At 42.7% G+C, this 144179-nt stretch overlaps 4 protein-coding genes and 1 long non-coding RNA gene across 8 annotated transcripts; 3 read left to right on the top strand and 2 right to left on the bottom strand.

The window, feature by feature from the left end:
- The first annotated feature begins 46647 nt into the window (after positions 1–46647).
- Positions 46648–53283, top strand: LOC106568664 (polycomb complex protein BMI-1-B). 2 transcript variants are annotated; one of them, XM_014139175.3, is made up of 10 exons: positions 46648–46982; positions 50502–50634; positions 50771–50867; positions 51069–51124; positions 51219–51269; positions 51398–51506; positions 51620–51662; positions 51796–51894; positions 52148–52228; positions 52567–53283. In XM_014139175.3, the coding sequence occupies exons 2-10, from the start codon at positions 50523–50525 to the stop codon at positions 52885–52887; spliced, it is 969 nt and encodes a 322-aa protein (XP_013994650.1). In that variant the 5' UTR covers positions 46648–46982; positions 50502–50522; the 3' UTR covers positions 52888–53283. The 2 variants fall into 2 exon arrangements, with proteins under 2 accessions (XP_013994650.1, XP_045549766.1); XM_045693810.1 differs by lacking the exons at positions 46648–46982; positions 50771–50867.
- A 26779-nt stretch (positions 53284–80062) lies between these two features.
- dnjc1 (DnaJ homolog subfamily C member 1) lies at positions 80063–87729 on the top strand. Its single transcript, NM_001139820.1, is given in 12 exon segments — positions 80063–80344; positions 81140–81241; positions 82051–82097; positions 82381–82546; positions 83036–83133; positions 83411–83504; positions 83704–83803; positions 84110–84282; positions 84655–84774; positions 84962–85010; positions 86447–86943; positions 87231–87729. Coding segments are annotated over 12 exon segments (1671 nt in total). The 5' UTR covers positions 80063–80188; the 3' UTR covers positions 87300–87729.
- A 276-nt stretch (positions 87730–88005) lies between these two features.
- Positions 88006–102202, top strand: nebl (nebulette). The gene is made up of 7 exons (XM_014139174.3): positions 88006–88252; positions 88380–88474; positions 89052–89136; positions 95440–95547; positions 99267–99441; positions 99888–99982; positions 100451–102202. Exons 1-7 carry the CDS (start codon positions 88184–88186, stop codon positions 100625–100627), a joined length of 804 nt encoding a protein of 267 aa, XP_013994649.1. The 5' UTR covers positions 88006–88183; the 3' UTR covers positions 100628–102202.
- Positions 102131–104964, bottom strand: LOC123726645 (uncharacterized). 2 transcript variants are annotated; one of them, XR_006758712.2, is made up of 2 exons: positions 104364–104964; positions 102131–104073 (listed from the first exon to the last, which is right to left on the bottom strand). It is a non-coding gene; the product is annotated as an uncharacterized LOC123726645 (long non-coding RNA). The 2 variants fall into 2 exon arrangements; XR_006758711.2 differs by having other exon boundaries at positions 102131–104002.
- A 2781-nt stretch (positions 104965–107745) lies between these two features.
- On the bottom strand, positions 107746–143293 carry LOC106568662 (chromodomain Y-like protein). 2 transcript variants are annotated; one of them, XM_014139172.3, is made up of 7 exons: positions 142975–143293; positions 129889–130696; positions 119032–119297; positions 118516–118688; positions 116235–116445; positions 115783–115926; positions 107746–111608 (listed from the first exon to the last, which is right to left on the bottom strand). In XM_014139172.3, exons 1-7 carry the CDS (start codon positions 142996–142998, stop codon positions 111594–111596), a joined length of 1641 nt encoding a protein of 546 aa, XP_013994647.1. In that variant the 5' UTR covers positions 142999–143293; the 3' UTR covers positions 107746–111593. The 2 variants fall into 2 exon arrangements, with proteins under 2 accessions (XP_013994647.1, XP_013994646.1); XM_014139171.3 differs by having other exon boundaries at positions 107746–113564; positions 142975–143292.
- Positions 143294–144179: the final 886 nt, after the last annotated feature.

Raw genomic sequence — 144179 nt, 5'->3', positions numbered from 1 at the left:
TCTGACACCAGAGGGCGGCAGAGACCGCCCTAGAGACTTTTATTGGACTCAGGTGTGTCTTATTTCATGATTGTGTCCCTGTTAAAAGAGGTGTGTTTTCTGTGGTTCTTTGCAGAAGTTTGATTTGTTTACCGTGTGTGGTCGTTTCCTGAGTGAGTTTGAGACGTAGTGTTGTTTTTCTACTGTGATCCTGTGGCTACTTTTTCTCAGTAAAGTATTTCATGTTTATCCTTAACCACTGATTCCTCCTCTGGTCTCTTCTCTGCACCTGGGTCCAACCTCACCACGTCACAGTTGGTGTTTTCCTTTATTTTGGCAGACACCTGTACAGTATTTCCCCGTTAAGCATGTAGTACATTTCATGCCCAAATCATCTCAAAATTATTTAAAACCAATTCATGGAGTAACACAATCCAGATTTGAACATGACATTTAATAGATTAATGAAAATTACATTATCCGGTCATGGTGGAATAAAAAAATGTCCACTACCATCACCAACCAAAACAACAGGCAGTATCCAAACCCACTTACATGGACATCCAAAAGTCTGTCTATAATTAGGCTGTTCATGACTTCCAATCCGCAACCTCCCTATAAAACTACTGTTGACTAACTCCATTCTGTACAAATTTGCGCAACCGCGGCATTCAAACGAGGCTGCAAGGAAAACTAATGGGACCGTAGTGACTGTGTTGGCATCAAAATCTGGGGTGTGAACTACGTTTCTATTCAAGCGTTGATTGACATGGTAATGGCCCGATAGTATCGGAAAAAAACGGGCCTCTCTGACGCTGTACGTTAAATAATGACGTGTCATGACGTAACGTAAAGCACTTATAATTCAACTCATTCTGTCGTACAGCCTTTCTCCACCAGGTGTAGCGCTTCTCTCAGATTAAAAACAAGAAGGGGACAGTGACCGGGTAAGGGAGGATGGGATGCCTAGTCAATTGTACAACTGAATGCGTTCATTTTTCCCGTCATCTCTGCAAGCCATCATGACTCTCAAAAGCCAGGACAGCCACTGTTTACTTCTGAATATAACTTTAGCGCCACCCTAAATATCCGATTCAAATTCAACACAAACCTTCAAATAGGTATGTAATGACACATTATATAAATCCTTTATAGTGTTTTATTTACATTTTAGCGGTGATAAGTTGGACAGATCAAGTGAAAAAAGCAGTTTCCCCACACGGCTTATCCCCCTTTCCCTATCACACAGTAGGTTACACTTTAAAAAGACCCAACGGAGCTCATTGCCTTCCTCAATCATGCAGAGATGGGCAGTATGAAGGTCTCGTCATTGATTTTGCTGGAAAGGGGAGAAATTGTGCTTTACAATGGTATTCATATTACAGTTGACCTGGAAGTATTACTTTTTGGGGTGCTGAAAGAAGGTAAATTGTATGTTACAGCGCGATGTACAAAAGTGCGTTGGCAAACTATAATTGCAGAGGTATGGTCACTATTTCATGCTTTAATTGCTCATCTACGTTGCTAATACTTTTTTTGAGATGCATGCATGCGCAAGTTAGTCAGTGTGCACAGATTCCTTAAGGGGCATGTTTTAATAGCGTGCCAAGTATGGTTTTTAAAACTTGCAAAATTCAGCATGGCAGAAGAAGAAAAACATTGATATACAGTCAGGTCCAAAATGATTGGAACCCTTGATAAAGATGAGCAAAAAAATACAGTAAAAAAGTATTAATAAAAATACTGAGCTATATTGTATGCTAAACATTTTTTATATATTATTTTATACTAATACAACGGCTCAGAGAAAGAGCTTTGTTAAACAAGTAATCTCAAAAAGATAGGTATTGGCACCCCTATTTTCAACACCACCCTCCCCTTGCGAGAATAATGTCACTGAGCCTTTTTCTAAAATGTTTTATGAGAATGGAGGGGAATTGAAGAGGGTTTTAGACCATTCCTCCAAACATAATCTTTCCAGATCTTTTATATCCTTCATCGGTGCTTATTGGACTGCCCTCTTCAATTCAAATCACAGGTTTTCAATGATGTCCAAAACCGGAGACTGAGATGGCCATTGCAAAATCTTGATATTTTTTTACACCAAACCCACCACTGTGGTGCGTGGCCAAAAAGCTCTATTTTCATGTCATCTGACCAAAGCACCGGTTCCAATCCAAGTGTCAATGGTGTTTACATTTGTTGGTTGCTCTCAATAAAAGTTTTTTTTTCTGGCAACCCTTCCAAAGAGCCTATTGACATGGCGGTAGTGTCTAATTGTAGATTAGAAGATCAAATTTTGTAGACCTTACTGTGAAATGCTTGCTTACAATTCCCTTAACCAACAATGCAGTTTTAAGATAATAGAGTTAAGAAAATATTGACTAAATAAACTAAAGGGGAAAAAAATACAAAATTTGTAAAGTGACTATGCATAGATAATAAACAGCAGGTAGAAGCAGTGTAAAAACAAAGGGGGGTGTCAATGGGAATAGTCCGTCTGGCCATTTGATTAATTGTTTAGAGGTGTTATGGCTTGGGGGTAGAAGCTGTTAAGGAGCCTTTTGGACCTAGCTCCGGTACCGCTTGTTAGCAGAGAGAACAGTCTATGACTTGGGTGACTGCAGTCTTTGACAATTTTTTGGGCCTTCCTTTGACACTGCCTAGTATCTAGGTTCTGGATGCGTCTTTCTTTTCCCCAGCGCAGTTAGGCCAAAACCACGCCCCGTTATTCAGAGGGGCGTTCTACTATGCTCCCATTGGCTAGCTAGCGTCTCACTCACAGGCGATCAGAGACAGTGACCTTCCAAGATAAGGATGGAAAGTGTAATTTAACAATTAGCTGCCTACCGTAATGCAGGCCTATTATTATGATGTTTGGTAACATCTGCTCATGAGTTTCAATGAGTTGTAAAAATGTCTCAGAGAACTCTGCTGAATTCCCAAAATTGAAGGTCAGCTAAGTTAACCTAGGCTAATTAACGTTACTAGCTCGATATTTGAAGTTGTTATATTATCATTAGTAGTCTATTAGGTAAAAGCATATGCTTATTATTCATCATTTCTCAAATATTTATTAGCTAATCATTCAGTCGAATATGCTATGCTACAGCCATTGAATCTGTCTTTGAGCGTTGAGGGACCTTAAAGGCTAGCTCGGTCCATGCAATTGTTATTATATGTTTCAATCTTGAAATACAAGGGCAAATGTTATTAACTTCACTAGGGTAGGGGGCAGCATTCGGAATTTTGGATGAAAAGCGTGCCCTAATTAAACTGCCTGCTACTAATGTATGTGAGTATAACAGAACTGATATGGCAGGCAAAAACCTGAGGGAAATCCATCCAGGATGTACTATTATTTTGAAAGGCTGTTTTTCCATTGAAAGCCTATCCACCATACAAAGACTTAGGACCCAGTTCACGATCTCTATGGCTTTTTCTACATGTGGCTAGTCTTTAGGCATTGTTTCAGGCTTTTACTGTGAAAAATGAGGGAGATACAGCACTTTCAATGAGTGGACAGTGGAAATTTCCAGACATGAGTCCAGCGTGTGATCGGGAGCGCGCCTTTCTTGTTTCTCCTTTTCTATTGACGAAGCTTTTGTCCGGTTGAAATATTATTGATTATTTATGACAAAAACAACCTGAGGATTGATTTTTAAACATCGTTTGACATGTTTCTACGAACTTTTATTGTACTTTTTGACTTTTCGTCTGGATGTTGAGAGCGCGCTTTGTGCCTTTGGATTACTGAACTAAACGCACCAACAGGTTTTTGGACATAAAGAGGGACATTATCAAACAAAACAAACATTTATTGTGTAACATGCAGTCCTGGGAGTCCCACTAGATGAAGATCATCAAAGGTAAGTGATTAATTTAATCGCTATTTCTGACTTTTGTGAGTCCTCTCCTTGGCTGGAAAATGTCTTTATGGTGTTTGGTGGCTAGGCGCTGTCCTAACATAATCGCATGGTGTGCTTTCGCCGTAAAGTCTTTTTGAAATCTAACACAGCGGCTGGATTATGCATATGTAGAAGCACGGTGGCTAAGAAAACTCCCTAGAAAGGCAGGAATCTAGGAAGAAACCTAGAGAGGAACCAGGCTCTGAGGGGTGGCCAGTCCTCTTCTGGCTGTGCCGGGTGGAGATTATAATAGTACATGGCCATTTAAGGCAAAATTCTTCTTGAAGATGTTCAAACGTTCATAGATGACCAGCAGGGTCAAATAATAATCATAGTGGTTGTAGAGGGTGCAACAGGTCAGTACCTCAGGAGTAAATGTTAGTTGGCTTTTCATAGCCAAGCATTCATAGGTTGAGACAACAGGTGAGAGTGAGACGAAAACAGCAGATCCGGGACAAGGTAGCACGTCTGGTGAACAGGTCAGGGTTCCCTAGCCGCAGGCAGAACAGTTGAAACTGGAGCAGCAGCATGACGAGGTGGACTGGGGACAGCCAGGAGTCTTCAGGTCAGGATCAGGTCCTCCGGGAGAGGAGAGAGGGAATTAGAGGGAGCATACTTAAATTCACAAAGGACACCAGATAAGATAGGAGAATTACACCAGATATAATAGACTGGCCCTAGCCCCCCAGCACATACACTATTGCAGCATAGATACTGGAGACTGAGACAGGGGTGGGTTGGGGGACACTGTGGCCCCGTCCGACGATACCCCCGGACGGGGCCAACCAGGCAGGATATAACCCCACCCACTTTGCCAATGCACACCCCCCCACACCACTAGAGGGATATCAACAGACCACCACCTTACTACCCTGAGACAAGGTTGAGTATAGCCCACGTAGATCTCTTCCACTGCATGAGCCTGAGGGGGCATAAAACTGGACAGGAAGATCACGTCTGACTCAAACCACTCAAGTTATGCACCCCTCCTAGGGCCGGTATGGAAGAGCACTAGTAAGCCAGTGACTCAGCCCCTGTAATAGGGTCAGAGGCAGAGAATCCCAGTGGAGAGAGGGGAGCCGGCCAGGCAGAGACAGCAAGGGCATTTCGTCGCTCCAGTGCCTTGCCCTTCACCTTCGCACCCCTAGGCCAATATATAGTGAAAACAATGGACAAACCATCCACAGAGATGAACAGATATCTTTCCGACAGATAAGATCTAAACCAGGTAATAACTTGTCCGTGTAGACCAATTAGAGTTTCTAATCTCTCCAAAAGAATGCCATGATCGATGGTGTCAAAAGCAACACTAAGGTCTAGGAGCACGAGGACAGATGCAGAGCCTTGGTCTGACGCCATTAAAATGTAATTACCTCGTTCACGAGTGCAGTCTCAGATTTAAAAACTTGAGTGTCTCCATTTATCCTAGGTCCTGGCAGTTCTGAGTAGACCCAGGACAACTGAGCTTTGGAGAAATACGCAGATTCAAAGTGGAGTCTGTAATTTGCTTTCTAATGATCATGATCTTTTCATTGAAGAAGTTCATGAATTTATCACTGCTGTAATGAAGGCTATCCTCTCTTGTTGAATACTTGTTAGTTAGATTTGCGACAGTATCAAAAATACATTTTGGATTGTTCTTATTCTCCTCAATTAGGTTGGAAAAATAGGGTGATCGAACAGCAGTGAGGGCTCTTCGATATCGCACGGTACTGTCTTTCCAAACTAGTCGGAAGACTTTCAGTTTGGTGGAGCGCCATTTCTGTTCCAGTTTTCTGGAAGCTTGCTTGGGTATTTTCTGTATACAAGGGAGCAAATTTCTTGTGACAAATCTTCTTTGTTTTTAGTGGTACGACTGCATCTAGGGTATTACGCAAGGTTAAATTAAGATCCTCAGTTAGGTGTACTCTGACATCTATGGGTAGGTGGAGGGAGTCTGGAAGGGCATCTAGGAATATTTGGGTTGTTCGAGAATTTATAGCACGGTTTTTGATGATCGTTGTTTGGGGTCTGAGCAGATTATTTGTTGTGTTTGCAAACGTAATAAAACGGTGGTCCGATAGTCCAGGATTATGAGGAAAAATATTTAGAGCTACAATATTTATTCCACGGGACAAAACTAGATCCAGGGTATGACTGTGGCAATGAGTAGGTCCGGAGACATGTTGGACAAAACCCACTGAGTCGATGATGGCTCCGAAAGCCTTTTGGAGTGGGTCTGTGAATATTAGTCACCAAATATTTGAATATCATCTGCCATGACTACAAGGTCCGATAGGAATTCAGGGAACTCGGTGAGGAATGCTGTTTATGGCCCAGGAGGCCTGGAAAAAGTAGCTATAAAAAGTGATTGAGTAGGCTGCATAGATTTCATGACTAGAAGCTCAAAAGACGAAAACGCAGTCTTTTTTTTGTGTAAATTGAAATTTGCTGTCATAAATGTTAGCAACACCTGACTTTGCGGGATGCGCAGAGGATATGGTCACTAGTGTAACTAGGAGAGGCCTCATTTAACACAATACATTCATCAGGCTTGAGCCATGTTTCAGTCAAGCCAATCACATCAAGATTATGATCAGTGATTAGTTAATTGACTATAACTGCCTTGGAAGTGAGGATCTAATATTAAGTAGCCCTATTTTGAGATGTGTGGTATCACAATCACTTTCAATAATGACAGGAATGGAGGAGGTCTTTATTCCAGTGAGAGGCGAACACCGTTTTGCTAAGGTGAACACCACCATGTTTAGTTTTGCCCAACCTAGGTCGAGGCACAGACACGGTCTCAATGGGGATAGCTGGGCTGACTACACTGACTGTACTAGTGGCAGACTCCACTAAGCTGGCAGGCTGGCTAACAGCCTGCTGCCTGGCCTACACCCTATCTCATTGTGGAGCTAGAAGAGTTAGAGCCCTGTCTATGTTCATGGATAAGATGAGAGCACCCCTCCAGCTAGGATGGAGTCCGTCACTCCTCAGCAGGCCAGATTTGGTCCTGTTTGTGGGTGAGTCCCAGAAAGAGGGCAAATTATCAACAAATTATATATTTTGGGAGGGGTGGAAAACAGTTTTCAACCAGTGATTGAGTTATGAGAGTCTAGCTGGGAGGGGGCCTGGGACAATTACACGATGCCGACACATCTTTCTAGCTGATTTACACGCTGAAGCTATGTTGCGCTTGGTGGCCTCTGACTGTTTCATCATAACATCGTTGGTGCTGTCATGACGTTGGCCTGTTGGTAAGGTTTATGACCCCCCCATAAATACCTTTCTCCCTTTCCTCTCTTGACTCTACTGAAGGACTCTTGAAAAGCCTTTGTTAAACATAGAGTCGGGGAACATCAAAAGGTGGGGGGAAAGGAACCATATTTCGGTAATCCAACCAGTTATGCATTGGTACTTAATGAATATGATGTCAGTTCGGTTGTCATCTGAGACATTTTTATTAATGATAGGATGACACAAACTGTATCCTGGAAAGTCTACACATTATAGTTATCAGATTCACATGGAATTGTTTTGCAATTTAAATGTTTAAATATGAAACTATTTGTGAAAAGATTAAATGGAATTTTAGCTCACTCAGTGGCCCGCCCATGTGAAGAGACATTGGTTATAAACTATGAAACACGCCCTTCTCTTCCCTCCTATATATAGCGCTTTACGAAAAATATAACTTTGTTCCGAGTACGTGAGGCCTGCAGCCTCACGTTAAAAGGACTCAGATAATAAGCTGTTCCGGGTACAGTAGGGCGACGGTCCAATGTCAGAAGGATTCAGATAATAAGCTGTTCTGAGTATGCGAGGCCTGCAGCCTCACATTAAAAGGACTCCGATAATAAACTGTTCCGGGTACAGTAGGGCGACGGTCCGATGTCAGAAGGATTCAGATAATAAGCTGTTCCGAGGACGTCGGTCCCACGTGAAAAGGACTAACATGTCAACTACAGAACTAAGTCAACCTCAGCTTGAGCTTTGGTTGCGAATGGTATGAACTTTGAACTCTTATTCACTACAGAAGTGATACCTCCTAGCCGTTGAGTTAGCAGCGGCCGCTGTAAACGTGGGCTAGGAAAGGATGGACGACGGATCTAGTCTGACACACAACGACGATACTACAACGTATCCATTTTACCACCAGAGACATTCTTCCGAGGACAGGAAGATCTCTGTTGGGCAACACGGCCAGCATCTATGACCAACCTACCGAAGCGCAGCTCAGAGTAAATATTTATTGCATTTTCCTTTTCCAAATGGGCGGTAATTTAGAATGCATAAGATACTGTATTTACGATAGCATAGTTTCTCCCTTTGTTCCTCAGTATTCCCGCTCTTTCAGTCAAACCAACCCCCTTTCCTTTGTGTAACCAGCCGTCATGTCGGCTCCGTCCACCAGGGACGTTTTCTGTATGACATAATTTGCATTCTGTGTATAATTTTGTGTGATTTTGTGTGATTATTTAGTAAATAAATAATTAAACCAAAGTTTGTATTGCTGATTCAACTTGTTAGCCAGGGTTCATGAAGATAACCAAGAATGTACAACTTTCAGATGATACTGAAATAAGGTGATGGTTAATATTGACTGCTATTGATGTAAAATATTACTAGGTCTTTAAGAGTTTATTCAGAAGATAACAGCTCTATAAACACTCTTTCGTGGTGCCCCGACTTTCTAGTTAATTACATTTACATGATTAGCTTAATCAGGTAATATTAATTACAGAGAAAGGATTTTAAGAATAGCATGTCATATCACTTAATCAGGCATAGCCAAAGACACTACTGTCACGTCCTGACCATAGAGAGCTCTTATTTGCTATGGTAGAGTAGGTCAGGGTGTGACTGGGGGGGTTTATCTAGTTTGTTTAGTTCTATGTTGTTTGGTTCTAGTTTCTGTTTTTTCATGTTGTTTTTTTTGGATGATCCCCAATTAGAGGCAGCTGGTCATCGTTGTCTAATTGGGGATCATATTTAAGTAGTTGTTTTTCCCACCTGTGTTTGTAGGAGATTCTTTTTGAGTTAGTGCATGTTGCACCTCTGTCATCACAGTTTGTGTTTTGTTTATGGTTTATTGTTTTGTCTTGCAAAGTTTCACATTCAAATAAAAGATGTGGAACGATACTCACGCTGCGCCTTGGTCAGTTCCTACACACAAGCGTGACAGAATCTCCCACCACCAAAGGACCAAGCAGAGTGGACATGGGAGGACATCTTGGACGGGAAAAGGATCCTGGATGTTTTGTTTATAGTTTATTGTTTTTGTCTTGCAAAGTTTCACATTCAAATAAAAGATGTGGAATGATACTCACGCTTCGCCTTGGTCCGTTCTTACACACAAGCGTGACAACGACAATGCCGACGTTGATAACAATATCACTATACCCTCTACACTCGCCAATTTTAGCCTTAGCCAGCACCATCTTCAGATTAGCCTTTACGTCGGCATCGGGTAAACGACTGGCGGGTAAACAGGTCAACATTCATAAGGCCGCAGGGCCAGACGGATTACCAGGACGTGTTCTGCAAGCATTCGCTAACCAACTGGCAAGTGTCTTCATTGACATTTTCAACCTCTCCCTTTCCGAGTCTGTAATACCAACATGTTTTAAGCAGACTACCATAGTTCCTGTGCTCAAGAACACGACTACCGCCCCGTAGCACTCCCATCTGTAGCCATGAAGTGCTTTGAAAGGCTGGTCTTGGCTCACATCAACACCATCATCCCAGAAACCCTAGACCCACTCCAATTTGCATACTCACCAACAGATCCACAGATGATGCAATGTCCATTGCACTCCACACTGCCCTTTCTCACCTGGACAAAAGGAACACCTATGTGAGAATGCTATTCATTGACTACAGCTCAGCGTTCAACACCATAGTGCCCTCAAAGCTCATCAATATGCTAAGGACCCTGGGACTAAACACCTCCCTCTGCAACCTTACAGTGAAACATGACAACATGATAAGATCACAAGAGACTCACCCCTAAATATTTATTTGCATTTTCTTCCACATGCAAGCCTGAACCGGATCAATCGTTATTCGGCCAAAGTTGTGTACTTTTTACAAAATTGAAAGAAAAGTGTAGATAAATGTGTTCTCCTATGAGAGTTGTGTAAGTTTCTCTGATTGGAGATCTGTACCCTATGAATCTCTGTTAAGGCTGTTGATTTTAGTTAGGCAGATCCCACTAGTGTCTGAGAGGTTCTCCTGTTGCCATTCACTGATGCACAGGACTGTTTAAAGCTGAAGAGGGCAACTATATAACGGTGGGTTCAGAATGTATGTGTGTATATATATATATGCATGTGTAACTGTGTCTGTGAGTGAGAAAGAAAGCAAGATCGTAGGATTAATTGGTAAGATTTTAACTCACAGGGGAAGACTCAATAGCACAAGGGGAGAAAGAAGAACACAACCATTATTATCCATACGTGGTCATACTGTCATACTAATTTAATAAAACACCTGGAAATAAACTTGAGTTAAAAAGTGATTATTCCCAATTCTGTGAGATTCTGCTGTGTTGTATATGACTCCTGTGGGAAATGATTGTGTTCGCCAATGACCACACACATCCCAAACACTAAATTGTCACACCCTGTCTTGTGATTGTCTCCAACCTGCGTTTTCTGTTTGTCTGTTGCCAGTTTGTCTTGTCCTGTCAAATCCTACCAGTGTGTTCTTTGTGCTCTAGTTTTTGCTTTTTCTAGTCTTCCAAGTTCTGACCTTTCTGCCTGTCCTGACCCTGATCCTGCCTGCCTGCCTGACTCTGATTTGGATTACGACTCTTTGCCTGCCTTGACCTACCGATTGCCTGCCCCTTGTACTGTAATAATCTCTGAGACTCGTACTATCCGCCTCTTGTGTCTGCATCTGGGTCTTAGCCTGAGCCGTGATAACTTTTTTTTTTATGAGGGTGTAGGAGGACAGGACAATGGAAACAAGGTTTATCAAGTATTGGCTGTTATTGGGACAGGTCTCTCACAGGTATAAAATAACCCTCCAGTTCCTGGGTTGGTGTGCTTTCTTTGTTTTAACGGTGTCCCATTACACCGTTAAAAACAACTTAATTTACATGAGGCTCTCACACTTTCCAAGGTACATTTTTGAGTTAACATTTATTCTACACCACTAATAACATAACATTGATAAAGTAAGATCCCTTTACTAATAGAATAAATGTGCAGGGTAAAGTGTAAAGTAACCTTTAAAAGGTGCAATATGCAGAAATCGCTCTGCCATTTCCTGGTTGCAAAAATTCTATGTAAACATGGCAACATTTATATGGTGAACACGGTGATATCAATCAGTCATCAAAGTCTTGTGAGAATTTAAACAAAAATTAAGGTGACATCGCTTCACAGATCTGAAATGAATATTCATGAATTCATTTTATTCTTTTAGGCTACTTAATGTCAGCACTTGATTGCATTTTCATGGAAATGATGACATACACTGTGAGATGTCAAATGTCTTAAAAGCTATGCTTATATGCATGCCATCAGAGTGGAACAATGTTTTTTCCAAAGTTTTATGTCATGAGTGCACTCCCATTTCAAAAGGGGATGTGGTAACCACACTAGAACAACTACTTACCAAAGCCATAGCTTATGGGGAAACTCTCAAAAATCTTTATTTGCCTTCCCATACAAGAACCAGCAAAGGATGTGGACGTTTAGTGGCATTAGTAATTTATACTTTTTTCATAGTTCGCATTGCTTCAAGAGTCTTGGGGAAATACTACACTGACAGTGGGTTATTGTGAGAGTGTTTAACTAACATCAACGATGGGGGAGGGAAATAAACTGGAGGCTGAGCCAAACAAAGCCACAGTTGCCCAAAATGGGTTTTACACAGCTCGTTGTATATCTTCCTGTGAATTTTATGCTCTAAAATTGACATCCTGTTATGTGGGCCCTAAAATGCCATTTGCCACACCAACTGAACCATTCCACTTATTCATAAGGCTGCACAGAGATATACTAGGGAATGAAATTACAGGTAGTTATATTCTGTGTGCATATATGGCCAATGTGCAATGGTTGTTTGTGTCTAAGTGTTAGAGTATACACGTTGGCTGAGTTCGTTGGGGGTAATGGATTCAGTACAGAAAATCCTGTATTATACTAAACCAAATATAAGGCTCGGTTCGTGACAACTGCTATATTATGAGCTTTGCTGTTGTCTTGAGCTGGAGCTTTCAGATCTCATCCCACCGAAGGGCAAAGCAAGGACCAAACTTGAAGCAAAAACAATACTAAACCCTCCAACTCTCATGACATGTAGTAATGGTAACATCATTCTAAATACATAAGCAGTAACTACATGTTTTTGTATTTGTCTCTTTTTGTTTCTGTTTCGTAGCCCCAGAGATGGTAAGACATATAAATTGCATGCATTCTGCCTCAACCGGGACCCAGTATTCACATCTGACTTTTTCCACATTTTGTTGTGTTACAGCCGGAATTTAAAACTGATTACATTTAGTTATTTCTTTCACTGGCTTACACACAATACCCCATAATATCAAAGTGGAATTATGTTTTAGACATTTTTACAAATTCATACTTTTTGTAACAAGGCACTAAAGTAATACTGCAAAAAAATTGGCTAAGCAATTCACTTTTTGTCCTGAATACAGTGTTATGTTTGGGACAAATCCAATACAACACATTACTGAGTACCACTCTCCCTATTTTCAAGCATAGTGGTGCCTGCATCATCTTATAACACAACAATGTGAAATAAGTCAAGGGGTATGAATAGTTTGAGGGCACTGTAGATCATTGGAAGAATCACACAGGTGAAATGGTATTTAGAAACATTTAAACTTCTTATTATTAGATGTATGTCCTTGAACCGATTATTTCAAGAAGTTAAGAATAATTCAGTTGCTACTGGCAGCCTGCAGATCCCAGGTTGGCCTTCAACTTGAGATACTCAATTAGAGGGGACAACACTGCAACATCCCTTCTTGGAGTAGCTAAAACTGAGCATTAGATGTTTCCAAAAACTTCCCCATGAAGCAAGATGGCTACACGCTAAAATGACACTTTGTGATTTTCAAATTCGCCACCGAGACTTCACATAGGAAATAATGGGGTGACTTCATTGATGGCTTCGTACATATTCTTTTTACAGTCTTATGTAGTGCCGTGAATTTGATCAGTTATGGTGATATTGCCTCTGATCTTTGCCGTAATTCCTATGCAGGATGCAGTTGTGGGTACAATGCGGACATGTATCCCCACTTATATCGAATTAACACAGGTAGCAACTCAATGCTAGAATAAACACTGAAATACCACCTGCCATATATGTCAATAAGTTTATTTTTGCAGGCACATACAACTCCCAGGACAGAAGGTTCCTCCAAAGGCAAAACCCTAGTTTAGCACTGCCCTCTTGTGTATTTTTCTGGAGCTGCATATGAGCTTCTACTTATGCAAAAAATAACCCAAATCATATGGAAGTGGTTAGTGGTATGGTAAGAGACCACAGGCGGCCGGTGGCACTTTAATTGGGGAGGATGGGCTCATAGTACTGGCGGGAATGGAATAAATGGAATGTTATTGAACACATGGCAACAAATAAATATGTCTGAACTCAGAATCAAATAGACTTCGCAAAAATAACGTAGTTACTGTCGTAGAACGTTTATTGTGATTGCCGATTTTCTGCAAGTCCCATCAGGTAGCCTGGTTTCAGATGTGTCCATGTAAACAGGATTATTAAGGAAATTGTTCTTGCAACGCATGTAAACATTTTAAACAAACTATTATATTAATCTGATTCGTAACCATGCTCAGTATGAATGGTAGTAGGCTATAGACTTATGGGAATGGCTGCTCTACAGAAACTACCTAGAAAAGTGTTTTAATGTACAATCAGGGCTCTCCCGACGATTTCCTGACAAGGTGTTGCTGATGAATTCCTAAGCAGGAAGTTGGAGTAGTGTGCATTTTTGAAAAACCGGTAACTGCCATTTCCTGAAATCTAGAGTCTTAAATTATATCAAACAATATAGCCAACACAGTAGTCTAGTGTTTAATCCTGAATGAAATTGAGGTGGTCTCAATGAAGCCTTCACATTATTATAGGGGTTATGATTATTCCATTAGGTGTCTATGTGGATAGTCTAGTGATAATATAAACTGTCTTCTAAGTCATTTTGTTTGGAGACACAAATCAGATTAATTAAATGAATGGATGCAATGTAGTTGTCTAGCCTATGGTATTTGGAATAGGAAACTGAATATATATGTGCATAAATGTATTGTCAATCAGTGTTGCTTCCTAAGTGGACAGTTTGATTTCACAGAAGTGTGATTGACTTGGAGTTACATTGTGTTGTTTAAGTGTTCCCTTTATTTTTTTTGAGCAGTGTGTGTGTGTGTGTATGTAATATATATATGTATATGTATATACATATACATACATATATACTGCTCAAAAAAATAAAGGGAACACTTAAACAACACACATTGACACTTAAACAACACACATTGACAATAAATTTCACATGCTGTTGTGCAAATGGAATAGACGACAGGTGGAAATTATACGCAATTAGCAAGACACCCCCAATAAACGAGTGGTTCTGCAGGTGGGGACCACAGACCACTTCTCAGCTCCTATGCTTCCTGGCTGATGTTTTGGTCACTTTTGAATGCTGGCGGTGCTTTCACTCTAGTGGTAGCATGAGACGGAGTCTACAACCCACACAAGTGGCTCAGGTAGTGCAGCTCATCCAGGATGGCACATCAATGCGAGCTGTGGCAAGAAGGTTTGCTGTGTCTGTCAGCGTAGTGTCCAGAGCATGGAGGCGCTGCCAGGAGACAGGCCAGTACATCAGACGTGGAGGAGGCCGTAGGAGGGCAACAACCCAGCAGCAGGACCGCTACCTCCGCCTTTGTGCAAGGAGGAGCAGGAGAAGCACTGCCAGAGCCCTGCAAAATGACCTCCAGCAGGCCACAAATGTGCATGTGTCTGCTCAAACGGTCAGAAAGAGACTCCATGAGGGTGGTATGAGGGCCCGACCTCCACAGGTGGGGGTTGTGCTTACAGCCCAACACTGTGCAGGACATTTGGCATTTGCCAGAGAACACCAAGATTGGCAAATTCGCCACTGGCGCCCTGTGCTCTTCACAGATGAAAGCAGGTTCACACTGAGCACATGTGACAGACGTGACAGAGTCTGGAGACGCCGTGGAAAACGTTCTGCTGCCTGCAACATCCTCCAGCATGACCGGTTTGGCGGTGGGTCAGTCATGGTGTGGGGTGGCATTTCTTTGGGGGGCCGCACAGCCCTCCATGTGCTCGCTAGAGGTAGCCTGACTGCCATTAGGTACCGAGATGAGATCCTCAGACCCCTTGTGAGACCATATGCTGGTGCGGTTGGCCCTGGGTTCCTCCTAATGCAGGGGCGAAAATCTGATATCAACTTTGGAGGGGACAATTACATTACATTTTCTCAAGAGCAATTCCTGAGGGGGACACCAAAGGTAGTGCTGTAACACATAGCCTACATTGTAATATGGTAAATGTATATTGAGGAACCAAAGAAATAAGGTGTTTGCCGTACTCCTAACTACCGGTACCCAAAACTACACAACTAATCACAACAGCAATACCATTGCTTTTAACAAATCTTAGTTCAGTCACCAGTTTAAGTTGAGAGTGGGGGTATCCATGGCATTTTCCAATTATGTTCCTATTTTACAAGTCAAAAAAATTTAGAACCTTTCATAATGTTGCCAAACAAAGACTCAACAAACTTACCTGAGACTCCCTGTCTCTGCCAGTCTGTCCCTGCATATCTGTCCCCAACTCTGCTGTCTGTGTGCCATCTGTTGCCTGCTCTGCCTAATGACATCATTGTGAAACATTTCCATTAGAATTTCATTTCTTTCTTATGAACATTTTATCAACTAGTCTTTGAGATATTAGGCTACTAGGGTTCTTACTATGCGTTTTGGTGTATTGAAAAATACTCTGATGTCCGTCTTTTATTTTTCTGCCATTTTAATACCTGGCTGGCTACACACACAGTGTGTAGGTTATTTACAGTAGGAGATGGGCTTCTATCATCTTATCTTTTATCATTCTATTTGGGCTTCGATCTAAAAGGTAGCTAGCAAATGTGAAACGGATTAAAATGACAAGAGTTGACAGCTGTATGAGTTCACCATTTACACAACATATGCTGCAACCTTTTGTAATTTTAATAGTTTGTTTCATATTGGCTGGCTTCCAACAATAGCTGAATTTGCAAAGCTAGCGAGCACCAATTCCGTTTCAGTGGTGTTTGCTATAATCTTTGCTACCCGGGTTAAATAAAGGTGAAATAAAATAAATAAATAAAAGTTCCCTTGCGACAATTTAGCTTTTGCAACGAGACCATTAAATATATTTAAGACAATGGTAGAAGAGAGTGTAGTTCTGTTCAGTTTGGACTTCAGTTTATCGCTAACCTTATCACAGGGACTTTGAAGCACTAACTTACATCATCTGCATGCTGATCTTGGAATAAATTGACGATAGCAAAGATTCCATCTTTGACGAGGCCACATAAATGGAATAGGTACTAGCTAGCTTAATAGGTAATATTTGCGCGCTAGCTCTGCATATTCAGCTAGTGTGTGTGCGCGATTGACTGGATTAACCTCACGTCAGTTACGCTCAATGAGTGCCTTTCAGACAGTAGATACGACCCCGCTGTTACCTTGCCAACTAAGGAACTGGCAGTGGATCAAAACATTGTTAGGCAAAGGGTGGGGGGGTCGCAATCTTTTGAAACTTAAAAACGCGCTATTAAGTGTCTATAATCAGCACAATTGCTTTCATTGCGTATTATTAATATTATTTAAATTACATAGTTATGTTTCAGTGATATATTGGGGGGGGACAAATCATATTTTTCCAAGGATGGGGGGGTCGTGTCCCCCCCGGGATTTCCGCCCCTGTCCTAATGCAAGACAATGCTAGACCTCATGTGGCTGGAGTGTGTCAGCAGTTCCTGCAAGAGGAAGGCATTGATGCTATGGACTGGCCCGCCCATTCCCCAGACCTGAATCCAATTGAGCACATCTGGGACATCATGTCTCGCTCCATCCACCAACGCCACGTTGCACCACAGACTGTCCAGGAGTTGGCGGATGCTTTAGTCCAGGTCTGGGAGAAGATCCCTCAGGAGACCATCCGCCACCTCATCAGGAGCATGCCCAGGCGTTGTAGGGAGGTCATACAGGCACGTGGAGGCCACACACACTACTGAGCCTCATTTTGACTTGTTTTAAGGACATTACATCAAAGTTGGATCAGCCTGTAGTGTGGTTTTCCACTTTAATGTTGAGTGTGACTCCAAATCCAGACCTCCGTGGGTTGATAAATTGGATTTCCAATGATTATTTTTGCGTGATTTTGTTGTCAGCACATTCAACTATGTAAAGAAAAAAGTATTTAATAAGATTATTTCTTTCATTCAGATCTAGGATGTGTTGTTTAAGTGTTCCCTTTATTTTTTTGAGCAGTATATATACACAGACACAGTTGAAGTCGGAAGTTTACATACACCTTAGCTAAATACATTTAGACTACATTTTTCACAATTCCTGACATTTAATCCTAGTAAGAAATCTGTTTTAGGTCCATTAGGATTACCACTTTATTTTAAGAATGTGAAATGTCAGAATAATCGTTGAGAGAATTATTTATTTCCGCTTTTATTCCTTTCATCACTTTCTCAGTGGGTCAGAAGTTTACACACAGTGAGGGAAAAAAGTATTTGATCCCCTGCTGATTTTGTACGTTTGCCCACTGACAAAGAACCTTCAGCTCCCTCCACAGATTTTCTATGGGATTAAGGTCTGGAGACTGGCTAGGCCACTCCAGGACCTTAATGTGCTTCTTCTTGAGCCACTCCTTTGTTGCCTTGGCTGTGTGTTTTGCATCATTGTCATGCAGGAATACCCATCCACGACCCATTTTCAATGCCCTGGCTGAGGGAAGGAGGTTCTCACCCAAGATTCGACGGTACATGGCCCCGTCCATCGTCCCTTTGATGCGGTGAAGTTGTCCTGTCCCCTTAGCAGAAAAACACCCCCAAAGCATAATGTTTCCACTTCCATGTTTGACGGTGGGGATGGTGTTCTTGGGGTCATAGGCAGCATTCCTCCTCCAAACACGGCGAGTTGAGTTGATGCCAAAGAGCTCCATTTTGGTCTTATCTGACCACAACACTTTCACCCAGTTGTCCTCTGAATCATTCAGATGTTCATTGGCAAACTTCAGACTGGCATGTATATGTGCTTTCTTGAGCAGGGGGACCTTGCGGGCGCTGCAGGATTTCAGTCCTTCATGGCGTAGTGCATTACCAATTGTTTTCTTGGTGACTATGGTCCCAGCTGCCTTGAGGTCATTGACAAGATCCTCCCGTGTAGTTCTGTGCTGATTCCTCGCCATTCTCATGATCATTGCAACTCCACGTGGTGAGATCTTGCATGGATCCCCAGGCCGAGGGAGATTGACAATTCTTTTGTGTTTCTTCCATTGGCGAATAATCGCAGCAACTGTTGTCACCTTCTCACCAAGCTGCTTGGCGATGGTCTTGTAGCCCATTCCAGCCTTGTGTACGTCTACAATCTTGTCCCTGACATCCTTGGAGAGCTCTTTGGTCTTGGCCATGGTGGCGAGTTTGGAATCTGATTGATTGCTTCTGTGGATAGGTGTCTTTTATACAGGTAACAAACCTAGATTAGGAGCACTCCCTTTAAGAGTGTGCTCCTAATCTCAGCTCGTTACCTGTATAAAAGACACCTGGGAGCCAGAAATCTTTGAATGAGAGGGGGTCAAATACTTATTTCCCTCATTAAAATGCAAATCAATTTCTAACATTTTTGACATGCGTTTTTTCTGGATTTTTTTGTTATTCTGTCGCTCACTGTTCAAATAAACCTACCATTAAAATTATACACTGCTAATTTCTTTGTCAGTGGGCAAACGTACAAAATCAGCAGGGGATCAAATACTTTTTTCCCTCACTGTACACTCAATTAGTATTTGGTAGCATTGCCTTTAAATTGTTTACCTTGGGTCAAATGGTTCGGGTAGCCTTCCACAAGCTTCCCACAATAAATTGGGTGAATTTTGGCCCATTCCTCCTGACAGAGCTGGTGTAACTGAGTCAGGTTTGTAGGCCTCCTTTCTCGCACACGCTTTTTCAGTTCTGCCCACAAATTTTCTATAGGATTGAGGTCAGTGCTTTGTGATGGCCACTCCAATACCTTGACTTTGTTGTCATTAAGCCATTTTGCCACAACTTTGGAAGTATGCTTGGGGTCATTGTCCATTTGGAAGACCCAATTTGCGACCAAGCTTTAACTTCCTGACTGATGTCTTGATGTTGTTTCAATATATCCCGATAATTTTCCTGCCTCATGATGCCATCTATTTTGTGAAGTACACCAGTCCCTCCTGCAGCAAAGCATCCCCACAACATGATGCTGCCACCCCCGTGCTTCACGGTTGGGATGGTGTTCTTGGGCTTGCAAGCCTCCCCCTTTTTCCTCCAAACATAACGATGGTCTTTATGGCCGAACAGTTCTATTTTTTTTTTTTATGCCCATTTTGGAGCAGTGGCTTCTTCCTTGCTGAGCGGCCTTTCAGGTTATGTCGATATAGGACTTGTTTTACTGTGGATATAGATACTTTTGTACCTGTTTCCTCCAGCATCTTCACAAGGTCCTTTTGCTGTTGTTCTGGGATGGATTTGCCGTTTTCGCACCAAAGTGCGTTCATCTCTAGGAGACAGAACGCGTCTCCTTCCTGAGCGGTATGATGGCTGCGTGGTCCCATGGTGTTTATACTTGCATACTATTGTTTGTACAGATGAACGTGGTACCTTCAGGCATTTGGAAATTGCTCCCAAGGATGAACCAGACTTGTGGAGGTCTACAATTTTTTTTCTGAGGTCTAGGCTGATTTCTTTTGATTTTCCCATGATGTCAAGGCACTGAGTTTGAAGGTAGGCCTTGAAATACATCCACAGGTACACCTCCAATTGACTCAAATTATGTCAATTAGCATGTCAATTAGCCTATCAGAAGCTTCTAAAGCCATGACATCATTCTCTGGAATTTTCCAAGCTGTTTAAAGGCACAGTCAACTTAGTGTATGTAAACTTCTGACCCACTGGAATTGTGATACAGTGAAATAATTTTTGTGACTTGTGTCATGCACAAAGCACAAACCGACTTGCCAAAACTATAGTTTGTTGACAAGAAATTTGTGTATATATATGAACTTGTTTCAGATCTCCATCCCTGACCTAATCCATCAAGTTAGGTCTACCATTCATATTATCATTGGTGAACTGACTATAGGCTATTATCACATCATTAGCAGCCTACTGTTGACATAGGCTGATTCAAGAACTGACTAATGAACATAGATAGGCCTACCAATCTTTAACAGTCTAACATAACCTTCTGTTAAGGACAGTATTAGCGGAACGGCTCTCTGCCATGTCGGTTTCCATCCACGCAGCAATGCACACTGAACCATGGAGGGTGGATAAATTCTTCTTCGGTGAGGTTTAATGGCGTTTACCGCCCCCAACTGAAGTATAGTATAAATCCATTACACTTTGTGATACAAAATGTGGAAATGGGAAAAATTACCCTACCAACTAACCCTTCACTCATTAAAACCCATCACCTCATTCCACTACTTTAACTCTCTGACCCTACCCCAGGTCAACGACCTGAGAGGATGGGACACTACCACTCAACACTCCCTGTAACACTTCTGAAGTCAAATCTCGTACCCCCAAGTACTTCTCTGTAGCTTCCACCACGACATCTATTTTCTGACGTACGTTATATATCTGCTGTACAGCTAATAACCATTGCTATGAACACTGAGAATCAAATCAAATGTATTTATATAGCCCTTCTTACATCAGCTGATATATCAAAGTGCTGTACAGAAGAGAGAAGCCAACCTTATTGAAACATATTGGCATATCCCTCTGTTCTGACACAGATCTACTATTCACAGAGATCCTCTCAGAATCCCTCACCTCTACTTTCTGCACTACTTCAGCATACGGCATCGTCTGTACTACTCTGACCCTGGCCACCTCAACCTGCCTCTCTGACCCTGGCCACCTCAACCCGCCTCTCTCGCATCTCCTAAGCTTTCTTCACTGTTTCAGCATACGACATCTTCTGCACTACTCTGACCCTGGCCACCTCAACCTGCCTCTCTCGCACCCCTACAGTTAACACATATTTTTCCACCGAAACTACACATTCTTCTGTCCCACACTTCCCAAATCTTGGATTCCAAAAGAACAGACTGTGTCACCTCTGTTTCATCACTCTCCCCACCGGATTTGCATCGTACCAAACGGCGGGGGTCAGAAACACCAGGAATCTTCAACTTAAATTGCTCCACCTCCACACTTAACGCTACCCCAGAAATCACTCTTTTCAATGGTGCCTTGTACCTAAACGCAACTTCTCCCTCTGATCCTAAACGCGCCTTCTCCCTCTGATCCGAAGAAACACAAACATCACAAGTCCACTTCGGGTTACCTTCACCGACTCAATAGCATCCACCATATTTTCCACCCAACCTAAAACCGCCCAACCTAAAACCACCCAAGTATCAGCCAAAAGGCCTGGTTCCACCCTCTTCAAAATCTCCCTCCCACTGGACCAAATGTATTTTTATCATAACCATGTCCATTAATTCAAGGCTCAGGTGCCAAGCTTCTCACAACACATTTTACCCCTTCCATTTCACCTCCAGAACTCGAACTAGCGTCCGGCTCACTGTGTTCGAACTTGACACACCCTCTCCCTTGTTATTGCTAGCTTCAACAGATATAAACCCATCCTCTGCCTCCCTCAGTCTTTTCAAAATCCTCTCTCTTTCCCTTAAAACTCTTCCCTTAACGAATTACCCGACTCCTTCTGAAAATATTAAACTTACAAGTCTAAATCTCTTTTTAGCCTCCTCAAGGGACATGCTAAGCTCTGTCCTCCCGCCACTTTAAACTCGAGCCTCATGGTGGATAAATGACGATAGTTCACTCAGGCCGTTTACCATTGAAAAGTGTCTCCGGTCTACTTAACTGAGTGTGTCTCCCATAGACACCAATGCAATAGCAGCTCGGTCTGGTCTACTTTGTCTTAATTTATTGACTTTCATTGAACCCGAAAGAAACTGTGTGGTGTGTCTCGCTTCCTCTTCCATCTCTGACTGAACTACGGTTGTCACTAGTTACTACAGCCACAAAGTCAAAATTGGCAATATTGTTAAAATTCAGGGGAAAAAAGTGCTTTTTTGTCTTAATTTAAGTTTGGGTTAGGCATACGGTTAGCAGTGTGGTTAAGGTTAGGTTTAAATCAGATTTTTTTTAAAGAGAAATGGTAGAAATAGGTAGGGTTTAGCCATAATTATGACTGTGGCAACTAGTGACGACCCTGAGCTTCCGCAACACCGCACGTTTCCTTGATAATCAGTGTGCTCGAGCCTACTACCACTGTGGAGATCAAAGCATGTGCGGGCAAGTGTTATTGCTTAGTTGACATAACGCTGTAGCTAACTACCTTTGTTGTAATGAAGCCTTAGCTAGGGAGCTGTAACGCTAGGGCGTAGTGGGTGCAGAGTCAGGAGCAGGAGGCAGAGAATGCAGGGTACTGTTATTTATTTAACACACAACAGCAAAACACAAGCCGCCCCAACAGCGAACTAGAGCGCACACCAAAACCAACGTGCCCAAACACTTGGGACAAAAACAGGTCGGCGCAAAATACGCACTCGCACTTCAAAAATACAAATGAGCGTGCATACACAAGCAATACAGTACCAAACAATCCCGCACACAGAGCAGGTGGGCCTCCTGGCTAAAATAGCCCAGCTAATCAGCCCAAACCAAAAACAGGTGCACACAATCAACAAAAAGGGGGAAAAGGAAATCAGTGGCAGCTAGTAGGCCGGTGACGACGACCGCCGAGCGCCACCCGAACAGGAGGGGGAGCTACCTACGGTAGTAGTCGTGACAGTACCCCCCCGACGCACGTCTCCCGCAGCGCGCCAACACCGGCCTCGAGGTCGACCCGGAGGGCGAGGCGCAGGGCGATCAGGGTGGAGGCGATGGAAATCCCTCAACAGGGATGGGTCCAAGACGTCCCCCACCGGTACCCAGCACCTCTCCTCTGGGCCGTACCCCTCCCAGTCCACGAGGTACTGCAGGCCCCTCACCCGGCGTCTCGAGTCCAGAACGGCCCGTATGGTGTACGCCGGGGACCCCCCGATGTCCAGAGGGGGTGGAGGGACCTCCGGCACCTCACCTTCCTGCAGGGGACCAGCTACCACCGGCCTGAGGAGAGACACATGAAACGAGGGGTTAATACGGTAATAGGAAGGAAGTTGTAACCTATAACACACCTCGTTTATCCTCCTCAGGACTTTGAAGGGCCCTACACACTGCGGCCCCAGCTTCCGGCAGGGCAAGCGGAGGGGCAGGTTCCGGGTCGAGAGCCAGACCCTGTCCCCCGGTACGAACACGGGGGCCTCACTGCGGTGGCGGTCAGCGCTCCTCTTCTGCCGTCCACTGGCTTGTTTCAGGGATTCCTGGACGGCTCTCCAGGTCTCCTTGGAGCGCTGCACCCACTCCTCCACCACAGGAGCCTCGGTCTGACTCTGGTGCCAGGACCGGTTGGTAACCCAAAACACACTGGAAGGGTGATAGGTTAGTAGAGGAGTGGCGGAGTGAGCTCTGGGCCAACTCTGCCCATGGGATGTACCTAGCTCACTCCCCTGGCCGGTCCTGGCAATACGACCGCAGAAACCTGCCCACCTCCTGGTTCACCCTCTCCGCCTGCCCATTACTCTCAGGGTGATAACCGGAGGTCAAGCTGACCGAGACCCCCAGACGTTCCATAAATGCCTTCCATACCCTGGACGTGAACTGGGACCCTCGATCAGAGACAATGTCCTCCGGCACCCCGTAGTGCCGGAAGACATGGGTAAATAGGGCCTCCGCAGTCTGTAGGGCCGTAGGGAGACAGGGCAACGGGAGGAGACGGCAGGACTTTGAAAACCGATCCACAACAACCGTAGTGTTCCCCTGAGACGGGGGGAGATCGGTCAGGAAGTCCACTGACAGGTGCGACCATGGCCGTTGTGGAACGGGGAGGGGCTGTAACTTCCTTCTCGGAAGGTGCCTAGGAGCCCTACTCTGGGCGCATACCGAACAGGAAGAGACGTAGACCCTAACGTCCTTAGCCAAGGTGGGCCACCAGTACTTCCCCCTGAGACCCCGCACTGTCCTCGTCACACCTGGATGACCCGAAGAGGGTAGAGTGTGGGCCCACCGAATCAATTGATCCCGAACACCAAGCGGCACGTACAAGCGACCTGTGGGACACTGTGAAGGTGCAGGTTCCACCCTCAACGCCCGCTCGATGTCCGAGTCCACCTCCCATACCACCGGTGCCACCAGCCTAGACGCCGGAATGATGGGAGTTGGATCGATGGGCCGGTCCTCTGTCATAGAGACGGGACAGCGTGTCGGCCTTCGTGTTCAGGGAGCCCGGTCTGTAGGAAAAAGTAAACCTGAACCGGGTGAAGAACATGGCCCACCTTGCCTGACGCGGATTCAGTCTCCGGGCTGCCCGGATATACTCCAGGTTCCGATGGTCGGTCCAGATGAGAAAGGGGTGCTTAGCCCCCTCAAGCCAGTGTCTCCACACCCTCAGGGCTTTTACCACCGCTAACAACTCTCGGTCCCCCACATCATAGTTACACTCCGCCGGACCGAGCTTCTTCGAAAAGAAAGCGCAGGGGCGGAGTTTAGGTGGCGTACCCGAGCGCTCTGACAGCACGGCACCCACCCCAGCCTCGGATACGTCCACCTCCACTATGAAGGCTAGAGAGGGGTCCGGGTGCGCCAACACGGGTGCATCGGTGAACAGCGCCTTCAACCTCTTGAAGGTTCTGTCCACCTCAGTCGACCACCGCAAACGCACCGGCCCCCCCTTCAGCAGTGAGGTAATGGGAGCCGCTACCTGGCCAAAACCTCAGATAAACCTCCGGTAGTAATTGGCAAACCCTAAGAACCGCTGCACCTCCTTCACCGTGGTTGGAGTCGGCCAATTACGCACGGCATTAACGCGGTCACACTCCATCACCACCCCCGTGGTGGAAATGCGATAACCCAGAAAGGAGACGGCTCGTTTGGAGAACACACACTTCTCAGCCTTGACGTATAGGTCATGCTCCAGCAGTCTCCCAAGCACCTTGCGCACCAGAGACACATGCGTGGCGCGGGTGGCGGAATATACCAGAATATCATCAATATAGACAATCACGCCCTGCCCGTGCAGGTCCCTGAGAATCTCGTCTACAAAGGATTGAAAGACGGCTGGAGCATTCTTTAACCCATACGGCATGACGAGGTACTCATAATGGCCCGATGTGGTACTAAATGCGGTTTTCCACTTGTCTCCCTTCTTGATACGCACCAGGTTATACGCGCTCCTGAGGTCCAGTTTTGTGAAGAACCTTGCACCGTGAAATGATTCCACCGCCGTAGCGATCAGAGGTAGCGGGTAACTAAACCCCACCGTAATAGAATTTAGACCTCTGTAATCAATGCACGGACGCAGACCTCCCTCCTTTTTCTTCACAAAAAAGAAACTCGAGGAGGCGGGTGAAATGGAGGGCCGAATGTACCCCTGTCCCAGAGATTCCCTGACATATGTCTCCATAGCCAACGTCTCCTCCTGTGACAAAGGGTACACGTGACTCTTGGGAAGTACAGCGTTTACCTGGATCTATCGCACAATCCCCCTGTCGATGAGGTGGTAATTTGGTCGCCCTCTTCTTACAGAAAGCGATCGCCAAATCGACGTATTCAGGGGGGATGCGCACAGTGGAAACCTGGTCTGGACTCTCCACCGACGTGGCACCGATGGAAACTCCTAAACACCTTCCTGAACACTACTCTGACCACCCCTGGAGAACCCCCTGTCTCCAGGAAAACCGGGGATTGTGACTAGCCAGCCAGGGAACCCCCAGCACCACCGGAAACCCAGGTGAGTCGATAAGGAAGAGACTCATCCGTTCCTTATGATTCCCCTGCGTTACCATGTCCAGTGGAACCGTGGCCTCCCTGACCAACCCTGACCCTAATGGCCGGCTATCTAGGGAGTGCACGGGGAAGGGGGGGATCTATCGGCACTAGCGGAATATCCTGCTTAACCTCTATGGGCTAGGTGGGACGCTAGCGTCCCCCCCGTGGTGCACTCCATCAACAGCAGGTGCATTTCAAGAGCGGCAAATTTGAAACCAAATAAATGTCAAAATTCAAATTTTTCAAACATACAACTATTTTACACCCTTTGAAAGATAAACATCTCCTTAATCTAACCACATTTTACGATTTCAAAAAGGTTTTACGGCGAAAGCATAAATTTAGAGTATGTTAGGACAGTACATTTACAAGAGTTGTGTGTAATGTTTTGTCAATTCAAAGACAGGGTTACCAAAACCATAAAACCAGCTAAAATGATGCACTAACCTTTTACAATCTCCATCAGATGACACTCCTAGGACATTATGTTAGACAATGCATGCATTTTTAGTTCTATCAAGTTGATATTTATATCCAAAAACAGCGTTTTACTATGGCATTGATGTTGAGGAAATCGTTTCCCTCCAATAACCGGCAGTCAAGTCAGCATCACAAATTAAATAATTAAAATTAGAAAACATTGGTAAAATATTATATTGTCATTTAAAGAATTATAGATTTACATCTCTTGAACGCAATCAACTTGCCAGATTTAAAAATAACCTTACTGGGAAATCACACTTTGCAATAATCTGAGCACTGCGCCCAGAAAAATACGCGTTGCGATACAGACTAGTCGTCATGTTGGGGAGATCTAAAATCGAAAATACTATGTAAATAATCCATTACCTTTGATTCTCTTCATCAGATGTCACTTCCAGGTATCACAGGTCCATAACGAATGTAGTTTTGTTCAAAAAAGCTCATCATTTATGTCCAAAAATCTCCGTCTTGTTAGCACATGATCTAAGCCCGCCGGACTTCACTTCATGAACGAGGGGAAAAAATATATTTACGTTCGTTCAAACATGTCAAACGTTGTATAGCATAAATCATTAGCGCCTTTTTTAACCAGAACATGAATAATATTCAAGGTGGACGAATGCATACTCTTTTATAATGTATTGGAACGAGGGTACCCAACATGAACTCGCGCGCCAGGTGTCTAATGGGCCATCATCGTTCCATGGCTCTTGTTCGGTCAGATCTCCCTCCAGAAGACTCAAAACACTTTGTAAAGGCTGGTGACATCTAGTGGAAGCAATAGGAAGTGCCAAAATATTCCTCAGCCCCTGTGTTTTTCAATGGCATAGGTTTAAAGGTAATACAACACATCAGGTATCCACTTCCTGTCAGAAAATGTCTCAGGGTTTTGCCTGCCAAATGAGTTCTGTTATACTCACAGACACCATTCAAACAGTTTTAGAAACTTTAGAGTGTTTTCTATCCATATATAATAAGTATATGCATATTCTAGTTACTGGGTAGGATTAGTAACCAGATTAAATCGGGTACATTTTTTTTATCCAGCCGTGCAAATACTGCCCCCTAGCCCTAAGAGGTTAATGGCGAGTCCGCGATCCATAAAGTTCCCAGCTGTGCCTGAATCGACTAGCGCCCTATGCTGGGAAGAGGGAAAAAAATCAGAAAAAACTATTTCAATGAACATGTGACCGACAGGGGGTTCTGGGTGAGTTTGATGCTGACTCACCTGGGGTGACCGAGAAGTGTTCTGCCTGCCCTCTCGACTCCCAGACTGACTCCTCCAGCACCGGTCGGGCTGTGTGTCCTCTCCGACCACAGCTGGTGCAGGAGGAGCCACCGCCTCCGGTACCCCTCGGCACAGCCCCCCCCCCCCCCCCCAATTCCATAGGAATAGGGGCGGGAGTGCACGGAGGTGGAACAGACAGGACCCTTTCAGAACGCCCGCGGGCAGCCAGCAGATTGTCCTGTCGAATCGACATGCCGATGAGCTCGTCGAGAGAGAGAGTGTTGTCTCGACACGCTAGCTCCCTGCAGACGTCCTCCCGGAGACTACACCGGTAATGGTCCATCAGGGCCCTGTCGTTCCACCCTGCCCCAGCAGCCAAGGTCCGGAACTCCAGCGCGAAGTCCTGCGCACTCCTCGTCTCCTGCCTGAGGTGGAATAGCCGCTCACCCGCCGCTCTTCCCTCTGGAGGGTGATCGAATACAGCCCTAAAGCGGCGGGTGAACTCTGGGTAGTGATCCCTCGCCAAGTCCAGACTGTTCCAGACCGCGTTGGCCCACTCCAGAGCTCGGCCCTTCAGGCAGGAAACGAGGGCACTCACACTCTCCTCCCCCGAGGGAGTAGGTCTCACGGTGGCCAGGTACAGCTCGAGCTGGAGCAGAAATCCCTGGCACCCAGACGCCGCTCCATCATACTCCCTCGGGAGCGCAAGACGAAGCGCGCCGGAGCCGGATGAAGGGGGGGAAGGAGGCGGAATAGTCGGAGGAGCCGGAGGTGGGGAGAGGAGGCCACTCCTCTCCCAACGGTCCATCATCTCCATCATCTGATCCATCTCCGATCCAATGGAGAACTGATGTGTGATGGCGAACACGTTCCTCCATCGAGGGTAGGGGGTTGGCAGCTGCTCCTGCTGACTCCATTCAGGATAATGGTGCGGGATTCTGTAACGCTAGGGCGTAGTGGGTGCAGAGTCAGGAGCAGGTGGCAGAGAATGCAGGGTAGTGTTATTTATTTAACACACAACAGCAAAACACAAGCCGCCCCAACAGCGAACTAGAGCACACACCAAAACCAACGTGCCCAAACACATGGGACAAAAACAGGTCGGCGCAAAATACGCACTCGCACTTCAAAAATACAAATGAGCGTGCATACACAAGCAATACAGTACCAAACAATCCCGCACACAGAGCATGCGGGCCGCCTGGCTAAAATAGCCCAGCTAATCAGCCCAAACCAAAAACAGGTGCACACAATCAACAAAAAGGGGGAAAAGGAAATCAGTGGCAGCTAGTAGGCCGGCGACGACGACCGCCGAGCGCCACCCGAACAGGAGGGGGAGCTACCTATGGTAGTAGTCGTGACAGGAGCTAACTACAAATACTATTGGTTATACGCTTGACTAGCACATACAATTTTGGAAAAATGTATTTGGCAAACAGTTCATTATCCATTTTTCCAAATCTTTGGAAAATGGTGTCAACGGACGAAGTGGAGATCTGCCAACCAGCTCGAGGGAGGAAAATAGTACTATGACCAACTGGGGTCGGGCCGGAGCAGAGAGCGAGAAATTGGTGTCCAGAGATCTTTTCTCCTTAGCTGAGTCCTTTGATCATAGCCACGGGAAGTTGTTTTGAGTAGGTGGTGCTGACCCCAAAAAATAAATGGGGGGGACACCTTTTATAATAAAGTATTGCATGCATCTATGCAGAATAACAAAATACAATCCTAATTTCATGAGTAGCCCAAACATAGGATAAGATTTGGTAACAGTATCACTGCAGCCTAAATTAATTTAACTCATGGCTGTTTGCAGAAAATCCCGTTGTGAACAGCGGACACATTTCTTTGTACTGCAAAATTACAACGGGTGTGTGTGAGAGAGAAAACAAGAGGGGTATTGTAACTAAATTAGTAAACAATATTGTGCCTAATAAAACTGAGCACAAAAATAAATGGTTTCAGGATCATGAAAAGCTTATGCGAGCCAACACGACGAAAGCGCTCACCTCGATCCAGCACTGAAGCCAGCCCTGTGTTGCTTGCTAGTGGGCTAGTAAGTCTTTGTGTTTGAAATGGGCCAGAGCAGTCCTGCGAGCCAAGGGTGAGAGAATGCCATGTTCTTTATTTGATATTGTTCCCATTCCCTGTTCTCCAAGTTTATTGTAAACTAATAGAAAAATTGAAGTGGGAGACTATTGCGAGCACTGCTCCAGATGACTTGATATCCACCACAAGGGGGAGAGGGACCCACCTCAACTCAAACTAAACTGTCTGCATGACTCAGGCAAGAACAACTGCCCACACTCATTGTGGAAGTTCAAGGCCGACCTCGGTACTGCAGGCATTGTTACCAGAAAACAGGATCTCCCATTATAGTGAATGGAAAAATGGCAATCTTCCTGTAAACATATATTTTTAACAATCATGGTACCAATAATTGCTTCAAATACACCAGATGTATTAGTAATCCTTGAATCAAATGTAAAAAATATAAAAAATCGCACACAGAAGAAGTTATGAGGATAATTTAGTTGAAAATGGCAACCTGCAGTGCCCCGGTCTGCCTTTTTTTATTTGTTTTTGTTTTTATTTAACCTTTATTTAACTAGGCAAGTCAGTTATGAACAAATTCTTACTTACAATGACGGCCTACCAAAAGGCAAAAGGCCTCCTGTGGGGGCGGGGGCTGGGATTAAAAGAAAATGAAAATTAAAAAAATAGGACAGAACCCACATCACGACAAGAGAGACAACACAGCACTACATAAAGAGAGACCTAAGACAATAACATAGCATGGCAGCAACACATGACAACACACCATGGTAGCAACACAACATGACAACAACATGGTAGCAACACAACATTGAAACAGCACAAAACAAAGGGCAAAAAGGTAGAGACAACAATGCATCACGCAAAGCAGCCACAACTGTCAGTAAGAGTGTCCATGATTGAGTCTTTGAATGAAGAGATGGAGATGACACTGTCCAGTTTGAGTGTTTGTTGCAGCTTGTTCCAGTCGCTAGCTGCAGCGAGCTGAAAAGAGGCGACCCAGGGATGTGTGTGCTTTGGGGACCTTTAACAGAATGTGACTGGCAGAACGAGTGTTGTATGTGGAGGATGAGGGCTGCAGTAAATCTCTCAGATAGGGGGGAGTGAGGCCAAAGAGGGTTTTATAAATAAGCATCAACCAGTGGGTCTTGCGATGGGTATACAGAGATGACCAGTTTACAGAAGAGTATAGAGTGCAGTGATGTGTCCTATGAGGACCATTGGTGGCAAATCTGATGGCCGAATGGTAAAGAACATCTATCCGCTCGAGAGCACCCTTACCTGACGATCTATATATTACGTCTCCATAATCTAGCATGGGTAGGATGGTCATCTGAATCAAATCAAACTTTATTTGTCACATGTGCTGAATACAACAAGTGTAGACCTTACCATGAAATGCTTACTTACAAGCCCTTAACTAACAGTGAAGTTCAAGAAGAGTTTACCAAATAAACTAAAGTAATTTTATTTTTTTAAGTATCACAAAATAACAATAATGAGGCTATATACAGGGGGTACCGGTACCGAGTCAATGTGGCGGGGGTACAGGTTAGTCGGAATTTCTACATGTAGGTAGGGGTGAAGTGACTATTCACAGAATCAGGGTTAGTTTGGCAGCTGGCGTGAAAAAGGAGAGATTACGATAGAGGACACCAAGTCTAGATTTAACTTTAGCCTACAGCTTTGATATGTGCTGAGAGAAGGACAGTGTACCGTCTAGTCATACTCCCAAGTATTTGTATGAGGTGACTACCTCAAGCTCTAAACCCTCAGAGGTAGTAATCACACCTTCTTCTTACCAAACCACATGACCTTTGTTTTGGAAGTGTTCAGAACAAGGTTAAGGGCAGAGAAAGCTTGTTGGACAGTAAGAAAGCTTTGTTGTAGAGCATGTAACACAAAATCCATTTAACACAAAATATTATTTTTTTAGTTATTTTGTCCCCTGTCCAGACGCTGTTCCTGTCCTGTTTCATGTCCGTTGTCTATTAATGTTCTCCCTGTACATGCTTCCTGTCTCCAGCGTTGATCCTCACAGAATGCTGACACCAAAATTTGAAGCATCAGGGAGGCCTGTTTTTTTGTTGGTGACGTCGGGTCCGGGTGCCGTTGTCGATGGAACCGGGGGTGCCTCAGCTAGCTCGTCGGGTTTCCACACCCTAGCTTGTCCAGTGCCCATGCCTCGGCCAGCCCGTTAGGCTCACCCTGGTGGGATGCCCTGTACTGTCAAGCCTGATCCCGCCTATCATTACGCACACCTGTCCCCTTCATTACGCACACCCACGCCTCATTGGACCCACCTGAACTCCATCACATTGGTGATGATAGGGGCAGCAACCTTAAAGAAGAAAGGGTCTAAACCATCTGACCCAGATGTTTTTTGGGGGTCAAGTTTAAGGAGCTCCTTTAGCACTTCAGACTCAGTGACCGCCTGCAGGGATAAACTTTGTAGCGGGGCAGGGGAAAAAGAGGGAGGAGCATCAGGACTAGTCGCATTAGAAGGTGTGGGAGATGAGGAAATGTTGGACGGGCAAGGAGGCATGGCTGAGTCAAGTAGGAATCCTGACTTAATGAAGTGGTGATTAAAGAGCTCAGCCATGTGCTTCTTGTCAGTAACAACCACATCATCAACATTAAGTGGCATGGGCAGCTGTGAGGAGGAGGGTTTATTCTCTAGGTCTTTAACCGTTTTCCAGAGAGCTGCTCCTTAAAGTAACTAACTTTTGCCTTCCGGATAGCCTGAGTGCACTTTTTTCTCATTTGCCTGAACGAGAGCCAGTCAGCCTGAGTATGCGTGTGCCGAGCCTTTCGCCAAATGCAATTCTTGAGGTGGAGTAACTCTGCAAGATCACAGTCGAACCAGGGGCTGAACCTGTTTTTAATTCTTATTTTCTTTATGGAGGAGTGTTTGTTAACAATACCACTGAAAATATAAAAAAAGAAGGTCCAAGCGTCTTCAACAGAGGGGCTCAAGCTGATTCTATACCAATTTACAGAGGCCAGGTCATGAAGGAACGCTTGCTCATGTCACAGTTGTCTTCAAGAATGGACCAAGGCGCAGCGGGAATGTGGATACTCATATTTTAATTCAAGAGTAAGGCATCCACAGGAAAAAAACAATAAACAAGACAGCAACAGTTTTGCAGGCTATCAAACGCAGTGCAAAAGCAACTACCCACAATCCCAAAGAAAAACACACCCTTCTATATAGGACTCCCAATCAAAGGCAACTCAACACACCTGCCTTCAATTGGGAGTCCAATCCCCAACAATCCCCCCCAATCCCCTTAACATACAAAAAACCTGCCACATCCTGACCAAAACTGATACAATACCTCCCTCTGCTGGTCAGGACGTGACAGCTCATGAACGTTTTTTTAGCAAGCGTTTGTGACAAATCAGAACAGGTCGTTTCACTGAGCAGCCATTATGAACACAGGCTGTAAAACAGTGATCACTAAGGTCGTTACAGAAAACACCAGACTGATACCTATCAGGATTATTTGTGAGGATAACACGAGAGTAGCCTTTTCTGGGTGTTTGGAGTCATACCTTGTGGGATTGGTAATAATCTGAGAAAGATTTAGGGAGTCCCATTGCTTTAGGACTTGGTTAGGTGGTTTAAGCATGTCCCAGTTTAGGTCACCTAGCAGGACAAATTCAGACTTAGTGTAAGGGGCCAGGAGAGAGCTTAGGGCAGGTAGGGTACAGGCCGGTGCTGATGGAGGACGATAACACCCAGCAACAGTCAACAAAGAACTATTTGAAAGTTTAATGCTTAAAACCAGCAAATCAAATTGTTTGGGGACATACTTGGTGGAGACAACCGATCGCTGAAGGTGATCCTTTACCACAAGCCCGTTCTCCCCAATTAAGGTCCCACCAAACTCCTGTGATAGGAGCATTAACCGTGAGCGCGCCGCTTACAAAGAAGAGCAGAGACCTCTCCATGCAGAATCGGGCTTGTGCCACCCAACTAAATCCAGCAAAGTGGACTCTCTTATCACCAGAAACTCCCATCAAAGCACACAATCATTAGAAAAATTGCTCAACAAACCACAACACAACACTTTTGTGACATAGTACTTCTGTATATTTTTTGACAGTAGTTCTGAAAGTAGTGCTCACAAGCCATAATTGTTCCCTGAAAATTGTACACTATGTCACATATGTGCAGATATGTGTACCACGTCATTGCACTCTTTCTCTCTTGCTCTGCTTTGTGTGAATCTTGCTAGCTGTCACTCAAATGACCGAGGGGCTGAAGCTCATTGGCTGAAACTCGAATTGCTAGGGGGCTGGCCCATGTGGGGGAACATTTTGGGAAAATGGCACGGCACAGCTTCCAGAAAACAGTCGCTTTCAAACTAGGGTGCTCATTTCACTCTGGAGAACTTCGATAGTTATAACCAGTGGAAGGCAAGATTCTGAAAGGTGCTGTGCCGAGTGTGAATGTGAAGCCTGCAGCCTCTATTTCCTATTGACCTACCGGTACATCGTGAGTTTCAGCAGTGATGGAGATAAACCAGGTAAATTCAATGTGGATTTACCTCACTATATCGATATTGGATTCGCTGATATTGGATTAGCTGACTCTCCTTTGGCCGGTGAAACTGCCTCTCCCTCTGAAGGCCAATCCTTGGCTCTTCTTTAACTTTGGTAGCTAACTCAGCTGTCTATCGGTAAGTCTCTGCTCTACCTACTTTATATCTGCTGGCAGGGTTGCCATGTCGGCGGTTTTCCTGCCAAATTGGGCTACTTTGTCACCGGCGACATCATTTTCAATGTATTGGTCACTGGTAGCAGGTTTTGGGCTACTTCTAAGTTGTTCACTGTGACCTGCTGACTATCAGGTAGTGAGGCAGGCTGTGAGTGAGTGAGTGAGTGAGTGAGTGAGTGAGTGAGTGAGTGAGTGAGTGAGTGAGTCCGGAGGAGTGTTTGTTGAGAAAGCGCTGCATCAGGCAGTTGAGTCCACTATTGGTCATGTGAGTGAAAGGAGACAGAGGAGTCAGAGCAGCATGTTGTGAAAACTTGTACCAGTTGTAGATGGGCTATTTAGATTGTCCTTATGGAGACACCTTTTTTTCTTTCCAACCCTTTTTCCATGAAACATTAACAAGCCGGAACTGACGCGCATCAAAAAATACTGGTGAAAACGGAAACATGGCTTTGGGCGCACTAGAGCCCAAGGTGGTTTAAACTCCATTTTAATGTTGACTTTGCATTTTGGAAAACTGTATCAAGCTGAGTTTTTTTACGCATGCTCAGTTTTTGGGTATCGAAGGATGCGCGAGTGGACATTTTTAAATGGAAGTTATGGAACTCCCTCTAGTGCTTCTCTTATGGGGAAAAGTCCTCAATGAAACTGCCAGTAAATGTGGAGAATGATACATTTGCATCTGTTGGCCATCAAGTGGCCTATTCATTTATCTGCCACTGTAGCTTACCATATGATACAATAAATATGTTGAACTACTGTCACCAGTACTTGAAAACGTGAATCAAACAGTAAATACATTATGCTCCATACATACATACGGTGTGCTACAGTAGAACGACAACACGATATACAGAAACTATACTGCTCAAAAAAATAAAGGGAACACTTAAACAACACAATGTAACTCCAAGTCAATCACACTTCTGTGAAAACAAACTGTCCACTTAGGAAGCAACACTGATTGACAATACATTTCACATGCTGTTGTGCAAATGGAATAGACAACAGGTGGAAAATATAGGCAATTAGCAAGACACCCCCAATAAAGGAGTGGTTCTGCAGGTGGTAACCACAGACCACTTCTCAGTTCCTATGCTTCCTGGCTGATGTTTTGGTCACTTTGGAATGCTGGCGGTGCTTTCACTCTAGTGGTAGCATGAGACGGAGTCTACAACCCACACAAGTGGCTCAGGTAGTGCAGCTCATCCAGGATGGCACATCAATGTGAGCTGTGGCAAGAAGGTTTGCTGTGTCTATCAGTGTAGTGTCCAGAGCATGGAGGCGCTACCAGGAGACAGGCCAGTACATCAGGAGACATGGAGGAGGCCGTAGGAGGGCAACAACCCAGCAGCAGGACCGCTACCTCCGCCTTTGTGCAAGGAGGAGCAGGAGGAGCACTGCCAGAGCCCTGCAAAATGACCTCCAGCAGGCCACAAATGTGCATGTGTCTGCTCAAACGGTCAGAAACAGACTCCATGAGGGTGGTATGAGGGCCCGACGTCCACAGGTGGGGGTTGTGCTTACAGCCCAACACCGTGCAGGACGTTTGGCATTTGCCAGAGAACACCAAGATTGGCAAATTCGCCACTGGCGCCCTGTGCTCTTCACAGATGAAAGCAGGTTCACACTGAGCACATGTGACAGACGTGACAGTCTGGAGACGCCGTGGAGAACGTTCTGCTGCCTGCAACATCCTCCAGCATGGCCGGTTTGGCGGTGGGTCAGTCATGGTGTGGGGTGGCATTTCTTTGGGGGGCCGCACAGCCCTCCATGTGCTCGCCAGAGGTAGCCTGACTGCCATTAGGTACCGAGATGAGATCCTCAGACCCCTTGTGAGACCATATGCTGGTGCGGTTGGCCCTGGGTTCCTCCTAATGCAAGACAATGCTAGACCTCATGTGGCTGGAGTGTGTCAGCAGTTCCTGCAAGAGGAAGGCATTGATGCTATGGACTGGCCCGCCCGTTCCCCAGACCTGAATCCAATTGAGCACATCTGGGACATCATGTCTCGCTCCATCCACCAACGCCATGTTGCACCACAGACTGTCCAGGAGTTGGCGGATGCTTTAGTCCAGGTTTGGGAGGAGATCCCTCAGGAGCATGCCCAGGCGTTGTAGGGAGGTCATACAGGCACGTGGAGGCCACAGACACTACTGAGCCTCATTTTGACTTGTTTTAAGGACATTACATCAAAGTTGGATCAGCCTGTAGTGTGGTTTTCCACTTTAATTTTGAGTGTGACTCCAAATCCAGACCTCCATGGGTTGATAAATTGGATTTCCATTGATTATTTTTGTGTGATTTTGTTGTCAGCACATTCAACTATGTAAAGAAAAAAGTATTTAATAAGATTATTTCATTCATTCAGATCTAGGATGTGTTATTTTAGTGTTCCCTTTATTTTTTTGAGCAGTGTATAATGATAATGTAAAAAGGCACTTACTTTGATAGGAACGCACACATGTCCAAAGTTATTATTAGTAAGAAAAAAACAACAATGAAGGCAATGCAGGCACCAGCCGTAAAATGTTCCAGGAGGAAAACGTTAGTGCAGGTTCTGTTCTGACTAGAGATGTGCAAATGTCTGCGTACTTGATCTGGAGAAACACTGAGTAAGTGTTTGGGCTCTCATCTAAGAGAGAAGTTTGTCCAGCTCAGTAAAGCTTTAAACATAAATTGTCCACAACAGTGAAATGGGCTACTTATATGTGAATTAATGAAGAGGTGTCACACACCTCGATTCAAACTCTTATAGAAAATACAATTTGCTAGAAAATAATTTGAAATTGACAAGTTGAAACATAGCCTATAGATAATTAGCAGGCAGCATGCCTTGGTTTGAGGGTAGCGCCAATTAACTTTCCTGTTGCATAACAATCACATTTTGGAACAGTGAGTGCATTCTAACATCAGGTGCATAAAGAAAATCACACTGGGGCGACCGTTAGAGATATTTGGAACTCACTTGTGAAAAGGTTAAGCCAGAGATTCGTACGTTTGCCTTGATTCAGCAGTCTCGTCCAGATCATCATGGTATTTGTAGGTCTTTATGATAGCCACATCACCAGCTAATTATGTCATTTTGTTGGGGGTAAATAGAGTCGAATATATTGCTAAAAGTCACCTTGCCTGAGAGAGATTTACATGGTTATAAAAACGTCACGACAAGGTAAGCCTACACGAAATACAGCCCTTATTTTAATTGTTTCTAATATCCCCTATGAGAAAAATTTATAGTGGAAAAACGATTGGAACCATTTCCCTGTTTGACCGTTAGGTTTTGAGTTTTATGACTTATACTGTGGTACTCTATAGAAATGACAAGCCATTCTCGCAAATGTAGCACATAATAACAGCACAATAGCCTAACATTTGATTTTTGAAGTTCGTCCAAGTGTTTCTTGGGCAGAGATTTCGAGATCCTCTGTCCAACTTTCATCACTCAAACTCTCCTGTCGGATTTATCTATAGTTATGTACATGTGCAAAATTGATTTATTTACTATTATAAATTGTGTTCGAGCCCTGAATGCTGATAGGCTGAAAGCCGTGGTATATCAGACTGTATACCACGAGTATGACAAAAACGTTTTACTATTTTATTACGTTCGTACCCAGTTTTATAATAGCAATAAGGCACCTCGGGGGTTTGTGGTATATGGCCAATATACCCCAGCTAACGACTATATCCAGGCATTCTTGTGACATATTCAAATGTCTTTATAATTAATTATTATTTTGTTGAAAAACGAATTTACGTTACAAGGTACGTCGCTATTATTTCTTAATTGGCTCGATATAACGTTATGGAAAAAGTGTTTATTGGATAAATGTGGCAAATCTCTTGCTGCAAAAAATAAATGTCGTTTTCAGGTCTTTTGGATGGGTTTGAGTGGTCATTGGGAAATAATTTTTAGCTAGACCTGGCAGCCCTGTTTGCTGGCTTCTTTGTTGCTGTGTTCTGTAGGTTCCTGCCTGTGCTAGACTAGTTGTTCTCTGGCTTACTACATAGCTATGTCGACCGTTGTGGTTGGCTTGCTAGGCTAGTTAGCTGGCTAGGCTAGCTAGCAGGCTAAAATAGCTAACTTTAGCTGGTTGGCTTGCTTGCTGGCTAAGATAACTGCATATACCGGTAACATTATTTGATTACTGGTTAGAAGTCGTTATGTATTTCCAAAACTTTGGTTTACTTTAATGTAGCTGTAAGCTAGGTGTTGATATCAACTGGCTGGCCCACGCAGTGCTAAGGTAACATTAACAGGTTGGTAGGGCTAATGTTAGCAGGCTAGTAGGGCTAACATTAGCAGGCTAGTTAGCTCAGTAGCGGTGCATGGATAAAATCACTAGGGGAAGCCAAGCCTGGGGATAAAAAAACATATTACAACCTATGGGTTATGAGAATTGCGTGGTTTGCTCTATAACCTGTTCGTTTATATGCCTTGCCACAGTGATACATAGGCCTAAGGCCGAGACAGTAAGAAGACATAGTGGCAGAATAAATTCAACCCTTTGTTTCATCACAAAACCTGAGAGCAACTGTTGAAGTCCACAAAGCATATTGCATGTAACAAAAAGTTACATTGTAACGGTCGTCGTACGTAATGGACCAAGGCGCAGCGGGTTGAGTGCTCATCTTAACTTTATTAGAACACGTAACAAACAAAACAAGAAAACGATCGAACGCACAGTATTGCAGGCTACACACAGCTATGCAAAAACAACTTCCCACAAAGGGGCAGGTGAAACAGGGCTACCTAAGTATGACTCCCAATCAGCAACAACGATGTACAGCTGTTCCTGATTGAGAGCCATACCAGGCCAACACAAAGAAATACACAACATAGACAGATCATAGAAATACAAAACATAAAACATAACCAAAAACCCTGAAATACTCTAACCAAACACCCCTCTACATAAACACATATCCCAACAAACCCCGAAGCACATAAAACAAACACCCCCCTGCCACGTCCTGACCAAACAATAATAACAAATAACCCCTTTACTGGTCAGGACGTGACATACATGACCTACAGCATGGTCAAGCAAGTTAATGTTTCTGACATTTCTGGTCTACTAAACAACCATTGATTTAGAACCACGAGCGGAGAGTTAATGCAATTCAAAATTGAAACAGGAGCTGCCTCCAGTATTCCAGCACCATTTCAACTTCAACATTTCAATATCAAATCAAATCACCTATGCTTAGTCTATTCCAGTGACAACTAAAAGATACTAAAAACTATTTAGTCAAATCAACATAAGCTAAATATCACGTGGTTGTCCATTCTACTGATGTGTGTGCGTGCGTGTGTGTGTGTGCAGGTACAAAAAACATGGCATCCTCCTCTCTTTCATCTTGCCGAAACGGTCTATGACTCTGTCATAGATTATATGCTTTTAGTTTTTGTTGTCTTTGGCTTCCTAGCTAAAATGCTTGCTCACTAGCCTAACTTCCTTTCATGGAAAACTAGTTAACATTAGCCTTTCAGACCAGGAACACAATGTATGAATTTATGGTTGGATCAGAATCACCGTTATAATCATTTGCCAGTACAGAGAATTAAGTAAAACCACAAGTCCAAATCTCCATCCATGTCTAATTTAGGAAAGGGACGATTTTAGCTAGCTAGCCACCGGAGGAAAACGACACAACAAGATGCAACACATTTTTAGTAAATTATGTTTTGCTTTTGTTTGGATTGGCACCCCTTGACATGTTTTTTTGGTGTGCCAGGACCATTCACAGTTGAGCTCACTCCGTTTAGCTCAACGCTGATTGGCTATATATATTTTTATTTTTTCATCAAGGGAGCCCAAATGCTCGCTGGCTTCCATTGCAGTCAATGCTACTGGTGTCAACAATGTCATACTGTTTTTGACCAGACAAAATCTGACAGATGGGCTACACATACTGAGACAGAGGAGCACTGTTTCGCTCGCTCGGAATCTTTCTCCATTGAGATATATTCAGCTTCTTGCGAATTGCAGGAAAAATATGAAACACAGAGAGACGAAAGATAATAAAATATATTGTTTATTGGTCATGAATACACATCACTGAGTTAGCTAGTAACCTTGCAAGCTGATTTGTAACAATAAATTGTAAGTTGGCTGAAAATGTAATTGAAACCAGTAGACTATGGAATTCTGAATAATAGAAAAGTGAGGTGTAACTTTGCATTGGGACTTTTTGATGTGTATACTAATGCAAATCCATATGTTACATGTCGTTACGTTTTTGCTACCTACACTTTAATTTAGAGTTATCTATGCAACTTTAGTTTTGATAAACCTTAGGCAATATGTTTTGATTTCTAACACATTCTAAGGCTGCATGATGCGACTCCTAATGATGATTTGAAAAAAGTTACATGAAAGGCATGAACTCTGCTCTGCTTCTTGTGCAAACTGTACTCTTATTCCCAATTTGACAATCGCTTGATAATATTCTCACCTATCAGACTATTCGTAATTGAATCTGATCTTTATCTTATATACACTGAGTGTACAAAACATTAGGGGAGGAGACAGGTTAAAGAAGGATTCTTAAGCCGTCAGACAAGTGTGACATAGATTGTGTACAGTTGAAGTCGGAGGTTTACATACACTTAGGTTGGAGTCAATAAAACTCGTTTTTCAACCACTCCACACATTTCTTGTTAACAAACTATAGTTTTGGCAAGTCGGTTAGAACATCTACTTTCTGTATGACACAAGTAATTTTCCAACAATTGTTTACAGACAGATTATTTAACTTATAACTAACTCACTGTATCACAATTCCAGTGGGTCAGAAGTTTACATACACTAAGTTGACTGTGCCTTTAAACAGATTGAAAATACCCGAAAATGATGTCATGGCTTTAGAAGCTTCTGATAGGCTAATTGACATCATTTGAGTCAATTGAAGGTGTACCTGTGGATGTATTTCAAGGCCTACCTTCAAACTCAGTGCCTCTTTGCTTAAAATCATGGGAAAATCAAAAGAAATCAGCAAGACCTCAAAAAAAAATTGTAAACCTCCACAAGTCTGGTTCATCCTTGGGAGCAATTTCCAAACGCCTGAAGGTACCACGTTCATCTGTACAAACAATAGTACGCAAGTATAAACACCATGGGACCACGCAGCCGTCATACCGTTCAGGAAGGAGACGCGTTCTGTCTCCTAGAGATTAACGTACTTTGGTGCGAAAATTGCAAATCAATCCCAGAACAACAGCAAAGGACGTTGTGAAGATGCTGGAGGAAACGGGTACAAAAGTATCTATATCCACAGTAAAACAAGTCCTATATCAACATAACCTGAAAGGCCGCTCAGCAAGGAAGAAGCCACTGCTCCAAAACCGGCATAAAAAAAAAACAGACTACAGTTTGCAACTGCACATGGGGACAAAGATCGTACTTTTTGGAGAAATGTCCTCTGGTCTGATGAAACAAAAATAGAACTGTTTGGCCATAATGACCATCATTATGTTTGGAGGAAAAAGGGGGAGGCTTGCAAGCCCAAGAACACCATCCCAACCGTGAAGTACGGGGGTGGCAGCATCATGTTATGGGGGTGCTTTGCTGCAGGAGGGACTGGTGCACTTCACAAAATAGATGGCATCATGTGGGAGGAAAATTATGTGGATATATTGAAACATCTCAAGACATCAGTCAGGAAGTTAAAGCTTGGTCGCAAATGGGTCTCCCAAATGGACAATGACCCCAAGCATACTTCCATAGTTGTGTCATAATGGCTTAAGGACAACAAAGTCAAGGTATTGCAGTTGCCATCACAAAGCCCTGACCTCAATCCAATAGAAGATTTGTGGGCAGAACTGAAAAAGCGTGTGCGAGCAAGGAGGCCTACAAATCTGATTCAGTTACACTAGCTCTGTCAAGAGGAATGGGCCAAAATTCACCCAACTTATTGTGGGAAGGTTGTGGAAGGCTACCCGAAATGTTTGACCCAAGTTAAACAATTGAAAGGCAACGCTACCAAATAGTAATGGAGTGTATGTAAACTTCTTACCCACTGGGAATGTGATGAAAGAAATAAAAGCTGAAATAAATCATTATCTCAACTATTATTCTGACATTTCACATTCTTAAAATAACGTGGGGATCCTAACTGACCTAAGACAGGGAATTTTTACTAGGATTAAATGTCAGGAATTGTGAAAAAATGAGTTTAAATGTATTTGGCTAAGGTGTATGTAAACTTCCGACTTCAACTGTATGTGTGCCATTCAGAGGGTTAGACCAAAGATTGAAGTGCCTTTGAACAGGCCATATTATGGTAGTAGGTGCCAAGCACACCGGTTTGAGAGTGTGAACAGTTTCTCATGTGTATAAAGAATGGTCCACCACCCAAAGGACATCCAGCCAACTTAACATAACTGTGGGAAGCATTGGAGTCAACATGGGCCAGCAACCCTGTGGAACGCTGTCGACACATTGTATTCCCTGCCCAGACAAATTGAAGCTGTTCTGTGTGCAAAAGGGGGTGAAACTCAATATTAGGAATACGTTCCTAATGGTTGTACAGTCAGCGATATTACAGCATCTCTGCTGTAAAACAAAATTACAGTATTAAACTTTCAGGTTCTTCATAGAACCTCCTGTAAAGGCTTCTATCAAGAACCTCATTATCCTCTCAAGGTTCTTCCTTGAACCCTCTAGTTTTGCTTTAAAGCAGAGATTCTGTAATCTACCGAGGACCTTTTTATCTTTGAAGGGTTCTTCCTAGAACCCCCAAGTAACAGTTCTACCAAGAACCCTTTTTATCTTTGAAGGTGTTACGGATACAAGTATCCTGTGTGTTTTGTTTCTCTCTCCTTCTCCCCTCACAGGTGACAATCATCACTCCCCAATCAGTCACCAAACAGAAGACACCTGCTCCTTTTCCCTCCACCTATTACATCCCCTTTCCCTTGGTTTAAAAACCCGGTCAGTTGTTTTCTCTCGAGATCAATCTTTGTGTTCATTCTCTCAATTGCTCTCTCTCTGTCCCCAGCTCTATCTATCTCTATATCTCTGTATTGATCTCTTTTGTTTTGCAACTACATGTCACATTTGTCCGGTTATCCTGTGAGTATTGTTTTGTTGTTTGACTGTTTGTTTGTTTGGTGGGAAAAGGGGGTACCAAGACAAGTCGCCCATGGGCATACATTACCCGTAGGAATACTTTGTCTAAGTACCCTAGTTAGAACTGGGCGGACCACCCACTGTATTTTTGGTTAGTTAGCTAGCTGTTCTTGAGATAGGCTAGTCTAGCTTAGGGGTGTTTTTGATTATTGTTTCTTTGCTTGGGTCCAGCTCAGCCCCTTTTCTCACACCCCATTACCGTGTGTTTAGCAATAAACCTTTAGAGTTTGACGGTAAACTTAAGTTGTCTGTGGTTTTTGGTTCTCACTGTTACTCGTCACTATTATAATTTGCATGATTTATGTTACGGGTCTCGTATCCATCCCCCCCTAGACTGCAGGGCTAAAAGGGATTCGTAACAGAAGGGTTCTTTTTAGAACCCTCCATGAACGGTTTCACCTGCCGTATTAGTCTTTCGAATTAAACTCTTTATGACAATACATATATCATAAGGCCTTTCTTTGAGGGCCTAGTTATAACCTAACACAGTGGAGTTAGAAATTTCCTGGTTTACAGGCCACATCAGGCCTGCAAGTCACATTATGCTGGCTTGCAAAGTGATGTGTAATTCCTATTGGAATCCAGCCAGAGTGAGGAAATCCAACAATTGGAATTTTTAGTCACACACAACCTGCATTCAGAATGACTGCTTTGGTAGGGAAGATTGAGTAAAGGGACTACCTAAATAGTCTAAACTGGAACAACCATCTCAGTAACAGGTGCAATAAATCCAACTACTAACAGATTGGATTTTTTTTTAAATCTATCTATTTATCTTTGTGTAGTGTAATATTAATCAACCAATCAATGTACATGCAAAAACACAGATATTGAAACAAACAATTAAGAAAATCAACTTGCAATAGAGCATGTTGGGAAATATGATAATGATGGGTGTGGTTCTGAGTGTTTTACTAAACACAGAGTAAGAATTACACAATCATACCTTCAACTCTGGTTATTAACACCAACTTTTGGGATATTTTACACCACTGAGTGTTACGTTAGTTAAACTCCTGAATCAACACTAGAAATGTTACACTGAAAAATCTATATTAGGTCAAACTGGCCAATTTGCTGTGTACCATACAATACACTTCTGGTTAACTCATATTCCCTTCTATTTTCCTACTTTGCTCAATAAAATCACAGAAAATACTAATTTGAAAGACAGAAATCAGGGCAAAGAAATCAACTATGTCAGTACTGTATATGTCAAATGATTAAGGGAATACCCAATACATGCACAAATATTCCGATATAGGTACATACCTATCTTTATAAATGTTTATCAGATTACTCAAACTCCTAATGTTAAAGTTTAAACACTGAGGAAAACACTCATGCTAAGGCACTATTTAAAAGAAAGAAGCAAAATACAAAATAAATGTTATTCAGATTCAAAAGGGTTCTATGTAAAACCCTTCTTGCCTTCCAAATAATCCTTCTTGCTTTCCAAACAATCATCAAAGAACCCTTCATTCCAAAAACGGTTCATAGGATGAAAAAGGTTCTATGAAGAACTCTTTGCCATACAAAGAACCCTTGTCTTCCAAAAGGGGTTCTTCGGATGAAAACGGATCTTGGTAGATTACTATCACACTGCAAAGAACCCCCTTTTTGTTTTGTGTAGCTTATGCCGGCTGGCAAAGATGCACCTATTTTTATGCGCTAATCATAGCCTACTGGTTAATGAATGAGCACATAGGATACAATTTAAATATGATTTATGATTGATTGGCTGTAATGATTGTTTCTGTTTTTTATTGAGATGGCATGAAAGCAGTATTGATTCAATCAGTGTGTCCCCATTTCCACATCAAAAGGACAGAATGTTGAAACAGTTTTTTTTTTTTACCCACGAACTCAGGGGACTTCCGCGTTATCCATTTAATAGATTCTTCTGTAGGTTTTTAAGAATGCATATAATGCCGTAGGCTACAACTAATACATTGATTTAATTATGTTGTAAAACGGTTACAAACACACTGCAACGTCTTGAGTGGTTATAAACGTTGTAGGCTATGTTAATAAGCACTATGACATTTGTAATTATTCATAGTATACATGCACTATCGGAAGTCTCATCGTCATCCAAAGGCTATGTGACTCAGTTGTAGAACTATTTAAATGATTGGCCTAATGGCCCGATAATCACATGCATTATGAAAATGAACAATGAGTCTTAAAGAATGTTGGGTTTAATTCCATAATGGGGGATGCAGAAAAAGGCGCGCTTCCCAGGCTTTTCTCATAAATAGGTCTATAGACTATATAGGCTACCATCATTAAACGAGTGAGTGCCAGAATGTATTGGCAATGCAACATTATGCTATAGCTATTCCACTATAGGCGAAGTTCATCAAACACTAATCACGAGTGGGCCAAAATGATTCCGTAGAATCAGGAATCGGCGTGTTCAATGTATTAAGCAAAAGTAGTTGGGCCCTCCTATGCCTAAATGGTATTCACGAATGTTTAACGGCATACACATTTAACATGGTAACAATTTTAACCGGTGCCCTTCAGTGTAGTCGCCTGTATCATCATGGAAAGACTCCCAAAATCAGAGCAGTAGCCATGGGGAGATACGTTTTTCCTTAGCCTACACTCTTATGGTGTTAAATGGCTCTATAATTAGAGATGTAGGGAAAAGGTCTAAAGAGTTGTTAGAATTAAAATGAAGTGGGCCTATGCCTGTTAAAATACGATAATAAAAGCAATATTAACAACTTAATTCTAAATCATTTTGTAGCTTAAATCATTTTAGAATATATATATATTTTTTTTTTTTTACAAATCTTAAACCATCACCTAAATATGTTTGAGTGAGAGGGAAACAATCTAAACCATGTAGACCACGAGTTGTGGACTAAAGACCCAGCCAGTGCATGAAATGTGTGTGACCACACATCAATATATGAAAGTTAGCTAACTTCTGTCACTGTTACCATCAACATACAACCCTAGAGGAATGAGACCACGTGATACAGCGGGGCGGTCGAACTAGCCTGCAAGCCATTTTGGGAACACTGTCAGTTTCTACTGCTATCAAGTGCCGCTCTATGCATAGCCTACTGCTTCATAGGGGTCGAGCACGGAGCAAACCGATAACCTATTTGGACCGGCACTGTTCGGAATCTGTGTAAAGTTTCTGACTCTCCGCGCGGTGATCTTTTTCTATTTGTTGAGAATTTCGCCACTGCCATTGAACAGCATTTGTAGCTCGTTCCAAGATGGCCGCTTGGGTTGCATTCATTTTTTTTCTGATCGACTTGTAACTTTCATTGTCCATCACATACGGGATATAAACCGTTAGGTATGTATTTTCTGAACTTTTAGTTTTTAACTTGCAAAAATACAAGTTTATGTTAAATGTTATAGCATTGCAAATGCAAGACCACTGCATGCTATCTGATTAATAGTGAACATCGGCAGTGGACCACACGGGCATATGGACACTCAAAGCACACACGATTGTAGAACGTTATATTATTTCAATGGTTATGTTTGTGTTCTTTCTGGAGCGCGTGATTTACACCATTGAAACATGGTCGCAGATCTGTTCATAGCAGCCAATGTTAAGATCCGCACAGACGCATCCACATTAGTATGTATTCTACCAAGCTGATTTCAAACAGTTGTCCTCAACAGGCTCATTAGGCTGTTTTCATGAAAGTGGTATCAAATATGATTTCTCGTTGTGGCAAAATTGCCACGTTTGTTTTCAATATACGTTTATTCTGTCTTTCATTGAAAATGAATGGGCTTCGTTGTAGATGAGTAATTAAATTGACAGGATTTCGCCTAGGCTATGTTTTGTTACGTTATTCAGTCACTTGAAAAGTGTTATGAAAAGTTTAACGATTGATGGTTTATTGCCGTGGATCATTTGATGATAAATAGATTTGATGAAATGACATCATGGGATCATTTACAATGCTGTTAACATAATTAACAATGCGATGGGTACCATTCAAGATTGTTCAGATCAATGCCATTTTTGTCTTTCTCTGTTGATCAATAATGAGTAGGCTACTATAGATCCATTCTTGACCTTTTGCGCAATTGATGTGTGGTCCTCGACGTTCATTAGGCTATGTCAATATAATTTTCAAATGTATCTTCGTCGCAGTATTGTTTAATGCAATTTAGCCTGGCCTACACAAGATCAAGAGTTTGTCTCGGATCACCAATTGGCCAAATGTTGTCTCAAAATTCAGAGCACCACTCGAATCTCATTTGAAATCAAGATAAATGCCTTGGCCTACTGGGGATATATCTTTTTTTTTACGTGCTGCTCATCATCTAGCTATGAAATAATAGTCGGCTAATTATATTTGTTTGGATTTCAGATAGGACCTGATCATATTTTTATGATCGTTCGGCTGTGGACATGGGAATATAGGCCGGCTCGAGGCTACTATTAATTGGCCTGCCCATATTATCTATCTATGTCACAATCAATAATGTAGGCCTATTCTGGTGATGACATTATAGTTTGACACGATAGGCTGAGGCAAAAACTCACATGTAAGCCTAAAACATATAAATAACACAATGTTTCACGTTTTATTCATTATTTAAATAAAGAACGCCTATTTCTCCCCACCCATAATAAGGTCAGTCGCGTTTCTTGTTGGTCAACTTTCATAAATGCATTAAAAAACAGACCATAATTTTCTGCACTCGATCAGTCATGTCTATAGACCTAACAATGGGATTGACCCATAATAATATTTGAAAATCGATACAACTTGTATGAAATAAGGCATGGAAAGCATTACTATTAAATATGTCTAGTCGTCTGCTCGCGTTGCGGGCGTTCGAGAAAGAAAGTGCATTTTTGCGTAATTTGGGGCTTGATGGATTATTTCTTTCGTTTATGACTACAATTTCGTTGTTGCCATGTTAAACTCTATACAGTCAATGGGGTGCGTAGTTCAACAGCACAGGACAAGCATGACTTTAAACGTTTTCACATCACAGTGAACTAACTAGCTATTGTCTTGAGGCGCGTGATAGTGGGGACATTCGGAGATTACGTGCATAATGTGAGTTCCCCGTTTATTGACAGGTAGGTGTATGACGGGTCAGAGATTTGTCCAACTAAATGTTCAGATATTTTAGGAATGAACTTCTTTTAGAGTTGATGATAAGAGGGCTGAGCCATTGCGCGCCGTTTAGTTAACACACATAGCTGAGTAGAATGAGACATGCGATTTTTGTAGGTCTGGAGATCACCCTGCCATGTTTGCGTGAACATGCGCCAACATAGTGTGACACATGCGTCATAATTCTTGCTTGGTCATATAGTTAAAATAATCACAATTTTCGAGTGTGCTGCATATTCTGTCGAGTCTACTCTGTTGCACAACCATTTGACGTTGATCCATTGACATTTGTGATGAATAGGCTAGGTTTAAGTCAACATTATTGATTATCAGGTGCCCGTGGTAGATGCTACAGCCAAGGAAGTCATTACAATAGCCTACAATTCGTAGATACATATGTAAGCCTATGATTTAACAATTATGATTGGTTAGTCCAACATTTAATTTGACAACTAGCCTACAGTGAGTTATTGTCTTGGAACGCATGGTGTGCACATATGGAGATGCATAATGCGCGCTCCCAGTTTCTCGACAGGTGTAGGAATGTATACATTTAACTCCATTTTCCAACACAAATTGTGTGCTCGTCAGATACGCTATGGTGGGCTTCTTTTAGAATGGCCATGCACAAGAGGTATGAAAGAGCCTATTGCGTCTTGTATCAGATCGAGCTTGCGGTTTGTAGGCATAGCCCGTACTTCACACTCCACTGCTTGCGTCGCAGGACACACTTTACTTACAATCTTTTACAGCGACATAATGATAACGCATCACATTGAAGTCGCATGATCGCATAATATTGAAAATAATCGAAAGTCCTTCTCTCGGGCAATTAGGTAAATTATCAATGCAATGTAAACTATAGGCCCAGTCTTTGAAGTGTATCCTACATAGGCTACCTACGAAGATATTGATAATACACATATTGATCCGTTATAAAAAGAGCACAAGATATGAACATTTAGTTGGAAACGTTCCTCTAAACCTGTCAAGAAACCGGGCGCGGGATTGCACGCTTAGTCTACACTTAGGAAATGTGGCTAATTGGGGTTCTATCCAGAACCTATTTTTGTAAGAGTGTAGTCTACACTCCAAATTTAGGCTGCATAACGTGTGCCAATAATAGGGCAAATAATGATTGTTTACTGTGTTTAAGTCAATTAAATATATTGCCGCTTGTCGTTATAGACCTAGCAATTTTTTTTAATGAATTGAGATTTGGAAAAAGTTGATCATCGGCCAAATCGCCCTATAACCAATTAACTCGCTCACATTCCGGACTTGAAAAGGTAGCCTTATTCATGTGCTGTCAGTTTAATTCTTTTTTTTTCTTCTTTTTTTTACTTCGCATCGAAATCAACATTTCTGTAACGTGCTTCTGGGATAGTTGGGCTATTCTTAATAAATCAAACGCTTGGCTTGAAGTGAAGACTTCTAAAAATCGAAACGGAAGCTAAATTCACGGTAGCAATTATAAAAGGGTAAATTGATATTAGGGTACATACAATTCTATAATAAATAGGCCTGCGTGATAAATATTGGTTTAACCTATTTAAAGTCATCAAAATAATGTCCAGGTTCGTTTTTCGCAGGGTAGACATTAAAACAGTAACATAAATGCTTTACATTCTCAAGGCACATCACCGCACGTCACCGCCCGTGTTCTGAACAGATTGCGAGACTACGCTGTATCCATTCATTAATTTGTTTATTCTTTCTTATAGGATTTTACAATTTTTAGGACAATGCACAGAACAACAAAAATCAAGATTACTGAGCTGAATCCACATTTGATGTGTGTCTTGTGCGGTGGATATTTTATCGACGCAACCACCATTGTGGAGTGTTTACACTCATGTAAGTTGTCTTCAGTTGCATTTCATTCAAAATACCACACCATGCAAGTTGCTGTCTATGCCCACAGTTTTGACTGATTCGTTTGGCTTAAAGTATGCAGTATTGTCAAATTGTTTTGATTATTTTGTCTTTTCAGTCTGTAAAATGTGCATTGTTTGTTATCTGGAGACCAGCAAATTCTGTCCAATTTGTGATGTCCAGGTTCACAAAACGAAACCCCTTTTGAATATTAGGTGAGTAGCCTATATATGTCATTTTGTAAGGCAATAAATTAAAGTTCTATAATATTTTTTAACTCGAATATGAATGTGGAGACTTGGGGCTTAATAAATCGAAACCACATTACAATATTGACATCTCTTTTCCAAGTAAACCCTGGCTCAGAAATGAATCATACAATTTGCTGAAATAATTTTTTTAATATTCTATTTCAGGTCTGACAAGACCCTTCAAGACATTGTTTACAGGTTGGTACCTGGGCTTTTCAAAGGTCAGTACATTTTCCCGTTCATCCCCTCAAGTTGGTTTGTAACATGTCAAGTCCATCATAATACATTAACAATCATTTATTATTTTGCTTGCAGATGAAATGAAACGAAGGAGGGATTTCTATGCAGTACATCCTTCTCTTGATGGTAAACAAGTTGAATCAATGGCGAAGCACCTCAAGCATATCATTGCAACTTCAATGTTCGTGTTGCTTTATCATTAGAAAGAGGAGGATTGGCACACTTTAATACTTGGTTGGTTTCTTATTCTGTAGTTGGAAATGGATCAAATGAGGAGCGAGGGGAGGTGGCAGATGAAGAAAAGAGAATAATAGCCGACGATGAGATTATCAGCCTGTCCATCGAATTTTTTCATCAGAGCAAGTAAGGCCGCTTTCAAACCGCCAAAAAGCATGCTTAAAAAATGCAGCCAACCCCCATGCTTGTCAATTATTTCTTTGCTCTTTTTCCAATTGTATATTTTGCTTTTCTCTTAGGCTGGTAAAGGAGGACGGTGAAGTCAAGGATATGAAGACAGAGGTGATTGTTTTAACCCGAAGAAAATCGTATTGGTGTCTTTTTAAATACAGGGTCAATCCAGATGGCTGAAAGTAACGCAGTGTTTATCATGTCTCCACTCAACTTATCTTTTTTTTTGTCTGTTTGTTTGAAGATGATTGACAAGCGATACTTGCAATGTCCAGCAGCCATGACCATAATGCATCTGAGGAAATTCCTTCGAAGTAAAATGGATATTCCACGCACCTATCAGGTGACTACGGATATTTAATCAATGATTATTAATGTCATTATTTGAAATTCAGTGAACAATGACCCTATCTGAAATGTTGTGCATTTGTATAGACATTGTGTAGATTTGTTAAACGTAGAATCGACTTTGTTTCTTAAAAAAAAATACAGTATACAACTGATTGATTATGGTTAGATTTTTACTAGAGTTTCACACTGTTTATATAAATGATTAATCACACCTAATCTTTTCTCTCAAAATGTGTTGTTCACAGATAGAAGTTATGTATGAAGATGAACCATTGAAGGATTACTACACATTAATGGACATTGCACACATTTACACCTGGAGAAGGGTAAGCATTTACCCTTGCACTTCAACACATGCAATTTCCTTCTTTCTAATAAGACCTTGAAATGATATGCTGTGTTTTCCTTATTTATAAGGGGGGAAGTATAAGGTTGTGAAGTGGTGCATCCATTCATGAATTCTATTCTCTACCAAGCAATATGTTCACATGTATTTTGGAGAGCTTACACATTTATTAAAAAAAAATATCTCTATTGCTTGTTTAAAGCTCATGATGTCATTCTTAAAATACATGCTCAGAGGAGGCTCATCTGAGAATGTGGTTATAAGTCACAGAAAAGTCCCCTGTACACATAAACTTACAAAAATCTTCACTTGTTTTAGAATGGTCCCTTGCCATTGAAATACCGGGTACGAACAGGCTGTAAGAAGATGAAGATGAGCAGTCCAAGAAACGGGACCAAAACCACACAACATGCTGGAGGAGTATGCTATGACTCTGGGACTGGGGGTGACAAGCATCTGAACAATGACCCTGAAGCTCCCTCCACCTCATCCTCATCTCTGCCCAGTCAGAGCCACAGAATTGTCCACTCATCATCGCTTACCCACTTCCCCCACCTCTCCAGCATTGGCACCTCAACAAACGGTATCTTAACAAAAGCGGGTCCAAAACGACTTTCCCGGACATTCACGCCAACATAGACTGTAGACACTTTTACTATTGTTTCAAACATTTGCCATTTTTATATAATCCTATGTGGACAATATATTTGTTCATTTGTCTAAGAAAGACTGTGGAAAGATTTATTGAATTTGCTCAATGGCATCTGCAGATCGGGTTTGAAATGGCTAGCCCAGTAATGTGCCATGTGGTTTGGAATGTGAAAAAAAAATATCACGTTTATTTCAAACCTGGACATTCCAATAATTCCCATAACTGAATTGCCAAATACTGTAGTTGATTGAAATGTGGTTTTGGCTTCGTCAACTTCATTTGTCAACACACCAAAAAATGTTGCCTATTGCCCTCTGCATACATGTAATGGTGAATTTAATAAACACAACCTGCTTGTTTTGGCTTTAAGGGTGAAATCTGCAGTAGGTACTGCTGTTAAGTCATTTCAATTAATGATATACACTATACAAAAGTATGTTGACACCTGTTCAAATGAGTGGATTCGGCTATTTCAGCCACACCCATTGTATAAAATCGACCACACAGCCATGCAATCTCCATAGACAAACATTGGCCTTACTGAAGAGCTCAGTGACATTCAATGTGGCACCGTCATAGGATGCCACCTTTCCAACAAGTCAGTTCGTCAAATTTCTTCCCTGCTAGAGCTTTCCCTGTCAGCTGTAAGTGCTGTTATTAGGAAGTGGAAACATCTAGGAGCAACAACGGCTCAGCTGTGAAGTGGTAGGCCACACAAGGTCATCGAACGGGACCACTGAAGCACGTAGCATGTAAAAAATCTAATGTCCTCGGTTGCAATACTCACTCCCGAGTTCCAAACTGCCTCTGGAAGCAACGTCAGCACAACAACTTTGTTGGGAGATTCATGAAATGGGTTTAATTGGCCAAGCAGTCGCGCACAAGCCTAAGATCACCATGCACAATCCCAAGCGTCGGCTGGAGTGGTGTAAAGCTCGCCGCCATTGGACTCTGGAGCAATGGAAACGCGTTCTCAGGAGTGATTAGTGAAGCTTCACCATCTGGCAGTCCGACGGACGAATTTGGGTTTGGCAGATGCCAGGAGGACTCTACCTGCCCCAATACATAGTGCCATCTGTAAAGTTTGGTGGAGGAAGAATAATGGTACGGGGCTGTTTTTCATGGTTCGGGCAAGGCTCCTTAGTTCCTCTGAAGGTAAATCTTAACGCTACAGCATACAATGACAGTCTAGACGATTCTGTGCTTCCGACTTTGTTTTAGCATGGCCCTCCTGTTTCAGCATGGCAATGCCCCCGTGCACAAAGCGAGGTCCATACAGAAATTGTTGAGATCGGTGTGGAAGAACTTCACTGGCTTGCACAGAGCCCTGACCTCAATCCCATCGAACACCTTTGGGATGAATTGGAACGCTGACTGCAAGCCAGGCCTAATCACCCAACATCAGTGCCGAACCAACTAATGCTCTTGTGGCTGAATGGAAGCAAGTCCCCGCAGAAATGTTCCAACATCTACAGTGAGGGAAAAAAGTATTTGATCCCCTGCTGATTTTGTACGTTTGCCCACTGACAAAGAAATGATCAGTCTATAATTTTAATGGTAGTTTTATTTGAACAGTGAGAGACAGAATAACAACAAAATAATCCAGAAAAACGCATGTCAAAAATGTAATAAATTGATTTGCATTTTAATGAGGGAAATAAGTATTTGACCCCCTCTCAATCAGAAAGATTTCTGGCTCCCAGGTGTCTTTTATACAGGTAACGAGCTGAGATTAGGAGCACACTCTTAAAGGGAGTGCTCCTAATCTCAGCTTGTTACCTGTATAAAAGACTCCTGTCCACAGAAGCAATCAATCAATCAGATTCCAGATTTCCAATGACATACAGTATTATTAGAATATATTGTTATTTTAGCACAAGGCATTGCGGCAAATTTAAAAGTTGAAAGGCCTACAATATCAGTGGAGGGAGTCATAGGACATCGATTCAATTGACATGATTTAGAAATGCCTACAAAAGGTTTTCTACTAAACCCAAATGAAGTTAAGCTAAATTAAGATAACGGATTAAAATAGGCTTCATTTTCTACAGACATCTCCACGTGTTCGGGAAAAACATGCCTGTTTCACAATTCACTGTCGCAAAAAAACACCTTCGAACATGAATGCAACTGCAAGTCCTTATAACATTTTAGGCTAATGAATTAGAATGGTCAAAGACTAGCCAACATTTATTGTGCATTAATGAATTAGGCTAATTAATGAATTATGGGAGAAAATGACTTCATAATGATCGTGATTTGGATTATGATTTTGAAAGCTCTAACTAGCCTAGTGACATGAATTGGCAAATGCAAAAACATAAGGCCAGACTAGACTGCTTTAAGAGCTTTTTCACATTAATTCCTGCAATTACACATCATTTCACTTTGAAATAATGGCTGCATGAATAGGCATCATAGCCATAGGAAGTAGGGGTGCCCCCCCCACACTACTTCCTGCGGCTATGATTGGCATAGTTCACATTGGCTATGATGCCTATTCATGCAGTCATTGTTTCAAAGTGAATTACCACAAATTGACTGTTAAACTAGGCTATAGAATAGATCATAGTAGGCAACGATGCCTCTAATAGCCTGTATACTTTGATATGTGTCCCATAACGTGGCATCTTATTTATTTAATAATTAACAAGCCGATGTGAATCAAGATTTCAATTGAACCCTCAACCCTGTTTTTTTTTTCAGTCAGGCCTTAGTGCATTTCATGCAAAAAATATACCTCAAAGCCGACAAGGAGCTTTTAAAACATCTCAAATATCCCAGCGATACATTTGTAAACTGGTAGGCTACAATCCAGATTAGAGCACCATTAAAACTGTGGATAGTGTATTTGCACATTATACAAATATTTTCATTTGAAAACTACTCTTCACTGATGTTGAATATATTTTTGGAATAAGAGGTTTATGAATGGTACTGCAACACTCAGTCACATGAATAAGGTGTTACTGTTATGAAGAGAGGAAGGCTCCACACCACTCTCTCACTTGAGTATTTTACCTTGTTATTTTCAGATGATCTCATTTGACTCTTTTGCAGCTTTGGCAACTGTGTGTGTTTTTCTATCCTAGTTCGCTCCTCTCCCTTTAGACTTTACAGACGCTCCTCACCCCTTGGCTGCAACCCTTCTAATTTAGTGTACCCTGCATGTACAACCCATGTGGAATTCCTGGTCTGCCAGCATATGGAACTGCCAATCTGCGGTTAAGAAAGCTGAGTTCATCTCAGCCTATGCTGCCCTTCAGTCTCTTGACTTTTTGGTTGTGACGGAGACATGGGTCACCCCAGAGAATACTGCTACTCCAGCTGGTCTCTCTTAATCTGACTATGTTTTCTCTCATAGTTCGTTAGCATCTGGTCGTCTCGGTGGTGACGAAGGGCTACTCATTTCTCCTAAATGGAGATTTTCTCTTTTCTCCCTCTCACCTGTCCAGCTCCTCATTTGAATTCCATGCTGTCACTGTCATTTGTCCACTCAAGCTTAACATTGTTGTCATCTATCGCCCACCAGGTGCCTTTTAGAGCAGGGTTTACCAAACACGGTCCTCGGGACCCCAAGGGGTGCACGTTTTGGTTTTTGCCCTAGCACTACACAGCTGATTCAAAGTAGTGTTAGGGCATAAACCAAGTTTGGGAAACGCTGCCTTAGAGAGTTCCTGAATGAGCTTGACACACTGATAAGCTAATTTCCTGTCGATGGCTCACCAATCTTTGTACTTGGCGACTTTAACCTTCTGACATCTGCCTTCGATTAATTTCTTTCCAACTCTCTCTTTCTCCTCCTTGCCTCCTTTGACCTCATCCTTTCCCAGTCCCCTCCCACTCACAAGGAGGCAATACGCTTGACCTCATATTTACTGGAGGCTGTTCCTTTTCTGTTTCCCTGTCCTCCAACCCTAGCCACTCAGCTCCTACCCAGATTGTCAACTGCCGTCGCAATCTTCGCTCTCTCTTTCCCACTACTCTCTCCTCTTCTCCTCTCATCTATCCCTTCTGCTAAATCCTTGTCCCTCCTGTCTCCTGATTATGCCTTTTCAACCCTACTCTCCTCCCGTTCCATATCCTATGACTTGCACAGAACAGGGCTGTGGGCAGCTGAGCGAAAATGGAGGAAAACTAAACTTCCGGAGGACCTATCATCCTTCCACTCCCTCCTCTATAACCTTCCCTTTCTCTGTATCTGCTGCCAAAACTACTTTCTACCACTCTACATTTCAAGCTTTTCTGCCTCTAACCCCAGGAAACTCTTTCCCACCTTCTCCAACCTTCTTAATCCTCAACCCCCACCCCCTTCCTTGTCCCTCCTCCCTCTCTGCGGATGACTTCGTCAACCACTTTGAAAATAAGGTTGAAAACATCCGCTCCTCATTCACTCAGCCTGTTGAGTCCACTTGTCCCACTCACACAGAACTATCCTATGCCTTGACCACTTTCGCCCCTCTCTCTCCAGATGAAATCATGCAACTTGTAAGGTCTGGCCGCCTGACAATCTGCCCGCTCGAACCCATATCCTCCTCCATCCTCCAGACCATCTCTGGAGTCCTTCTCCCATTCCTCACTTCCCTCATCAACGCATCCCTGACCCCTCTGACTCCAAAATGGACCGAGTTGCTCCCATACTCAAGAAACCAACACTCGACTCCTCTGACGTCAAAAACAACAGACCGGTATCCCTTCTTTCTTTTCTTTCCAAAACACTTGAGTGTGCTGTCTGACCAACTCTTTCACTATCTCTCTCAGAATGATCTTCTTGACCCTAACCAGTCAGGCTTGAAGATTGCTCTTCTCTGTGTCATGTAGGCTCTGTCATGTAGGCTCTCCGCACTGCCAAAGCTGACTCTCTCCTCCATGTAAGATCCTTCAGTCTGACAGTAGGTCCACTTACTACAGGTATATCCATGTAAGATCCATCAGTCTGACAGTAGGTCCACTTACTACAGGTATATCCATGTCAGATCCATCAGTCTGACAGTAGGTCCTTACTACAGGTACATCCATGTCAGATCCATCAGTCTGACAGTAGGTCCACTTACTACAGGTACATCCATGTCAGATCCTTCAGTCTGACAGCAGGTCCACTTACTACAGGTATATACCTGTATATACCGGAACTCCAATTTGAGCAGCAGCAGCTGAAAAAATGAGCTCCTACAAATATTGAAATTTACATGGTTTTTAGAGTGAAGTACATCGGAAAAAAGCAAAAGAAAACTGCAAGACTCAATAGGAGAAAAAACAAGCAACAAACAAAGAAGATACGCTTTTGAAAAATAACTATTTTCCATAAAATTGTAGTTATCTTAGCTAGCTGAATTGTTTACCAGTTGCTAAGCAGTTGCTAGGGACTCTTTTGGAAGAAGCTAGCTAGCTAACGAAGAACAACAAAGAATATCTAGTTAACAGAAGAAAAGAAAGAGAAAATCAGGACAGAAGAAAAAGGATATCAAAGTGAAACAGTTCTCTAAAGACACGAGACAATAATACAAGAAACAACACTTCTGTAGCTTGTCAACTATGTGTCTGTCTATCCCTGTTCTCTCCTCTCTGCACAGGCCATACAAACGCTTCACACCGCGTGGCCGCTGCCACTCTAACCTGGTGGTCCCAGCGCGCACGACCCACGTGGAGTTCCAGGTCTCCGGCAGCCTCTGGAACTGCCGGTCTGCAGCCAACAAGGCTGAGTTCATCTCAGCCTATGCTACCCTCCAGTCCCTAGACTTCCTGGCGCTGACGGAAACATGGATTACCACAGATAACACTGCTACTCCTACTGCTCTCTCTTCGTCTGCCCACGTGTTCTCGCATACCCCTAGAGCATCGAGCCAGCGGGGTGGTGGCACTGGAATCCTCATCTCTCCCAAGTGGACATTCTCTCTTTCTCCCCTGACCCATCTGTCTATCTCCTCATTTGAATTCCATGCTGTCACAGTTACCAGCCCTTTCAAGCTTAACATCCTTATCATTTATCGCCCTCCAGGTTCCCTTGGAGAGTTCATCAATGAGCTTGACGCCTTGATAAGTTCCTTTCCTGAGGATGGCTCACCTCTCACAGTTCTGGGTGACTTTAATCTCCCCACGTCTACCTTTGACTCATTCCTCTCTGCCTCCTTCTTTCCACTCCTCTCCTCTTTTGACTTCACCCTCTCACCTTCCCCCCCTACTCACAAGGCAGGCAATACGCTTGACCTCATCTTTACTAGATGCTGTTCTTCCACTAATCTCATTGCAACTCCCCTCCAAATCTCCGACCACTACATTGTATCCTTTTCCCTCTTGCTCTCATCCAACACTTCTCACTCTGCCCCTACTCGGATGGTATTGCGCCGTCCCAACCTTCGCTCTCTCTCTCCCGCTACTCTCTCCTCTTCCATCCTATCATCTCTTCCCTCTGCTCAAACCTTCTCCAACCTATCTCCTCATTCTGCCTCCTCAACCCTCCTCTCCTCCCTTTCTGCATCCTTTGATTTTCTCTGTCCCCTATCCTCCAGGCCGGCTCGGTCCTCCCCTCCTGCTCCGTGGCTCGACGACTCACTACGAGCTCACAGAACAGGGCTCCGGGCAGCCGAGCGGAAATGGAGGAAAACTCGCCTCCCTGCGGACCTGGCATCCTTTCACTCCCTCCTCTCTACATTCTCCTCTTCTGTCTCTGCTGCTAAAGCCACTTTCTACCACTCTAAATTCCAAGCATATGCCTCTAACCCTAGGAAGCTCTTTGCTACCTTCTCCTCCCTCCTGAATCCTCCTCCCCCTCCCCCCTCCCTCCTCCCTCTCTGCGGATGACTTCATCAACCATTTTGAAAAGAAGGTTGACGATATCCGATCCTCGTTTGCTAAGTCAAACGACACCGCTTGTCCTGCTCACACTGCCCTACCCTGTGCTTTGACCTCTTTCTCCCCTCTCTCTCCAGATGAAATCTCGCGTCTTGTGACGGCCGGCCGCCCAACAACCTGCCCACTTGACCCTATCCCCTCCTCTCTTCTCCAGACCATTTCCGGAGACCTTCTCACCTCGCTCATCAACTCATCCTTGACCGCTGGCTACGTCCCTTCCGTCTTCAAGAGAGCGAGAGTTGCACCCCTTCTGAAAAAACCTACACTCGATCCCTCCGATGTCAACAACTACAGACCAGTATCCCTTCTTTCTTTTCTCTCCAAAACTCTTGAACGTGCCGTCCTTGGCCAGCTCTCCTGCTATCTCTCTCAGAATGACCTTCTTGATCCTAATCAGTCAGGTTTCAAGACTGGGCATTCAACTGAGACTGCTCTTCTCTGTGTCACGGAGGCTCTCCGCACTGCTAAAGCTAACTCTCTCTCCTCTGCTCTCATCCTTCTAGACCTATCTGCTGCCTTTGATACTGTGAACCATCAGATCCTCCTCTCCACCCTCTCCGAGTTGGGCATCTCCGGCGCGGCCCACGCTTGGATTGCGTCCTACCTGACAGGTCGCTCCTACCAGGTGGCGTGGCGAGAATCTGTCTCCGCACCATGCGCTCTCACCACTGGTGTCCCCCAGGGCTCTGTTCTAGGCCCTCTCCTATTCTCGCTATACACCAAGTCACTTGGCTCTGTCATATCTTCACATGGTCTCTCCTATCATTGCTATGCAGATGACACACAATTAATCTTCTCCTTTCCCCCTTCTGATAACCAGGCGGCGAATCGCATCTCTGCATGTCTGTCAGACATATCAGTGTGGATAACAGATCACCAGCTCAAGCTAAACCTCGGCAAGACGGAGCTGCTCTTCCTCCCGGGGAAGGACTGCCCGTTCCATGATCTCGCCATCACGGTTGACAACTCCCTTGTGTCCTCCTCCCAGAGTGCTAAGAACCTTGGCGTGATCCTGGACAACACCCTGTCGTTCTCCACTAACATCAAGGCGGTGACCCGATCCTGTAGGTTCATGCTCTACAACATTCGCAGAGTACGACCCTGCCTCACACAGGAAGCGGCGCAGGTCCTAATCCAGGCACTTGTCATCTCCCATCTGGATTACTGCAACTCGCTGTTGGCTGGGCTCCTTGCCTGTGCCATTAAACCCCTACAACTCATCCAGAACGCCGCAGCCCGTCTGGTGTTCAACCTTCCCAAGTTCTCTCACGTCACCCCGCTCCTCCGCTTTCTCCACTGGCTTCCAGTTGAAGCTCGCATCTGCTACAAGACCATGGTGATTGCCTACGGAGCTGTGAAGGGAACGGCACCTCCATACCTTCAGGCTCTGATCAGGCCCTACACCCAAACAAGGGCACTGCGTTCATCCACCTCTGGCCTGCTGGCCCCCCTACCTCTGAGGAAGCACAGTTCCCGCTCAGCCCAGTCAAAACTGTTCGCTGCTCTGGCACCCCAATGGTGGAACAAGCTCCCTCACGACGCCAGGACAGCGGAGTCAGTCACCACCTTCCGGAGACACCTGAAACCCCACCTCTTTAAGGAATACCTAGGATAGGATAAAGTAATCCTTCTAACCCCCCCCCCCCCTTAAAAGATTTGATGCACTATTGTAAAGTGGTTGTTCCACTGGATATCATAAGGTGAATGCACCAATTTGTAAGTCGCTCTGGATAAGAGCGTCTGCTAAATGACTTAAATGTAAATGTAAATGTATATCCATGTCAGATCCTTCAGTCTGACAGTAGGTCTTTACTACAGGTACATCCATGTCAGATCCATCAGTCTGACAGTAGGTCTTTACTACAGGTACATCCATGTCAGATCCATCAGTCTGACAGTAGGTCCTTACTACAGGTACATCCATGTCAGATCCTTCAGTCTGACAGTAGATCCACTTACTACAGGTATATCCATGTCAGATCCATCAGTCTGACAGTAGGTCCACTTACTACAGGTACATCCATGTCAGATCCTTCAGTCTGACAGTAGGTCCACTTACTACAGGTACATCCATGTCAGATCCATCAGTCTGACAGTAGGTCCACTTACTACAGGTACATCCATGTCAGATCCATCAGTCTGACAGTAGGTCTTTACTACAGGTACATCCATGTCAGATCCATCAGTCTGACAGTAGGTCCTTACTGCAGGTACATCCATGTCAGATCCTTCAGTCTGACAGTAGGTCCACTTACTACAGGTATATCCATGTCAGATCCATCAGTCTGACAGTAGGTCCTTACTGCAGGTACATCCATGTCAGATCCTTCAGTCTGACAGTAGATCCACTTACTACAGGTACATCCATGTCAGATCCATCAGTCTGACAGTAGGTCCACTTACTACAGGTACATCCATGTCAGATCCATCAGTCTGACAGTAGGTCCTTACTACAGGTATATCCATGTCAGATCCTTCAGTCTGACAGTAGGTCCACTTACTACAGGTATATCCATGTCAGATCCATCAGTCTGACAGTAGGTCTACTTACTACAGGTATATCCATGTCAGATCCATCAGTCTGACAGTAGGTCCACTTACTACAGGTATATCCATGTCAGATCCTTCAGTCTGACAGTAGGTCCACTTACTAGAGGTACATCCATGTCAGATCCATCAGTCTGACAGTAGGTCCTTACTACAGGTACATCCATGTCAGATCCTTCAGTCTGACAGTAGGTCCTTACTACAGGTACATCCATGTCAGATCCTTCAGTCTGACAGCAGGTCCACTTACTACAGGTACATCCATGTCAGATCCTTCAGTCTGACAGTAGGTCTTTACTACAGGTACATCCATGTCAGATCCTTCAGTCTGACAGTAGGTCTTTACTACAGGTACATCCATGTCAGATCCATCAGTCTGACAGTAGGTCTTTACTACAGGTACATCCATGTCAGATCTTTCAGTCTGACAGTAGGTCTTTACTACAGGTACATCCATGTCAGATCCATCAGTCTGACAGTAGGTCTTTACTACAGGTACATCCATGTCAGATCCTTCAGTCTGACAGTAGGTCCTTACTACAGGTACATCCATGTCAGATCCTTCAGTCTGACAGTAGGTCCACTTACTACAGGTACATCCATGTCAGATCCATCAGTCTGACAGTAGGTCCACTTACTACAGGTATATCCATGTCAGATCCATCAGTCTGACAGTAGGTCCTTACTACAGGTACATCCATGTCAGATCCTTCAGTCTGACAGTAGATCCACTTACTACAGGTACATCCATGTCAGATCCATCAGTCTGACAGTAGGTCCTTACTGCAGGTACATCCATGTCAGATCCATCAGTCTGACAGTAGGTCCACTTACTACAGGTACATCCATGTCAGATCCTTCAGTCTGACAGTAGGTCCACTTACTACAGGTATATCCATGTCAGATCCTTCAGTCTGACGGTAGGTCCTTACTACAGGTATATCCATGTCAGATCCTTCAGTCTGACAGTAGATCCACTTACTACAGGTACATCCATGTCAGATCCATCAGTCTGACAGTAGGTCCTTACTACAGGTATATCCATGTCAGATCCATCAGTCTGACAGTAGGTCCACTTACTACAGGTATATCCATGTCAGATCCATCAGTCTGACAGTAGGTCCACTTACTACAGGTATATCTATGTCAGATCCATCAGTCTGACAGTAGGTCCACTTACTACAGGTACATCCATGTCAGATCCTTCAGTCTGACAGTAGGTCCACTTACTACAGGTATATCCATGTCAGATCCATCAGTCTGACAGTAGGTCTTTACTACAGGTACATCCATGTCAGATCCATCAGTCTGACAGTAGGTCCTTACTGCAGGTACATCCATGTCAGATCCTTCAGTCTGACAGTAGGTCCACTTACTACAGGTATATCCATGTCAGATCCATCAGTCTGACAGTAGGTCCACTTACTACAGGTATATCCATGTCAGATCCATCAGTCTGACAGTAGGTCCACTTACTACAGGTACATCCATGTCAGCTCCATCAGTCTGACAGTAGGTCCTTACTACAGGTACATCCATGTCAGATCCTTCAGTCTGACAGTAGATCCACTTACTACAGGTATATCCATGTCAGATCCATCAGTCTGACAGTAGGTCCACTTACTACAGGTATATCCATGTCAGATCCATCAGTCTGACAGTAGGTCCACTTACTACAGGTACATCCATGTCAGATCCATAAGTCTGACAGTAGGTCCTTACTACAGGTACATCCATGTCAGATCCTTCAGTCTGACAGTAGGTCCACTTACTACAGGTACATCCATGTCAGATCCATCAGTCTGACAGTAGGTCCTTACTACAGGTATATCCATGTCAGATCCTTCAGTCTGACAGTAGGTCCACTTACTACAGGTACATCCATGTCAGATCCATCAGTCTGACAGTAGGTCCACTTACTACAGGTATATCCATGTCAGATCCTTCAGTCTGACAGTAGGTCCACTTACTACAGGTACATCCATGTCAGATCCATCAGTCTGACAGTAGGTCCTTACTACAGGTACATCCATGTCAGATCCTTCAGTCTGACAGTAGATCCACTTACTACAGGTACATCCATGTCAGATCCTTCAGTCTGACAGTAGGTCCACTTACTACAGGTATATCCATGTCAGATCCATCAGTCTGACAGTAGGTCCACTTACTACAGGTATATCCATGTCAGATCCATCAGTCTGACAGTAGATCCACTTACTACAGGTATATCCATGTCAGATCCATCAGTCTGACAGTAGGTCCTTACTACAGGTACATCCATGTCAGATCCTTCAGTCTGACAGTAGGTCCTTACTACAGGTACATCCATGTCAGATCCATCAGTCTGACAGTAGGTCCACTTACTACAGGTACATCCATGTCAGATCCATAAGTCTGACAGTAGGTCCTTACTACAGGTACATCCATGTCAGATCCTTCAGTCTGACAGTAGGTCCACTTACTACAGGTACATCCATGTCAGATCCATCAGTCTGACAGTAGGTCCTTACTACAGGTACATCCATGTCAGATCCATCAGTCTGACAGTAGGTCCTTACTACAGGTACATCCATGTCAGATCCATCAGTCTGACAGTAGGTCCACTTACTACAGGTACATCCATGTCAGATCCTTCAGTCTGACAGTAGGTCCACTTACTACAGGTACATCCATGTCAGATCCATCAGTCTGACAGTAGGTCCTTACTACAGGTACATCCATGTCAGATCCATCAGTCTGACAGCAGGTCCACTTACTACAGGTACATCCATGTCAGATCCTTCAGTCTGACAGTAGGTCCACTTACTACAGGTATATCCATGTCAGATCCATCAGTCTGACAGTAGGTCTTTACTACAGGTACATCCATGTCAGATCCTTCAGTCTGACAGTAGGTCCACTTACTACAGGTACATCCATGTCAGATCCTTCAGTCTGACAGTAGATCCACTTACTACAGGTACATCCATGTCAGATCCTTCAGTCTGACAGTAGGTCCACTTACTACAGGTATATCCATGTCAGATCCATCAGTCTGACAGTAGGTCCACTTACTACAGGTATATCCATGTCAGATCCATCAGTCTGACAGTAGGTCCACTTACTACAGGTACATCCATGTCAGATCCATCAGTCTGACAGTAGGTCCACTTACTACAGGTACATCCATGTCAGATCCTTCAGTCTGACAGTAGGTCCTTACTACAGGTACATCCATGTCAGATCCTTCAGTCTGACAGTAGGTCCACTTAATACAGGTACATCCATGTCAGATCCTTCAGTCTGACAGTAGGTCCACTTACTACAGGTATATCCATGTCAGATCCTTCAGTCTGACAGTAGGTCCACTTACTACAGGTATATCCATGTCAGATCCTTCAGTCTGACAGCAGGTCCTTACTACAGGTACATCCATGTCAGATCCATCAGTCTGACAGTAGGTCCTTACTACAGGTATATCCATGTCAGATCCATCAGTCTGACAGTAGGTCCACTTACTACAGGTATATCCATGTCAGATCCTTCAGTCTGACAGTAGGTCCACTTACTACAGGTACATCCATGTCAGATCCATCAGTCTGACAGTAGGTCCTTACTACAGGTACATCCATGTCAGATCCTTCAGTCTGACAGTAGATCCACTTACTACAGGTACATCCATGTCAGATCCTTCAGTCTGACAGTAGGTCCACTTACTACAGGTATATCCATGTCAGATCCATCAGTCTGACAGTAGGTCCACTTACTACAGGTATATCCATGTCAGATCCATCAGTCTGACAGTAGATCCACTTACTACAGGTATATCCATGTCAGATCCATCAGTCTGACAGTAGGTCCTTACTACAGGTACATCCATGTCAGATCCTTCAGTCTGACAGTAGGTCCTTACTACAGGTACATCCATGTCAGATCCATCAGTCTGACAGTAGGTCCACTTACTACAGGTATATCCATGTCAGATCCATCAGTCTGACAGTAGGTCCTTACTACAGGTACATCCATGTCAGATCCATCAGTCTGACAGTAGGTCCACTTACTACAGGTACATCCATGTCAGATCCTTCAGTCTGACAGTAGGTCTTTACTACAGGTACATCCATGTCAGATCCTTCAGTCTGACAGTAGGTCTTTACTACAGGTACATCCATGTCAGATCCATCAGTCTGACAGTAGGTCTTTACTACAGGTACATCCATGTCAGATCTTTCAGTCTGACAGTAGGTCTTTACTACAGGTACATCCATGTCAGATCCATCAGTCTGACAGTAGGTCTTTACTACAGGTACATCCATGTCAGATCCTTCAGTCTGACAGTAGGTCCTTACTACAGGTACATCCATGTCAGATCCTTCAGTCTGACAGTAGGTCCACTTACTACAGGTACATCCATGTCAGATCCATCAGTCTGACAGTAGGTCCACTTACTACAGGTATATCCATGTCAGATCCATCAGTCTGACAGTAGGTCCTTACTACAGGTACATCCATGTCAGATCCTTCAGTCTGACAGTAGATCCACTTACTACAGGTACATCCATGTCAGATCCATCAGTCTGACAGTAGGTCCTTACTGCAGGTACATCCATGTCAGATCCATCAGTCTGACAGTAGGTCCACTTACTACAGGTACATCCATGTCAGATCCTTCAGTCTGACAGTAGGTCCACTTACTACAGGTATATCCATGTCAGATCCTTCAGTCTGACGGTAGGTCCTTACTACAGGTATATCCATGTCAGATCCTTCAGTCTGACAGTAGATCCACTTACTACAGGTACATCCATGTCAGATCCATCAGTCTGACAGTAGGTCCTTACTACAGGTATATCCATGTCAGATCCATCAGTCTGACAGTAGGTCCACTTACTACAGGTATATCCATGTCAGATCCATCAGTCTGACAGTAGGTCCACTTACTACAGGTATATCTATGTCAGATCCATCAGTCTGACAGTAGGTCCACTTACTACAGGTACATCCATGTCAGATCCTTCAGTCTGACAGTAGGTCCACTTACTACAGGTATATCCATGTCAGATCCATCAGTCTGACAGTAGGTCTTTACTACAGGTACATCCATGTCAGATCCATCAGTCTGACAGTAGGTCCTTACTGCAGGTACATCCATGTCAGATCCTTCAGTCTGACAGTAGGTCCACTTACTACAGGTATATCCATGTCAGATCCATCAGTCTGACAGTAGGTCCACTTACTACAGGTATATCCATGTCAGATCCATCAGTCTGACAGTAGGTCCACTTACTACAGGTACATCCATGTCAGCTCCATCAGTCTGACAGTAGGTCCTTACTACAGGTACATCCATGTCAGATCCTTCAGTCTGACAGTAGATCCACTTACTACAGGTATATCCATGTCAGATCCATCAGTCTGACAGTAGGTCCACTTACTACAGGTATATCCATGTCAGATCCATCAGTCTGACAGTAGGTCCACTTACTACAGGTACATCCATGTCAGATCCATAAGTCTGACAGTAGGTCCTTACTACAGGTACATCCATGTCAGATCCTTCAGTCTGACAGTAGGTCCACTTACTACAGGTACATCCATGTCAGATCCATCAGTCTGACAGTAGGTCCTTACTACAGGTATATCCATGTCAGATCCTTCAGTCTGACAGTAGGTCCACTTACTACAGGTACATCCATGTCAGATCCATCAGTCTGACAGTAGGTCCACTTACTACAGGTATATCCATGTCAGATCCTTCAGTCTGACAGTAGGTCCACTTACTACAGGTACATCCATGTCAGATCCATCAGTCTGACAGTAGGTCCTTACTACAGGTACATCCATGTCAGATCCTTCAGTCTGACAGTAGATCCACTTACTACAGGTACATCCATGTCAGATCCTTCAGTCTGACAGTAGGTCCACTTACTACAGGTATATCCATGTCAGATCCATCAGTCTGACAGTAGGTCCACTTACTACAGGTATATCCATGTCAGATCCATCAGTCTGACAGTAGATCCACTTACTACAGGTATATCCATGTCAGATCCATCAGTCTGACAGTAGGTCCTTACTACAGGTACATCCATGTCAGATCCTTCAGTCTGACAGTAGGTCCTTACTACAGGTACATCCATGTCAGATCCATCAGTCTGACAGTAGGTCCACTTACTACAGGTACATCCATGTCAGATCCATAAGTCTGACAGTAGGTCCTTACTACAGGTACATCCATGTCAGATCCTTCAGTCTGACAGTAGGTCCACTTACTACAGGTACATCCATGTCAGATCCATCAGTCTGACAGTAGGTCCTTACTACAGGTACATCCATGTCAGATCCATCAGTCTGACAGTAGGTCCTTACTACAGGTACATCCATGTCAGATCCATCAGTCTGACAGTAGGTCCACTTACTACAGGTACATCCATGTCAGATCCTTCAGTCTGACAGTAGGTCCACTTACTACAGGTACATCCATGTCAGATCCATCAGTCTGACAGTAGGTCCTTACTACAGGTACATCCATGTCAGATCCATCAGTCTGACAGCAGGTCCACTTACTACAGGTACATCCATGTCAGATCCTTCAGTCTGACAGTAGGTCCACTTACTACAGGTATATCCATGTCAGATCCATCAGTCTGACAGTAGGTCTTTACTACAGGTACATCCATGTCAGATCCTTCAGTCTGACAGTAGGTCCACTTACTACAGGTACATCCATGTCAGATCCTTCAGTCTGACAGTAGATCCACTTACTACAGGTACATCCATGTCAGATCCTTCAGTCTGACAGTAGGTCCACTTACTACAGGTATATCCATGTCAGATCCATCAGTCTGACAGTAGGTCCACTTACTACAGGTATATCCATGTCAGATCCATCAGTCTGACAGTAGGTCCACTTACTACAGGTACATCCATGTCAGATCCATCAGTCTGACAGTAGGTCCACTTACTACAGGTACATCCATGTCAGATCCTTCAGTCTGACAGTAGGTCCTTACTACAGGTACATCCATGTCAGATCCTTCAGTCTGACAGTAGGTCCACTTAATACAGGTACATCCATGTCAGATCCTTCAGTCTGACAGTAGGTCCACTTACTACAGGTATATCCATGTCAGATCCTTCAGTCTGACAGTAGGTCCACTTACTACAGGTATATCCATGTCAGATCCTTCAGTCTGACAGCAGGTCCTTACTACAGGTACATCCATGTCAGATCCATCAGTCTGACAGTAGGTCCTTACTACAGGTATATCCATGTCAGATCCATCAGTCTGACAGTAGGTCCACTTACTACAGGTATATCCATGTCAGATCCTTCAGTCTGACAGTAGGTCCACTTACTACAGGTACATCCATGTCAGATCCATCAGTCTGACAGTAGGTCCTTACTACAGGTACATCCATGTCAGATCCTTCAGTCTGACAGTAGATCCACTTACTACAGGTACATCCATGTCAGATCCTTCAGTCTGACAGTAGGTCCACTTACTACAGGTATATCCATGTCAGATCCATCAGTCTGACAGTAGGTCCACTTACTACAGGTATATCCATGTCAGATCCATCAGTCTGACAGTAGATCCACTTACTACAGGTATATCCATGTCAGATCCATCAGTCTGACAGTAGGTCCTTACTACAGGTACATCCATGTCAGATCCTTCAGTCTGACAGTAGGTCCTTACTACAGGTACATCCATGTCAGATCCATCAGTCTGACAGTAGGTCCACTTACTACAGGTATATCCATGTCAGATCCATCAGTCTGACAGTAGGTCCTTACTACAGGTACATCCATGTCAGATCCATCAGTCTGACAGTAGGTCCACTTACTACAGGTATATCCATGTCAGATCCATCAGTCTGACAGTAGGTCCACTTACTACAGGTACATCCATGTCAGATCCATCAGTCTGACAGTAGGTCCACTTACTACAGGTATATCCATGTCAGATCCTTCAGTCTGACAGTAGGTCCACTTACTACAGGTACATCCATGTCAGATCCATCAGTCTGACAGTAGGTCCACTTACTACAGGTATATCCATGTCAGATCCATCAGTCTGACAGTAGGTCCTTACTACAGGTACATCCATGTCAGATCTTTCAGTCTGACAGTAGGTCCTTACTACAGGTACATCCATGTCAGATCCATCAGTCTGACAGGAGGTCCACTTACTACAGGTACATCCATGTCAGATCCATCAGTCTGACAGTAGGTCCACTTACTACAGGTATATCCATGTCAGATCCTTCAGTCTGACAGCAGGTCCACTTACTACAGGTACATCCATGTCAGATCCATCAGTCTGACAGTAGGTCCTTACTACAGGTACATCCATGTCAGATCCTTCAGTCTGACAGGAGGTCCACTTACTACAGGTACATCCATGTCAGATCCATCAGTCTGACAGTAGGTCCTTACTACAGGTATATCCATGTCAGATCCATCAGTCTGACAGTAGGTCCACTTACTAGAGGTACATCCATGTCAGCTCCATCAGTCTGACAGTAGGTCCACTTATTACAGGTATATCCATGTCAGATCCATCAGTCTGACAGTAGGTCCACTTACTACAGGTACATCCATGTCAGATCCATCAGTCTGACAGTAGGTCCACTTACTACAGGTATATCCATGTCAGATCCATCAGTCTGACAGTAGGTCCACTTACTACAGGTACATCCATGTCAGATCCATAAGTCTGACAGTAGGTCTTTACTACAGGTATATCCATGTCAGATCCATCAGTCTGACAGTAGGTCCACTTACTACAGGTACATCCATGTCAGATCCTTCAGTCTGACAGTAGGTCCACTTACTACAGGTATATCCATGTCAGATCCATCAGTCTGACAGCAGGTCCGCTTACTACAGGTACATCCATGTCAGATCCATCAATCCGTGCTGTAGTTCTACCAATCTATTTTACGGCCTCTGCATACGATCCATCATGACTGATCCTATATCTCTTAGCCTCTCTATACTCTCTCTGAATCTGGCATCTACCAAATGCTGCACTGTGTTCTCCCCCACAATTGCAACACTTAACCTTCCCATTGCTTCCACATTCACCGTAATCATGTGCCCCTCCACACTTGGCACATCTTTTCTTTCCTTTACACTGAGCAGCTACATGTCCCTTTTAAAACACTGCAGAGCATAGGGGACAAATTCTCTAACATTGAAACTAAGGAATTCTATCTGTACTTTTCCCGGCAAGACTTTCTCAAACCTCAGCATCACTGATAAGCTTTCACTTCTTTGTCCCTCTTTCCTATTGATCAACCTTTTGGCCTCAATCACTCTGCCTCCCTTCACATTTTCTTTAATATTTAGTGGACATAGATATTGGGACCCCAGTGATGACTCCTCTCAATCTAGCATAATCACCAGGGACATGCCTTTTAATCTTCTTCCCATTAAGTTTTTCCATTTTCAGAATCTTCTCTTGCTGAGCCTGGCTACCACACAATATTAACAATCTACCATTTCCAATGAACCAAGCTAATTTCACTTCACCTACCTCTTTCTCTACAGCATTAGTTAGTCGGATAGGGTGTAAGTGAGGCCCTGGGGTCTCATCAAACACTATCACCACTTTCCACTCCAACACATCATTACTCTTGCATCCTACCTTGGCCCTCTTTATGCTTTCTTTACTTTATCTTTATCTTTCCACTACCGACCATTCCGGTCCTTGACCCTCATCCTCACGCTCCATACCATGAGAACTGACACCCATATTGTTCTCATTCCAGCACAGCTGTTGGTTGCTTCACCAACTTTTTCTCCATTTCGTCCACACTACTCGCCGTTTTTTGCTTAAGCGTTATGTCATTACAGCCAGCTGTTTTTGACACAAAATAGTTGCATGGAAATGCATCCTAGCAAGCAATTGTCACATCTATTTTCTATGCAAACCTTCTAAATGTCGACAAAAACAAAAAATCACTGGACAAGTTAATGGAAACATAGCTACTGACACCTGCTGTTAAAAGCAGTTCTTTCAACAATTAGGTCAGAGGGACCAAACCTTTGTTCAAAAAGCCACTCAATTAACCAGCCAATCAGGATTCAGAGCAAATTGGTGCAATTGACATTGTAGCTCTGGTATTGCCTGGATGATGAATGGTTAAAATTAACTTGGTTTATTCAATAAATAAGAAATAAAGACTCCAGCCACCCAAGTGTTATGTTATTATGGAGACTAGAGCGACTGGGTCTAGTAGTGATATTCTGCTTGGTCCAAGCCCACTTGGGAGTGGGTGGGAATGAAAAAGTAGACCAGGTAGCCAAAAGGGCTTGAAACAAAAGAGAGACACTACTAGACCAAAAGTATGTGGACACCTGCTTTCTGTATGGACCTCGCTTTGTGCACAGGGGCATTGCCATGCTGAAACAGGAAACGGCCTTCCCCAAATAGTTGCCACAAAGTTGGAAGCACAGAATCGTCTAGAATGTCATTGAACAACGTAACGTTACAATTTCCCGTCACTGGAACTAAGGGGCCTAGCCCAAACCATGAAAAACAGCTCCAGACCATTATTCCTCTTCCACCAAACTTTACAGTTGGCACTAGCATTCGGGCAGGTAGCGTTCTCCTGGCATCCACCAAACCCAAATTCGTCCATCGGACTGCCAGATGGTGAAGTTTGATTCATCACTAGAGAACGCATTTCCACTGCTCCAGAATCCAATAGCGGCTTGCTTTTACACCACTCTAGCCAATGCTTGGCATTGCGCATGGTGATCTTAGACTTGTACGGCTGCTCAGCCATGGAAGCCCATTTCATGAAGATCCCGACGAACAGTTCTTGTGCTGAACTTGTGCTGAACTTGGCAGTGAGTGTTGCAACCAAGGACAGACGATTTTTACACTCTACGCGCTTCAGCAATCAGCTGGTCTGAATACTTATGTAAATGTAATATTTCAGTTTTTTACAAAATGTCTAAAAACCTGATTTTACTTTTCTTTATAGGGATATTGTGTGTAGATTGATGAAAAAAGCAAGAATTTAATCAATTTTAGAATAAGGCTGTAACGTAACAAAATGTGGAAGAAGTCAAGGGGTCTGAATACTTTCCAAATGCATTGTATAGGAACAAGATCATCCACATGTATTGATTACATTTTTAATAATACTGTAGATCTTTGTTCTAAAGCTGTATTCGTACCCATTGGATGGAGTGATCACAATGAAGTGGCTATATCAAGGAAAGCAAAAGTTCCAAAGCTGGGCCTAAAATAGTGTATAGGAGATCATACAACAGATTTTGCTGTGACTCTTACTTGGATGATGTTAAAAATATTTGTTGGTCTGATGTGATTAAAAAGGAGCATCCAGACGCTACACTTGATGAATTTATGAAATTCATTCTTCACATTTTTGATAAACATGCACCTGTTAAGAAACTGACTGTTAGAACTGTTAAGGCTCCATGGATTGATGAGGAATTGAAAAACTGTATGGTTGAAAGAGATGGGTCTAAAGGAGTGGCTAATAAGTCTGGCTGCACATCTGACTGTCTGACTTACTGCAAATTGAGAAATTATGTGACTAAACTCAACAAAAAGAAGAAGAAACCGTATTATGAAGCCAAGATCGGTGATATAAAGAGTGATGAAAAAACAATTTTGGATTACTTTAAATTCAATTATGGGCAGAAAGACAAATTCAACTCACAAAACCATTTGATGTTGCCAAATATTTGAATGATTACTTTATTGGCAAAGTGGGCAAACTTACGCAGGAAATGCCAACAACGAACAGTGAGCCATCGTACTCATGCATAAAAAAACGAATAATGAAAGAAAAGCATTGCAAGTTAGAATTTTGTAAAGTTAGTGCGGGAGAGGTGGAAAATGTATTGTTATCGATCAATAATGACAAACCTGGCATTGACAACTGAGATGGAAAGCTACTGAGCATGGTAGCTGACTCTATAGCCACTCCTATCTGTCATATCTTTAATCTGAGCCTAGAGGAAAGTTTTTGTCCTCAGGCCTTGAGGTAGGCCAAAGTAATTCCGCTACCCAAGAGTGGTAAAGCAGCCTTTACTGGTTCTAACAGCAGACCTATCAACTTACTGCCAGCTCTTAGCAAAATGTTGGAAAAAATTGTGTTTGACCAAATACAATACTATTTATTTTTAAACAAATTAACAACAGACTTTCAGCATGCTTATTGAGAAGGGCACTCAACATGTACTGTACTGACACAAATGACTGATGAATTGTTGAAAGAAAATTATAATAAGATTAGATTTCAGTGCAGCCTTTTACAATATTGACCATAACCTGTTGTTTAGAAAATGAATGTGTTATAGCCTTTCAGAGCTATCTATCTAATATAACTCAGATGGTTTTCTTTAATGGAAGCTTCTCTAATGTCAAACATGGAAAGTGTGTGTACCGCAGGGCAGCTCTCTAGGCCCTATACTCTTTTCTATTTTTACCAATGACCTGCCTGCCACTGGCATTAAACAAAGCACGTGTGTCCATGTATGCTGATGATTCAACCATATACACATTAGCAACCACAGCTAATGGAGTCATTTAAACCCTTAACAAAGAGTTGCAGTCTGTTTTGGCATTCAGGTCAAATAATTCAATATTGGTTTCATCAGACCAGAGAATCTTGTAATAAACTGGTCCTGAACATCTCTAAAACTAAGAGTATTGTATTTGGTAAAAGTCATTCCCTAAGAATCTGGTAATGAATGGTGTGGCTGTTGAACAAGTTGAGGAGACTAAATGACTTGGTGTTACCTTAGATTGTATCCTGTCATGGTCAAAACATATAGATTCAATGGTTGTAAAGATGGGGAGAGGTCTGTCCGTAATAAAGAGATGCTCTGCCTTTTTGACACCACACTCCAAAAAGCAAGTCCTGCAGGTTCTAGTTTTGTTTTGATTATTTGTCCAGTCATGTGGTCGAGGGCTGCAAGGAAATGCCTAGTTAAGCTGCTGCTGGCCCAGAACAGAGCGACACTTATTACAATGAAAAGCAAGCCGAGGGCTAATACAAATACTATGCATGCCAGTCTCTCTTGGCTAAGAGTTGAGGAGAGACTGACTGCATCACTTTTTATAAGAAACGTGTTGAAAATTCAGAATTTTTGCATAGTCAACTTACACACAGCTCTGACGCACACATTTACCCCACCAGACATGCCACCAGGGGTCTTTTCACAGTCCCCAAATCCAGAACAAATTCAAGAAAGTGTACAGTATTATATAGAGCCATTATTGCATGGAACTCCCTTCCCTCTCATATTTCTCAAATGAACAGCATACCTGGTTTAAAAAATATATATAAAGTAACACCTCACGGCACAACTCTTCTCCCCTATTTGATTGAGATTTGTGTGTATGTATTGATATGTAAGCTACGTGTGCCTTTTTAAAATGTATGTAGAGTAGTTCTGTCTTTGAGTTGTTTTTGTCTATTAATGTTCTATGTTTCATGTTTTGTGTGGGCCCCAGGAAGAGTAATTGCTGCTTTCGCAACAGCTAATGGGGATCCAAATACAATAGCAAATAGTTAGCGTCAATGAATGGGCTACTAGTTCATTAGCTAGCTAGTTCTATTGAATCTTAAAGCTAGCTGCAGACAGTGCGCTAGCAGTAGGCATTTTCTGGTTGAACTATCTCTGCAATGCATAGGGAACTGTATGCTATACTTTTTTTTATACATTCAAATGTGTCAAATATTTCTGGAGATATACTGCAATATTTCCTGTTTGTTTTACTTTCAGACCCCCAGCAACTCACTCTCCCTGTATCTAAAAAGGATGTTCCCTCTGAGCAGGAGCACTGTGAGCAGGAATGTAGTCTTAGTCTGAGGCAGGAGGACCCAGAGCCCACACAGATTAAAGAGGAATATGAGGAGTTCGGGACCAGTAAGGTGAAAGAGCAGCTTCAAGGGCTGGAGCCTGATACTTGAGACTCCACATTTACTCAAAGTGACTGCAATGATCAGGACCCACCTCATCTCTCACATCCTTACCACACACATACTGTGGAGAACAGAGACTGTCTACCCACAAACACAACTGAAGAGGTCAAAACAGAACATGATGGACAGGGCTATAGAGTAACAGAACAAACCAATGACTCTCATCCCCTATCTGCAGTAAATCTGTGCTGTTCTGCAGCTCAATGGGGTGGAAAGTGGAGAACTATTTCTAGGATCTACACTACTTAAATCAAAGTCATGGGCAAAAAAAGAAAAAAACTCCCATACCAGGTGTGTGGAAAGACTTTTTTGTTTTTATGGGGCATTATGTTACATCAATCATGTGAGAGAAGTGTGTAGAAGACTTTGAGTCCACAGAACACCTGATCAATCACCTGCAAAGTCACACTGCAGAAATATATTATTGTAATGTTTGTAGTAAACACTTCTCCTTTGAGTCTCATCTAAAACAACAGAGGCGATATCAATGCAAAAAATGTGGCAAATGCTTCATCCATATGGGACACCTGAATATACATATGAAGATTCACACAAGGGAGAAATTGTATCAGTGCAAAGAATGGGAGAAATGTTTCCCTAGTAAGCATAACCTGGACAGACATATGGCGATTCACACATATTCTAATTTGAAAATACATAAGACTCACACAGGGGAGAAACTTAATCAATGAAAAGAATGTGGGAAATGTTTCATTCATAAGGGACACCTGAATACGCATATGAGGATTCACACAGGGGAGAAATCGTACCAGTGCAAAGAATGTGAGAAATGCTTCAGCTGGAAGGAAAACCTAACCTCACATATGAGGGTTCACACAGGGGTGGAATCATACACGTACCCAGTATGTGTAAAATGCTATAACACTACACAGGTCCTAAAATTACACAGATTTCCCAGTCACTGTAAGGAATGTTCACAATAGTAAGAAGTAGGCCTACACATAAAAGGCCTTTTGAGTAAAATGCGTTAGTCCCAGAAGATGACAATTGTAAACCATCACGCTCTACCGGCCTTTTGTTTGGTGGGGCTTAGGACATACAATCTAAAATCCAAAAATGATATAACTATTGTGGTACTTCATTTATTTATTTGTGTTTCTTTGTAGCAATAGTGACCTGCCCAAATGTTTCAACATGGTCCCTTCTTAACATCCTACTCATGGTTTACTCCAAAGTGGATATCTTGAGGAGATACAAATAAAAATGATTCCATTAAACTTGCCGTTAAATGTCCCTCTGTTTTCCAAAAGCCATCAAGATCAGTATGACAGAATCACAGAAGTTCACATTCCAAATATGTGATTGTTGAAGTGTCATATGCTTTTCTCTATTTCCTGTAATTTAGCAAAGTTGCAAGGGTTTTCAGAAACTGGTATTTAACACGCACTTTTGGAAACCTATGGAAACTTTGGGAATTTATACTTACTTACTTAGTTATTTGTTCAGATTCTTTATATCTGTGTCAAATGTTGTCCATGAGTTTCTATTGGATAGACCATATGGTTCAGGAGAAAATAGTCTATTAATGTAAAAAATAAACACCTAATCAAGAAAATGTTGCTATGTTCAAATCGGGGACAAGCTGGATTTGGCGCTTTTATTTTGAAGGCCACAAACCTCTAAAAACCGGTGTGATGTGTATGGAAACGGGAGGAGGCGCTTGTCGATAAAGCAGTAACTCTGTCAAAACAAAGTTGTGGAATCAAAGTGCAAACACAGGATGGGTGTGCGAACTAAGTTGATGCAGATTGACAGACAACAGAATTGGAACGTGTAGAGTGGATGATGATGAGGGGGTTTCCAGAATAGAAGCCTATGGAAGGTGGATGGACGCAAGGACGATGGCACCCGATGAAGACAAAGATGATTCTGACCCAATGGGAGTGAGATTTTTGGAGAGAATGGATCCTTGCCTTCTGGCTGATCTATATGTGGTGTCCGGCTGGGTGGAGAAGAGGTTGAGGACTGTTGAATCAGTGAAAGTAACTCGAAGTGGACTAGTGCTGATTTTTTTGTGTTTCAGCCATTCAGAAATAGCGGATGCTCAACACCACATGCCTCGGGACAAGAATTGTGATTTTCTTTGCTCTCCGGGGCAGGGCGCAATTGAAATGAGTGACAACTGGAAACATGTTGAAACAGAAAAGACACTGTGTGTCCTGCTGAGTTTTAATGCAGACTTTACCCGACAAAGTCCATTAGGATGTGTCAGTTAACCCATGAGAGCTTTTGTCCGGATCCATTATGGTGTTTTAGGTGCCAAGCCGATGGTCATCTTGTAGCAGTGTGTAGGAGGGAGATTCCTAGATGAGAGAAGTGTGCAGGAGGGCATGAGAGTATGTGTAGTATCTGTGGAAAAAGCTGTGTGTGTTAACTGTAGGGGTACCCGTGTTGTTGGAGATCAGAAGTGTCCGGTGAGAGAAAGGCAGGTCGAGGTTGCCAGGGTCAGAGTAGTACGAAGGTGTTGTCTGAGGCAGTGAAGACAGAGTACTGGAAGATGGGCCCAGCGCAAGGGATCCTAAGAGGTGAGTAGGCCAAGGCCAATAGAGAATGATAGGAATAACATGTGCTTCAGTAAGGTTGGCTTCGTTCAGAAATGGAACATAAATCACAGGAAATAGATGTTGTGGTGGAAGCTGCAGAGAAGTACTTGGGTATATGATATTTTACTACAGAAGAGTTACAAGTTGTGTTGAATGATAATGTCCTGCCCTCCCTGGCTTCCGGCTTGGTGTAGGATCAGATAGGGCCAAGTAGTGGACTAGTGGTGAGGTTTTAATGGTTGTAGCGCAGCGTTTCCCAAACTCGGTCCTGGGGACCCCAAGGGGTGCACTTTTTTTTTCTTCCCTAGCACTACATCGCTAATTCAAACAATCAAAGCTTGATGATGAGTTCATTCTTTGAATCAGCTGTGTAGTGGTAAGGCAAAAAACAAAACGTGCAGCCATTGGGGTCCCCAGAACCGAGTTTGGGAAACGCTGGTGTAGGATTAGTTGGTATAGGGCAATTTCTTTCACTTTTCCACATCCTTCTTTTATTGTTTTTTATTTTATTGAATATTAAAACATACAATCTACTTGCAGTGAAGCCGCTCAACATCTACATCACATTCAGTCATCTAACAGACTCCCATCCAGAGAGACCCACAGAAGCAGCCAGGGTCAACGACCTGCTCAAAGGAACATCGACAGATCTCCCACAAGGTCAAAAACGGGGAATCGAACCAGCGACCCATCAGCCACCAGCCCAAGCTCCCAACCGCCAGGCCACCAGCCCTCTAAGATCCCCCCCACAGTTCCCCAAGAGCTGCCCCTCAACCATCTGAGAACAACCCCCACCCCCAAGAAAAATAAAATAATTACATTTAATCTGTAGCCTAATAAACGGCATGCTTTCCCTAGTCATAGTGGGAGGACCACACAACATATTTTATTTAACTAGGCAAGTCAGTTAAGAACAAATTGTTTTTTACAACGATGCCTAGTGTAGTAAATTCACACTCCAGAACCGTAGGCGGTAAGAACAAATTGTTTTTTACAACGATGCCTAGTGTAGTAAATTCACACTCCAGAACCGTAGGCGGTAAGAACAAATTGTTTTTTACAACGATGCCTAGTGTAGTAAATTCACACTCCAGAACCGTAGGCGTACACAGCCCATACAGTAGACAGCGGCATGGACCACTAACGAATGTCTGCGGATCGCCATTATACCATAGAAGAAGAAAACCGGAAACGGTAAAGAACAGAGGATTGTGGGAGATGTAGCAAATTGTTGCAAATCCTTAGCATATGCAGCAGCCAGCTGTAAGAGTAGTAGCTAGACACGTTAGCTGTATCGCAGCAGAATTGATTTATTTCTATATATTTCGCGGTGCAACATTACCGCCAACATTGTGAAAGCCTCATAATGACCTCAGCTTCATGGGGCCTCTCGTTTATTCTTGCCGTCAGTATTCTTATTGCATACCCAAGTCCCTCTCATGCCTGGGATTCAGACCTTGAGCTGTACGATCTGGTGGAGGAAATTCAACAAAACTTTTACGAATTCCTATCTGTTGAACAGGTAACGTTAAGTCATCGTTAAGTTAGTTATTTTGTAACCTATAAACGTTGGCTAGCTAGTAAATGTTTCTCTAACCTGAAGGGATAAATGGGTAGCTTGCTGACTTGCCATTGTGCCACACTCAGGGATCTGTTTCGATATCGGGGCCTGCTGTAGTTTTTTTTTGCTAACGTTTACTAGTTACGTGTACCGGGAGACGAGCAAACCATGACGTGTCAGGTTGCTTGTTTCTTTTCACATTTTCAGTTGTCCATTCCTCCCTCCACTCAAGTGAGGTACTGATTAAAAATGGGTAAATATCGGTAGTTCTTCATCTTGCAAGGAACACTTGCAGGGACTCTGTTGCTTCACCAGCTAAAGTGTGCAGGACTGGAGCATGTTTTTGGTCCAGCCCTACTCTAACGTATCCTATTGAACTACTCCGTTTGAGCTGCGCATCAGCACCTTGATGAGCTGAACGAGGTGTGTTGTTAGCAGGGCTGGAACAAAAGTCTGTATGCCCAGCATCTCTCGAGGCAGAGGGTTGGCAACCATATGGACATCCTTCAACGCTCCAGTCAGACCCATCAGAATGCCATGTCCTTGTGGGAAGTGTTAGCCCTGGGGATGGTTACTGTCCACTGGATAGGATTGGGTGCCGTGGGGGTTGTCAGTCACCACATTGGAGGCAGAACGAGAGCATACATACTGATTTATTGCCATAATCCAGTGATTGTGATATATATCACCACACAATACCCTCTGAAAGGTGTCATGTACATGTGTAGTTTTACTGTTCATCTCTCCTGACTCCAGGATGCCTCGTCAGCGGACATCAGAAAGGCCTATCGCAGGCTGTCGCTCACTTTGCATCCCGACAAGAACAAAGACGAGAACGCCGAAACCCAATTCAGACAGGTCAGCCCACTCACTCAGCATGTTCACACTCCCTACTCCCCCATGTTTTTTGAGGCGGACTAAACTCCACTCCATGGTGAAGGAAGTCTCTGAAGACTCCACCAACGGAGTGAAGCAGAGACCAGGCTTTGTGGAATCTAGGTCAATACTTAAAAAAATGTCAATGATGAAACGCCTGTTGTGTACCTATGTTTGTCCTCTGTAGTTGCATGCCTTTCTTTGTTTGCTGAAATCCATACTTCTTCAATAAAAGTTAATTAAATACGACCACCGACTGTTTACTCGTTGCTGTTGCTCTGGCAACTCTGCGCCATGTGCCAGTTACATCTCAACAGTGTAACACTCGGTGGTTGTATTTGATTAAAGTTTATTGAAGAAGTATGGATTACAGCAACCAAAGGCCCGCAACTACAGAGGAATAACATGGTTACAAGGTAGGTATTTCATAATTTGCATCTTTTGAAGTATTGACCTCGGGAGAATCAATGTAGTCGGAGCTTGTTTCCACACAGCCTCTGCTCCACTGGTGTAGTCATCAGAAACATCCTAAACCATGGAGTGGAGTTTAATCCGCTAGAGTTTAAGCCCAACTTTAACTTGTTTGATCTACATCTTACAAGTAAGCTATGGACACCTTAGAGAGATTCTAGCAGCAATTAGAAAAGGTATTTAAGTGAAACACTGTTGTATGCAGTGTTTCATGGAAGTAAAATGAGTTGGTGAGGTATAGACCTTCTCATACACTGCAATTTTAAACTAGTTGATTTGTCATTTGTCTATTGCCTTACTGATCACATGTTCTCCCATAGTTGGTGGCCATCTATGAAGTACTGAAAGATGAAGAGAGGAGAGAGAGGTCAGGTTTACAACTACTTCCTGCTTTGGGTTGTCCCTGCCGTTGACCTCGGACTTATTTCTTCTGTCAAATTCACATTATCACACACAATTTTTTTTTGTGAGAACATTACAGTATTCTGTTTTTATTATGTATACTATATTCTCACCATGTTATTCCCCGTAGTCCACTTTTTGTATGTATTTCCTATGTTTGGGTCGGCACGGTAGTGTCAACCACCCCTAAAATGTGCTATCAGGGAAATCCTCTCACCACCTATTGCTTTGGGTCCTCCCAACCACAGGTACAATGACGTCCTGGTCAACGGGCTACCGGACTGGAGACAGCCAGTGTTCTACTACAGGCGGGTGAGGAAGATGAGCAATGGGGAGCTGGGCTTCCTGCTCTTCCTCATCCTCACTGTGTGCCACTACGCAGTCATCTGGTCCATCTACCTGGAGAAGCAGCTGGTGAGGGGAACGTGATTGACCTTAGACCCTTTTCTTAGTTTTTTTTACTGCCTAGCTGTTATTAAAGGTGGTTGTTATCCATTCCACAACTTTCATTCAAGTCAATTAACTTATTTTTTTCCCCCGCATGGGGCAGTTATTGCTGGGGATAAAAAGCCTTTTTCTGTGTAATAAAGTAGAAATTTACAGGTGCAATTTAGGACAGGGTTTCTTAGCTTCGGCCACTGCATAACTAATTAGTCCTATTAACAATGCTCATTTAAATAGTCCAAAATGTAACTTACTGAATTATTCAAACCGAATATGTACGAGGTGCCATATTTCTCTTTATCTGCCATAGAATAAATTAAGTTATTTGCAGTAAAATGGTTTCCTTCAATCAAGTACATTGCAAACAAAACGGTATGTTTTTGAGTGAGCAAAGGGGAGTCCATAGGCTACTAATAACTTGCTTGACCTCTTTATCCCATATGGTGCTTCTCTTACCAGGATGAACTTCTGAGCAAGAAGAAAAAGGAGAAGAAAAAAAAGATGAGTAGCAAGAGTGCTGAAGAATCACGGTTTGTTGGACAGGATAAAATTGAGAAGTGAGTTGAGCTTTTGTCACTACACATTTCTAATTTCACGAGTAAATAGAAAATGTATGAATAATGTGGGCTGTCGAAGGGGAGAACGGAACATTTGCTGCTCCAATGAAGGCCTAACTTTTGAAGCAGCGGAACTGAATATTGTAGAAATCCAGTGCTCTTTTCATGTGAAAATATCATGGAAAACACATTGGAAGGTTGGTCATTTAGCCTGTTCATGTGTTTGTATGTAATAATAAACATGGTCACAGTTCCTAATATGTCCTTTTCCTGTCAGGTCACATGACAAACCTCATTGGCAGGATATTCTGCCACTCAAGCTGAGCATCTGGCTGTATCTCTCTGTCAAGTCCCTGCCCCATGTCATCCAGGTAATCCTCCAACTCATTCACCCAAACTACTTAACCTTTGGATGTTGAGTTTGACCTGAAATATACAGTGCCTAGTGAAAGTATTCCCTTCCCTTGTATAGTTTCTATCACTTTAGTAATGTAAAATAAATAATGCCATTTCATAAGATCTTATCAATATCCCCAGTGACAATTGTCATCCATTTTGTCTGTGTTACAGGATGCCAAACAGTATTACGAAGATTATAAGGAGATGAAAATCAGAGAGAAAGAGGAAGCGGAAGCCATGGCACTGGAAGAACAGGAAGCTACAACAATAAGTAAGGACTTGTAGTATTTTATTGCAACCAGTAGACCATTTCTGCTGAATTGTGACTTTAATTGTTCACTTTTGCCTGGTCTTTATTGAAAAGTAATTTTTTTTTTTTTTTTTTACATTTATTATTCTGCCTGGTAAAATAAAGGTTAGATGAATCAAATGAAATAGGAAATAAGGACATTTCATTTCTATAGCGAAATCATTTTCCTGAAATCATTCAGGAACTACAATACATCAGTTGCATTTCCCCCAGCCATGTTTTGTAGATGTGCTCATCTTATCCCATTCCACACTTGTCATCCCACAGAAGAGAAACGACCCAAAGTGAAGAAGCCGAAGTTTGAGTTCCCCGTTTATGAGCCTTCGCTCAAGGTCGCAGACAGCGTGTACTCACCAGTATACGACCAGGGAACGTCCATCGAGGAGATCGAAGACCAGATGGACGACTGGCTAGAGGATAAGAAGTCTCAGAAGAAAAGGGTAGGTCCGCAATATTTTCCTGCTGTGAAAGGGTTTGTTCCACGACATTACTAAAGCACTGCACTTTTAATTCGGGCAAAATGGATTATAAAGTTCAAGTTTTATTTGCCATTTGTAGGTGTAACTGGGAAGTTACCATAGTTTGATGTGTCAAATAGACAAATTGCATGAGGCAACATGCCAAATGGAATAGATTTTAGATGGTCATTGTTGCAGAATGTTCAACAAAAATGGGTTTTCCTCCAACAGGGATTGCTGAAAAACCTGTGAAATTTAGGAATGTTTCTGGAGTTTTTCAGCCCTAGACCCCCATAAGCCACAATGGCCTTATTTTGAATTTATATGATCTAGTCTTGTTTGTTGTTTTCTCAGGCACCTGAGTGGTCAGAAGAGGACATCACTCTTCTGACAAGGAGTATGGCCAAGTTCCCTGGGGGAACACCTGGTCGCTGGGAGAAGATCGCACACGAACTAGGAAGATCGGTGACAGATGTCAGTCTACATTGGGAATGGGTGGTGCATGGAAAACTCTGAACTCAGATGGATGTGAATGTTTTGTCAGTCCTAGACAAATATATGGCAAAAGTAACATTTGTGTTTGGAAATTTAGGAGACAACTAGCTTACGCTCATCATAGAGTATCAATGAAAAATATGCTAAATATTGTGATCCTTTGCAGGTTACTGCAAAAGTCAAACAAGTTAAAGACGGTCAGACCAACACATCAGGTAAGTCAGCTTATTTTTACTTGATTTTTCACAGTATAAACAGTGCATTCAGAAAGTATTCAGACCCCTTGACTTTTTCCACATTTTGTTACGTTACAGCCACATTCTAAAATGGGTTAAATAGTATTTTTTTCCTCATCAAGCTACACACAATACCCCATAATGACAAAGCAAAAACAGGTTTTTAGATTTTAAAACTGAAATATCACATTTACATAAGTATTCAGTCCCTTTACTCAGTACTTTGTTGAAGCACCTTTGGCAGCGATTACAGCCTCGAGTCTTCTTGGGTATGATGCTATAACCTTGGCACACCTGTATTTGGGGAGTTTTTCCCATTCTTCTCTGCAGATCCTCTCAAGCTCTGTCATGTTGGATGGGGAGCGACGCTGCACAGCTATTTTCAAATCAAATCCCCTTTTTGAATTGAATAACATTTTCAGGTGTCTCCAGAGATGTTCGATCGGATTCAAGTCTGGGCCCTGCCTGGGCCACTCAAGGACATTCCGAGACTTGTCCCAAAGCCACTCCTGCGTTGTCTTGACTGTGTGCTTAGGGTCGTTGACCTTTTGGAAGGTGAACCTTCGCCCCAGTCTGAGGTCCTGAGAGCTCTGGAGCAGGTTTTCATCAAGGATCTCTCTGTAATTTGCTCTGTTCATTCCCTCGATCCTGACTAGTCTCCAGGTCCCTGCCGTTGAAACACCTCCCCACAGCACAATGCTGCCACCACCATGCTTCACCGTAGGGATGGTGCCAGGTTTCCTCCAGACGTGACGCTTTGCATTATCCTAACCTTTATTCTAAACCTAACCATTCCAAGTAGTTGCTTATCAACAGATAGTTTGTTGTTAGTATGATCATCTACACATGTAGAAAACATTAAGAACACCTTCCTAATATTACGTTGCACACCCCTTTTGCCCTCAGAACAGCCTTAATTCATCAGGGAGTGGACTCTATATAATGTATCGAAAGCGTTCCACAGGGATGCGGGCCGATGTTGACTCTAATGCTTTCTACAGTTTTGCCAAGTTGACTGGATGGCCTTTGGGCGGTGGACCATTCTTGATACACACAGGAAACAGTTGAGCATGAAAAACCCAGCAGCGTTGCAATTCTTGACACAATCCGGTGCGCCTGGCACCTACTACCATACCCCGTTCAAAGGCACTTAAATCTTTTGTCTTGGTACACATACACAATCCACGTCTCAATTGTCTCCAGGCTAAAAATCCTTCTTTACCCTGCCACCTCCCCTTCATCTACACTGATTGAAGTGGATTTAACAACTGACATCAATAAGGATCATAGCTTTTACCTGATCAGACTGTCATGGAAAGAGCAGATGTTCAAAAGTGTATATGGGACTATCCAAATACTGTAACCAACTTTATCTCCAGACGGGCAGCATCTTAACTTCTACCTCTCTGATGCAGGGCTGGTGAAGCTCTCGGAGCTCAAGGCCCAGGGCAGCGCAGCACTCTCAGGAAAGGGATCCAAAGCTGGGGCCGGAGCTGTACCCGACAGCGTCATGACCCAGCGAGAACACCCGCAACCCCAGCCTCCGGCAGCAGCCACAGCAGAGTGGATGGAGCCCAGCGGAGGAGGGGATGAAGGAGAGGGCATCCAAGCAGGAGGTGTCAGGAGGAGAGGCAGAAAGACTGGGGGTGGAGGGGTGGGGGGCGAGGAGAAAGCCAAGGGGCGCAGACAGAGGGACTTCGACCCCACAGCTGCCACCGAGGACAGCGAGGAGGAGCAGAGTCCGCCCACCTCCTCGGTCCCACAGCCCTCCAAGGAGAAGGCCACTGCGGCGGCTGACGACGTCTGGACCCAGAACCAGCAGAAGCTTCTGGAGCTGGCCCTGCAGCAGTACCCGCGAGGCACCACGGAACGCTGGGACAGGATTGCCAAGGTGGTGCCCGGGAAGAGCAAGGTGAGAGCTGGTCCCCCACAATCCAACATTGCAGGGTGTGTCAAAACATTTGGTCGACCCCAGTTTTTGTCGTGTGTGTGTACACAGTTTATCTGTATAATCTATATTGTTTGTGGTGTTATGTCTAATTTCGAGACTAATTTCGATGAGATAATTTGTTAGCTGTAGATAGGTAGAATAACATGGAAAGAACCAAACTTAAATTGTCATGAATAGTTGAGATGGTAAACATGATGTAATTTTGGATGGTGACGGACCTATAACCTTTTCCCCTACTTATTTTTCAGGAGGAGTGTATGATACGTTACAAACTTTTGGCTGAGCTGGTGCTGAAAAGGAAGCAGGCCAAGAGCTGACTCCGCCAAGGACGGCCATCTTGAAATCACTTTCTGGCTCCTAGTCCCTTTTCCTAGCTACTATATCCCCTTCAATGTGATCTGAAAGACCTGGATAGATGAAGGCAATATAGTGAAAAAATCCACATTGCATATTGTTGGGCCATATTGCTTTTACCTGTCCAGTTCCTTCAGATCTGTGAACAGGACAGGGAGAGGAGCAGGGGGAAGGGCCATCCTCATGTCTGTCATGTGCCTTAGCTCCACCCAAAGCATGCCATCCAGCCTCTATGAACTGCTATGTGAGGGTTCAAAGCACCAACAAAAAACGTCTATACTTTTTTTTGTACTTCAATATGTTTTGACTTCTGCTTTGCGCTGTCATTTGAAATCACACATGTACTGAATATAACTTCTTTGAGATGAGGAAATAAACTGTTTTATTTATTTACATGGATGACATGTCTTTGAGACCCATTTTAGTGTAATGCATCAATGTACTATGTTTGAACGAAAAGTAAGATATGAAAATGTATACATTTTTCGAAGGCAAATATGAATATGGGCCTGAGTGAGTAAGTACATATGAAGGAGGCGAAAGTACAGAATAGCCCGTTTTTATTGGGGTATTTTAATTTTTACAGTATACTATTTTTTATTTTTTTTATAGGCATGTAGTCCGACCTGAATCGATGTACATCATGAAATTGGGCAGGTTTCAAGTGTGATTCAGGGGTAGTCTAGGCAGGGGGGAAATGTTTTTTTATGTCCACCTCCCTTCCAACCGAGGCAGTGCTTTGATAGTCCTCCAAGAGTCAACACCCACACTGCTACACAGCCTGTGTTTACTGTATTACTACTCCTTATTATCTTTTGACTTTTGAAGTCAGACTAATTTGGTGAATATGAATCCTCATTGTGCGCGCTGTGGGAAAATTGTTTATGCCACAGAGAAAGTCAACTGCCTGGATAAGGTGAGACCTACTGTATATTGTGTTGTTGTTTGTCATTTAGGACTACCTCTGATGAACTTACTGATGAGTGTCTTATTTTTTTGGAGATAACTGATGGTTTTGCCATTGTATCGACACTCTTATGCAGTATTGGCACAAAGGATGCTTCCACTGTGAGGTCTGCAGGATGACTCTCAACATGAAGAACTACAAAGGCTATGAAAAGAAGCCCTACTGTAATTCGTGAGTCGTGTTGTTCACCTAGCCTCCAAATGGGATTTCCCTACTGAATTTTTACCTCGACTCTTAAACCAGGCACCAAATCACTTCTAAATGGATATAATTTACTGAACGATGTAATTGCAATGGCTAATTGCAGTCTTTGTGAGAAACCCTTTGCATACTTTTGTGCTGTATTGTAGTTTGAATAGATGTGTTCTATTCAGGTCATTTGAATAATGTTGGTGGTAAATATTACAGGTGTAATTGGTTTACCCTAAAGTCGGTTTCCCAGACCCAGATTAAGGAACTAGTGTTGTCTGCAAACGGTTTGTTGCTCCCACAAGTGAAACTTTACAGAGCTTTTAATGATAAATGGCAAACAATGTTTCAACCAACATGGTCTTCCTCTGTCGCTTTGTTAGGCTAAAGATCACTTGTGTGGGAGCAGAAAACAGTGCACTGATTCACTCACTTCCACTGTCCTTATTGAATAAAATACAATCGAATCACTTTCATTTTGAAGTAAATTCAGTTGTGGCAACTCGGATAAGATTTAAAGATATAGTAAACATAAGAAATATTTCTAACATCCTTGCAGGCACTATCCAAAGCAGTCATTCACCATTGTTGCAGATACTCCTGAGAACCTGCGACTGAGACAGCAAAGTGAGCTTCAGAGTCAGGTATGCAGTATACACACCTTTGCCTTTTGAACCATCATTATTCCCTTTTACATTTAAAATCTTAGTTTGACAAAAATATGAAGATCAAAAACTCTTATGACCATAGTTGTTTTTCAATCAATATATTAATTCAATATAGTCGTGGATTGAATGGAGGGGAGCGTGAAACTACGCAGTTTAATTTGCCTGCACATGTAACAAGGAGTGACGTTATGGGGGTGTATTCATTGGTGCACACGGTAGCTTAATGGTTTGCAACAAAAGGTAAACAAGCATTTCTTATTGGAAAAATGCAGGTAGGTCCTGCTCCGTTTGCTTCCGATTGAAAACAGCCCAGGATGAGGGGGAATGAGCTAGCGCTCAACTCTGCTGGCTGCTGAAGGATCCCCCTGGCTTCTCCACCTGCCCATGCACTTTGTGCTGCCATCTCACTCTTGAGGGTTCCTGGCACTATTCCCTACTCAAGACTCACTTCCACTATGCTTGACAAAAGCTGACCTCTAGATATTTTACATGGAAGGTTTCCTGTCCCTTCTATGGAGACAGTGTTTTATGTAACAGTGTCAAGAAACATATTTTAGCATCGGGTGCTGGCTTCTGACTAACAGAGCATTTAATCGATAAGGTTGACTTATGCATCTATTGAATCTGTCTAGGGGACAATGCCCTTTAAATACCCTCAGGTTAAAGGTGCAATCTGCAGTTTAAAAAACAAAGTGGACATCCCGCCACTCTTTTGGTAAACAGCCGAGGGATGGGCCTGGAGCAATGTAACCACTCTCAAATGTATAGACAGAGCTATGGATGCTCAGACTGACCATCAATGACATCAACATTATAGTTTTAACAATGTTTTGAGGCTATACAGTATTTGTTTACAAATACATTGTTTACAAAGAATGGCTTAAAACAAGCTTATATTTTCGGGTTTTGATGGGGTATGACAATTGAAATAAGCTCATGAGGCATTTTTAAGTTATAATCTTCCAGAATAAATGGTATATACAGTACTTTGGGGAAGTATTCAGACCCCTTGTCTTTTTCCACATTTTGTTACATTACAGCCTTATTCTAAAATGGATTAAAACTACACACAATACCCCGTAATGACAAAGTGAAAACCTGGTTTTTAGAAATGTTTAAAAAAAACAGTAATACTTTATTTACATAAGTATTCAGACCCGTTGCTATAAGACTGGAAATTGAGCTCAGGTGCATCCTGTTTCCATTGATCATCCTCAAGATGTTTCTACAACTTGGAGTCCACCTGTGGTAAATTCAATTGATTGTATATGATTTGGAAAGGCACACACCTGTCTATATAAGGGTCCACAGTTGACAGTGCATGTCAGAGCAAAAACCAAGCCGTGAGGTTGTAGAGCTCCGAGCATTGAAGGTCTCCAAGAACACAGCGACCTCCATCATTAAATGGAAGAAGTTTGAAACCACCAAGACTCTTCCTAGAGCTGGCCGCCCGGCCAAATTCAGTAATTGGGAGAGAAGGGCCTTGGTCAGGGAGGTGACCGAGAACCTGATGGTCACTCTGACAGAGCTCCAGAGTTCCTCTTTGGAGATGGGAGAACCTTCCAGAAGGACAACCATCTCTGCAGCACTCCACCAATCAGGCCTTTATGGTAGAGTGGCCAGACGGAAACCACTCCTCAGTAAAAGACACATGACAGTTTACCAAAAGGCACCTAAAAAGACTGACCATGAGAAACTAGATTCTCTGGTCTGATGAAACCAAGATTGAACTCTTTGGCCTGAATGCCAAGCGTCACTTCTGGAGGAAACCTGGCACCATCCCTACAGTGAAGCATGGTGATGGCACATCATGCTGTGGGGATGTTTTTCAGCGGCAGGGAATGGGAGACTAGTCAGGATCGAGGGAAAGATGAACGGAGCAAATTACAGAGAGATCCTTGATGAAAACCTGCTCAGGACCTCAGACTAGGGAAAAGGTTCACCTTTCAACAGGACAATGACCATAAGCACACAGCCAAGACAACGCAGGAGTGGCTTCGGGACAAGTCTCCGAATGCCCTTAAGTGGCCCAGCCAGAGTCCGGACTTGAACCCGATCAAACGTCTCTGGAGAGACCTGAAAATAGCTGTGCCATGACGCTCTCCATCCGACTTTACTTACTTGCTGACTTTATTGTCCCCATGGGGAAATTTTGTTGCAGTATCATATGTTTAAAGTGCTGTTTAAATACCGCAGAAAACAAATTGACAATACAACATTTCATAACAGTTACATACCAATAGAAAGAGACTCAGCTGCTGTTCTTACTGGGTCGATAGGAACATTAGCCTGAGCTGTTAAGGAGGGATATCACACCTGGCACAAATTGTCTAGTTCTGTTTTTCATGCCGGGGGTGCACTATGCCTGCACCCAGAGGGGAGTAGTTCAAAGTCCCGGTACAGGGGAAGGCTTGGGTCTAAAATAATTTTGTGAGCCTTGCTGAGGGCCCTGACCTGAAAGATCCCATCCAAGCCTGTCTGTTTGACTCCAAGTACCTTGCTTGCTGTGGTGATAATCCTTCTCAGCATATTTGACTGGCTGACAGAGTTTGAGAGGATCTGTAGAGAAGAATGGGAGAAACTCCCCAAATACAGGTGTGCCAAGCTTGCAGCGTCATACCCAAGAATACTCCAGGCTGTAATCGCTGTCAAAGGAGCTTCAACAAAGTACTAAGTAAAGGGTCTGAATACTTATGTATATGTGATGTTTCAGTTTTATAAATTTGCTTAAAAGTTTAAAAACATGTTTTTACTTTGTCATTATGGGGTATTGTGTGTAGATTGATGAGAGGAAAAAAATGTTTTAATCAATTTTAGAGTAAGGCTGTAATGTGGAAAAGGTCAAGGGGTCTGAATACTTTCCGAATGCACTGTATATACTGAACAAAAATATAAATGCAAAAATGTCAACGATTTTACTGAGTTACAGTTCATATAAGGAAATCAGTCAATGGAAATAAATTCAATAGGCTCTAATCTATGGATTTCACATCACTGGGCAGTGCCGCAGCCATGGGTGGGCCTGGAAGGGCATAGGCCCACCCACTGGGGAGCCAGGCCCAGCCAATCAGAATGAGTTTTTTCCCCACAAAGGGGTTATATTACAGACAGAAATTTCATCAGCTGTCCGAGTGGCTGCTCTCAGACGATCCCGCAGGCGAAGAAGCCGGATGTGGAGGTCCGGGGCTGGCGTGGTTACACGTGGTCTGCGGTTGTGAGGCCAGTTAAACGTACTGCCAAATTTTCTAAAATGATGTTGGAGGCTGCTTATGGTAGAGAATTTAACATTCAATTCTCTGGCAGCAGCGGTGGTGGACATTCCTGCAGTCAGCATGCCAATTGCACGCTCCTTCAAAAATTCAGACGTGGCAATATGTTGTGTGACAAAACTGCACATTTTAGAGTAGGCTTTTATTGTCTCCAGCACAAGGTGCACCTGTATAATGATCATGCTGTTTAATCAGCTTCTTGATATGCCACACCTGTCAAGTGGATAGATTATCTTGGCAAAGGAGAAACGCTCACTAACATGGATGTAAACAAATTTGTGCAGAATTTCTTTTGAGAAATAAGCTTTTTGTGCCTATGGAACATTAATGGGATGTTTTATTTCAGCTCATGAAACATGGGACCAACACTCTACATGTTGCATTTATATTTTTGTTCAGAATATAATTAATTTAAAAGTCCAAAAATGCCAATTGCAGTTTTGACATTTGTTACCATGTACTGGGGCATGGTGAGCTGGGAGACTGGGGCATGGTGAGCTGGGAGACTGGGGCATGGTGAGCTGGGAGACTGGGGCATGGTGAGCTGGGAGACTGGGGCATGGTGAGCTGGGAGACTGGGGCATGGTGAGCTGGGAGACTGGGGCATGGTGAGCTGGGAGACTGGGGCATGGTGAGCTGGGAGACTGGGGCATGGTGAGCTGGGAGACTGGGGCATGGTGAGCTGGGAGACTGGGGCATGGTGAGCTGCGCAGGGAGAAGGCATGCTCTGATGGAGCATTTTCTCTGGAGATGTACTTTGATATAATAATTCTCATTCAACCCTTTACCCTTGTGGGAATTGGCCTAGGGCTGAATTAAAATGTTTGTTTACAGAAGAAATATGAAATGCGTATGCATGGTAGCAATTGAAAGGGAACACTTGGGAGATTGTTGAGGACACAACAGTTCACCTGACACAAGACTGAATCCAAACATTGCACTGTTGATTTTATGTGCATTTGACATTTACTGTACTTTTTGACACATTTGAGCATAACAAAATCTGAAAATACTCTGTTTACATTCGGTAACATAAGAATATTCCTGGAAATGTGGGGTAGGTGCAACATAAGACAAAAAATGACAAGGGTTTGGGTGAGAGGACTAACTGGTGTCTCAAAGTGGCCACACACCTCTCCAAAGTGTGCACAGTTCCTAAGCCATTTCAATGCACAAGAGTCTTCTACTAAACTCAGCAAAAAAGAAACATCCTCTCATTGCCCTCCAATCCAACAGGTCCCAGACGTGCTCAATGGGATTGAGATCCGGGCTCTTCGCTGGCCATGGCAGAACACTGACATTCCTGTCTTGCAGGAAATCACGCACAGAACGAGCAGTATGGCTGGTGGCATTGTCATGCTGGAGGGTCATGTCAGGATGAGCCTGCAGTAAGGGTACCACATGAGGGAGGAGGATGTCTTCCCTGTAACGCACAGCATTGAGATTGCCTGCAATGACAACAAGCTCACTCCGATGATGCTGTGACACACCGCCCCAGACCATGACGGACAGTCCACCTACAAATTGATCCTGCTCCAGAGTACAGGCCTCGGTGTAACGCTCATTCCTTCGACGATAAACGCGAATCCGACCATCACCCCTGGTGAGACGAAACCGCGACTCGTCAGGCAAGAGCACTTTTTGCCAGTCCTGTCTGGTCCAGCAACGGTGGGTTTGTGCCCATAGGCGGCGTTATTGCCGGTGATGTCTGGTGAGGACCTGCCTTACAACAGGCCTACAAGCCCTCAGTCCAGCCTCTCTCAGCCTATTGCGGGCAGTCTGAGCACTGATGGAGGGATTGTGCGTTTTTGGTGTAACTCGGGCAGTTGTTGCCAACTTGTACCTGTCCTGCAGGTGTGATGTTCGGATGTACTGATCCTGTGCAGGTGTTGTTACACGTGGTCTGCCACTGCGAGGACGATCAGCTGTCCATTCTGTCTCCCTGTAGAGCTGTCTTAAGCATCTCACATTACAGACATTGCAATTCATTGCCCTGGCCACATCTGCAGTCCTCATGCCTCCTTGCAGCATGCTAAGGCACGTTCACGCAGATGAGCAGGGACCCTGGGTATCTTTCTTTTGGTGTTTTTCCAGAGTCAGTAGAAAGGCCTCTTTAGTGTCCTAAGTTTTCATAACTGTGACCTTTAATTGCCTACCGTCTGTAAGCTGTTAGTGTCTTAATGACCATTCCACAGGTGCGTGTTCATTAATTGTTTATGGTTCATTGAACAAGCATGGGAAACAGTGTTTAAACCCTTTACAATGAAGATCTTTGAAGTTATTTGGATTTTTACAAATTATCTTTGAAAGACAGGGTCCTGAGTTTATAAGGTGCTTTTTGGAGACCTCCTAGCTGTGCCATTGAGGAACTACAGGAACAAACTTTTAGCCTAGTTGTTTAGTTTCAAACACAACCCTGCATCCCCACCAATCACAAGATTATTATTGTTGTTTACAGCTGTCAGTCAAAACCCATGCAGCGCTGTGAAGGGCAGAGCCTAAGCTCTGAAGTAATTTATAGGGTGTTACTTAGGACAGCCACTGCGTTCCAATTTAGGCGCTTATGGGTGCCCAAATCTGCCATTTTCAACCTGTGTGCGAGTATAAAGGGCTACAGAAATGTACATAAATTACAGTAAATGGACAGCATGGATTTGTGCTTTTCTAGATTTAGGACAACAAAGTGTGTTCGGGTTGAATTACGGCCATTGTCTTTCTTGCCATTGATTTTGGAGACTGCTTGGTTGAATAATAGTATAATTAATGGCCCTTGCCCAGGCTTGTTACAATCTACTGAAGTGGGTTAACCCAAAGATTTTGGAAAATACTTACTTGTTAGCAAGTGTGCCTATGGACTGGGATACTGGAGTTAGACACACAAGGGTTGTTGCACTGTCATTGTTTGATAGAATACCTTATAATTGACTTTCCATCTAAGAATATAGTAACTGTATACTGCTTGGTTGCATACATTTTACGGCTAACCGCTCAAGCTCTCCCCAATCTGCAGGTGAAGTACAAGAAAGACTTTGAGGAGAGCAAAGGACGAGGCTTCAAATTTGTGCTGGACACTCCTGAGCTGCAGAGACTACGACGAGCCCAGGATCAGATCAGTAATGTAGGTTCAAGTGTCTCTTTGCCCATCCACCGGAGGGAGGAAATCAGTTGGGAGCTATACGTACAGTGCCTTCAGAAAGTATTCATACCCCTTGACTTATTCCACATGTTGTTGTGTTACAGCCATTTCAAAATGGTTTACATTTATACATTTTTCCCTCCCATCTACACACAATACCCTATAATGACTAAGTGAAAACATGCATTTAAGGATTTTTGCAACAAATAAATATCTCATTTACATAAGAATTCGCACCCCTGAGTCAATACGTTAGAATCACCTTTGGCAACGATTACGGCTTTGACATTTTCTGGGTAATTCAGAGCTTTGCACACCTGTAAATTTGCACATTATTCTTAAAATTATTCAAGATCTGTCAAGAAGGTTGTTGGTCATTGCTAGACATCCATTTCCAAATCTTGCCATAGATTTTCAAGCCAAAATTGTAACGAGGCCACTCAGGAACATTCAATGTCGTCTTGGTAAGCAACTCCAGTGTATATTTGGCCTTGTGTTTTAGGTTATTGGGCTTCTGAGTGGCACAGCGGTCTAAAGCACTGCATCTCAGTGCTAGTGGCATCACTACAGACCCTGGTTCAATTCCAGGCTGTATCACAACCGGCTGTGATTGGGAGTCCCATAGGGCGGCTCACAATTGGCCCAGCGTTGTCCGGGTTAGGCCGTCGTTGTAAATAAGAATTTGTTCTTAACTCACTTGCCTAGTTAAATAAATAACAAATACAGTGGGGGGAAAAAGTATTTGAGCCCTTGCTGATTTTGTACGTTTGCACACTTACAAAGAAATGATCAGTCTATAATTTTAATAGTAGGTTTATATGAACAGTGAGACAGAATAACAACAAAAAAATCCAGAAAAACGCATGTCAAAAATGTTATAAAATTATTTGCATTTTAATGAGGGAAATAAGTATTTGACCCCTCTGCAAAACATGACTTAGTACTTGGTGGCAAAACCCTTGTTGGCAATCAGAGGTCAGACGTTTCTTGTAGTTGGCCACCAGGTTTACACACATCTCAGGAGGGATTTTGTCCCACTCCTCTTTGCAGATCTTCTCCAAGTCATTAAGGTTTCGAGGCTGATGTTTGGCAACTCGAACCTTCAGCTCCCTCCACAGATTTTCTATGGGATTAAGGTCTGGAGACTGGCTAGGCCACTCCAGGACCTTAATGTGCTTCTTCTTGAGCCACTCCTTTGTTGCCTTGGCTGTGTGTTTTGCGTCATTGTCATGCTGGAATACCCATCCACGACCCATTTTCAATGCCCTGGCTGAGGGAAGGAGGTTCTCACCCAAGATTTGACGGTACATGGCCCCGTCCATCGTCCCTTTGATGCGGTGAAGTTGTCCTGTCCCCTTAGCAGAAAAACACCCCCAAAGCATAATGTTTCCACCTCCATGTTTGACGGTGGAGATGGTGTCCTTGGGGGTATTGGCAGCATTACTCCTCCTCCAAACACAGCGAGTTGAGTTGATGCCAAAGAGCTCCATTTTGGTCTCATCTGACCACAACACTTTCACCCAGTTGTCCTCTGAATCATTCAGATGTTCATTGGCAAACTTCAGACGGGCATGTATATGTATTCTTCAGCAGGGGGACCTTGTGGGTGCTGCAGGATTTCAGTCCTTCATGGCGTAGTGTGTTACCAATTGTTTTCTTGGTGACTATGGTCCCAGCTCCCTTGAGATCATTGACAAGATCCTCCCGTGTAGTTCTGGGCTGATTCCTCACCGTTCTCATGATCATTGCAACCCCACGAGGTGAGATCTTGCATGGAGCCCCAGGTCGAGGGATATTGACAGTTCTTTTGTGTTTCTTCCATTTGCGAATAATCACACCAAATGTTGTCACCTTCTCACCAAGCTGCTTGGCGATGGTCTTGTAGCCCATTCCAGCCTTGTGTAGCTCTACAATCTTGTCCCTGACATCCTTGGAGAGCTCTTTGGTCTTGGCCATGGTGGAGAGTTTGGAATCTGATTGATTGATTGCTTCTGTGGACAGGTGTCTTTTTTACAGGTAACAAGCTGCGGTTAGGAGCACTCCCTTTAAGAGTGTGCTCCTAATCTCAGCTCGTTACCTGTATAAAAGACACCTGGGAGCCAGAAATCTTTCTGATTGAGAGAGGGTCAAATACTTATTTCCCTCATTAAAATGCAAATCAATTTATAACATTTTTGACATGCGTTTTTCTGGATATTTGTGTTGTTATTCTGTTTCTCACTGTTCAAATAAACCTACCATTAAAATTATAGACTGATCCTTTCTTTATCAGTGGGCAAACGTACAAAATCAGCAGGGGATCAAATACTTTTTTCCCCCAATGTATATTGTCCTGCTGAAAGGTGAATTTGTCTCCCAGTGTCTTTTGGAAAGCTGACTGAACCAGGTTTACTCTAGGATTTTGCCTTTGCTTAGCTCTATTCTGTTTATTTTTATTTAAAAAAAACTCCCTAGTCCTTGCCGATGACAAGCATACCCATAACATGATGCAGCCACCACCATGCTTGAAAATATGAAGAGTGGTACTCAGTGATGTGTTATGTTGGATTTGCTCCAAACATGACGGTTATTATTCAGGACATGAAGTTAATTTCTTTGCCACATTTTTTTGCTGTTTAACATTAGTGCCTTATTGCAAACAGGATGCATGTTTTGGAATATGTTTTATTCTGTACAGGCTTCCTTCTTTTCACTCTGTCATGTAGGTTAGTATTGTGGAGTAACTACAATATTTTTCATTCATCCTCCATTTTCTCCTATCCCAGCCATTAAACTCTGTAACTGTTTCCTCGCTCTCCTGCAACTGAGTTAGGAAGAACACAAGTATCTTTGTAGTGATTTGGTGTATTGATCCACCATCCAAAGTGCAATTAATAACCTCACCATGCTCAAAGGGATATTCAAAGTCTCCTTTTTTGTTTACCCATCTCCCAATAGTTTCCCTTCTTTGCAAGGAATTGGAAACCCTCTCTGGTCTTTGTGGTTGAATCTGTGTTTGAAATTCACTGCTCAACTGAGGGACCTTACAGATAATTGTATGTGTGGGGTACAGAGATTAGGTAGTCATTCAAAAATCATGGTAAACACTATTATTGCACACAGAGTGAGTCCATGCAACTTCTGTGACTTGTTAAGCAAATGTTTCATCCTGAATTTATTTACGCTTGCCATAAAAGGGTTTGAATACTTATTGTATTGACTCAAGACATTTCAGCTTTTCATTTTTAATTAATTTGTAAAAATGTCAAACACAATTCCACTAACATTATGGAGTATTGGCCAGTGACAAAAACACAATTCCACTTTAACATTATGGGGTATTGTGTGTAGGCCAGTGACAAAAAAATCACCAGAAACACAACAAAATGTTTAAAAGGTCAAGGGGTATGAATGCTTTCTGGAGGCGCTGTATGTAGGCTGGGGTGTTTTTTGAACCAACATGCACAAAAGTAGTTTGAAACAGTTTACTTATGATATATGTTGTCTGCATACACACATTTGTCAGTGTTTCCTAAAAAAGAAAATGTACCCTGAAATAAAGTGTGCATATTTAGATGATGCATAATCTGACTGTTTCACATAGTAATTGAAATAGTTTCCAATTATAATTAAAAAAAATAATGTTTAATTAACCCTGGTTAAAAATGATCTTATCCTCAGAATACACTGATAGCATGTAAACGTGTCTGTGTCTCTTGCAGGTGAAATACCACAAGGACTTTGAGGTGATGGGCCCACAAGGAGTCACACATGGTGTTCATGCACCTTACCTTGTGCGTGGCCAGCTGCGTCAAAACGTCCAAACAGAAAATACAGAGCACAAGGGTGTGCACCAGTACATAGTGGAGATGGCCCGGAGGCCTGGTGTCATCGTAGGTGGGTCTTAATATTGTATAGACATTTTATTTTTGATGTCTGGGTCTTGAGAGATTTGGTCCTGGTCTGGGTTTTGTTTTTTATTTCTGTAAGCAGGAAGTTGGCCTGCTATTTATGCTGAGGTCATATTCCTGAGTCTAACTTTATATTTAATCTTTATTCAGGCAGGGTGGAATCCCATTGAGTCCAAGGTCTCTTTTACAAGAGAGCCCTTCAACCATACCACCTTTTTAAGTTGTCTTACTTGGGTTCATGATGAATCACAGTAACAAACAAACCAAATATTCAAGTTTCCTTGATATTTGTAGCCACAGCAGCAGCCAACGGTTAGATAGCCATCAATATCTTAGCATGCTGCTGGATAATGGAGTCAGCCCCGTGTTTAGGTAACAACTGATCCAATAGTGTCTATACTGTAATAGACTGTCTGTGGTGTGTCTCTGCAGCTCCTGTGCTGCCAGGCGCGTACTACCCCAGTGGACACGTCCATGGGCACAGCTACATGCACCAGACCAGTATGCACTCCTTACGGTCCCTGCAGGTGAAATAATCTATCTATCTATTAATATAGTAGTCATTTATCAATCAATCAAGTCTGTGAAAAGCATCAGGGATACAAACATTGTGTTTGCTCGACAATAGAAATCAGCATCATGCATCCTAATAAATACCCTTTCACACTTGATGAGCCAGACCAAACTGTACTGGGCAAGCATGGTTACGCATAAACAATAGTTGCTGGAACCACGCTGGAAAGGTTCATATGAAAAGAAAATATCCAAGCCAGCCCAGTACAGGTCGGGTTGGCCCCAATAGTGTGAGTCCAATCAAATGTAGCCTACTGTTTCAGTTGATGTGTTTTTGCACCCCGACTGGGTAGGTAGGGTCCCCAATTGGCACCCTTTTCCCTATTTAGTGCACTACTTTGGTCAAAAGTAGTGCAAGATTAGGGAATAAAGTGCCATTTGGGATGTAGCTGTTGTCTCACCTTGGTGCTATCTTGCCACAGAGTGTGTATAGAGCCCTCTACGATTACGTGAGCCAAGACACGGATGAGGTGTCGTTTCGGGACGGTGACATCATCCACAGCGTGCAGCCCATTGATGGGGGTTGGGTGTACGGCACGGTGCAAAGGACTGGCAGGTCTGGGATGCTCCCTGGTAACTACATAGAGGGTCTCCACTAAGGCTTACCAAACTAACTCAAGGCCTGGAACACATTCAAGTTGTACAACTGTTTTGATACAACAATTTGTCTGCACAAAAATAATTACAAAGACCTCAATTCAATCAGATCGAGCGTAAACCCTCGTTGGCCAACATCCGCATAGTGTATAACTGCGGTATGAGATGACAAATCGGTGAGCGGCTGCTTTTGTGTCACCAACCACTCCCTTTCTTATTATCCCTACCGCGTTAGAAGTTCAAAACGGTGATAGAAAATGTAGGCTCTATCGATTATAGAAATATTGACAGGGGCTAATGCATGTTTTCATGTTCATTTTGATGGGGGGATTTATAGCCTATCAGTCTAGTCAAGGTGTAGACAGTAGAACATCACACATTCAAGTGTTTGAACTTGTAACGTGATATAAAGTTTCATTGCATCAAATGTCAGTGTCCAGGGCCTCCCGACTGGCGCAGTGGTCTAAGCCATTGCATCGCAGTGCTAGCTGTGCCTCTAGAGATTCTGGGTTCGATTCTGGGAGACCCATGGGGCGGTGCACAATTGGCCCAGCGTCGTCCGGATTAGGGGAGGGTTTAGCCGGCAGGAATGCCCTTGTACCATCGCGCACTAGTGACTCCTGTGGTTGGCTGGGCACAGTGCACGCTGACACGGTCACCAGGTGTACGGTGTTTCCTCCAACACATTGGTCTGGCTGGCTTCTGGGTTAAGTGAGCATTGTGTCAAGAAGCAGTACGACTTGGCTGGGTTGTGTTTCGGAGGACGCGTGGCTCTCGACCTTCGCCTCTCCCGAATCCGTACGGGAGTTGCAGCGATGAGACAAGACTGTAACTACCAATTGGATACCACGAAATTGGGGAGAAAACGGGGTAAAAATAACATTTAAAAAATGTCACCTTCCGCGATAAGGTAACACAAGGAGCCGCTTGTGGGTTTGACAGCTCTAACGCCACACCACCGCTCCGACACCACCAAAATGACCGCTATGCGGATGTTGGTTTCGCTCATGATAGAATCTAGCTCAACAGTAGTTGTACAACTTGAGTGTATACCGGGTCTAACTGAGAGCAATATGTAGATAAGATGCACCATGACACTCGAAGCCTCTGTATGGTGAGGATTTACATCAGAATAAACAAGTGGTAATAGCAATTGAAATAAAATGCTTATAGAAATATATGAAAAAAGTAAAGATTAAAATTCTGTACATGTTTAAAAATGAATGTAACTGTCATTTTTGTGTGCTTATAGTATATAAAATGTTATATTCACAGCAGTGTGTGCACTACAAAGAATATGTTAACAATTTGAGTGTTCCATCTTCAAATCTAAAGTTGTATACATGACAAAATTCCAGTATGTAATGTCAAGCTACTGTATGCAACCTGTCACTTGCACGTCTTCGATTTCATGTCAAATGTCTTCGATTCCATGTCTTCGATTCAAATGCAGGCAATAGGTTTGCAGATAATGTAAAAAAAAAAGTTAAATAAATGTATTAACATGAAGTACATTTTCTTGTTTAATATTTTCCATACCTTAAAATAAATGAAAGATTACTGGCTGCAATACACAATTTCCATGTGGTTATTTTGGTGTACATACGGCTCATTTTAGCACAAGACATCAGGAGCACCTGCCAGCAAGCTGTTGCAGTAACTGTACATAGAAGAGCCCTTGAAACCTCTTTACACCCGTGGGAATGGGCCTATATGGATAGGGCTACATTTAAATGTATTCTTACAAAAATGAATAAACATGGTAGCAATTGAAAGGGAACAGTTTGGAGATTATGGGAAAATTATTAGACCAAAAATGAGGACAACAGTTCACATTTGTTCACATTCGTTGATAACGAAATCAGAAAATACTCCGGATACATTCAGTAACATGATAAGAATATTCCTGTAAAATGTCAGGCAGGTGCAACAAAAGACAAAAGAATAAGGGTTTGAGTGAGAGGACTAACTGGTGTCTCCAAGTGGCCACACAACTCAAGTGTGCACAGTTCCTAAGCCATTTCAATGCACTTTTATGACTTGAGTCTTCAACTATTAGGTGCTTTGTTTGAACTCTCCTAGCTGTGCCGTTGAGGAAATAGAGCAAGCACACTTGCAGTTGTTTTGTTTGGGCAACAACCCCGTCATCACACAATTAGTGTTGTATTCGCAATCGAAAAATAATGCATTATAAATCGCAGTCTGGGACAGGTGGGCATCATATGAAAGCTTGTTCTATTGCCAACATTACCAACAATGTCATAAAATACAATATTACAGTGTTAGGCTTCCACAATGCAATTCTGGGAAACAATTTTGGTGTGCATAGAAATGAGTCATGAGTGCGCGTGCTGTGTTCAGAACAACCCAGGGCATGGCACCATGTAATCTTATAACTGTACATCAAACATAGTGATCATAAATGTGACATGAGTTTTATATGGAAATGTGAAGTGTATTCAGGGGTGTTTGGCTTGCTTGTATGACATAAGTCTCAGCTATCAAAATACATAGAGTCTTTTTAATTTATAGCATTTCCCTCACTCAGACAATTGCCCAATTAGCGAGAGAGATGGGGGGCAACTTCTTGTCACGCGAGTTGCTCAAGTTCAGAACGGCTGTAAATCAAAACCCATACAGCGCTATAAGGCGCAGAGTCAGAGCTCTGACGTCATGTATATTTAAAAATGTAATATTTAACTAGGCAAGTCAAATTCTTATTTACAATGACGGCCTACCCTGGCCAAACCCGGACAATGCTGGGCCAATTGTGCGCCGCCCTATGGGACTCCCAATTACAGCCGGATGTGATGCAGCCTGGATTCGAATCAAGTACTGCAATGACGCCTCTTGCACTGAGATGCAGTATCTTAGACCACCGAGCCACAAGGGAGCCCAAAATAGCATGTTACTGTACAGTGGAATGGTAAGCAGATTATAATAGCAATAAGAAACCTTAGGGGTTTTGTGGTGCATGGCCAATATACCACGGCTAAGGGCATTGTCCACAATATTTTTCCAACATCTCTCATACAGAAACATACAATTTCCACTGAAATGTCAGTTTTTCAATTGGAAGGTTTAGTGTGGCCTAATATTGTACTTCTGTTCACCAGTTTGGCTACACTGTTACTGAGGACCTGTGTGTTGAGCAACACTGAGGTTTACGCACAGAGAATGTCCATTATCTTCCAAGTCCATCAGTTCAGAGTTACTGGGTTAAAGTTCATGTTTAGGGATAGTATCCAGAGTATTCCTGATTTCTGGATCCACTCATTTGCCTTTCTTCACCTTTGAAACCCTTTCCTTTCACTTCTTCATGTGTTTTGGTACTTTGTTTTTTCCTCTGTTGCCATTTTCTTATTTTCCTAAAATGCCTAAACAAGTTTGGATAGAGCTAGAATATTAGATTAAAGATGTGTGTGATTTAAGGTGACCCAAGTTCAGCCTGGAAGAAATCCAAATATTTGCATGATAAATATTGAACATGTCTCAAATTAGTTTAATTTCATATAGACCATGTTATAACCTAAGAAAGTAGAGGCCAGTCCTATTAAAATGTATTCCGATTACAGTTACAGGGTTACAATAACCACTGGAGGTCAATTTTGTATTTCAATTTTATCCAGTGATACACATTCCTCCAATGCAATAACATAAAAGGTCTGTTAAATATCGAAAGATTACTTGACAAACCCATTCTTGTCGTTAACAGTCACAGCCCTAATGGAAACGTACCTTCTTGGCTATCTGCTCGTTCCTTGCAAGCGATTGGCTCTGGTCTTGAGGGCAGCATGCAGCCTGGGAGACGGGGTTGCCTGTCAGACATTGTTCATGGCTTAAATGTCCCACGAGCGCAGCAGGCCACGTACTTCTGTGCATGCTCAGGCGCACAAGCTCCCTCAACATTAACAAGACAGAGAAACCAGACGTGCTCGAAGGTTTCCGTTTTGGAGGGCTCTTGGTCGGCCGGGCATGGTGACGTGTGCCCTGTAATCCAAGTCACTGGCAGGCTGAGGTTGGTTTTAGTCTATTGAGAGGTGGGTCGAAGAATGTTGAGATGTGGGTAGAGGTTATGTTAGAATTTAGACGAGTATCGTATCAAATAACGTAATGCAGATAGGCCGTGAATGGCCTCACACACCAGTACTGTAGGTGGTGGTGTATGCACCTAAATATTGGATGCGCTCAGCCAACCAAATCCCAAAGAAGACACTCAAAGACACCCAAAGAATAAGACTATGAAAAAAATGTCATAACTCATAAATGGTTATGAAATAAACCAAAACTTGTTTTTCACAAGTGTAGCAAGTTGAGAACTCTGCGAACAACGTTTCCACTCAGACTGAGAACAGTAAATAACTGTAATAAAGTTTTAAAGACCCAGGTTCACTCAAACATCTTTATTTTTTACTCTTGACAGTTACAGCTGATTTCGGGATTGTATATGGATTCGCTCTCCTTAAATAGTTCTTATTTTATGTATTAGTTTGTCTCTGACTTGTTTAAATGGAACTTTTCGCCACAAGCTCCTGATATCAGAGGATAAAAACTACAATTTGTCCTGAATTAGTCTAGGGTGCATGTGGGCCTAGCTATGTCCTGTCCCGAGCTTGGTTTTCCCTGGCTAATGGGCTAGCGGAACTATGCTAGTTTTCGTCCTCATTGCCAAACTTCTTAAATACTGCACCCTCAAACTTCAAAACTCGTTTGCTTGTTATACAATCATGTAACTAAGAAATTCATTGGAAAGAAACTTGGAAATTAGTTATTGTTTTGTTGCGAAGTCATGTCTGGTTCTAGCCATATGTAGTGGCATAAAACGGTGGCGAAGGATATCGTTGCTACTTAACGCGGATCCAAGTTCAGTTTTGAGATCCACCGGTGTCACTGGCGTAGGGTTAAGCTGGACGTTTCTAACTGGTTTAGGAACAGTGAAAACGGGCCGCCTCTCCCCGCTTGGCTGGATGGGATATGTAGTGATTTTATAGTCCAGGCTCGCAGTCGGCTTTCAAATTCACCCCAATGGTGTTCGATGTGGTTGTGCGTCGTTCCATAACAGGTTTTAGCGGAATTATATTGGCCGTATACCACACCTCCTCGGGCCTTATTGCTTAAATTACCATCATATTGAACCAACTTTGGGAGTCATGCGATAACATGTTGTGTGGTCCTTCCATTATGTCTCGTCGGGAAAGCATACAGTTCATTAGCCTACAAATGAAATAAACTTCATGCTCCTTTCCAATAAATGTCGAGGGTCTTATTCTGGTGACATGATCATCAATGCTTGGCTGCCGTTTGACAAATAAAAATAATCTCTCTATTTTGTCCATAATCTCATAATGTAGGATAAACCTGTACTGTATCTGCGAGCTGTTGGCTAGAGCGCACATGCCAATACCAGAGTAGGCACACTAGCTAGCTATATAACGCAACAAAACAGTTTGTGACAAAATCATCAGTGGAGTTGAAAATGCGATGGAAACCCATTTAACTTGTATTTTGTAATTCGTTACATAGGAATTTAACCGCAAAATGTATTATGTGCACTACGTCATCACGCACGGCCTTTTATCCAACAAATCAATTTGTTGGAAACATATCTCTGGTGGGAAAATTGTTAAAATGCGGGATTCGCATGCATTTAAGTCTCTTCAAACCATACTTCCTTCAGATTGAAATACTGTCAAAAGTACTGTCAGAGCCTCAATTAAAAATGTAAACATTTGCCATTGATCACATAACTTTTTTTGACATGGTGGTTTTACGATTTATTTGGGGCCAAAAAAGTTGGACTAGACTAAACGGAAGAAAATGTACTGCAACAGGAAGGGACTAACTGAACTTGTCCAATACGAAACTCTGGTTTCCGTTTGCTACATTGTGCACAAATGAATACGACCCTGGACTTCAGTGAGCAGATGTTTTTCTTCAACACATTCTAAAATTGGTGCATGTGTGTCAACCTCGGGGGCAGATGGGGATAGAGTGCTGCAGAGTCTCCTGTCCTGTTACCAATGGAAAGAGCACAGGTCAGTGGTCATTACCCACACCCTAGAGGACTTCCCATGTCCATCCCTTCACGCCTCAAACCTGTGCAGGGACCAGCGCTTGTGACCCCCACTGCTTCCTGGAGTGGCTTAGAACAGCGAGCGCTGAACTCAGTTGGTACGTGCAGAACCCTATAGTTATAATGATTATCTAAATATGGCTCTGGGTACTTGTATGAGAGAGGAAAATCTGTCTTGGTGTCAGTAACTTCTCCCTTGTTTAATGTTTCTCTCATAGCACCCACATGCAGAAAGCTGGTGGTGATGTTTATTGTTGTTCATGGTTTACAGTCACAATACAGCAGCCAGCTAGCTACCTTTCGACATATGTCTGTCCAGAGCCCCAAACACCAGTGAGCCAAGCCCTGCTGCTAGAAGACATACTGAAGGAACTGAGGTAAGTTCACCTTCTGCAACATATCTGAATGTATTGGTCAAACAAAAAGGCAGTATTTGTAATTCAATATTGGTGAGACAAAAAAGTTGTCCAAAAGGGAGAACAGTACAGATAGTACAATGAGAGTGCAGATTTATACAGTTGACTCCTAAAACACCATCTTAATTATCTGATTTAGTGAAGGCATTTAGCAAATTCCCAGGTCATCATTGACAGCGTCCTACAGAGTTCGAACCTGCAAAGCCGCAGTCTAGGGACAGCAGTCTACGACTTGATAACATTTGTGGCCTCTGAATTAAGCTTGTCAACTGTATTGCACCAAAAATTGCTCTCCTTTGGTTTTGTTCAGTGTTTGGAAATTCACTTAAAAAAAATCAAGTCTTAAATATATACTTATTTACTCTGGTCTTCTTAAACTTTGGCAGTACTTTGACGAGCCCAAATTCACATGCTGGCTGTCTCTGACTGCGCACAGCTTCAGGGACAGTCTCGTTTCCTATAGACACAGAACACAGGTTCCAGAAGGGAGGCAAGAACTTTTATAATGTCATCCTCTTCAAAAACCTGCTGCACATGGGCAAAGGCTCCCATGATGACTTTTTTTAGTTCATTGTTTTTCAGATTCATTTTATACGTTTGGAAAAGGTATTGTACAAAACAGTTCCCAAAATGGAGTTTATTTTTTTATTTAAAGACTTATTTGCATAATCTTTTTTCCCTCTCATCTTGAGTAAAACAATTGAGTCCCACTGAAGTACTCATAGTATAATATACATTTTAGGAAACAAGACCACTGCAGACACCAACACTAGAGTAAATTAAGAGATGAAATTAAGGAGTGGAGAATTGCTTGTTATGTTTATGGTAGATATGTCCTGAAAGGACTGAATTGAAACGGATTGACCCCAACTCCGACTAACACACAATAAAAAGGATTAACAAGTTCTAACAGTTTATTTTAATAGCGAGTATAGATTTCAGCATCTATATAAAAACACATTTGAAAAAAACTTTACAGATAGTAAATATTCTACTTACTGTTCAACAAAATAGGTCCCATGTACCGTATGCAAAAATACTGTACCAGGATTTCAGTCTAAAGGCAGTTCACACAGTACATACTGTAGTTCTTCAGCCTGAAAAAAATTGCACGGGTGAGGGTTATACAATTCAGATTTAGTAAAATATTTTGCTGCTGTACCAAAATAGGGTCAATTTCAACAATGCTTCTTGGAATCTTTCAACAGAATGAGTGAATTCAGTGTGACTAGACAAGCCTCTTGGCATCATGCTGTGTTAACATAAGACACATTATTTATATAATCTCTTGCACTTTTTGTCAACAAGAAAAATGCTTGAAACATTGGGTTGCGGAGGTGCAGTATGGGTGATCTTATGTATACATTACAGTAACTAAGCTACTCTGGTCCAAGTGTTAAATGGCTGCTAATATTGCTAAAATCAGCCTTCAGTGATACAAATGTTTAATGAAACATGTAAAGATAAAACAAGGAGCTATGACATGCTTATCAGGCACAATATTTGGGGGCAGATTGCATCCATTTCCTGGAGAGGGTATAGGTCAAAGGCAAAAATGCAAAAAACAAGTCTCTTTAAATGTTATCCAGCCCTTAAATCTGTAGCGTGAATTAAATGTGCAGTGATGTTAACAATTTGATACCTCAACAGTGCATTCGGAAAGTATTCAGACCCCTTGACTTTTTCCACATTTTGTTACTTTACAGCCTTATTCTCAAATTGATGAAATATTGTTTTTCATCAATCTACACACAATACCCCATAATGAGACAAAGCAAAAACTGTTTTTTAGAAATGTTTGCAAATGTATTAAAAGGAGTAAAGGACAAATATTCAGACCCTTTTCTACGAGACTCGAAATTGAGCACAGGTGCATCCTGTTTCCATTGATCATCCTTGAGATGTTTCTACAACTTGATTGGAGTCCACCTGTGGTAAATTCAATTGATTGGACATGATTTGGAAAGGCACACACCTGTCTATATAAGGTCCCACAGTTGACAGTGCATGTCAGAGCAAAAACCAAGCCATGAGGTCAAAGGAATGGTCCGTAGAGGCCAGAGACAGGATTGTGTCAAGTCACAGATCAGTGGAAGGGTACCAAAAAATGTCTGCAGCATTGAAGGTCCACAAGAACACAGTGGCCTCGATCATTCTTAAATGGAAGGAGTTTGGAACCACCAAGACTCTTCCTAGAGCTGAAAAACATCCCCACAGCATGATGCTGCCACCACTATGCTTCACCGTAGGGATGGTGCCAGGTTTCCTCCAGACGTGACGCTTGGTTTCTTGGTTTCATCAGACCAGAGAATCTGATATTTATCATGGTCAGAGTCCTTTAGGTGCCTTTTTGCAAAACACCAAGTGGGCTGTCGTGCCTTTTACTGAGGAGTGGCTTCCGTCGGGCCACTCTACCATAAAGGCCTTATTGGTGGAGTGCTGCTGAGATGGTTGTCGTTCTGGAAGATCCTCCCACCTCCAGAGGAACGAACTCTGGAGCCGTCAGTGACCATCAGGTTCTTGATCACCTCCCTGTCCAAGGCCCTTCTCCCCTGATTGCTCAGCAGGTTCACCTTCCAACAGGACAAACACCTTAAGCACACAGCCAAGACAACGCAGGAGTGGCTTCAGGATAAGTCTCAATGTCCTTGAGTGGCCCGGACTTGAACATCTCTAGAGAGAGGCCTGAAAATGGCTGTGCATCGACACTCCCCATCTAACCTGACAGAGCTTGAGGATCTGCAGAGAAAAATGGGAGAAACTCCCCAAATACAGGTGTGCCAAGCTTGTAGCGTCATACCCAAGAAGACTCGAGGCTGTAAACGCTGCCAAAGGTGCTTCAACAAATGGAACGAGTCTGAATACTTATGTAAATGTGAATTATTTTTATTTGTAATAAATTAAGAAATTCTAAACCTGTTTTTGCTTTTTCATTATGGGGTAGTGTGTAGATTGGGGGGGACTATTTAATACATTTTAGAATAAGGCTGTAATGTAAAATTTTTGGAAAAAGTCAAAGATCTGAATACTTTCGGAATGCACAGTATGTATGAAGGCCAAAACTGAATTCTGACGTGAATAGTGAAAAGACAGTGTTGTAATAGACTAGAGCCGAAAGTGATGAGTAGACTGACCCAAGAAGATACTTCACATTTAAAAAAAATAACAGCGATACAAACCATGAGGAATGACTAAAAAACAAACTACTGTGTCCAAACCAGCTTCACTTTAAATATTTAAATACTTCATATACTTTCAGACAATATAAATAATTACATTTTCCACTATTTTAAAATCAGTACCATGAATATTAACTTTCCAAAAGGCACATGCCAAGACATGTTTAACAAATACATCAGGGTAAGCATGTGCCTGATGTATTTATGGTACTATATTCATGGTACTGAGAAAAATGACATGTTTTCCCTGATGTATTTATTAAACATGTCTTGGCATGTGTTCCTTTTTTGGATAGTTTTCATAAACTATCACATCACACTGCATTGGCCCGATTTCACTGCAATAACATTACAGGCTATTCTCACTGATGATCAGAACCCACAATTTGTGAAGTCATGGAAAAAGAAGTAAAGGACAAGGCACTGCTGTGGAACTTAGCTAGAGCCTTAATGTGTAGCCTAGCCTCATCACAACTACATAGAAATATTGCATTACAATCTTGTAATTGTCTCTCCCTTGCGGGCATGTTTCATGGAAGGAATAATTGAAAAGTTGCAGAATATTTAATTATAATATTCTAATAAGTCTTAACTTAAAACAAAAATAATTTATCATAGAAACTGTTTGGTAGCACATACCGTCCCCAAAGCCAAATAAGATAACAAATAAAAAGACTACCTGGGTGAAATATCTACAGAGACTATATCAGTTAGACAAACCTAAATACAGTCAAGAGCTTTTTAAAAGTTGGTCTGAGACAGACTTTGGACCGGATTCAATTAAAGGCGCGTTGTTAAGGCACTACACTGTTGACAAAGTCTTTTAAAGGCAACTTCCCTGACATTCGAAGATCGCATTCATGGTGGAGGCTACAGAGCGCAACTCAAGCGTAAATTACCTTCAAAAGTAAAGTGCTCTATGCTTATCTTATCAACAACGGGCCTTTGATTGAATCCTAGGTGCTATTCAACTTAATAGCAATAAGTCCCGTTTTGTATGGAAAGTCTTACAGGAGTCTAAAGAAAAAAGTTAATGTAGAGAATCCAATAAGCTGCCAATCCACTGGGCTGCACTGTTTTCCCAAGAGTTAGTTCCAACACAGTTAAGAGTTCAGAGCATCACATCTTAGTGCAAAGCTCCACAATGGAAGTCGCTTGGGTTTTCGTTACGTCATAAATAAATGCTGATCCATGTTGATAGAACATCCAACCCAAATCAATCCCGAGCCGAGTAGGACAGACACCCTGCTATGTAAGACACATTGTGTATTCATCAATGTCTTCTCCTCCTCCAATCCCTTCAATTTAGTTGAACCTGTAATGCAGCATGGGATATTGTATTTCAGAAGTCAGGGTTAATGGGTAAAGTGTCAACACAAGGTTATCAGGATGCTAGGAAGGCGGGATTTAAATGTCTAGCAGGAACATCTACAAATGTTATTTTTAGCTGGCCCCCTTCAATGTGTGCACTCACACATACAATTCATTACATACAGTTCCTTCTGAAAGTATTCAGACCCCTTGACATTTTGTTACAGGCTTATTCTAAAAATGGATTAAATAAAATCTTTTCCTCAGCAATCCATACACAATACCCCATAATGACGAAGCAAAAACAGGTTTAGAAATATTTGTACATTTATTGAAAATAAAAATCCGATATTATTTACATAAGTATTCAGACCCTTTGCTATGAGACTCAAAATTGAGCTCAGGTCCATCCTGTTCCCATCGATAATCCTTGAGATGTTTCTACAACTTGGAGTCCACCGGTTGCAAATTCACTCGATTGGACATGATTTGAGGTCCTACAGTTGACAGTGTATGTCAGAGCAAAAGCCAAGCCATGAGGCCGAAGGAATTGTCCGTAGAGCTCAGAGACAGGATTGTGTCTAGGCACAGATCTGGGGAAGGGTACCAAAACATTTCTGCAGCATTTTTTATTTAACTAGGCAAGTCAGTTAAGAATAAATTCTTATTTACAATGACTGGCTACCCCGGCCAAACCTGGACGATGCTGGGCCAATTGTGCGCTGCCCTATGGGACTCCCAATCACAGCCGGTTGTGATACAGCCTGGAATCGAACCAGGGTCTGTAGTGACGCCTCTAGCTCAGAGAAGCAGTGCCTTAGACCGCTGCACCACTCGGGAGCCCATTGAAGGTCCCCAAGAACACAGTGGCCGCCATCATTCTTAAATGGAAGAAGTTTGGAACCACCAATACTCTTCCTAGAGCTGGCCGCCCGGCCAACCTGAGCAATCAGGAGAGAAGGGCCTTGGTCAGGGAGGTGACCAAGAACACAATGGTCACAGATAGAGCTCCACAGTTCCTCTGTGAAGCTGGGAGAACCTTCCAGATGGACATCCATCTCTGCGGTACTCCACCAATCAGGCCTTTATGGTAGAGTGGCCAGACAGAAACCACTCCTCAGTAAAAGGCACATGACAGCCTGCTTGGAGTTTGCTAAAATGCACCTAGACTCTCAGACCATGAGAAACAAGATTCTCTGGTCTGATGAAACCAAGATTGAACACTTTGGCCTGAATGCCAAGCATCACATCTGGAGGAAACCTGGCACCATCCCTACGGTGAAGCATGGTGGTGGCAGCATCATGCTGTGGGGATGTTTTTCCGCGGCAGGGCCTGGGAGATCAGTCAGGATTGAGGGAAATATGAACAGAGCAAAGTACAGAGAGATCCTCAATGAAAACTTGCTCCAGAGAAGACTGAAGGCTGTAATCGCTGCCAAACGTGCTTCAACAAAGTACTGAGTAAAGGGTCTGAATACTTATGTAAATGTGATATTTCAGTTGTTTATTTGTAATAAATGTGCAAAAATTTCTAAACTAGTTTTTGCTTTGTCATTATGGGGTATTGTTTGTAGATTGAGGATAAAAAAAAATCTATATATTTTAGAATAAGGTTGTAATGCAACAAAAACGTGGAAAAGGTCAAGGGGTCTGAATACTTTCCAAATGCACTGTACTCTCATACATGCAAGAGGGATGGTGGGATATTGAGAGGCTGCAGATTGAACGCCATGCACTGCTAGTGCCATGTTTTCCTGGTTCCTTGGGACTGGAGGGGGTAGAGGGGTAACACGTGCTTTCCTTAAAACTCATCAATCTTCTTCTGCAGGTATTTGAGGATGGAGTCGACCCCCTGCGAAGAGCCCCACACTCTCTTCAGCGCCTCGCACTCACGTTCATTGGCCTGCTCCAGGGCGGCCCGGTTTGCGTTTCGCACCAGTGCTTTGGACTCCCGCAGGACCTACAGTGCAGCAAACAGAGTCCCCCCCACCCGCCAAAAAAAAAAAGCCAAAGGAAAGGAATATGACTTATGGATATTGGCATAGATTTGTTTAACATTTAACTCTGGGACATGACATGAGATCCCCTTTTTTGTCAACAATGAAAAGATTCAGGAGAAATTCCACAACATCCAGATACTGTGAAATGATCTCAATTCAATGTATTGCTAAAAGCATTATATTAACTTAAAAACACACTCTTGGTTAGGGCCAGGACGATACCAGTATCGCGATACTCATTCGTATCGTGGCAAGGAAACAAAACACAAAGCATATTTAACTTCTTTAGGAAAACAGCCCTAATGTTGGAAACAAATCATTATGTTGTCATCCAGTCACATTTATTTATTTTCCAAGTTATTGCACACAATATTTTACATACGGAAGGTTTTTAAAAAGGACCAAAGAGTTTGGACTGCTTTGTGTTGATTTTTTTTGCCACGGAAAAAAATATTGTGATACTGGTATCCCGGGAGACATTAAAAATATAACAATTCAAGCGGACACTACGGCTAGGAGTGCATGTGTGTGTAGTGCATTTGGAAAGTATTCAGACCCCTTGTTACGTTACAGCCTTATTCTAAAATGTATTAAATAAAAAATATCCTCAATCTACACACACACAAAATACCCCATAATGACAAAGCGAAAATAAGTTTAGAAATTTTTGAAAATGTATATAAACAAAATGCAGAAATACCTTAATTACATAAGTATTCAAACCCTTTGCTATTAGACTCTAAAATGAACTCAGGTGTATCCAACTTCCTTTGATCATCCTTGATGTCCCGAGTACTTAATTGGAGTCCACCTGTGGCCAATTCATTTGATTGGAGATGATTTAGAAAGACACCTATCTATATATAAGGTCCCACAGTTGACAGTGCATGTCAGAGCAAAAACCAAGCCATGAGGTCAAAGGAATTGTCCTTCGAGACAGGATTGTTGTCAAGGCACAGATCTGGGGAAGGACACAAAAAAATGTCTGCAGCATTGAAGGTCCCCAAGAACACATTCTTAAATGGAAGAAGTTTGGAACCACCAAGGCTTGTTCTAGAGCTGGCCGCACAGCCAAACTGAGCAATTGGGAGAGAAGGGCCTTGGTCAGGGAGTTGACCAAGAACCTGATGGTCACTGACAGAGCTCCAGAGTTCCTCTTTGGAGATGGGAGAACCTTCCAGAAGGACAACCATCTCTGCAGCACTCCACCAATCAGGCCTTTATGGTAGAGTGGCAAGACGGAAACCACTCCTCAGTAAAAGACACATGACAGTTTACCAAAAGGCACCTAAAGACTCTGACCATGAGAAACTAGATTCTCTGGTCTGATGAAACCAAGATTGAACTTTTTGGTCTGATTGCCAAGCGTCACGTCTGGAGGAAACCTGGCACCATCCCAACTGTGAAGCATGGTGGTGGCAGCATCATGCTGTGGGGATGTTTTTCAGCGGCAGGGACATGAATGGAGCAAAGTACAGAGATCCTTGATGAAATCCTGCTCAGGTCCTCAGACTGGGGCGAAGGTTCGCCTTCCAACAGGACAAACACCCTAAGCACACAGTCAAGACAACGCAGGAGTGGCTTCGGGACAAGTCTCTGAATGTCCTTGAGTGGCCCAGCCAGAGCCCGAACTTGAACCCGATCTAACATCTCGAGAGACCTGAAAATAGCTGTGCGGCAACGATCCCCATCCAACCTGACACAGCTTGAGAGAATCTGCAGAGAAAAATGGGAGAAACTCCCCCAATACAGGTGGCCAAGCTGTAGCATCATACCCAAGAAGGCTTGAGGCTGTAATCGCTGACAAAGGTGCTTCAACAAAGTACTGAGTAAAGGGTCTGAATACGTATGGAAATGTGATCATTTAAAAAAAAATGTTATTCATTTGCAAAAAAAAACATTCAAATGCTTTTCATTATGGGGTATTGTTTGTAGGTTGCAGGGGAAATTATATTTTTTTAATCCATTTTAGAATAAAACTAACGTAACAATGTGGGGTCTGAATACTTTCCGAAGGCACTGTAAATGAGTGTCGGTGGGAAAATGTTTTTGATGAGACATAAAAAAGCGAGAGAACAAAAGACCAAAGTGAGGGAGAGGGGCAGGGTCGTACTGTGTGGAAAAGAGACGCCACAAAATATAAAAACAATTCAAAATCAAATGAAAAGGATGACTTACAACTGAATTACAAGAGACTAGCTCCCTAATGCGAACCATCACCTCCTGAGTGAAAGTCCCGGGCCACAGCACTTGGGACACGAGGCCTTTAGCGCAGGCCTCCTGGGCTGTCAGCTTCCGCCCACTCAGCAACATCTCATTGGCCTGGGAGAAGAGGGGGAGGGAGAGAGAAGACAAGAGTTGGGGAGAGGAGGGGGTGAGGTTAAGCAGGCAAAAGGACTGGAATAGTATTAATAGTAGTTAAGTCTTTTTTTAATAAAAAAAACATTTAAAAAGGAGTGGGGCTGTCCCACTCCATTCTTATTTTTTGTATTGGACAGGATATTCCCCGTCGCAGGAAAACCAGCCCAGTGAGTGATACACTTAACCAGTTCCCCACACTACATCTGTATTGCTGTGCTGGACTACTCCCCCTCGGAGGAGGATTTTCAGACAATGCCGTATGAACTCACCGAGGCCACGCCCATGATGCGAGGGAAGGTGAGGGAGGCGCAAGCGTCGGGTGTCTGTCCGTAGGTGGTATAGGGCGTCTGAAACCAGGATTTCTCGTTGGCCCAGACAACGTCACACAGCGGGAGGATAGAGGCTCCGAGGCCCACTGCCGGTCCGTTCACGGCTACGATGATGGGCTTCTTGAATTGGATGAACGTGTTCACGAATGTCCTGAGGATGGGGATGACAGACTGTCTGCATCACCGTCTTCTGTGGCATCATTCTTACAAAGACTATAAACTAAATAAAAATAAAGAGGCGCACACTCCATATACAGTTGAAGTCGGAAGTTTACATACACCTTAGCCAAATACATTTAATCCTAGTAAAAATTCCCTGTCTTAGGTCAGTTAGGTTCACCACTTTCTTTTAAGAATGTGAAATGTCAGAATAAAAGGAGAGAGAATGATTTATTCAGCTTTTATTTCTTTCATCACATTCCCAGTGGGTCAGAAGTTTACATACACTCAATTAGTATTTGGTAGCATTGCCATTAAATTGTTTAGCTTGGGTCAAACGTGTCAGGTAGCCTTCCACATGCTTCCCACAATAAGTTGGGTGAATTTTGGCCCATACCTCCTGACAGAGCTGGTGTAACTGGGTCAGGTTTGTAGGCCTCCTTTCTCGCACACGCTTTTTCAGTTCTGCCCACAAATTTTCTATAGGATTGAGGTCAGGGCTTTGTGATGGCCACTCCAATACCTTGACTTTGTTGTCCTTAAGCCATTTTGCCATAACTTTGGAAGTATGCTTGGGGTCATTGTCCATTTGGAAGACCCATTTGCGACCAAGCTTTAACTTCCTGACTGATGTCTTGAGATGTTGCTTCAATATATCCACATAATTTTCCTACCTCATGATGCCATCTATTTTGTGAAGTGCACCAGTCCCTCCTGCAGCAAAGCAACCCCACAACATGATGCTGCCACCCCCGTACTTCACGGTTGGGATGGTGTTCTTCGGCTTGCAAGCCTCCCCCTTTTTCCTCCAAACATGACGATGGTCATTATGGCCAAACAGTTCTATTTTTGTTTCATCAGACCAGAGGACATTTCTCCAAAAAGTACGATCTTTGTCCCCATGTGCAGTTGCAAACTGTAGTCTGTCTTTTTTATGTCGGTTTTGGAGCAGTGGCTTCTTCCTTGCTGGGCGGCCTTTCAGGTTATGTCGATATAGGACTCGTTTTACAGTGGATATAGATACTTTTGTACCCGTTTCCTCCAGCATCTTCACAAGGTTCTTTGCTGTTGTTCTGGGATTAATTTTCACTTTTCGTACCAAAGTACGTTCATCACTAGGAGACAACGCGTCTCCTTCCTGAGCGGTATGACGGCTGCGTGGTCCCATGGTGTTTATACTTGCGTACTATTGTTTGTACAGATGAGCGTGGTACCTTCAGGCATTTGGAAATTGCTCCCAAGGATGAACCAGACTTGTGAAGGTCTACAATTTTTGGCTGATTTCTTTTGATTTTCCCATTTTGTCAAGCAACGAGGCACTGAGTTTGAAGGTAGGCCTTGAAATACACCCACAGATACACCTCCAATTGACTCAAATGATGTCTGTTAGCCTATCAGAAGCTTCTAAAGCCATGATGTAATTTTCTGGAATTCGCTAAGCTGTTTAAAAACAGTCAACTTAGTCCATGTAAACTTCTCACACACTGGAATTGTGATACACTTATAATTTATAAGTGAAATAATCTGTCTGTAAACAATTGTTGGAAAAATGACTTGTGTCATGCACAAAGTAGTCCTAACCGACTTGCCAAAACTATAGTTTGTTTACAAGAAATTTGTGGAGTGGTTGAAAAACTAGTTTTAATGACTCCAACCTAAGTGTATGTAAACTTCCGACTTCAACTGTATAAACTCCCAGTAATTTCTTTCGGCATCACAGTGCCTTCTTATGTTTTTCATTACAAAGACTGCCACTACAACACACAGCTAACGTTCTACTCATTTGTTCCACCTGTTCAAAATAACCGATGATTCGAGACAATTGTCTACAAATTTGTCACTTGCACTGATCTGAAATAACTGACCACCATTTTGTTTTCTCCAATCAGTGCAGATGATGTAAGAGGGACAAGAAGGAGAGGACACATTTTTGGACAATCGAGTAAGAGCCAAGGTGAGCCTTCTTTCTGACATTAGTTTTTTTGTTTTCAACATTAGTTTTTTCTCTCTGAAAACAATCCACATACAAAATAGAAACCAAAAGTCCACCCTTCTGGCCTACCTAATGGTCTCAGCCATCTTGATGCTCTCTTTCTTGCGGTCGTCAGTGAGCCGTCTAATGAAGTAGATGAAGTCCAGGCCGAAGCAGAAGCTGCTACCCACGGCGCTCAGCAGGACCAGCTTGCTGTCGTCTGCCGCCGCCGTGGCCATGGCACTCTGCATCTCCTTCATCACCTGAGGCAGCCATGAGAGGGAGACAATTATTATGGGCCAGTTACCTAGACACAGATGAAGCCTAATCTTAGATTAAGAAGCACTTTAGATGGAGAGTTAACATTGGAAATACATTTTAGTACAGTACTAGGCTTAATCCAGGAAACCAACCCAATATTTTTATAGGACCAGTATTTGACTTGTTTCAGATATTTTGCTTACATTTATATTTGACTACCAACTGTTTGGAAAAGTTGGCATAATTAAACGATGAAGTACTACTATTTTTGGCCTGTCACGCCAATTGTCATGCAGTATAACAATTGTTTTGTTAGGGCAAAGACAAAACAGGCATATGACTCACATCGGGGTTCAGTGAGTTGTTCTCCGAGGACTTGGTGGAGAGCAGGATGTGGGTGAAGCCATCCTGCTTCTTGACAACAAGGTCCCTGTAGCGGTAGGCACTCTCAGTCTGCCGGACACTGAACCGAAGGCGCTTGTCGAAGACTGAGCGCTGCTCCTCGAAGCGCCGTTTCCCCGCCACCCCGGAGACTGCAGTGACTCCTGCCACTGCACTCTGCAGGCTAGCTGTCCCATTGGCCGCCAGAGCCTCCATGAGTGTTGATGTACCTGGTGGATAAAAAATGGTGACACAGCCTTTCGTAATATTGTCTGTTTAAATAACCAGGTAAATTAAATCTTTGGTACTGCCTGAATGGTTTACTTAGGTTCTACTCAACAGCAGATGAACAGTCCACCAACTGACATAACTGTGTACTCATTCGTTTGTGGAGATTGTAAAGAACTCAGTTGGCATGGCAGTGTCCCCAATCACTCCCCTCTGGCATTGTGGTCTACTTAGACCAGAGCGAGAAGTTGTAGGCTACATTAAAAAAAATAACAACATCTTAATTCACCGAGACAGTATACATCACAACAACAGTTATTGAAGTCTATTGAAAAATCCTAGAGGACGATTACACACCAGCGGGAGCAGAAAATATTTTTGGCATCTCAGATTGTTCTGGCAATTCTCACATAGAAACTTCATTGGGAGGAAGGATGTTACACATGCTTTTAACATTTTTGTCAATTTTTTTCTTCTATGAAATCATGATGAAAGTGGCCATTTTAGGCCCTTTCCAGACCTACAGTGCCTTCAGAAAAGTATTCACACCCCCGGGACTTCCACATTGTCTTGCGTTAGAGCCGGAATTCTAAATGGAATCAATTGACATGTTTTCACTGGCCTACACACAATACCCCATAATATCAAAAGTGGAATTATGTTTTTAATTAATTTGTAAAACAATCCTAAAAAAGGAAATGCTGAAATGTCTTGAGTCAATAAGTATTCAAACCCTTTTATGGCAACAATACCCCATAATGACAAAGCAAAAACAGGTTTTTAGATTTGTTTGCAAATATATAAATAAAATGGACTAAAATGTTTTCCCCCCAATCTACAAACAATACCCCATAATGAAAAAGCACTTTTTTTTAACAAAAAAAATAAAAATAAAAAGGATCACATTTACACAAGTATTCAGACCCTTTACTCAGTACTTTGAAGCACCTTTGGCAGTGATTACAGCCTCGAGTCTTCTTGGCTAGTTTAGTTTATTAATTCAACCATAAATTATGATTATATATATATATATATTTTTTAATAATCCAATTTCAATTATGATCTTGTCTCGTCGCTGCAACTCCCCAATGGGCTCGGAAGAGGTGAAGGTCGAGTCATGACCCACCAAACCGCGGTCCTTAACACCGCCTGCTTAACCCGGAAGCCAGCCTGCAGGCGCCTGGCCCGCCACAAGGAGTTGCTAGAGCACAATGAGCCAAGTAAAGCCCCCCGGGGCCAAACCCTCCCCAAATGACTCTGGGCCAATTGTGCGCCGCCCTATGGGACTCCCGGTTACGGCCGGTTGTGACACAGCCCGAGATCAAAACTGGGTTTGTGGTGATGCCTCAAGCACTGCGATGCAGAGCCTTAGACTGTGGTGCCACTAGAGAGGCCCAATTAAACCATTTAAAAAAAAAAACAAGCACACATTAAACTTAAAAGCCATACAAGCACATGAGTAAAATCATTGAGGATCACAAAGTCTATTTTCAGGTCTCTCCAAAGATGTTCGACCGGGTTCTAGTTCAGGCTCTGGCTGGGCCACTCAAGGACGTTCAGAGACTTGTTCCGAAGCCACTCCTTTGTCTTGGCTGTGTGCTTAGGGTTGTTGTCCTGTTGGAAAGTGAACCTTCGCCCCAGTCTGAGGTCCTGCGCAGGTTTTCATCAAGGATCTTCCTGTACTTTGCTCCGTTCATCTTTCTCTCGATCCTGACTAGTCTCCCAGTCCCTGCCGCTGAAAAACATCCCCAGAGCATGATGCTGCCACCAACATGCTTCACTGTATTGGTATTGGCCTGGTTTCCTCCAGACGTGACACTTGGCATTCAGGCCATGAGTTACATTTTGGTTTCATCAGACCAGAGAATCTTGTTTCTCATGGCCTGAGAGTCCTTTAGGTGCCGTTTGGCAAACTCCAAGGAGGCTGTCATGTGCCTTTTACTGAGGAGCGGCTTCTATCTGGCCACTCTACCATAAAGGCCTGATTGTTGGAGTGCTGCATAGATCAGTAGTTCCCAAACTTTTTATAGTTCCGTACCCCTTCAAACATTCAACCTCCAGCTGCGTACCCCCTAGCAGCAGGGTCAGCGCACTCTGAAATGTTGTTTTGCCATCATTGTAAGCCTGCCACACACACTATACGATACATTTATTAAACATAAGAAGTTTGTCACTTCCCACGAGCCAGGCTGTGACAAAGAGCTCTTATAGGACCAGGGCACAAATAATAATAATTTTGCTCTTTATTTAGTCATCTTACATAAAACCTTATTTTTTTCATCGAAAATTGTGAATGAGAAGGTTGTGCTTGAAAGGATGCACATACCTCTGCAATGTTGGGTTGTATTGGAGTCTCTCAGTCTTAAATAATTTTCCACAGTCTGTGCCTGTATTTCATTTTCATGCTAGTGAGGGCCAAGAATCCACTATCATACAAGTACGTGGTTGCAAAGGGCATCAGTGTTTTAACAGCGAGATTTGCCAAAGCAGGATACTCTGAGCGCAGCCATATCTGGCAGTACATTCCGATAAAATTTTCACAGAACCGCTTGCTGCAATTTCAATGAGGCTCTCTTGTTCAGATATCGGTAAGTGGACTGGAGGCAGGGCATGAAAGGGATAACGAATCCAGTTCTTTGTGTTATCCGTTATGGGAAAGTACCTGCGTAATTGCGCACCCAACTCACTCAGGTGCTTTGCTATATCACATTTAACATTGTCCGTAAGCTTGAGTTCATTTGCACACAAAAGAAAATCATACAATGGCAGAAAGACCTGTGTGTTGTCCTTGTTAATGCAGACAGCTAAGAGCTCCAACTTCTTAATCATAGCCTCAATTTTGTCCAGCACATAGTTGCGGAGAGTCTCTGTAAACCTAGAGTCAGATCATTCAGGCAAGAAAAAACATCACCCAGATAGGACAGTTGTGTGAGAAACTCGTCATCATGCAAGCGGTCAGACAAGTGAAAATGATGGTCAGTAAACTTTAAGCTTTTCTCTCAATTAAAAAAAACGTGTTCCCCTTGATAACCAGCGCACTTCTGTATGTTGTAAAAACGTTACCTGGTCACTGCCCATATCATTGCATAGTGCAGAAAATACACGAGAGTTCAGGTGCCTTGTTTTAACGAAGTTACCCGTTTTCACTGTAGTGTCCAAAATGTATTTCAAGCTGTCCGGCATTCCTTTGGCAGCAAGAGCCTCTCAGTGGATGCTGTAGTGTACCCAAGTGGTGTCGGGAGAAACTGCTTGCACGCGCGTTACCACTCCACTATGTCTCCCTATCATGGCTTTTGCGCCATCAGTACAGACACCAACACATCTTGACCAAAGTCCATTTGACGTCACAAAGCTGTCCAGTACTTTAAAAATATCCTCTCCTGTTGTCCTGGTTTCCAGAAGAGGATGTCTTCCTTAATTGACCCCCCATGAACGTAACGGACATATACCAGGAACTGTGCAAGGACCGCCATGTCTGTTGACTCATCCACCTGTAACGCATAGAATTCACTGGCTTGTATGCGAAGCAGTAATTGTTTCAAAACATCTCCTGTCATGTCACTGATGCGTCGTGAAACAGTGTCGTTTGATGAAGTGATTGTCTGTATAGTTTTTTGGCCTTTCCCCCAGCATTGTCCCAGCCATTTCTGCGGCAACAGGAATAATTAGCCACTCGGTAGCTCGCCATATAAAACGCTTCTAGCCCCTTCTTATTAATGTTATGTTGCTTTTATACAGTGAGGGAAAAAAGTATTTGATCCCCTGCTGATTTTGTACATTTGCCCACTGACAAATAAATAAAATCAGTCTATAATTTTAATGGTAGGTTTATTTGAACAGTGAGAGACAGAATAACAACACAAAAATCCAGAAAAACACATGTCAAAAATGTTATAAAATGATTAGCATTTTAATGAGGGAAATAAGTATTTGACCCCCTCTGCAAAACATGACTTAGTACTTGGTGGCAAAACCCTTGTTGGCAATCAGAGGTCAGACGTTTCTTGTAGTTGGCCACCAGGTTTGCACACATCTCAGGAGGGATTTTGTCCCACTCCTCTTTGCAGAGGCAACTCGAACCTTCAGCTCCTTACACAGATTTTCTATGGGATTAAGGTCTGGAGACTGGCTAGGCCACTCCAGGACCTTAATGTGCTTCTTCTTGAGCCACTCCTTTGTTGCCTTGGCCGTGTGTTTTGGGTCATTGTCATGCTGGAATACCCATCCACGACCCATTTTCAATGAGCCTGGCTGAGGGAAGGAGGTTCTCACCCAAGATTTGACGGTACATGGCCCCGTCCATCGTCCCTTTGATGCGGTGAAGTTGTCCTGTCCCCTTAGCAGAAAAACACCCCCAAAGCATAATGTTTCCACCTCCATGTTTGACGGTGGAGATGGTGTTCATGGGGTCATAGGCAGCATTCCTCCTCCTCCAAACACGGTGAGTTGAGTTGATGCCAAAGAGCTCCATTTTTGTCTCATCTGACTACAACACTTTCACCCAGTTGTCCTCTGAATCATTCAGATGTTCATTGGCAAACTTCAGACGGGCATGTATATGTATTCTTCAGCAGGGGGACCTTGCTGCAGGATTTCAGTCCTTCATGGCGTAGTGTGTTACCAATTGTTTTCTTGGTGACTATGGTCCCAGCTCCCTTGAGATCATTGACCAGATCCTCCCGTGTAGTTCTGGGCTGATTCCTCACCGTTCTCATGATCATTGCAACTCCACGAGGTGAGATCTTGCATGGAGCCCCAGGCCGAGGGAAATTGACAGTTCTTTTGTGTTTCTTCCATTTGCGAATAATCGCACCAACTGTTGTTACCTTCTCACCAAGCTGCTTGGCAATGGTCTTGTAGCCCATTCCAGCCTTGTGTAGGTCTACAATCTTGTCCCTGACATCCTTGGAGAGCTCTTTGGTCTTGGCCATGGTGGAGAGTTTGGAATCTGATTGATTGATTGCTTCTGTGGACAGGTGTCTTTTATACAGGTAACAAACTGAGATTAGGAGCACTCCCTTTAAGAGTGTGCTCCTAATCTCAGCTCGTTACCTGTATAAAAGACACCTGGGAGCCAGAAATCTTTATGATTGAGAGGGAGTCAAATACTACTCGAAAGTAGTCTTAACCTGTTATGGCTAGGGGGCAGTATTTTCACGGCTGGATAAAAAACGTACCCGATTTAATCTGGTTACTACTCCTGCCCAGTAACTAGAATATGCATATAATTATTGGCTTTGGATAGAAAACACTCCAAAGTTTCTAAAACTGTTTGTATGGTGTCTGTGAGTATAACAGAACTCAAATGGCAGGTCAAAACCTGATAGATTCCTTTACAGGAAGTGGCCTGTCTGACCATTTCTTGAACTTCTTTTCCATCTCTATCTTTTACAAAGGATCTCTGCTCTAACGTGACACTTCCTACGTCTTCCATGGGCGCTCAGAGTCCGGGAAAAACCTGAATGTCGTCATCCCAGCCCCAGGCTGAAACACATTATCGCCTTTCTCAAGTGGCCGATCAAGGGACTGTGGGCATTAGGCGCGTGCCCTGGCCGCCCCCGTCTTTGTGATTTTTCCTCTGTTTGCCGAAAAGGAGATTCCCGGTCGGAATATTATTGCTTTTTTACGAGATAAATTGCATAAAAATTGATTTTAAACAGCGGTTGACATGCTTCGAAGTACGGTAATGGAATATTTAGAATGTTTTTGTCACGAATTGCGCCATGCGCGCGACCCTGATTTACCATTTCGGATAGTGTCTGGGACGCACGAACAAAACGGCGCTATTCGAATATAACGATGGATTATTTTGGACCAAACCAACATTTGTTATTGAAGTAGCAGTCCTGGGAGTGCATTCTGACGAAGACAACAAAAGGTAAAACTTTTATAATAGTAAATCTGATATTGGTGAAGGCTAAACTTGCCGGGTGTCTAAATAGCTAGCCCGTGATGGCTGGGCTATGTACTTAGAATATTGCAAAATGTGCTTTCACCAAAAAGCTATTTTAAAATCGGACAAATTCGGACATCTTCAAATAATATTTTTGCAGGAATCTCCTTGCGAATGATTTTGCCGGAGTTCTCCGCCGGAGTTCTTTATCTATAATTTATCTTTATCTATCTATAATTCTTAAAATAATTGTTATGCTTTTTGTGAACGTTTATCGTGAGTAATTTAGTAAATTGTTAGCAAATTCCCCGGAAGTTTGCGGGGGGTATGCTAGCTCTGAACGTCACATGCTAATGTAAAAAGCTGTTTTTTGATATAAATATGAACTTGATTGAACAAAACATGCATGTATTGTATAACATAATGTCCTAGGTGTGTCATCTGATGAAGATCAAAGGTTAGTGCTGCATTTAGCTGTCTTCTGGGTTTTTGTGACATTATATGCTAGCTTGAAAAATGGGTGTCTGATTATTTCTGGCTTGGTACTCTGCTGACATAAACTAATGTTTTGCTTTCGCTGTAAAGCCTTTTTGAAATCGGACAGTGTGGTTAGATAAAGGAGAGTCTTGTCTTTAAAATGCTGTGAAATAGTCATATGTTTGAAAAATTGAAGTTTTTGTATTTTTGAGGAATTTGTAATTCGCGCCACGCCTATCATTGGATATTGGAGCAGGTGTTCCGCTAGCGGAACGTCTAGATGTAAGAGGTTAACTCTCACTGAAAAAAACTCCAGTGGCATGTTTTGTTTCTAAATGTCTGTGCAAGAGTGAAGGTTTCATCGAGTCGAGATCGTACTTTTGCACATATAACACACTGTGGCTGAGGAAAGACACTACTCCCAATATAAGTGAACCCCAAATCAATGTAGTTATATTTGCAACTCTTTGATGGTCCAACGCCCCTGCCTGTTTGGTGCTTTCCCGGGTAAGGGGGGCAGTAGCTCTTCGGCAGCATCAATTTCACAACTGTCAGTGTCCATGCTAGCTGGGCTAACAACAAATGTAGAATTACTGATGCTAGAATTGGATGTGCTCGTGGAAGCAGAACAGCTTGTGTCATCGACAGGTGCAGGTGTAGTACTGCTGGTAGTAGCAGTACTACCAGTAGAGCTGGTATGTGTCTCTATGGACGCAGCCTTACTTTCTTTTAACCATTAGTCCATTTTCGAGCAAAAGGAATGAGCAGCAGCTACATTTGGCTACATACGGACCGTTTGTGGAATTCCCGCAAGAGTAACGGTTAATGTGACTAGATGTTAATTATTTGAATAGGCTACTTGGATTTGACAATGTGTTGTTATCTCGCTGAACACTAGATGGTTGAATTTTTTGGCCGTGAAATGAGGCTAATCAGGCGAGAGAGAAAAAAAAACTCACCCAAATGTATAGCCCCATTGGAAAATCTAAATGGACTGTTTGAAAATGTGAATCACATTTGTACTTAGCATATCCCCGACGGCATCGGGTTCTTGGTCACCTCCCTGACCAAGGCCCTTCTCCCCCGATTGCTCAGTTTGGCCGGGCGGCCAGCTCTAGAAAGAGTCTTGGTTGCTCCTAACTTCTTCCATTTAAGAGTGATGGAGGCCAATGTGTTCTTGGGGACCTTCAATGCTGCAGACATTTTTTGGTTCTTTTCGCCATATCTGTGCCTCGACGCAATCCTGTCTCGGAGCTCTACGGACAATTCCTTTGACCTCATGGCTTGGTTTTTTCTCTGACATGCACGGTCAACTGTGGGACCTTATATAGACAGTTGTGTGCCTTTCCATATCATGTCCAATCAATTGAATTTACCACAGGTGGACACCAATCAAGTTGTAGAAACATCAAGGATTATCAATGGAAACAGGATGCACCTGAGCTCAATTTCTAGTCTCATAGCAGATGGTCTGAATACTTATGTAAATAAGGTATTTGTTTAAAAATGTTTATACATTTGGAAACGTTTCTAAAAACCTGTTAACGCTTTGTTATTATGGGGTATTGTGTGTAGATTGAGGGGGACATTTAAAAAAAATAAAAATAATTTTAGAATAAGGCTTTTAATGTAAAAAAATGTGGAAAAGTGAAGGGGTCTGAATACTTTCCAAATGCACTGCAGTTACTCCACAATACTAACAAATGACAGAGTGAAAAGAAGGAAGCCTGTACAGAATAAAAAATATTCCGAAGACATGCATCCTGTTTGTAATAAGGCACTAAAGTAAAACTGCCAATCATTTGGAAAAGAAATTAACTTTATGTCCAGAATAAAAAGCGTTATGTTTGATCCAAATCCAACAACACATCACTGAGTACCACTCGTCATATTTTCAGGTATGATGGTGCCTGCACAAGGCCAAATATACACTGGAGTTGCTTACCAAGACGACATTGAATGTTCCGCAGTGGACAGTTTTGACTTTTAAAATCAGTTTGAAAATATACAGCGACTGAAATGACTGCAACATTCAACAAAGAGCTGCAGTAAGTTTCAGAGTGGGTGGCAAGGAATAAGTTAGCCGTAAATATTTCTAAAACTAAAAGCATTGTATTTGGAACAAAACACTCACTAAACCTCAACTAAATCTTGTAATAAATAATGTGGAAATTGAGCAAGTTGAGATGACTAAACTGCTTGGAGTAACTCTAGATTGTAAACTGTCATTGTCAAAACGTATTGATGCACTAGTAGCTAAGATGGGGAGAAGTCTGTCTATAATAAAGTGATGCTCTGCCTTAACAACACTACCAACAAGGCAGGCCTTTGTTTTGTCGCACCTGGACTACTGTTCAGTCGTGTGGTCAGGTGCCACAAAAAAGGACTTAGGAAAATTGTAATTGGCTCAGAACAGGGCAGCATGGCTGGGCCTTGGATGTACACAGAGAGCTAATAATAATATGCATGTCAATCTCTCCTGGCTGAAAGTGGAGGAGAGATTGATTTCATCACTACTTGTGTTTGAGAGGTATTGACATGTTGAATGCACCGAGCTGTCTGTCTAAACTACTGTCACACAGCTCAGACACCCATGCATACCCCACAAGACATGCCACCAGAGGTCTCTTCACAGTCCCCAAGTCCAGAACAGACTATGGGAGGCACACAGTACTACATAGAACCATGACTACATGGAACTCTATTCCACATCAAGTAACTGACACAAGCAGTAAAATTGGATAAAATTAAATTTTAAAAATATTTTTAAAAAACACCTTATGGAACAGCGCGGACTGTGAAGCAACACAAACATTGGCACAGACTCATGCATAGACACATGATAATATACGCACTATACATACACATGGATTTAGTACTGTAGATATGTGGTAGTGGTGGAGTAGGGGCCTGAGGGCACACAGTGTGTTGTGAAATCTGTGAATGTATTGTAATGTTTTAAAATTGTATAAACTGCCTTAATTTTGCTGGACCCCAGTAAGAGTAGCTGCTAATGGGGATCCATAATAAATACAAAAAATATGGCAAGACTCTGTCTAGCAATGATCAACAAACAACTTGACAGAGTTTGAATATTTTTTATAAAGAATAATGTGCAAGTATTATACAATCCAGGTGTGCAAAGCTCTTAGAGACTTACCCAGAAAGACTCCCAGCTGTAATCACTGCCAAAGGTGATTCTAACATGACTCAGGGGTGTGAATTCTTATGTAAATTAGATATTTCTGTATTTCATTTTCAATAAATTAGCTAACATTTCTAAAAACATGTTTTCAGTTTGTCATTATGGGGCTGTGTGTGTAGATGTGTGAGATGTATTTATTTAATCCATTTTGAATTCAGGCTGTAACACAAAATGTGGAATAAGTCAGGGCGTATGAATACATGCCGCTTGTAAGACCTTATGATCTGTGAACTGTACATATACTCCTTATAGTGTGCTCTAACATATGGAGTATGTTCGATTCTGAAATACACATTCATTTATTTAACATTAATATTTGTAATCTCTCAACTACCCTTTTTGATTTTGTTCATTTTAAAGACATATCGTTTGGAACGATATACTCTACAAGTACATCACTTTTCCAGAGTGGGCTCTCGGCTAATTCTGAAGTTCTGATAAATTTTATGGGCACCACCAACACAGCGAATGGTAAATTGATTACAAGGAATGCCCTCTGCTGGTGACTTGCTGAATGTGCAATCCTAAAGGAGGGCTGAGATTGGTTAATGAACAATAATGTTAATTTCTATATATAAAATGGGTCATATCGTTACAAGTACCAAGAGAGCCCACTCTGGAAATGTGATGCATTTGAAGAGTATATTGTTCCAAACAATATGTCTATAAATAAGCTAAATCAAAAAGGGTAGATTTGATATCCATTAAATAGTTCTAATGTTGAATAAATTAATGTGAAAATGTGTATTTCAGAATCTAGACATACTCCATATGTTAGAGCACACCATTAGGAGTATAATGACACTAAGATGTCTGTATCATGTACAGTTTACGGATCATAGGGTCTTATAAGAGGCATGTATAGGTCTAAAAAGGGCCTAAAATAGCCACTTTCATCATGATAAATGTAAAAAAAACATTTCAAACATCTTTCCTCCTAGTGAAGTGAGAATTGCCCGAAAAATCTGAGATACCCAAAAATATTTTCCGCTAGCGTGGAATCGCCCTAGAGCCTTACCTTTCCCATTGAGTGTGCGTATGGATGCGGGTGTTATGGGGACTTGCTGAGGAATTAATGGGCTTTGGCTTTGAGTCCTGGGCCGGGTCCCCATGCGTGCTCTTTCTTCCCCAGGCCCCAGCAACAACCCTGGAGGCTTTTCCAAAAGGGCCACCTCTGGGGGCACAGAGTCCTGCTCCTGACCCCCTTGCTCCAGACAGTGGGCCGCCTCGCTAGGCGAAGACTCAGAGTCGGCCCGGCTGCTCATGGGGCTTTTGGGTACCAGGATTTTGATCCCGGACTTCGCCAGGTCCATGCTCCGACGCACTGTGCCTACCGGAGAAGCCGCAGGCCCGCTTGTGAAGCCAGGTCTACAAATGTCACCGGTGGCCGAAACACTGTACTTCTGGCTCAAGTTAAGCTGCATGTTTGTTCTAGTGTGTGCCACGCCAGGGTCAAGTGGTGGCAACTGTTTCGAGATGGCCGTAGCTGCTGTGGTGGGCGAAGAGGCATTCCCGGGTTTTACTAGAGCATGGCTTCCTGCTCCACTGTTACCACTGTGTGGCTGAGGCCTGCAGATCTGCTTTCGGGCATTGTTTCTCGAACTGTGGCTGTGGGTCGTGCTGGGAGTGCTTCGAGTGGAGCGCAGTAAAGTACTGTCTCTCTGTCTTTCGCCGTGTTGCCGATTGAAATCGTGGATGAACTCCACACAGGCAGAGAGGTGCGTCTCGGGCTCCCAGGTGTCCCCCTCATAGCCATAGCCCCTCCAGCGCACCAGGTACTCAATCTTTCCCTTCTTGTTCTTCCGTTTGTCCACAATTCTCTCAACCTGAAACAGAATTTTTGTAAATAGTTGGCAGTGGCAATGACTGGATTTAGAGCAGTCACTAAGTCACAAATCATGAGACTAAAACATAACGGCTATAGCAAACAATGGGCTACGTGTCGTGAGAAACAATCAGCCATATGGTGAAATCATCTGTGATATTCCAGGGTCGTATTCACCAGGCACCCAAATGGACGAAAAAGGACAAACAGGGCAGGACTCCCTAAACTTGTCCAATAAGAAATGCTTGTTTTTGTTATCCGTTTACACTAATGAATTCTTCTAACACCCTCAGATGTCCAGTAGGATGTTTCTAACTCGGGGTAGAGCAACCCCACATATATTGACCTAGCCTAGGAGGCACCTAGGAACAGAGTTGCCATCTATCAAGGACATTTTCATTAACCACTGCTGCCCTCTGTATAATCAAGGACCCCAGCCACATCAGTCATGAACTGTTTTCATCCCAATGGTCTAGCCATAGTATTAGACCTAGACCGCCAGCTCCAAAAAGGCTGTTTCTACCCACAGGCAGTAGTGTGACTAATGAATAGAAGATTTCTTGGCTAATTGGGCCAGTTTTTTTGTATTGGCCTACTTTATGATATTCCTCCTATAAGCTTTAATTTCATAGATATATTGCTGATTAGTGTAGTTATTTGTGTGTTTAACCCGAACTGTCTGTGTGTAAGGTTGTCAATGTAGGCAATTTAACTACAGGTAAAAGGCAAACTTGAACAAAAGACAACATCAGCATGTTGAGTTTGAAACTAAAATGTTCAATGTAACTTTACTCAATTACCTCATATAGATAGATAGGTGAACTGTTACAAGTAGCCAGCCCATCCTATCGTCCAGGCCATATGTGAAAATTAATGTTCACCTTTTCATAAAAGCATTAAAAACTTTCAGATACGGAGCCATCCCCAAAACAGCTCATGGCTGCCATTTCCCATTACAAAAATGTATACTGAACAAAAATATAAAATGCAGCAGTTACAGTTCCTATAAGGAAATCAGTCAATTGAAATAAATTCATTAGGCCCTAATCTATGGATATCACAAGACTGGGCAGGGGCGCAGTCACTTGGGAGCCAGGCCCAGCCAATCAGAATGATTTTCCCCCATAAAATGGCTTTATTAAAAGACAGAAAGACTCCTCAGTTTTATCAGCTGTCCGGTTGGCTGGTCTCAGACGATCCCGCAGGTGAACAAGTCGGATGTGGAGGTCCTGGGCTGGCGTGGTTACACGTGGTCTGCGGTTGTGAGGCCGGTTGGACATACTGCCAAATTCTCTAAAACGTCGGTGGAGGTGGCTTATGGTAGAATGAACATTTAATTCTCTGGCAACAGACATTTAATTCTCTGGCAACAGCCCTGGTGGACATTCCTGCAGTCAGCATGCCAGCATGCCATGCTCCTCAAACCATCGGTGGCATTGTGTGACAAAAATGCACATTTTTGTGGCCTTTTATTGCCCCCAGCACAAGGTGCACTTGTGTAATAATCATGCCATTTAATTTGCCACACCTGTCAGATGACTGGATTATCTTGGCAAAGGAGAAATGCTCACCAAAAGGGATATTCACTTTTTAGTGATGGGGCAGTATTCGGAAATTCAGATGAATAACGTGCCCAAATTAAACGACCTGCTACTCGGGCCCAGAAGGTAGGATATGCATATTATTAGTAGATTTGGATAGAAAACACTGAAGTTTCTAAAACTGTTTGAATGATGTCTGTGAGTATAACAGAACTCATATGGCAGGCAGAAACCTGAGAAAAATCCAACCAGCAAGTGTGGAAATCTGAGGTTTGTAGTTTTTCAAGTGATTCCCTATCCAGAATACAGTGTCTGTGGGGTCATTTAGCACTTCCTAGGGCTTCCACTAGATGTCAGTCTTTAGAATGTTGTTTCATGCTTCTACTGTAAATGGGGAGAGAATAAGAGGTCCTGGAGTCAGATGACTGAGAAAATGACATGAGCTCAGTGGCACGCGCTCCCGTGAGAGTTAGCTGTGTTCCTTTTTCTTTTTTGAAGACAAAGGAATCGTCCGGTTGGAATATTATGGAAGATTTATGATAAAAACATCCTAAAGATTGATTCTATACATCGTTTGACATGTTTCTACGAACTGTAAATAACTTTTGATTTTTCGTCTGAACTTAACTGCGCAAGCACAGTGCATTTGGAGAACTCTACCGAACGCGCAAACAAAAAGGAGGTATTTGGACATATATATGGACTTTATCGAAACAAATGAACATTTATTGGGGAACTGGGATTCCTGGGAGTGCATTCCGATGAAGATCAAAGGTAAGTGAATATTTATAATGTTATTTCTGAGTTGTTTGACTCCACAAAATGGCGGGTTTGGTTTCGTCTCTGAGAGCTGTACACAGATTATTGCAAAGTTTGCTTTCGCTGTAAAGTTTTTTTGAAATCTGACACAGCGGTTGCATTAAGGAGAAGTGTATCTATAATTCTTTGAATAACAGTTTAATATTTTATCTACGTTTATGATGAGTATTTCTGTAAATTGATGTGCTCATTCACCGGAAGTTTTGGGAGGCAAAACATTTCTGAACATTACACGCCAATGTAAAATGGGGGTTTTGGATATAAATATGAACTTTATCGAGCAAAACATACATGTATTGTGTAACATGAAGTCCTATGAGTGCCATCTGATGAAGATCATCAAAGGTTAGTGATTCATTTTAGCTGTATTTCTGGTTTTTGTGACGCCTCTCCTTGCTTGGAAAATGGCTGTGTGGTTTTTCTTGTCTAGGTGCTGTCCTAACATATCTAATGTTATGCTTTCGCCGTAAAGCCTTTTTGAAATCGGACAATGTGGTTGGATTAACGAGAAGTTCATCTTTAAAATGGTGTAAAATAGTTGCATGTTTAAGAAATTTGAATTATGAGATGTTTTGAATTTGGCGCCCTGCTATTTCACTGGCTGTTGAATAGTGTGTCCCACATTTCCCAGAGAGGTTAACAAATTTGTGCACAAGATTTTTGAGAAATAAGCTTTTTGTGCGTATGGAACATTTCTGTGATCTTTTATTTCAGCTCATGAAACATGGGACCAAGACTTCACGTTGCGTTTATATTTTGTTCAGTAGGTAGCCTAGTGGTTAGAGCGTTGGACTAGTAACCGAAAGGTTGCAAGATCGAATCCCCGAGCTGACAAGGTAAAAATCTGTCGTTCTGCCCCTGAACAAGGCAGTTAAACCACTGTTCCTAGGCCGTCATTGAAAATAAGAATTTGTTCTTAACTGACTTGCCTAGTTAAAAAGGTTAAAAAAAAATATATAATAATATTTTGCGTCATATCTCCTGTACCAAACATAACATGGGAAATGTCATATCTACCCCTGTTTCGATGGTCAAGGATTACAATCACAAACTGTTCAGATTATTATATAAAACCGATGGACTGCCAGGGTAAGAAAGCAAATTCAAATAGTTTCTGATGCAATAGAATATTATTTCTGTGACATACAGAGCCAAACAGTCGTCTTCTGCGGTTGTCTTTTCCCTGGCTGTAAATGTGGCTACTGTGTTACACTGTAAATTCACGGAGCACAGAAGGGCCTTTGAAATTGTCTTGACTCGTGGACTTTGATTTCATGGGCACATACAGTATGTACCTCAAGTGCTTGTGGATCCCAAATGCCACTCGCCAAATTATATTTCAGAAGAGAACATGTCCATTTTGGAGCAATTCACAATTTTCCTTTATGGACTCAGTCAAGATAACATCAATCAAGCGCATGTTGAAATGTTCATGAAGAAAAAACAGAAAATGAGAAAATCCTCCCACAAATTATGCATTGGTGCAGCACTTCAAACTCAATGAATACTAATGTTCTTTATATAGCCCTTTTCACAACAACGATTATCAACACCCCGGCCTAGACTCTCAAAGACCAATGCAGCAGACAAGGAAATAAAGAAAAGATGGAAGGAACCTCTCAGCTGTACCAAGTAGAAGGTTGGAGTGCATATGACCATCTAGGCCAGACAAATTGTAAATTTAGGCAAGAGAGTATGGTAGAGTATGTGACAAGGATTCATGGCATGGCTGACCAACAGGGTCATAGAAGATCAGAGTGTACAACTCTCTAGCCAGAGAGCTGTCCACATAGGCCGACAAAGATCTAATATTCTATGCTTCAATCCACTTCATCCCCATGTGGACATAATTCTATAATGAGTCTATATCTGGGCATTCTGAGAATGTGGCCAAGTCATCAGAATCCGTCTCGTGATATGCTGTGCGACATTTTGTCTTCTTGTATAGCTTACTGTAGTGCATTTTATTCGGCCAGAAGATGCAGCAGATTCTGTTGCGACATCCACTGCTGAAAGACTTCATCCTTCTTATGTCGTTCTTGGGGTTAGCAGTGTGCAGCTGCTCCTTCCTTAACCATTGATGCCAAGCTGACTCCATTCATACATTTTCAGTAAAGCAGAAATGCAGATTCTGCATTACCCCTAACCTGAGCTTCATTTTCAAGCATCATGTAACATTTAAAAAGTGTAATCCAATTTTCAAATCAACATAAATAATATTATATTGCGTACCAGTGGTGAGGCAGACAGTGGTGAAGCTGAGGCAGGCTGCAATGCAGGAGGTGAAGGAGACAGAGAGAGGAAGCAAGCCGAGAGAGAGGTTAGTAGTACAGTGGTTCCAAAACTTGGATCCCCTGAAATTGAAATAGGGTCCCATGAGAGAATCTTTAATCTTATCAAACACATTAATAACTTCCTTCTCTTCAAATTGTCATAAAATAAACAATTTTAGAGCCAACTAAGGGCATTTTACAGTGTTAGAATGCACTGTCATGTCATTATGTGTTGGGACAGCCTGTTGGGGTGAATGACTCTGCACTTAGAATGGCTAGCCCCAAGTCGTTGTGCGTTTTGCCCCATTACTTCTGCATACTTTGTTAACTACAAACTTTCTTTACCCAACCGTGGGACAGACTGTTTGTTCCCACACTCGGGACTCTGACTATTGGTTACACAGACTTTTGGCCTCCCGTCCTATTCTAACCACCTCTCGCCGGCTTTGTATTCATGGTAACTGATGAAATTGCTGTTACGATATGATCTTGTTGTCATCTGATGCACATTCAGATGTCATAAATCAGCACTGCAGAGCTCTCCCTGTCCTCTGCCGTGCCCTGATTGTATTACTGCTGATGATATCTGGAAATGTGCATGTACACCCTGGTCCATCTACTGTTGCTAGCGCCAATTCTGACTCTGCTTCACTGATTTCTGCTCTCGTAAAAGCCTGGGTTTTCTACACGTTAACACTAGAAGCTTATTACCCCAAATGGATCAATTTAAAGTGTGGGTTCACAGCTCCAATCCAGATGTGTTGGTCATTACTGAGACGTGGTTAAGGAAGAGTGTTTTGAATGCTGACGTTAACCTTTCTGGTTATAACCTTTTTCGTCCTCCATCTGCACCAGCCTGTACCCTACCTGCCCTAAGCTCTCTCCTGGCCCCTTACACTAAGTCTGAATTTGTCCTGCTAGGTGACCTAAACTGGGACATGCTTAAACAACCTGACCAAGTTCTAAAGCAATGGGACTCTCTAAATCTTTGTCAGATTATTACACATCCCACAAGGTATGACTCCAAACACCCAGAAAAGGCTACTCTCCTCAATGTTATTCCCCATAAATAATCCTGATAGGTATCAGTCTGGTGTTTTCTGTAATGACCTTAGTGATCACTGTTTTACAGCCGGTGTTCGTAATGGCTGCTCAGTGAAACGACCTGTCCTGATTTGTCATAGACGCTTGCAATCGTTCAGGCAAATGAGAAATAAGTGCACTCAGGATATCCGGAAGGCCAAAGTTAGTTACTTTAAGGAACAGTTCTCTCTCCATTGGTCTAATCCCAAGAAGTTCTGGAAAACAGTTAAAGACCTAGAGAAGAACCCCTCCTACTCACAGCTGCCCATGTCCCTTAAACCTGTCTGGGATAGGGGAAAGTATTTTCACGGCCGGATAAAAAACGTACCCGATTTAAACTGGTTACTACTCTTGCCCAGAAACGAGAATGTGCATATTATTAGTAGATTTGGTTAGAAAGCACTCTAAAGTTTCTAAAATTGTTTGAATGGTGTCTGTGAGTATAACAGAACTCATATGGCAGGCAAAAACCTGAGAAGATTCCAAGCAGCAAGTGGCCTGTCTGACAATTTGTAGTCCTTCTGTTGCATCTCTATCGAAATTACAGTATCTGTGCTGTTACGTGACACTTTCTAAGGCTTCCATTGGCTCTCTAAAGCCTTCAGAAACCGGATTGATGCGTCTCCTGTCTCTGGGCAGATAACAGCAGCAGCTTGTCAGTGGACTGCCTGGTGACAGAGAGACTGGAGATGCACGTTCACGAGACCTCGCCATTTTTTTCTTTCCCTCTTTGAATGAATACAACATTGTCCAGTTGGAATATTATCGCTATTTTACAAGAAAAATAGCATAAAAATAGATTTTAAACAGCGTTTGACATGCTTCTAAGTACGGTAATGGATCATTTAGAATTTTTTTGTCACGAAATGTGCTCACGCTTCACCCTTTGGATAGTGACCTGAACGCACGAACAAAACGGAGATATTTGGATATAACTATGGATTATTTGGAACAAAAACAACATTTGTTGTTGAAGTAGAAGTCCTGGGAGTGCATTCTGACGAAGAACAGCAAAGGTAATCCAATTTTTCTAATAGTAATTCTGAGTTTAGTGAGCCCTGAAGTTGGCGGGTGTCTGAATAGCTAGCCTGTGATGGCTGAGCTATGTACTCAGAATATTGCAAAATGTGCTTTCGCCGAAAAACTATTTTAAAATCGGACATAGCGATTGCATAAAAGAGTTCTGCATCTATAATTCTTAAAATAATTGTTATGTATTTTGTCAACATTTATGAGTAATTTAGTAAATTCACCGGAAGTTTTCGGTGGGAATGCTAGTTCTGAACATCACATGCTAATGTAAAAAGCTGTTTTTTGATATAAATATAAACTTGATTGAACAAAACATGCATGTATTGTATAACAATGTCCTAGGAGAGTCATCTGATGAAGATCATCAAAGGTTAGTGCTGCATTTAGCTGTGGTTTGGGTTTTTGTGACATATGCTTGCTTTGAAAATGGCTGTGTGATTATTTTTGGCTGGGTACTCTCCTGACATAATCTAAATGTTTTGTTTTCGCTGTAAAGCCTTTTTGAAATCGGACAATGTGGTTGGATTAACGAGAGTCTTATCTTTGAAAAGGTGTAAAATAGTAATATGTTTGAGAAATTGAAGTTATAGCTTGTTACATCTAGACGTTCCGCTAGCGGAACACCTGCTCCAATATCCAATGATGGGCGTGGCGCGAATTACAAATTTCTCAAAAATACAAAAACGTCCATTATTCAAACACATGACTATTTCACAGCATTTTAAAGACAAGACTCTCCTAGCCATAACAGGTTAACTTGTTATGGATAGGGGGCAGTATTTTCACGGCCGGATAAAAAACGTACCCGATTTAATCTGGTTATTACTCCTGCCCAGAAACTAGAATATGCATATAATTATTAGCTTTGGATAGAAAACACTACAAAGTTTCTAAAACTGTTTGAATGGTGTCTGTGAGTATAACAGAACTCAAATGGCAGGCCAAAACCTGAGAAGATTCTGTACAGGAAGTACCCTGTCTGACCATTTCTTGGCCTTCTTTGCCATCTCTATCCAAAACAAAGGATCTCTGCTGTAACGTGACTTTTTCTAATGCTCCCATAGGCTCTCAGAAGGCGCCAGAACGTTGAATGATGACTCTGCTGTCTCTGGCTGAAAAACAGTAGCGCATTTGGTAAGTGGTCGATCTGAGAACAATGAGACGGGGGCGCGCGTGCACGAGACGACTCCATGTTTACATTTTCAGTCTTTGAACGAAAACAACGACTCCCGGTCTGAATATTATCGCTATTTTATAAGAAAAATCGCATAAAAATTTATTTTAAACAGCGTTTGACATGCTTCGAAGTACGATAATGGAATATTTTGAAAAAAAATTCACGATACGCGCCGGGCGCGTTACCCTTCGGATAGTGTCTTGAACGCACAACAAAACGCCGCTATTTGGATACAACTATGGACTATTTGGAACCAAAACAACATTGGGTGATGAAGTAGAAGTCCTGGGAGTGCATTCTGACGAAGAACAGCAAAGGTAATCAAATTTTTCTAATAGTAAATCGGAGTTTGGTGAGGGCCAAACTTGGTGGGTGTCTAAATAACTAGCCCGTGATGGCTGGGCTATCTACTCAGAATATTGCAAAATGTGCTTTTGCCGAAAAGCTATTTTAAAATCGGACATAGCGATTGCATAAAGGAGTTCTGTATCTATAATTCTTAAAATAATTATGTTTTTTGTGAACATTTATCGTGAGTAATTTAGTAAATTCACCGGAAGTTTGCGGTGGGTATGCTAGTTCTGAACGTCACATGCTAATGTAAAAAGCTGTTTTTTGATATAAATATGAACTTGATTGTTATACAATACATGCATGTTTTGTTCAATGTCCTAGGAGTGTCATCTGATGAAGATCAAAGGTTAGTGCTGCATTTAGCTGTGTTTTTGTTTTTTGTGACATTATATGCTAGCTTGAAAAATGGGTGTCTGATTATTTCTGGCTGGGTACTCTGCTGACATAATCTAATGTTTTGCTTTCGTTGTAAAGCCTTTTTGAAATCGGACAGTGTGGTTAGATTAACGAGAGTCTTGTCTTTAAATAGCTGTAAAATAGTCATATGTTTGAAAAATTGAAGTAAAAGCATTTCTAAGGTATTTGAATAACGCGCCATGGGATTCCACTGGCTGTTGAGTAGGTGGGACGATTTCGTCCCACATACCCTAGAGAGGTTAAGTCAGGATTCCTATTTGACTCAGCCATGCCTCCTTGCCCTTCCAACACTTCCTCATCTCCCACCCCTTCTAATGCGACTATCCCTGATACTTCTTCCTCTGCCCCGCTACAAAGTTTCTCCATGCAGGCAGTCACTGAGTCCGAGGTGCTAAAGGAGCTCCTTAAACTTCACCCCCAAAAAATATCTGGGTCAGATGGTTTAGACCCTTTCTTTAAGGTTGCTACCTCTATCATCGCCAAGCCTGTCTCTCCTTTATGGGGAGGTTACCACTGCTTGGAAGGCAGCCACGGTTCATCCTTTATTTAAAGAGGGGGAGATCAAGCTGATCCTAACTGTTATAGGCCTATTTCTATTTTGCCCTGTTTATCAAAAGTGTTAGAAAAACTTGTCAATAATCAACTGAATGGCTTTCTTGATGTCTATACTATTCTCTTGGGTATGCAATCCATCTGGATTCCGCTCAGGTTATGGACGTGTCACTGCAACCTTAAAGGTCCTCAATGTCACCATTGCCCTTGATTCTAAGCAATATTGTGCTGCTATTTTTATTGACTTGGCCAAAGCTTTTGATACGGTAGACCATTCCATTCTTGTGGGCCAGCTAAGGAGTATTGGTGTCTGAGGGGTCTTTAGGCTGGTTTGCTAACTATCTCTCTCAAAGAGTGCAGTGTATAAAGTCAGAAAATCTGCTGTCTCAGCCACTGCCTGTCACCAAGGGAGTACCCCAAGGCTTGATCCTAAGCCCCACGCTCTCAACTTAGATCAACAACATAGCTCAGGCAGTAGGAAGCTCTCTCATCCATTTATATGCAGATGATACAGTCCTATACTCAGCTGGCCCCTCCCCAGATGTTGTGTTAAATGCTCTACAACAAAGCTTTCTTAGTGTCCCAACAAGCTTTCTCTACCCTTAACCTTGTTCTGAGCATCTCCAAAACAAAGATAATGTGGTTTAGTAAGAAGAATGCCCCTCCTCCCACAGGTGTGATTACTACCTCTGAGGGTTTGAGCTTGAGGTAGTCACAAGTACATAGGAGTACGGCTAGATGGTGCACAGTCCACTCAGCACATATCAAAGCTGTATGCTAAAGTTAAATCTAGACTTGGTTTCCTATATCGTAATCGCTCCTCTTTCACCCCAGCTGCCAAAATAACCCTGAATCAGATGACCATCCTACCCATGCCAGATTACGGAGACATAATTTATAGAACGGCAGGTAAGGGTGCTCTCGAGCAGCTAGATGTTCTTTACCATTCGGCCATCAGATTTGCCACCAAAGATCCTTATAGGACACATCACTGCACTCTACACTCCTCTGTAAACTGGTCATCTCTGTATATTCGTTACAAGACCCACTGGTTGCTTATTTATAAAACCCTCTTAGGCCTCACTCCCCCCTATCTGAGATATTTACTGCAGCCCACATCAACACCCGTTCTGCCAGTCACATTCTGTTAAAGGACCCCAAAGCACACACATTCCTGGGTTGCTCCTCTATTCAGTTCGCTGCAGCTAGCGACTGGTAACACTCAAAAGGGACAGTTTTTCTTCATTCAAAGACTAAATCATGGACACGCTTACTGACAGTTGCTGCTGCTTTGTGTGATGTACTGTTGTCTCTACCTTCTTGCCCTTTGTGGTGCTGTTGTCTGTGCCATGTTTTGTGCTGCTACCATGTTGTTGTTATGTAGCTCTACCATGGGGTGCTGTCATGTGTTGCTGCCTTGATCTGTTGTTGTCTTAGGTCTCTCTTTATGTAGTGTTGTCTCTTGTTGTGATGCGTTTTGTCCTATATTTATTTTTTTAATCCCAGGGCCAGTCCCCGCAGGAGGCCTTTTGGTAGGCCGTCATTGTAAATTAAATAAAAAATATTCATCAAATTGAGTGAAATACAGTATAAAGACAATTTAATATTATTCTCATGTATATAAAAAAATATATTTTTAAAACAGAGTAGTGAGGCAGACAGCGGCAAGGCTGAAGCAGTCTGCAATGCAGGAGGAGGAAGAGGCAAGCAGAGAGATGTTAAGAGTCAGGGGTCGCGTTAACGCAGGATTTCACATTTTTCACGCAGAAAAGGAAAGAAAACGCTGAAAAATATCTCGCTGTGTTTTGAAAGCGCAGATCTAAAAGGCTTCTTTTTGTAAATTCTGCACCACTTCAGTCAGGGTTCGCTCCAAATCATGAATGTAAAAGACCTAATTTCGTGCTTCAGTTGCACATCTCTACTCAGATGAAATATCTTTGCTCTTGTCATTGGATCACCAGACAGCGCTGACTGATGTGTAGGCTACTTCTCTCTGGTAGTTTCCTCCAGGGTAGTTTTTCTCCGGTAGCAAGTTAAAAATGCAAGATTAACTTCAAGCAAAACATTAGGAAATGTAGCTAGCTATAGTCTATAATTTTTTTGTATCGTTTTAACTTCTTTTTTTTCCTGTTTAAACATTATGACAATTTTTTCATTTGTCACATCCCTGGTGTGCTCTACTGTAATGAACTATACTCTTACTTCCCTTTCTACTCTAACTGTGGTTTGTGACTGATTTCCCCTTGTGGCCAATTCAATTGCAGTCATTCTGTTACAGATGTTTTGGTCACTGTTACCAATTTGGTTACAGAGTGACACATTTTAATCACTTAATAACTCAAAATTGTTAACCATAAAAACAAACTAATTGGTAAGTCTACCTCTACTTGTTCTTCCTCGGAACGGACAACAGCCACCAGGAGGCGTTTTATATCTGAAAATGTTCAGGGCCCCAAACTATACAATTGTACCAAGTTTCATGCTTTTATGAAAAAGTTCACATCACCTAAAATGTGGCACATATCTGCCTGGACTACTACGACGTTAATAACTGGAAAGCATTCACATAATTACATATAGAATAGTACCTCTGTGAAAGCATAAGCCTACAATGTTAGCTACATTGATTTGTTTAAAAACCTGGCCACAAGACCTAAGTTAGAGGTGAGGCAAAACCCTCTTGCTGCAGAGACTGTAGTACCCAATAGCTAGCTAGTTAGCTAGCTCACTCACTCGCCTAGCTTAGGCAAGTTGGTCGGGTAAAATAGCCAAGAACACATGACATGCATCGTCGGTATCACTGCTAACTAACGTTGGCTAACGAACAGTCAACAAACTAGCTATCGTTAAGGTGGCCCAATTTCGATTTAGTAGGCAACTTCCTGGGCTGAAATGTTTATGAAGCTCAAGCTAATATGAGGCGTCTTTCAAGCCAGGTGGCTGGCTAAGAAGCTAATTTGGCTAGCTACACGAACAAAAAAAAAACATTTCAGCTAGCTAGCTAGCTAGCAGTAGATAGTAGCTAACTCACCTCATAAAGCTCTTCCGAGGCCATTATAAGTTGCAATTTCTCTCGCCGCTTGGCTAGCAAATCTTATTGGGTTAAAAGGACCTCCAGATTTGATGAAGCCCAGTTTACGTTAGCTGTCTTTGGCGTGCTCCCAATCCTCGTAAGGTTAGCTAGGTACTCGGGGTGGTTTTCTGTCCAGCCCAGCATGAGAACTTTTTTTCTCTGGGTCTGTGTGCGGAACTATTTATTTTGCGCTCACAGCTGCGCATGTTTTGCGCATAAGAATGCGGTTTTGTAGCCTAGCCCTAGACTGAAAGCCAGACTGCTGGTAGCTCAGTGGTGCATAGTCAATGTCTTTTTTACGCTTCTGTATTGATATGGAGTCAGTGTTTTTTCAGTAATCCACTGTTTGATAAGTATGGAGTGAGATTTGTTTCTTTATTCTGTAAATATGTGTACCACGATCCGTGCGTAAATTTCCAGAATTTTGGGAAGTTAATGGGAAGTTAAGCCCGGGAATTTTAGTAATTTTGCTGAAATTCATCAAAAAAGTTAGCTTATAACAGTGAACCTTTTTTTTGTGAGACACACATAAGGCAATTCTAGGTCTTGTGGCATATTTTGGGTAAACTATCCCCAATTCAATGGAATTGCAACCCTCTGCATGCACAGTGCATTCTTCCATCACATGTGCAGTGCACTCTTCCATCACATGTACAGCTGATTCTCAAGATCTTGCACACTAATGAGATGCTATTGACGCCACACTACTACACTGTCTGAGCCAAGGACTACATGCTTTCTGGTAAGTTTTGATTACAATACTGGGTGGGGTGAATATATTTTATATGACATACATGACTTGTTAACTAGTAAATAGTAGCCTACAGCAAAGTGTGTTTAAATCATTTCTAACTTGTTAACAATTTCTGCTAGTTAGTGTTTGCTACCATGTGGGTTTTAGCTTGCTTGAGCCTGCTAACTGAGGAGTGTTAATTCACCTGTTTCCATACATGTTTCATTTTAAAACATTTATCTTAAAATTCAAAAGGCACTCGCACTTCTGAGCAAACATTTTGCAGGTGCATGGCAACAGTTGAACAAGATGAATGAAAAAGGAAACCGCTCACTGCTCTTGATATCACTGATCTTTAATAAGCTTACGTATCGGCCTCACGGCCTTCGTCAGAGCTTTTTGACATTTATCTTACAAAGGAGTTGTTTAA

Source organism: Salmo salar, chromosome 14 (assembly GCF_965601325.2).
Source record: "Salmo salar chromosome 14, fSalSal1, whole genome shotgun sequence".
NCBI classification, from domain to species: Eukaryota; Metazoa; Chordata; class Actinopteri; order Salmoniformes; family Salmonidae; genus Salmo; species Salmo salar.
This window is presented reverse-complemented; position numbering and strand designations above follow the sequence as displayed.

Coding starts and splice junctions, on each gene's coding strand:
- LOC106568664 (XM_014139175.3), top strand. CDS start 50,523: ATGCACAGAACAACAAAAATCAAGATTACTGAGCTGAATCCACATTTG. Junction 50,868..51,068: donor AAACCCCTTTTGAATATTAG/GTGAGTAGCCTA, acceptor ATTCTATTTCAG/GTCTGACAAGACCCTTCAAG. Junction 51,507..51,619: donor GAATTTTTTCATCAGAGCAA/GTAAGGCCGCTT, acceptor CTTTTCTCTTAG/GCTGGTAAAGGAGGACGGTG.
- nebl (XM_014139174.3), top strand. CDS start 88,184: ATGAATCCTCATTGTGCGCGCTGTGGGAAAATTGTTTATGCCACAGAG. Junction 89,137..95,439: donor AAAGTGAGCTTCAGAGTCAG/GTATGCAGTATA, acceptor CCCAATCTGCAG/GTGAAGTACAAGAAAGACTT. Junction 95,548..99,266: donor CCCAGGATCAGATCAGTAAT/GTAGGTTCAAGT, acceptor TGTCTCTTGCAG/GTGAAATACCACAAGGACTT.
- LOC106568662 (XM_014139171.3), bottom strand. CDS start 142,998: ATGGCCTCGGAAGAGCTTTATGAG. Junction 130,697..142,974: donor CCTCGGAAGAGCTTTATGAG/GTGAGTTAGCTA, acceptor ATTCTGTTTCAG/GTTGAGAGAATTGTGGACAA. Junction 118,689..119,031: donor ACAACTCACTGAACCCCGAT/GTGAGTCATATG, acceptor TGGCTGCCTCAG/GTGATGAAGGAGATGCAGAG.